This window comes from Oncorhynchus tshawytscha, unplaced genomic scaffold (assembly GCF_018296145.1).
Source record: "Oncorhynchus tshawytscha isolate Ot180627B unplaced genomic scaffold, Otsh_v2.0 Un_contig_135_pilon_pilon, whole genome shotgun sequence".
NCBI lineage: Eukaryota > Metazoa > Chordata > Actinopteri > Salmoniformes > Salmonidae > Oncorhynchus > Oncorhynchus tshawytscha.
The window spans coordinates 235,001-378,661 of NW_024609739.1; the positions used below are offsets into that span (position 1 = coordinate 235,001).

General features: G+C 44.5%; 3 protein-coding genes and 1 long non-coding RNA gene across 7 annotated transcripts; 2 read left to right on the top strand and 2 right to left on the bottom strand.

Moving 5' to 3' along the window:
- Positions 1-1,984: 1,984 nt before the first annotated feature.
- LOC121845680 (coiled-coil domain-containing protein 87-like) lies at positions 1,985-6,525 on the top strand. The gene is made up of 4 exons (XM_042317449.1): positions 1,985-2,081; positions 2,879-3,021; positions 3,687-3,839; positions 6,400-6,525. Exons 1-4 carry the CDS (start codon positions 1,985-1,987, stop codon positions 6,523-6,525), a joined length of 519 nt encoding a protein of 172 aa, XP_042173383.1.
- A 517-nt stretch (positions 6,526-7,042) lies between these two features.
- apaf1 (apoptotic peptidase activating factor 1) lies at positions 7,043-91,028 on the top strand. Of its 4 annotated transcripts, none has more exons than XM_042317436.1 (27): positions 7,048-7,204; positions 8,169-8,394; positions 8,777-8,966; positions 10,917-11,114; positions 11,613-11,814; positions 12,007-12,119; positions 12,320-12,451; positions 22,390-22,628; positions 23,017-23,184; positions 23,897-24,028; positions 31,151-31,264; positions 31,716-31,900; positions 32,274-32,400; positions 32,506-32,631; positions 32,819-32,959; positions 33,133-33,258; positions 33,391-33,543; positions 35,795-35,923; positions 36,052-36,177; positions 36,381-36,500; positions 36,613-36,738; positions 43,816-43,941; positions 45,935-46,069; positions 47,890-48,015; positions 55,167-55,292; positions 56,613-56,759; positions 90,605-91,028. In XM_042317436.1, exons 2-27 carry the CDS (start codon positions 8,248-8,250, stop codon positions 90,749-90,751), a joined length of 3,801 nt encoding a protein of 1,266 aa, XP_042173370.1. In that variant the 5' UTR covers positions 7,048-7,204; positions 8,169-8,247; the 3' UTR covers positions 90,752-91,028. The 4 variants fall into 4 exon arrangements, with proteins under 4 accessions (XP_042173373.1, XP_042173370.1, XP_042173372.1 ...); XM_042317437.1 differs by having other exon boundaries at positions 7,055-7,232; XM_042317438.1 differs by lacking the exons at positions 43,816-43,941; positions 45,935-46,069; positions 47,890-48,015; ... (1 more) ...; positions 56,613-56,759; positions 90,605-91,028 and adding an exon at positions 41,811-41,882.
- A 39,444-nt stretch (positions 91,029-130,472) lies between these two features.
- LOC121845677 (ankyrin repeat and sterile alpha motif domain-containing protein 1B-like) lies at positions 130,473-141,026 on the bottom strand (the record flags this gene model as incomplete). Its single annotated transcript, XM_042317448.1, is given in 5 exon segments — positions 130,473-131,758; positions 132,988-133,079; positions 138,902-139,069; positions 139,733-139,870; positions 140,940-141,026. Coding segments are annotated over 5 exon segments (534 nt in total), but the record flags the coding sequence as incomplete, so codon positions are not given.
- Positions 135,627-138,488, bottom strand: LOC121845678. The gene is made up of 2 exons (XR_006082686.1): positions 136,364-138,488; positions 135,627-136,261 (listed from the first exon to the last, which is right to left on the bottom strand). It is a non-coding gene; the product is annotated as an uncharacterized LOC121845678 (long non-coding RNA).
- Positions 141,027-143,661: the final 2,635 nt, after the last annotated feature.

Here is a 143,661-nt window from a genome sequence, read left to right on the forward strand (position 1 = left end):
CCCTATGGAGAGGGTCTCTTTAAGGTCCTAACAAAGCATAGGTGTGTGTGAAGTACATCGGGTAGTAAAGTCGGCGCACTGACTACCAAGTTTGAATGAGACATTAAGTTGTTCTAGAAACGTAATCCGGTCGACACGTTAGTCATATGGAGTGATTGTATTTTTTATTTTGTACATTTGGTATTGAAGTAAAGGTGATAATCCGGGGGACACTAGACTACTTAATACCCCAGGGGACCCACAGTGCATAATTGAGTTCTTACTTTAGACCTAATTGGGGGCCGATTTAGCCGTATGGAAAGGGTACCACTTGGGTTTGAGTAAAGGCATAGGTTGTTGACAGTATTGTAGTGTACATAAAATGTTGTAGGAAATAGAAAAGGTGTAAACGCTGAAGTCCACTCTGGAAGTGAATGGAGGCAAAGAGGGTAAGGAGTGGAAGAGACGGGGTGAGAAGCTGTACAGAGAATGGATAGAAGGCGGGGCCATTACTGGCGTGAATGAAGATTTGTGTGTGTATGGTGTAAGTTGAAGCTTACTGGCATGAATGAAGATTTGTGAGACTCAAATGGTGTGCATGAAATACGCTTGATATTCAGTCGGGGACTAATATCGGTATGAATGAGGTCGGGGACCAAGCAAGTGTGGTACATTAGGTATTTCAGTTGGTGCTGGTACCAGTGAGAATGTATAAAAAGTCGTGGACTTGCAGATGAGACGTTTGCACAGAGTTATATCATATATCATTGAGGGGGTGTGCATGACTGTTGGAAAAAGTGTTAAACTCTATTAACGTAAAATTCTGTGTGTAGATTCATATGATGAGGTTTGAACTATACTAATATTGTAGAATTACATAATCAACATCTGAACATCAACATCTGAACATCTGCTCACCATATCACCATAGAGACAGAGCTCACCATATCACCATAGACAGAGCTCACCATATCACCATAGACACAGAGCTCACCATATCACCATAGACAGAGCTCACCATATCACCATAGACAGAGCTCACCATATCACCATAGAGACAGAGCTCACCATATCACCATAGAGTCAGAGCTCACCATATCACCATAGAGACAGAGCTCACCATATCACCATAGACAGAGCTCACCATATCACCATAGAGTCAGAGCTCACCATATCACCATAGAGACAGAGCTCACCATATCACCATAGACAGAGCTCACCATATCACCATAGAGACAGAGCTCACCATATCACCATAGACACAGCACTCACCATATCACCATAGAGTCAGAGCTCACCATATCACCATAGAGACAGAGCTCACCATATCACCATAGAGACAGAGCTCACCATATCACCATAGAGACAGAGCTCACCATATCACCATAGAGACAGAGCTCACCATATCACCATAGAGACAGAGCTCACCATATCACCATAGAGACAGAGCTCACCATATCACCATAGAGACAGAGCTCACCATATCACCATAGAGACAGAGCTCACCATATCACCATAGAGACAGAGCTCACCATATCACCATAGACAGAGCTCACCATATCACCATAGACACAGAGCTCACCATATCACCATAGAGACAGAGCTCACCATATCACCATAGACAGAGCTCACCATATCACCATAGACAGAGCTCACCATATCACCATAGACACAGAGCTCACCATATCACCATAGACAGAGCTCACCATATCACCATAGAGACAGAGCTCACCATATCACCATAGAGACAGAGCTCACCATATCACCATAGACAGAGCTCACCATATCACCATAGACAGAGCTCACCATATTACCATAGAGTCAGAGCTCACCATATCACCATAGATACAGAGCTCACCATATCAACATACTACCAAAATGTCTTCCATACCTTGAACAGAATTGTGTGTGTGTGTGTGTACATCCGTTTATGTGTATGTGTCCGTGTGTGCATTTGTATACATCCGTGTGTGTGTGCATACGTTTCCTCCCAGGCCACAGCAGCATGGGAGCCCGTCTCATCCAGCAGAGGGAGTCTCTGCTGGCTCGTCTGGAGCTGTTTGAGAGGGACGCTTCTGAACCCAACCGCTTGTTCCTGCAAGGTACTGCATAATATATATCTGCTCTGGGGTGAAGTTTCCCCTTGGCGCAGATGTATTCCCACGAGCCCGTCCTCCCCAATTAAGGTGACACCAACCTCCTGTGCTCCTTACAATATTATAACATATTGTTTTTACAGCATATTGTATTGGATGATATATTGTAAATTGCTAAATATATCATCATATTATTATTGTTATAAATAAAAGGCAGTTGATGAAATATACACTGCCAGAGTACACCCTACTGGACAAAAAAATGTAAGCATCTCCCAGCCAAGTACTAACTAGGCCCAACCCTGCATAGCTTCTGAGAGGCTAGTATGGTCGTAAGTGAAGGAACATATCTTCATGTACTTTACAAAGTGAATGTCTCTCTCTCTCTCTCTTTCCTTCCTTCCTCTTTCTTTCTTTTCTTTCTATTAATTATTTCCTGCCCCCTCTCTCTCTCTCTCTCTCTCTCTCTCTTTCTCTCTCTCTCTCTCTCTCTCTCTCTCTCTCTCTCTTTCCTGCCCCTCTCTCTCTTTCTGCCCTCTCTCTCTCTCTCTCTCTCTCTCTCTCTCTCTCTCTCTCTCTCTCTCTCTCTCTTTCCTGCCCCTCTCTCTCTTTCTCTCTCTCTCTCTCTCTTTCCTGCCCCTCTCTCTCTTTCCTGCCTCTCTCTCTCTCTCTCTCTCTCTCTCTTCTCTCTCTCTCTCTCTCTCTCCCCTCTCTCTCTCTCTCTCTCTCTCTCTCTCTCTCTCTCTCTCTCTCTCTCTCTCTTTATCTCTCTCTCTCTCTCTCTCTCTCTCTCTCTCTCTCAGGCTACCAGGGCACCTCTCTAGCCAGGTTGGATGAGTCCAAGCACCGGAGCAAACTTAACTCCCAGATCTGTTCTCTGGAGAAGGTGTTGTCTAAGATTCTCCACCACATTACAGACAGCTTCCACGACACTGTCACCTACAAGGTGAGTCAGGCCAATGGGCCATACATCAGGGGTCTATTAATTAGTGTACAGCGTAGCAAATTGTTTTGCAATGGAAAGGGAAAACCTGTGTTTCTTATTAGACAAATTGAGCAAAGTCCCTCCTCGTTTATGCTTGTTTGCTTCCGTTGACTTCCTAGTGAATATGACCCACTAGTGTCACTGTGCTCTCTGACATACAGCACATGCAGTATGCTATGGGGGATAGAGAGAGACAGAGAGAAAGCAGAGTTTTTAGATTGGTGATTTACCCTCATTGAAAGAGCCTTGCTCACTTGCTCTGTTTCGTCCTCTGGCCGTGTCCAAAATCGGTCCTGTCTTGCCTACTACTTACTAAAACTGCATAATGTGTAATAGTCATATATTCTATCTAGAACATACCAGTTATAAAAAATGTATGCTGTAAGCTACAAATATTGACATACTAGGCTCATACATACTGAGAAAATGCTATGGAGAGCTCTGCGCCATCCCACTTATCTGATTATCCCCAATAACCAGAACTTGTCAACTCATCATCAAGTCCTTCATTGGTTTAATCAGGTGTAGTAGTATTGGGCAAGCCCCAAAACTCTGGTGTAGCCAGACATAACTAAGCAGTTTCCTCACAGCTGTGTTTTCAACTGTCACTCTCTCACTCTCTCCAGGGGAGGCCGTACAGGGAGAAGATGCGTTGGGACCGCATCGAGATGCTCTACTGGCTGCAGCAGGAGCGCCGGGTCCAGACTCTGGAGAGGGTGGTGGAGGGGAGGAGCTCTCTCCCCACCAGACTGCCCCCCCCCCCCAACCCACTTCAGCGGGCAGGCCTTTCTAATCGACCTGGCCGGGGTATCCTGGAAGGATATTGATCTCATCCCGTCAGTAGAGGATGCCTGGTTATTTTTTTTAAATGCCTTCCTAACCATCTTAAATAAACATGCCCCATTCAAGAAATATAGAACCAGGAACAGATATAGCCCTTGGTTCTCCCCAGACCTGACTGCCCTTAACCAACACAAAAACATCCTATGGCGTTCTGCATTAGCATCGAACAGCCCCCGTGATATGCAGCTGTTCAGGGAAGCTAAAAACCATTATACACAGGCAGTTAGAAAAGCCAAGGCTAGCTTTTTCAAGCAGACATTTGCCTCCTGCATTACTAACTCAAAACAGTTCTGGGACACTGTAAAGTCCATGGAGAATTAGAACACCTCCTCCCAGCTGCCCACTGCACTGAAGACAGGAAACACTGTCACCACTGATAAATCCACTATAATTGAGAATTTCAATAAGCATTTTTCTATGGCTGGCCATGCTTTCCACCTGGCTACCCCTACCCCGGTCAACAGCACTGCACCCCCCACAGCAACTCGCCCAAGCCTTCCCCATTTCTCCTTCTCCCAAATCCAGTCAGCTGATGTTCTGAAAGAGCTGGAAAATCTGGACCCCTTCAAATCAGCCGGGCTAGACAATCTGGACCTTTTCTTTCTAAAATTATCTGCTGAAATTGTTGCCACCCCTATTACTAGCCTGTTCAACCTCTCTTTCGTGTCGTCTGAGATTCCCAAAGATTGGAAAGCAGCTGCGGTCATCCCCCTCTTCAAAGGGGGGGACACTCTTGACCCAAACTGCTACAGAGCTATATCTATCCTACCCTGCCTTTCTAAGGTCTTCGAAAGCCAAGTCAACAAACAGATTACCGACCATTTCGAATCTCACCATACCCTCTCTGCTATGCAATCTGGTTTTAGAGCTGGTCATGGGTGCACCTCAGCCACGCTCAAGGCCCTAAACGATATCTTAACCGCCATCGATCAGAAACATTACTGTGCAGCCGTATTCATTGATCTGGCCAAGGCTTTCGACTCTGTCAATCACCACATCCTCATCGGCAGACTCGACAGCCTTGGTTTCTCAAATGATTGCCTCGCCTGGTTCACCAACTACTTCTCTGATAGAGTTCAGTGTGTCAAATCGGAGGGTCTGTTGTCCCGACCTCTGGCAGTCTCTATGGGGGTGCCACAGGGTTCAATTCTTGGACCGACTCTCTTCTCTGTATATATCAATGATGTTGCTCTTGCTGCTGTTGAGTCTCTGATCCACCTCTACACAGACGACACCATTCTGTATACTTCTGGCCCTTCTTTGGACAGTGTGTTAACAACCCTCCAGGCAAGCTTCAATGTCATACAACTCTCCTTCCGTGCCCTCCAATTGCTCTTAAATACAAGTCAAACTAAATGCATGCTCTTCAACCGATCGATGCCTGCACCTGCCCGCCTGTCCAACATCACTACTCTGGACGGCTCTTTCTTAGAAAACGTGGACAACTACAAATACCTAGGTGTCTGGTTCGACTGTAAACTCTCCTTCCAGACCCACATAAAACATCTCCAATCCAAAGTTAAATCTAGAATTGGATTCCTATTTTGCAACAAAGCATCCTTCACTCATGCTGCCAAACATACCCTTGTAAAACTGACCATCCTATCAAACCTCGACTTCGGTGATGTCATTTACAAAATAGCCTCCAATACCCTACTCAACAAATTGGATGCAGTCTATCACAGTGCCATCCGTTTTGTCACCAAAGCCCCATATACTACCCACCATTGCGACCTGTACGCTCTTGTTGGCTGGCCAACGCTTCATACTCGTCGCCAAACCCACTGCCTCCATGTCATCTACAAGACCCTGCTAGGTAAAGTCCCCCCTTATGTCAGCTCGCTGGTCACCATAGCATCACCCACCTGTAGCACGCGCTCCAGCAGGTATATCTCTCTGGTCACCCCCAAAACCAATTCTTTCTTTGGCCGCCTCTCCTTCCAGTTCTCTGCTGCCAATGGCTGGAACGAACTACAAAAATCTCTGAAACTGGAAACACTTATCTCCCTCACTAGCTTTAAGCACCAACTGTCAGAGCAGCTCACAGATTACTGCACCTGTACATAGCCCATCTATAATTTAGCCCAAACAACTACCTCTTTCCCTACTGTATTTATTTTATTTATTTTATTAATTTATTTTGCTCCTTTGCACTCCATTATTTTTATTTCTACTTTGCACATTTCTTCCACTGCAAATCTACCATTCCAGTGTTTTACTTGCTATATTGTATTTACTTTGCCACCATGGCCTTTTTTTGCCTTTACCTCCCTTATCTCACCTCATTTGCTCCAATCGTATATAGATTTGTTTATACTCTATTATTGACTGTATGTTTGTTTTACTCCATGTGTAACTCTGTGTCGTTGTATCTGTCGAACTGCTTTGCTTTATCTTGGCCAGGTCGCAATTGTAAATGAGAACTTGTTCTCAACTTGCCTACCTGGTTAAATAAAGGTGACATAAATAAATACAATTTAAAAAACCAACCTTCAGCTGTACCCGGGCACCCACCCCACCCCCCAAGGACACACCCTGACCCTCAGCCTGAGACCCCACCCTCACACACACAGCCGCTCCAACCCAACCCAGCCGAGCTCAGTGTATCCGGTATACGTTTGAACTTTGTGTGCAAATGAATAAAATGCTTGGATAATTGTTTGTATACACTGCTGGGAAGGAAATATTATATTTGATCATTTGTATGTATTCATGTTATGTATAATCCATTGTCATTATCACTTGTCAAGTAAATGTATGAACGTGATTGGATAATATATATGCACTACTAGTAGGTTCATCTGACATTGACAACATTTGATATGGTGAATATTTTGTCATTAATCATTTACATGATTTTGTTCTGAGTGTGGCAGAAACATGCAACTCTAAGTGCCATGACAAAAGGAACGCTGTTTGCACTATGAGCCTATTTAGGGCCACTGTTACGTGTGTTATCAGTATTGCCAAGTGCAATACCAAAGATACTGAGCTAGAACTGCAGGCCTACAAGTTTACAATGAACAACAAGCTGTCACGTATCACCAGGCAGCCAGCTCCCATCTGCCTAGTTACAGTCAAGCTTGCATTATCTCACCCTCTCACGTGTGCGCGAAACGCCACCGCATTGGTCATTTCAGACCGGGGGAGTGTTTTTGTTATAATTCAGGAAGAACCCTACTCATTTCAAAAATAGTTGGGGAGTTTTGTCAGAATTACATTATTTTCAAAGGAAATTATTATAATCCTGAGCACTATCGAGTGTGGATAGCGAGCTCCTGTGTCGAGCAAATAGATACACGTGAGTAGTTGTATTCCTTACAACTTGGGTAAGTCTTATTACGAGTGAAGTATGTGCCACCTTCAGTTATAAAGTGTTGTTCCTATCTGTTGTTTTTTATAAACATTATAAAATGTTTGTCTGCTTGTGGAAATAATAAACGTATAAATAGCGTTTGTTATGCATACTATATAGCCTACTACAGACAGCTGCTGTGTAGTTTTGGGAATGTCGGCTAGCTACACTGCTGTGTCAAAGCTGTCAAATTAGACAGTAACGTTGATAGTTAACTACCAAGTGCACAGTTAGCTAGCTATACGCCAGTCAGCTACATATACTGACTGACAAAAGCCTACAATCAATGTTCACTCTAAAGAGGAAATTTGCTAACTTCCCGAAGTTGAATCATCGCAATATCTGGCAAGTCAGTGCACGCAGACTGAATGGATAGATGGATAACGGAAGTAGTCTCAATTGTTGTTTTTCTGCTACAAATAAATTGGTCAAGTCAGTCAGACTTTTATTCCATTCTCAACCACATTCATGGAGAAGAAAGTCACCTGTCCTTACGAAATATATTGCGGTCAAAGTGCTGTATAACTGCAGTATGCTGCAAATACTGCCTCAAATACCACAGTCGACTGCAGTTACTGCACTTTTACTGCAATTTCAAAACTGCATTTAAAAAAAAAGTAAGGGCAGCATTTTTAAGTATTTCATGGCACAAGGATCTTCATCATACTGTATATCTACCTATCAGAGCTCTTATCAGTGTCCAGTTTTATTTTAGGTGGGGTACAGGAGTCACACTAAGAGGCAGCAGTGCAAGTAGTAGTCCTGTCCTAGCTCTGGTCCAGGGTGTTACGTGCAGCTTGAGCCTCCTTCGAAGTATTATTGTTCAAGAAGGCTCAAGCCACACAGCACACTGGACCAGAGCTTGTGCTGCCCATACTACACCTATCCATGCAACTTCCTTTCCCCGCAGCTCCCATCACCTGTCAATCAATCACCATTCCAGCCCATCCACCCCACCTGTGTGGTCGTACCAGGTCTGGCCCGTTGGCATGGCGATGATGGAGGAAGGGGCACGGAGCTGCCTGCTTCAGTCACGCTCCAGCCTGGAGCAGGACATCAGGGCTTCCTACCTGATGGATCACATGATCAGTGACGGTGTGCTGACGGGGGACGAGGAGGACAGGATCAGGAGCAAGGTGGGGTGAGGAGGTGGGGAAGTACAGTAGCACCCTTTTCATACACTTTCCTATGTCCATACTGGTAAGTGTGTAGTGATGATTAAGTGTATAAAAGTGTTTGTTGTAGGCCAGATTCCAAACAAACTTTCACACTACTGAGCCAACCGAGGGCACTGTGCTGGGAAAACTTTTATAAGTGGTTGGGTGCCTGATTCCAAACAAACACCCTCATAAGAGAGAGGGAGGAAGAAAGAGAGGAAGGGGGGAGAAAGAGGTCAAGTCAGAGAGATTGCAGGGCCTTTTAAACACTTAACACTACGGACATCTGAAAGAACTGCATCGGTGTAAGAAATGCAATAAAGTGGATTCAAAATTCACATGGTCTCTCTCCATTGATCAGCCCACCAGGAAAGAGCAGGCGGCGGCCCTGCTGGAGCTGCTCCTGAGGAAGGATAACCAGGCCTACATCTCCTTCTACAACGCCCTGGTCCGCGAGAGCTACGGAGACCTGGCCAGCCTGCTCCACAACAGCCTGCCCCTGGTCTCCCCTGAGGCTGAGAAGAGCTTCTCAGACGGTGGCACCCGCTATGGTGAGCTGCCCCAAAGGGTGGAGAATACCAGGAGACTAGGGCAGTCTGAGATGTGCCCTCCTTTTCTGACACAGGGAAATAATATACAGTGGGGAGAAAAAGTATTTGATACACTGCCGATTTTGCAGGTTTTCCTACTTACAAAGCATGTAGAGGTCTACATGTATCAAATACTTGTTCTCCCCACTGTACAGGGGAGCTCTATGTATATGTACAGTTGAAGTCGGAGGTTTACATCCACCTTAGCCAAATACATTTAAACTCAGTTTTTCACAACTCCTGACATTTAATCATAGTAAAAAATACCCTGTCTTAGGTCAGTTAGGATCACCACTTTATTTTAAGAATGTGAAGTGTCAGAATAAGAGTAGAGAGAATTATTTTATTTCAGATTTGATTTCTTTCATCACATTCCCAGTGGGTCAAAAGTTTACATACACTAAATTAGTATTTGGTAGCATTGCCTTTAAATTGTTTAACTTTGGTCAAACATTTTGGGTAGCCTTCCACAAGGTTCCCACAATAAGTTGGGTGAATTTTGGCCCATTCCTCCTGACAGAGCAGGTGTAACTGAGTCAGGTTTGTATAGGCCTCCTTGCTCGCACATGCTTTTTCAGTTCTGCCCACAAATTTTCTATACGATTAAGGTCAGTGCTTTGCGATGGCCACTCCAAAACCTTGACTTTGTTGTCCTTAAGCCATTTTGCCACAACTTTGAAAGTATGCTTGGGGTCATTGTCCATTTGGAAGACCCATTTGTGACCAAGCTTCAACCTCCTGACTGATGTCTTGAGATGTTGCTTCAATATATCCCCATAAGTTTCCTTCCTTTTGATGCATCTATTTTGTGAAGTGCACCAGTCCCTCCTGCAGCAAAGCACCCCCACAACATGATGCTGCCACCCACATGCTTCATAGTTGGGATGGTGTTCTTCGGCTTGCAAGCCTCCCCATTTTTCCTCCAAACATAACAATGGTCATTATGGCCAAAAAGTTAGTTTTTTGTTTCATCAGACCAGAGGACATTTCTCCAAAAAGTACGATCTTTGTCCCCATGTGCAGTTGCAAACTGTAGTCTGGCTGTTTTGGAGCAGTGGCTTCTTCCTTGCTGAGTGACCTTTCAGGTTATGTCGATATAGCACTCGTTTTACTGTGGGTATAGATACTTTTGTACCTGTTTCCTCCAGCATCTTTACAAGGTCCTTTGCTGTTGTTCGGGGATTGATTTGCACTTTTCGCATCAAAGTACGTTCATCTCTATGAGACAGAACGTGTCTCCTTCCTGAGCGGTATGATGGCTGCGTGGTCCCATGGTGTTTATACTTGCGTACTATTGTTTGTACAGATGAACGTGGTACCTTCAGGTGTTTGGAAATTGCTCCCAAGGATGAACCAGACTTGTGGAGGTCTACAAAAAAATAATTCTGAGGTCTTGGCTGATTTCTTTTGATTTTCCCAAGATGTCAAGCAAAGAGGCACTGAGTTTGAAGGTAGGCCTTGAAATCCATCCACAGGTACACCTCCAATTGACTCAAATTAGCCTATCAGAAGCTTCTAAAGCCATGATATCATTTTCTGGAATTTTCCAAGCTGTTTAAAGGCACAGTCGACTTACTGTATGTAAACTTCTGACCCACTGGAATTGTGATACAGTGAATTATAAGTGTAAACAATTGTTGGAACAATGACTTGTGTCATGCACAAAGTAGATGTCCTAACCGACTTGACAAAACTATAGTTTGTTAACAAGACATTTGTGGAGTGGTTGAAAAACAAGTTTTAATGACTCCAACCTGAGTGTTTATAAACTTCTGTCTTCAACTGTATGTGTGTATGTGTGCTTCTGTTGGCTCACCTCTGTCTCTGCCTTGTTTGACCCCTCTGTTTATTCCATTGGCAACATACTGCATTTATATATAATGCCATCTTTGCTGTATTACCCTGTTCCAGTCCAGGCGGTGCTGAGTGAGGGCGGCGTGCCCCAGAGACCCGTGGTGTTTGTGAGCCGGCCAGCCCTGGTGAACCGGGTCAGGGAGAAGCTCTACCGCTTGCAGAAGGAGCCTGGCTGGGTCACTGTGTTCGGCATGGCCGGCTCCGGCAAGTCTGTCTTGGCTGCGGAGGCAGTCCGAGACCACGCACTCATCACAGGTAGGTGGCTCCGGGGTGAAGTTTTCCCTAGGTACAGATCTAGGATCAGCTTCCTCCCCCAATCTTAACCAAGCCCAATAATGGGTAAAATGTCAAACTGACCCAAGATGCCTTTCAGGAGAGGGGTTAACACATGTAGAGGAGTTTCTTTTTCTCTCTGTCTGCATTTACTTTCTCTCTGTTTTCTCTCTGTCTGCATTTACTTTCTCTCTGTTTTCTCTCTGTCTGCATTTACTTTCTGTTTTCTCTCTTTATCACATTGGTCTAACTGTTCTCTGTCTCTGTCTGTCTGTGTCTCTGTGTCTCTGTCTCACCATCTTTCTCTCTCTGACCATCTTTCTCTCTTTTGTCTGTTTATCACATTGGTCTCCTGACTCTACTCTCTCTCCATCTGTGTCTCTCTCTCCCTGTCTTTCTCTCTCTCTCTGACCTGACACACACACACACACACACACACACTCACTCACACTGGTCCTCCTGACACCCTCCCCCCCACAGAGTGTTTTCCGGGAGGAGTCCACTGGCTGTCCGTAGGCCAGCTGGACCGGTCTGACCTGCTGGTTAGGATCCAGTCACTGTGTTTCCGCCTGGAGCAGCAGAGCCAGGAGAAAGACCCCTCGTCCTCCCTCCACCGGCCTCCTGGCTCTCTGGAAGAGGCCAAGGAGCGACTACGCTTCCTCATGCTCCGTCGTTACCCCAGGTCAGTCCCCCAGGGTTGATGTGGACTGGTAGCCAACTTTTCAACTTGGTCCATTTCTTCTAAATGGTGGCTGTTAATGATGAGTAGAATGTTCAGTTGGACCTCCAGAAGTTTCAGCTCTGGAGTGATTTATTGTATGCTATTAATTCCATTCCAATTCCTGTCAATTGAATTAGATGTGTGTGTGTGCAGGTCGTTGCTGATACTGGATGACATCTGGGATAGCTCGGTGCTCAAGGCCTTTGACATCCAGTGTCGAGTACTGCTCACCACCCGAGACAGAAGCCTAGCCGACTGTGTCAGCGGTGTGTATGAGTAATAGTACTGATATTAATACTAACATTACTACAGTACTACTGAAAAGGATGACTTAATTTATAGAACACTTCTCAAACATTACACTCAATGCACCTGCATATGTGCACCTGCATATGTGTGTGTGTGTGTGTGTGTGTGTGTGTGTGTGTGTGTGTGTGCACGCACTCATGCGTGTATGTGTGTCCAGGTTCTAAGTCCGAGGTGGCAGTGGAGAGTGGTCTGGAGGAGGATCAGGCCTTGGAGATCCTCGCCCTGTATGTCAACGGGAAACCCCAGAGACTCCCAGAACAGGCCCGCAGCATTGTCAGAGAGTGCAAAGGTACACACACACACACACCATATGGAACTATAGTGTCAACAGAAATTGTATTGAATGAAATGAAAATTCCTTTTAGGTTTACAATAAAATATCAATTTATTTCACATATTCAAGAGAAATACAGTATTACATTTTCATATGAAGGATTTGGGAAGCATTATGTAGTGCCCAAAAACATTGATAGAAATAATGAACAGATCATAAATAGAGAACAAGCTAATTAAACATAAAATAAAACAGCAACATGGCATACTGTAATAGTATGGCTAGAATATAGTACATTATACAACGGGTGGGTCTAATCCTGAATGCTGATTGGTTAAAACCACATTCCAGCCAGTGTCTATTCCACAAGTTGCCACCGTTTAAGGTGACTATGCATAGATAATAAACAACGGGGGGGAGGGAGGAGTGTGACAATATAAATAGTCCGGGTGGCCATTTAATTAATTGTTCAGCATTCTTATAGCTTGGGGGTAGAAGCTGTTAAGGAGGCTTTAGGTGCTAGACTTGGTGCTCCGGTACTGCTTGCTGTGCATTTTTGGGCTTTTCTCTGACACTGCCTAGTATATAGGTCCAGGATGGCAGGAAGCTTGGCCCCAGTAATGTACTGGGCCATATGCACTACCCTCTGTAGCGCCTTACGATCGGATGCCGAGCAGTTACCATACCAGACGGTGACGCAACCGGTCAGGATGCACTCGATGGTGCAGCTGTAGAACCTTTTGAGTATCTGGGGACCCATGCCAAATCTTTTCAGTCTCCTGAGGGGAAAAGGTGTTGTCATGCCCTCTTCACAACTGTTTTGGTGTGTTTGGACCATGATAGCTCGTTGGTGATGTGGACACCAAGTAACTTGAAACTCTCGACTCGCTCCACTTCAGCCCGTTGATGTTAATGGGGGCCTGTTTGGCTTGCCTTGTCCTGTAGTCCACGATCAGCTCCTTTGTCTTGCCCACATTGAGGGAGAGGTTGTTGTCCTGGCACCACACTGTCAGGTCTCTGACCTCCTCCTTATAGGCTGTCTCATTGTTGTTGGTGATCAGGCCTACCACTGTTGTCGTCAGCAAACTTAATGATGGTGTTGGAGTCGTGTTTGACCACGCAGTCGTGGGTGAACAGGGAGTACAGGAGGGGACTGAGCACGCACCCCTGAGGGGCCCCAGTGTTGAGGATCAGCATGGCAGACATGTTGTTACCTACCCTTACCAACTGGGGGCGGCCTGTCAGGAAGTCCAGGATCCAGTTGCAGAGGGAGGTGTTAAGTCCCAGGTTCCTTAGCTTAGTGATGAGCTTTGAGGGCACTGTGGTGTTGAACGCTGACCTGTGAGTGAATAGCATTCTCACATAGGTGTTCCTTTTGTCCAGGTGGGAAAGGGCTGTATGGAGTGCAATAGAGATTGCATCATCTGTGGATCTGTTGGTGCAGTATGCAAATTGGAGTGGGTCTAGTGTATCCAGGATGATGCTGTTGATGTGAGCCATGACCAGCCTTTCAAAGCACTTCATGGCTATAGACGTTAGTGCTTCGGGGTGGAAATCATTTGGGCAGGTTACTTTTGCTTTCTTGGGCACAGGGACTATGGTGGTCTGCTTGAAACATGTAGGTATTATAGACTCTGTTAGGGAGGGTTTGAAAATGTCAGTGAAGATAATCAGCTGACATCACTTTTATGGATATATACAAAGACATGTAAATTGAAAAAAGGTCAAACGAAATGGGGCTAGTTTGCAGTCTTTCCAGCTTCAGTTTTTAGTGATTGTGTTGTTGGCTCCTCTGTCCTGACGAGAGAGACATTTCTATCCCAATAGAAATCGTGCATCATTAGCTCATTGTTATGGATTTATCCAAGTAAATGTCACTAGAAAACAGCTTAAACAAACACAAATGCAGCTACTGTTGTTATTCTGGCTGCACTGTTTGACGTGACTGTAAGTTAACTGTAGTTAGTTAGCTAGCAAGCAAGGGATAAGAACGTTGCCAGCCAGTATGTCTCTGGAACATTCAGAACCAACGACTGGGTCGCGTCTCTGGCAACCGAACTGATAGAACGAACGACCAGCCGGCTTGGGTAGCAACCCTGGAAGGATGAAATGGCATGAATGAGGTAATCAAAATCAAGTTTTTAATTAAAATATGTAAATCGTTATTTGAATATGTTGGTAACCCGTTAATGCCCTCGAAGCCAGTGTTTGGAGGATTTAATGGCACGGTTTGCCGGCTCTTGACTTCGTTTCAGGCCTAACAACACCCATGCCAATATATCCTACAAACACCGGCTTCTCGGGCATTATCACTTAATTCTGATATTTAATAATGGTTCATGATAAATGAGGACAATGTGAGATGAGAAGGGAATCATTAATTATAGCTGGCACGGGGCAACCAATCCACACACTAACTCCATGTGCTTCTATTCAAAGCTCTTCATTCTTTTTCGGACCCTGTTTTTCTCTCTTTCTGTCATTCTTTCTTCTTCCTTTTGGAAGACCTTTCCATCTGGCTGCTCTTTCTATCTGTTTGAAGTTTTCAGTCATCCCATTGGCCTTCATTTTCTCCATTATCTGAGGAACAGAACCAGGATTTATGCCCTGAACACCTAATCTTACGGAATATTTATTTATTAATACATTGTAGGATTAACCATTGTAGGATTGCATTACACATTTAATTATGGCAGCTATATGTAGGTACCTGCACTGTTACAGTTTGAAGGGTTTATCACTACCTGAAGAACTCTCTTAACGTAAGGAGCAGTGGACTGTACTTGTTCACAGCGAGCTAGTCATTATGAATAAGAATTTATTCTTAACCCTTTACACTTGTGGGAAATGTACCTTTATGAATAGGGCTAAATTGAAATGTTTCTAAAATAAGAAATATGAATAGCATGGTAGAAATTGAAATGGAACAATTAGGAGATTATGGGGAAATTATTTGATCAAAGTTGAGGACACAACAGTTCACCTGATAAAAGACTGAATCCAAACATTACACAGTTGATTTTATGTGCATTTTACATTTACTGTACCTTTCACATCATTTGTTATTAGCTAAATCTGGAAATACTCTGGATCCATCCAGTAGCATGATAAGAATATTCCTGGAAAATGTGGGATAGGTGCAACATAAGACAAAACAATTACAAGGGTTTGAGTGAGAGGACTAAGTCGCCACACACCTCTCCAAAGTGTGCACAGTTCCTAAGTCATTCCAATGCACTTTTATAACTCAAAGAAGAGTGTTCAAATATAAAGTGCTTTTTTTTAGCTCTCCTAGTGGTGCTGTTGAGGAACTAGAGCAAGCAAATGTGTAGTTTTGTTTGGAACACAACCCTGCATCCCACTTTCACACAATTACTGTTTACGGACCATTTATACATCGCAATCTGGGTCAGATGGGCATAAAATCTGCCATTTTGAACCCGTAAACGATCAAATCGTTCTGCCCCTGAACAAGGCAGTTAACCCACTGTTCCTAGGCCGTCATTGTAAATAAGAATTTGTTCTTAACTGACTTGCCTAGTTAAATTTAAAAAAAGAAAGTGTAAAGGGTTAACTGGCATGCATGGTTAAATGAAGGTAAAATTCTAGAAATGAAGAGGGTGAGACTCACCTGCTGTAAAATGGCCTCCCTCACGTAGCATCATTCAGGTCCATGTTTGGGTCTGGGGTCATCCTCACTCTCACTACCTGTATCTTCTTGACTGTTGGGGCTCTTGGGTCTAACACATACACAGATATAACCCTTCTCAGCAGGGAATGAATTGGAAATTCAAACCACCAATTGAAATAATTCATAATGTAGCCTTTTCAATTTAGCTTTGGGGTCCTGCATGTCGAAAGACACATTGTCAAGGTAGTCAAATTAAACTCCACAAAATGCAAAACCCATGACGCAGGGTGGTTGGTTATATACACAGTTAAAATGAACAGTCACCATTACATACAATAATGTTACATATTTAAATCTGTGTGGCCAGTTATTCCAAATCAACAGCCCATTTAAGGAGATGAGTTCGGTGGCACAATAAGGGATTTGAACTTACTACTGTAGCAAACAAAGGGACATTCCTTCAGACATTCTCTTGTCTATGCATTGGCCTGAGGTACTGCGATTCCAAGCAGCGCAGGACTCGTTCAGTTGTCTGTCGACCCAGTATCTGAACGAGGAGTTACTCTGGTCCGACCACGTCCAGGTGTCTTTGAACAGGCCGATCCACACGCCTCTACCCCCGGCCACGTTACAGATCTCTTTGTTCTCAGTTTGGTTCCTCACACTGGCCAGGTCTGTGTGGTGCTTCTTGCAGCTCCCTCCAGGTCTTTAGCTGTTGAACCATTAGGAAACGACCAGCTGGAGACTTAGTCCCTATGGGGACAAATGCAACCGTCAGAGTTTGGATCAGAGTTTGGATCAGAGTTTAGATTAGTCCCATTTGAATTGTTGTCAATTCATAAACCTTTGGAAATCATAAGCTTGGAATTGACAAGAAATTTGAAAGACAAATGTTGCGACCTTGATAATCCCACAGTAATCTGTTACTTGGTGAACTTGTGTGTATGTGATGTTAGTGTCCTCTGGTGTTACCAGGTTAGTGTGTTTTAACTACACTACATGTAGTATGTCACTCACCGTCGTAGCACACTGGAGGTAGTCGAGTAGTGCAGGGATAGTTGTGCCATTTTCCAGAATCATGCACGACACCACAATCTTCATTCAAATGACCCGATTGGCCTGTGTCCCAAAACATACTAAACTCAGTCTGTCCTTCACTATAGTAGTCTATGTCTGCCAGAGACCACTGCCACCTGGAATACTGTCCCTTCTTCAGTCCTATCCACACTGCGCCATCATAACCGCTGTCTATAGTCGAGTGGTTCAGTCTGTTCATATCCTCCATGTTGCTTACAGTGGCCAGGTCCGCGTACTTCTCTCTGCAGTACCTCTGTGCTTCAGTCCAGTTTTTAGGGTCCCTTACATAGTGATACTGACAGGAGGATAGAGTGAAGAGCCCTGTGAAGAGGTGCATTGTCATCTCAAGTAACTGCCTCAAGGGCTGCAACATCATTAATATAGACCCTTCTACCCAGAGGCTGCAACATCATTAATATAGACCCTTCTACCCAGATGCTGCAACATCAATAATATTTACCCTTCTACCCAGAGGCTGCAAGATCATTAATATAGACCCTTCTACCCAGAGGCTGCAACATCATTAATATAGACCCTTCTACCCAGAGGCTGAAACATCAATAATATCTACCCTTCTACCCAGAGGCTGCAACATCATCAATATAGACCCTTCTACCCAGAGGCTGCAACATCAATAATATAGACCCTTCTACCCAGAGGCTGCAACATCATTAATATAGACCCTTCTACCCAGAGGCTGCAACATCATTAATATAGACCCTTCTACCCAGAGGCTGCAACATCATTAATATAGACCCTTCTACCCAGAGGCTGCAACATCAATAATATCTACCATTCTACCCAGAGGCTACAACATCATTAATATAGACCCTTCTACCCAGAGGCTGCAACATCATCAATATAGACCCTTCTACCCAGAGGCTGCAACATCATCAATATAGACCCTTCTACCCAGAGGCTGCAACATCATCAATATCTACCCTTCTACCCAGAGGCAGCAACATCAATAATATCTACCCTTCTACCCAGAGGCTGCAACATCAATAATATCTACCCTTCTACCCAGAGGCTGCAACATCCTTAATATACCTCTTGAGCCTACTTGAGACGCAGACGTCCCACCTAGAGCTCTGGAAATGCAAATGCGCTACGCTACACGCTAATAGTATTAGTTAAAACGCAAACGTTCATTAAAATACACATGCTTGGTATTGAAATAAAGCTACAGTCATTGTGAATCTAGCCACCGAGTCTTTTAAAATGCTTTTCCAGAGCATGAGAAGCTATTATCAGCATGCAACACCCCAAAAGACCCGTAGGGGATGTAAACAAAAGAATTAGCATAGTCGGGCTACACAAACCGCACAATAAAATATAAAACATTAATTACCTTTGACCATCTTCTTTCTTGGCACACCTTGATGTCCCATAATCAATACTGGGTCTTTTTTTGGATTAAATCGGTCCATATAGCCTAGATATCGATCTATGAAGACTGTGTGATAAACGGAAAAAAATAGCGTTTCATAACGTAACGTCATTTTTAAAAGTTAAAAATTCGACGATAAACTTTCACAAAACACTTGAAATACCTTTCTAATGCAACTTTAGGTATAACTACACGTTAATAAGCTATAAAAATCATCAGAGGCTGTAAACAGTTGGTCATGTAAAAAATGTCCGGAAAAACACAGAGACAATGCCTCAGGTTGGTGGTCGGAGGGAATCGGTTCCCTTTTCGGATCTACCAAGAATCAAATCAGAATCAAATGAGGAGACTCTATACATCCTGTGGAAGCTGTAGGTACTGCAAGCTCGGCCTCATTTAATACGGTTCACCTTTAACAATGGGTTGAAGTGGCGCATGGATATTTTTTCCCATCTCCAGTGATCAGATTTTCCTGCGCTTTTCGATGAAACAGACGTTCTGTTATAGTCACAGCCGTGATTTAAACAGTTTTGGAAACGTCTGAGTGTTTTCTATCCACACATACTAATCATATGCATATACTATATTCCTGGCCTGAGTAGCAGGACGCCAAAATGTTGCGCGATTTTTAACAGAATTTCCGAAAAAGTAGGGGGGAGGCTTAACAGGTTTTAATATAGACCCTTCTACCCAGAGGCTGCAACATCAATAATATCTACCCTTCTACCCAGAGGCTGCAACATCATTAATATAGACCCTTCTACCCAGAGGCTGCAACATCAATAATATCTACCCTTCTACCCAGAGGCTGCAACATCATTAATATAGACCCTTCTACCCAGAGGCTGCAACATCAATAATATCTACCCTTCTACCCAGAGGCTGCAACATCCATAATATCTACCCTTCTACCCAGAGGGTGCAACATCAGTAATATAGACCCTTCTACCCAGAGGCTGCAACATCCATAATATCTACCCTTCTACCCAGAGGCTGCAATATCAATAATATAGACCCTTCTACCCAGAGACTGCAACATCAATAATATAGACCCTTCTACCCAGAGACTGCAACATCATTAATATAGACCCTTCTACCCAGAGGCTGCAACATCAATAATATAGACCCTTCTACCCAGAGACTGCAACATCCATAATATCTACCCTTCTACCCAGAGGCAGCAACATCAATAATATCTACCCTTCTACCCAGAGGCTGCAACATCAATAATATCTACCCTTCTACCCAGAGGCTGCAACATCAATAATATCTACCCTTCTACCCAGAGGCTGCAACATCCTTAATATAGACCCTTCTACCCAGAGGCTGCAACATCAATAATATCTACCCTTCTACCCAGAGGCTGCAATATCAATAATATAGACCCTTCTACCCAGAGACTGCAACATCCATAATATCTACCCTTCTTCCCAGAGGCAGCAACATCAATAATATCTACCCTTCTACCCAGAGGCTGCAACATCCTTAATATAGACCCTTCTACCCAGAGGCTGCAACATCAATAATATCTACCCTTCTACCCAGAGGCTGCAATATCAATAATATAGACCCTTCTACCCAGAGACTGCAACATCCATAATATCTACCCTTCTTCCCAGAGGCAGCAACATCAATAATATCTACCCTTCTACCCAGAGGCTGCAACATCAATAATATCTACCCTTCTACCCAGAGGCTGCAACATCATTAATATAGACCCTTCTACCCAGAGGCTGCAACATCATTAATATAGACCCTTCTACCCAGAGGCTGCAACATCAATAATATCTACCCTTCTACCCAGAGGCTGCAACATCCATAATATCTACCCTTCTACCCAGAGGCTGCAATATCAATAATATAGACCCTTCTACCCAGAGACTGCAATATCAATAATATAGACCCTTCTACCCAGAGTCTGCAACATCATTAATATAGACCCTTCTACCCAGAGGCTGCAACATCAATAATATAGACCCTTCTACCCAGAGACTGCAATATCAATAATATAGACCCTTCTACCCAGAGACTGCAATATCAATAATATAGACCCTTCTACCCAGAGACTGCAACATCCATAATATCTACCCTTCTACCCAGAGGCAGCAACATCAATAATATCTACCCTTCTACCCAGAGACTGCAATATCAATAATATAGACCCTTCTACCCAGAGGCTGCAACATCAATAATATCTACCCTTCTACCCAGAGGCTGCAACATCCTTAATATAGACCCTTCTACCCAGAGGCTGCAACATCAATAATATCTACCCTTCTACCCAGAGGCTGCAACATCATTAATATAGACCCTTCTACCCAGAGGCTGCAACATCATTAATATAGACCCTTCTACCCAGAGGCTGCAACATCATTAATATAGACCCTTCTACCCAGAGGCTGCAACATCAATAATATCTACCCTTCTACCCAGAGGCTGCAACATCCATAATATCTACCCTTCTACCCAGAGGCTGCAACATCAATAATATAGACCCTTCTACCCAGAGACTGCAATATCAATAATATAGACCCTTCTACCCAGAGACTGCAACATCATTAATATAGACCCTTCTACCCAGAGGCTGCAACATCAATAATATAGACCCTTCTACCCAGAGACTGCAATATCAATAATATAGACCCTTCTACCCAGAGACTGCAACATCCATAATATCTACCCTTCTACCCAGAGGCAGCAACATCAATAATATCTACCCTTCTACCCAGAGACTGCAATATCAATAATATAGACCCTTCTACCCAGAGACTGCAACATCATTAATATAGACCCTTCTACCCAGAGACTGCAACATCAATAATATCTACCCTTCTACCCAGAGTCTGCAACATCCATAATATAGACCCTTCTACCCAGAGACTGCAATATCAATAATATAGACCCTTCTACCCAGAGGCTGCAACATCCATAATATAGACCCTTCTACCCAGAGACTGCAACATCCATAATATAGACCCTTCTACCCAGAGACTGCAATATCAATAATATAGACCCTTCTACCCAGAGACTGCAACATCCATAATATCTACCCTTCTACCCAGAGGCTGCAATATCAATAGTCAATTTGATCATCTAAAAGTTCAGAGCAGAAAAAAAGAGTATTACTATTTCTTAAACTACTAATGTTCACATTTGAACTCAATATCTAAAAGTATTGCACTTTAGCAGATTCAACTTCTCAAGAGCTTGATGATTGTGATAGTGTTGGGTTGGAACACAAATGTGCTGGCTGCAGATATGCAATCGTAAATACATTCTAATAAAATATATATATTTTAAATATCATAACAAAGACACTGACCTGAGAAAAACACAATCAGCACTTTCCTCTCCATGACAAAAGATTCATAAAAAAATGAACCAATATTTTGAGCTAGCTGTCTTGACCTGGGTGTACTGTGGATTCTCTGCATTCAGCTGCACCTTTCTCTGTAGGGCAGGTGCTATTTCTCTGTCAGAACAATGGGTTTCACAAAACACATATTCATGTCTTTTTATAGCTTTATTTGTATAGTGGTTATGTTCAATTCTCTCTTACCAGCAGGACATCAGTCAAATGAGTATGAGTCTGTCAGCCTGTTTTTGTTTTTCTGTCAAAAAACTCAGTCAAATTAGTCTGAACATAGACTTTGGAGAAAAGGAGCCCTTAATGCCCACTGAAAATTCTGTTAACCTTCAACGACTTGTAGAATTCCATACTAAATCATGAAATAAATACAAATTCCATTTCTGTTACATCTCAACTCTTAAAAAATACATTTAAAAAACTATAAAACTCTTGGCACAATCAACCAGCCTACCTAAACCCCTCCTCTACCCTCCTCTCTTCCCCAGGCTCTCCCTTGGTGGTGTCCCTAATCGGGGCCCTGCTGCGGGAGTTCCCGGACCGCTGGGCCTACTACCTGCACACGCTCCAGCAGAAGAAGTTCAAGCGTATCCGTAAGTCGTCTTCGTATGACTACGATGCCCTTGACCAGGCCATGGCTGCCAGCATCCAGGTCCTGTCTGAGGAACACAGGGAGCTGTACATTGACCTCACCGTGCTGGAGAAGGACGTCAAAGTACCTGCCAAGGTCAGACTGGCCGGGGGGGATTATGGTTAGGCTTGGGTAGGTAAGGTTAGATTCGGCTAGGCTTGGTTAGGTCAGGTTAGGCTAAACTAAGCTAGGCTACAGTAGGTTAGGGTAAGGCTATCCCGCACCTTCAGCCAGAAAGTATTCACAACCCATGGAGACATTGTGAGCTGTCCTTATGGAAAGAAGGAGGGAATAAGATAATAAAAGACAAGGAAACAGGTCATTGTCTCTTAATCGAAGCCTGTTCTTCCATCAAAGGAGGCTGCGGTGGGGAGGACGACTCATAATAATGTCTTGAATAGCATTCCAGCCATTACTATGAGCCAGTCCTCCCCAATTAAGGTGCCACCAACCTCCTGTGTCCTCCATGTTCCTCTGCCTGCAGGTTCTGTCGGTTCTGTGGGATCTAGAACCGGAAGAGGTGGAGGACGTTCTCCAGGACTTTGTGAACAAGTCCCTACTGTTCCGTGACTGTCACCACCGGCCCTACCTCTACTACCTCCACGACCTCCAGCTGGACTTCCTGGCTGAGATGAACCGCTCTGGTCTAGAAGTGGGTCTCATACACCTCAACCAGTGGAGGCTGCTGAGAGGAGGACGACTCATAATAATGTCCGGTATAGAGTGAATGGAATGGTATCAAACACTCCATACCAGGCATTATTATGAGCCGTCCTCCCCTCAGCAGCCTCCACTGACTCCAACATACACACCTCTATCTTCATTTACATAGGGTTGTTATGTATTCTGGTGGCCATTTTGAAATGTATCTGCAGTTTGATGTTTGATAACTGTGTTGAAATTAATTCATATTTTCTGAAATCCAATATAAGGAAGAAATTCTAGAGAATCAATGTACATAGAACTTAGAAAACTAGACCGTCGCTTACAGAATGAATCAGTTAGACTCATGTCTTCTATGCCCTGCATTATTGGGACATCAATCTACTATAATTAAGCAATAAGGTCCGAGGGGTTTGTGATATATGGCCAATATACCACGGCTAAGGGCTGTGTCCAGGCACTCTGTGTTGCGTCGTGCGTAAGAACCACCAGTCTCCGTGGTATATTGGCCATATATCACAAACCCCTTATTGCGATTATAAACTGGTTACCAATGTAATTAAAGCAGTTAAAATATATGTTTTGTCATATCTGTGCTATATGGGCTGTTATACCACGGCTGTCAGCCAATCAGCATTCAGGGCGTTAAAATCACCCAGTTTTATAATGTGTGTGTGTGTGTGTGTGTGTGTGTGTTCCAGAGCCTCCACACCAAGGTGGTGTGTCAGTACCAGCAGCGCTACAGCCAGGGTCCCCCCACCTCAGGAGATGAAGAGTGCCTCTACTGGTTCAGATTCCTCACCTACCACATGGCCAAGGCCAACCTCACACAGGTACGCACGCGCGCACACACAACCCACACATCTAAATCAACATTTTTGGGTCGCGTACAGATGTTAGCAGATGTTATAGCGGGTGCAGGGAAATGCTTGTGTTACTAGCTCCTAACAGGTACACAAATAATCAAAAACTAAATCCAATTAACAACCCAAATAACACTTTCAGAGCTTGTGTTTAAGCTTGTTTGCGCTTGTTTGAGGACGTGTGAATTTGAGGACATTTGAGCTTGTTTGAGGATGTGTGAGAGAGGGCTGGTGTGTGAGAGAGAGCTGGTGTGAGTGTGTATTTTGTGTGAGCTGGTGTGTGTTTTGTGAGCGAGTCTCTTTGCGTCTTGCTACAGGAGATGGTGTGATGGCTGTTCAACAGTCTGATGGAGATAAAAGCACCACTTCGTATGATGGAGGCCTTCACCAGACAAGCACAAGTCACTAACATCTTTTTCTCTATTACTATCTATCTCCATCTCTTTCTCTCTCCCTGTATATTCTCTCTTTCTATCTCATCTCTTTCTCTCTCCCTGTATATTCTCTCTCTATTTCTTTCTATCTCATCTCTTTCTCTCTCCCTGTATATTCTCTCTCTTTCTATCCCATCTCTTTCTCTCTCCCTGTATATTCTCTCTCTATTTCTTTCTATCCCATCTCTTTCTCTCTCCCTGTATATTCTCTCTCTATTTCTTTCTATCCCATCTCTTTCTCTCTCCCTGTATATTCTCTCTCTATTTCTTTCTATCCCATCTCTTTCTCTCTCCCTGTATATTCTCTCTCTATTTCTTTCTATCCCATCTCTTTCTCTCTCCCTGTATATTCTCTCTCTATTTCTTTCTATCCCATCTCTTTCTCTCTCCCTGTATATTCTCTCTCTATTTCTTTCTATCCCATCTCTTTCTCTCTCCCTGTATATTCTCTCTCTATTTCTTTCTATCCCATCTCTTTCTCTCTCCCTGTATATTCTCTCTCTTTCTATCCCATCTCTTTCTCTCTCCCTGTATATTCTCTCTCTTTCTATCTCATCTCTTTCTCTCTCCCTGTATATTCTCTCTCTATTTCTTTCTATCCCATCTCTTTCTCTCTCCCTGTATATTCTCTCTCTTTCTATCCCATCTCTTTCTCTCTCCCTGTATATTCTCTCTCTATTTCTTTCTATCCCATCTCTTTCTCTCTCCCTGTATATTCTCTCTCTATTTCTTTCTATCTCATCTCTTTCTCTCCCTGTATATTCTCTCTCTTTCTATCTCATCTCTTTCTCTCTCCCTGTATATTCTCTCTCTTTCTTTCTATCCCATCTCTTTTCTCTCCCTGTATATTCTCTCTCTCTTTCTTTCTATCCCATCTCTTTCTCTCTCCCTGTATATTCTCTCTCCCTGTATATTCTCTCTCTCTCTATTTCTATCTATCTCCATCTCTTTCTCTCTCCCTGTATATTCTCTCTCTTTCTATCTCATCTCTTTCTCTCTCCCTGTATATTCTCTCTCTTTCTATCCCATCTCTTTCTCTCTCCCTGTATATTCTCTCTCTTTCTATCTCATCTCTTTCTCTCTCCCTGTATATTCTCTCTCTTTCTATCTCATCTCTTTCTCTCTCCCTGTATATTCTCTCTCTTTCTATCCCATCTCTTTCTCTCTCCCTGTATATTCTCTCTCTTTCTATCTCATCTCTTTCTCTCTCCCTGTATATTCTCTCTCTATTTCTTTCTATCCCATCTCTTTCTCTCTCCCTGTATATTCTCTCTCTCTTTCTTTCTATCTCATCTCTTTCTCTCTCCCTGTATATTCTCTCTCTATTTCTTTCTATCCCATCTCTTTCTCTCTCCCTGTATATTCTCTCTCTATTTCTTTCTATCTCATCTCTTTCTCTCTCCCTGTATATTCTCTCTCTATTTCTTTCTATCTCATCTCTTTCTCTCTCCCTGTATATTCTCTCTCTATTTCTTTCTATCTCATCTCTTTCTCTCTCCCTGTATATTCTCTCTCTCTTTCTTTCTATCCCATCTCTTTCTCTCTCCCTGTATATTCTCTCTCTATTTCTTTCTATCTCATCTCTTTCTCTCTCCCTGTATATTCTCTCTCTATTTCTTTCTATCTCATCTCTTTCTCTCCCTGTATATTCTCTCTCTATTTCTTTCTATCTCATCTCTTTCTCTCTCCCTGTATATTCTCTCTCTATTTCTTTCTATCCCATCTCTTTCTCTCTCCCTGTATATTCTCTCTATTTCTTTCTATCCCATCTCTTTCTCTCTCCCTGTATATTCTCTCTCTCTTTCTTTCTCTCATCTCTTTCTCTCTCCCTGTATATTCTCTCTCTCTTTCTTTCTATCCCATCTCTTTCTCTCTCCCTGTATATTCTCTCTCTTTCTATCTCATCTCTTTCTCTCTCCCTGTATATTCTCTCTCTTTCTATCCCATCTCTTTCTCTCTCCCTGTATATTCTCTCTCTTTCTATCCCATCTCTTTCTCTCTCCCTGTATATTCTCTCTCTTTCTATCTCATCTCTTTCTCTCTCCCTGTATATTCTCTCTTTCTATCTCATCTCTTTCTCTCTCCCTGTATATTCTCTCTCTCTTTCTTTCTATCTCATCTCTTTCTCTCTCCCTGTATATTCTCTCTCTTTCTATCTCATCTCTTTCTCTCTCCCTGTATATTCTCTCTCTTTCTATCCCATCTCTTTCTCTCTCCCTGTATATTCTCTCTCTTTCTATCTCATCTCTTTCTCTCTCCCTGTATATTCTCTCTCTCTTTCTTTCTATCTCATCTCTTTCTCTCTCCCTGTATATTCTCTCTTTCTATCCCATCTCTTTCTCTCTCCCTGTATATTCTCTCTCTATTTCTTTCTATCCCATCTCTTTCTCTCTCCCTGTATATTCTCTCTATTTCTTTCTATCTCATCTCTTTCTCTCTCCCTGTATATTCTCTCTCTATTTCTTTCTATCCCATCTCTTTCTCTCCCTGTATATCTCTATCCCATCTCTTTCTCTCCCTGTATATTCTCTCTCTTTCTATCTCATCTCTTTCTCTCTCCCTGTATATTCTCTCTCTATTTCTTTCTATCCCATCTCTTTCTCTCTCCCTGTATATTCTCTCTCTTTCTATCCCATCTCTTTCTCTCTCCCTGTATATTCTCTCTCTCTCTCTTTCTATCCCATCTCTTTTCTCTCCCTGTATATTCTCTCTCTATTTCTTTCTATCTCATCTCTTTCTCTCTCCCTGTATATTCTCTCTCTTTCTATCTCATCTCTTTCTCTCTCCCTGTATATTCTCTCTCTTTCTTTCTATCCATCTCTTTCTCTCTCCCTGTATATTCTCTCTCTCTTTCTTTCTATCCCATCTCTTTCTCTCTCCCTGTATATTCTCTCTCCCTGTATATTCTCTCTCCCTGTATATTCTCTCTCTCTTTCTTTCTATCCCATCTCTTTCTCTCTCCCTGTATATTCTCTCTCCCTGTATATTCTCTCTATTTCTTTCTATCCCATCTCTTTCTCTCTCCCTGTATATTCTCTCTTTCTATCCCATCTCTTTCTCTCTCCCTGTATATTCTCTCTTTCTATCTCATCTCTTTCTCTCTCCCTGTATATTCTCTCTCTATTTCTTTCTATCTCATCTCTTTCTCTCTCCCTGTATATTCTCTCTCTATTTCTTTCTATCCCATCTCTTTCTCTCTCCCTGTATATTCTCTCTATCTCATCTCTTTCTCTCTCCCTGTATATTCTCTCTCTATTTCTTTCTATCCCATCTCTTTCTCTCTCCCTGTATATTCTCTCTCTATCTCATCTCTTTCTCTCTCCCTGTATATTCTCTCTCTCTTTCTATCTCATCTCTTTCTCTCTCCCTGTATATTCTCTCTCTATTTCTATCTCATCTCTTTCTCTCTCCCTGTATATTCTCTCTCTCTTTCTATCCCATCTCTTTCTCTCTCCCTGTATATTCTCTCTCTCTTTCTATCTCATCTCTTTCTCTCTCCCTGTATATTCTCTCTCTATTTCTTTCTATCTCATCTCTTTCTCTCTCCCTGTATATTCTCTCTCTATTTCTTTCTATCCCATCTCTTTCTCTCTCCCTGTATATTCTCTCTATCTCATCTCTTTCTCTCTCCCTGTATATTCTCTCTCTATTTCTTTCTATCCCATCTCTTTCTCTCTCCCTGTATATTCTCTCTATTTCTTTCTATCTCATCTCTTTCTCTCTCCCTGTATATTCTCTCTCTCTTTCTTTCTATCTCTTTCTCTCTCCCTGTATATTCTCTCTCTCTCTCTTTCTATCCCATCTCTTTCTCTCTCCCTGTATATTCTCTCTATTTCTTTCTATCTCATCTCTTTCTCTCTCCCTGTATATTCTCTCTTTCTATCCCATCTCTTTCTCTCTCCCTGTATATTCTCTCTCTTTCTATCCCATCTCTTTCTCTCTCCCTGTATATTCTCTCTCTTTCTATCTCATCTCTTTCTCTCTCCCTGTATATTCTCTCTATTTCTATCTCATCTCTTTCTCTCTCCCTGTATATTCTCTCTCTTTCTATCTCATCTCTTTCTCTCTCCCTGTATATTCTCTCTCTTCTTTCTATCTCATCTCTTTCTCTCTCCCTGTATATTCTCTCTCTTTCTATCTCATCTCTTTCTCTCTCCCTGTATATTCTCTCTCTTTCTATCTCATCTCTTTCTCTCTCCCTGTATATTCTCTCTCTCTTTCTTTCTATCTCATCTCTTTCTCTCTCCCTGTATATTCTCTCTTTCTATCCCATCTCTTTCTCTCTCCCTGTATATTCTCTCTTTCTATCCCATCTCTTTCTCTCTCCCTGTATATTCTCTCTCTATTTCTTTCTATCCCATCTCTTTCTCTCTCCCTGTATATTCTCTCTCTATTTCTTTCTATCCCATCTCTTTCTCTCTCCCTGTATATTCTCTCTCTTTCTATCTCATCTCTTTCTCTCTCCCTGTATATTCTCTCTTTCTATCCCATCTCTTTCTCTCTCCCTGTATATTCTCTCTCTTTCTATCCCATCTCTTTCTCTCTCCCTGTATATTCTCTCTCTCTCTCTTTCTATCTCATCTCTTTCTCTCTCCCTGTATATTCTCTCTCTCTTTCTTTCTATCTCATCTCTTTCTCTCTCCCTGTATATTCTCTCTCTATTTCTTTCTATCCCATCTCTTTCTCTCTCCCTGTATATTCTCTCTCTATTTCTTTCTATCTCATCTCTTTCTCTCTCCCTGTATATTCTCTCTCTTTCTATCTCATCTCTTTCTCTCTCCCTGTATATTCTCTCTCTATTTCTTTCTATCCCATCTCTTTCTCTCTCCCTGTATATTCTCTCTCTTTCTATCCCATCTCTTTCTCTCTCCCTGTATATTCTCTCTCTTTCTATCCCATCTCTTTCTCTCTCCCTGTATATTCTCTCTCTTTCTATCCCATCTCTTTCTCTCTCCCTGTATATTCTCTCTCTTTCTATCCCATCTCTTTCTCTCTCCCTGTATATTCTCTCTCTTTCTATCCCATCTCTTTCTCTCTCCCTGTATATTCTCTCTTTCTATCCCATCTCTTTCTCTCTCCCTGTATATTCTCTCTCTTTCTATCCCATCTCTTTCTCTCTCCCTGTATATCTCTCTCTCTCTCTTTCTATCTCATCTCTTTCTCTCTCCCTGTATATTCTCTCTCTCTCTCTTTCTATCTCATTTCTTTCTCTCTCCCTGTATATTCTCTCTCTATTTCTTTCTATCTCATCTCTTTCTCTCTCCCTGTATATTCTATCTCATCTCTTTCTCTCTCCCTGTATATTCTCTCTCTTTCTATCTCATCTCTTTCTCTCTCCCTGTATATTCTCTCTCTTTCTATCCCATCTCTTTCTCTCTCCCTGTATATTCTCTCTCTATTTCTTTCTATCCCATCTCTTTCTCTCTCCCTGTATATTCTCTCTATTTCTTTCTATCTCATCTCTTTCTCTCTCCCTGTATATTCTCTCTCTCTCTCTTTCTATCCCATCTCTTTCTCTCTCCCTGTATATTCTCTCTTTCTATCTCATCTCTTTCTCTCTCCCTGTATATTCTCTCTTTCTATCCCATCTCTTTCTCTCTCCCTGTATATTCTCTCTCTTTCTATCCCATCTCTTTCTCTCTCCCTGTATATTCTCTCTCTTTCTATCCCATCTCTTTCTCTCTCCCTGTATATTCTCTCTCTTTCTATCTCATCTCTTTCTCTCTCCCTGTATATTCTCTCTCTATTTCTTTCTATCCCATCTCTTTCTCTCTCCCTGTATATTCTCTCTCTTTCTATCCCATCTCTTTCTCTCTCCCTGTATATTCTCTCTCTCTCTCTTTCTATCTCATCTCTTTCTCTCTCCCTGTATATTCTCTCTCTCTCTCTTTCTATCTCATCTCTTTCTCTCTCCCTGTATATTCTCTCTCTCTTTCTTTCTATCTCATCTCTTTCTCTCTCCCTGTATATTCTATCTCATCTCTTTCTCTCTCCCTGTATATTCTCTCTCTTTCTATCTCATCTCTTTCTCTCTCCCTGTATATTCTCTCTCTTTCTATCCCATCTCTTTCTCTCTCCCTGTATATTCTCTCTCTTTCTATCCCATCTCTTTCTCTCTCCCTGTATATTCTCTCTATTTCTTTCTATCCATCTCTTTCTCTCTCCCTGTATATTCTCTCTCTCTTCTTTCTATCCCATCTCTTTCTCTCTCCCTGTATATTCTCTCTCTCTTTCTTTCTATCTCATCTCTTTCTCTCTCCCTGTATATTCTCTCTCTATTTCTTTCTATCCCATCTCTTTCTCTCTCCCTGTATATTCTCTCTCTTTCTATCTCATCTCTTTCTCTCTCCCTGTATATTCTCTCTATTTCTTTCTATCTCATCTCTTTCTCTCTCCCTGTATATTCTCTCTCTATTTCTTTCTATCCCATCTCTTTCTCTCTCCCTGTATATTCTCTCTCTCTTTCTATCTCATCTCTTTCTCTCTCCCTGTATATTCTCTCTCTATTTCTTTCTATCTCATCTCTTTCTCTCTCCCTGTATATTCTCTCTCTCTTTCTATCTCATCTCTTTCTCTCTCCCTGTATATTCTCTCTCTCTTTTTCTGTTATCCTTACACCCCTCCCTTCTCTCTCCTCTTCCCCCCTCTCTCCGTTTAGGAGTTGTGCTCTCTGATGTTCTCTCTGGACTGGGTCAGAACTAAAGCTCAGATTATGGGACCGGCTCATCTCATCAATGACTATGTGGAGTACGGCACCATACTGGACAAAGAGGTCAGGATTTGATAAACACCAAGTTCACTGAGGAAATTAATGTACCCTGTTTTATCCTCATTTGATATGTTTTTCAGATCTTGTGTTTGGTATCAATTCCTCATAAGTCAATGGTGGCCTAGCGGTTAAGAGCATTGGGCCAGTAATCAAAACGTCGCTGGTTTGAATTCCTGGGCCGACTAGGTGAAACATTTGTTATTGTGCCCTTGAGCAAGGCACTTAACCCTAATTGCTCCTGTAAGTCTCTCTGAATTAGAGTCTCTGCTAAATGACTACAATGTAGAAATGTCAATGCAAGAAACAGTTACTCGTTTCATGCCTGTGAACACAATTGTTGTGTTCCAATCTCTCCTTTCTCCCACTGTGTGTACCTGTTCAATTCCCCTCATGGTTTTGAAACACCCCGTTTGTCACATCCTCGCTGTGAGTCTCTCTTTATGGTCCCCCCCAGAACAGCGAGGTGCGGGGCCACTTCCAGGAGTTCCTGTCTCTGAACGGCCACCAGTTGGAGCAGCGTCCGTTCCCTGACGTAGTTCAGCTGGCCCTGTCCCAGCCAGACTCCTCTGAGGTGTACCGCCAGGCCCTGCTGCAGGCGCAGGAGAGGGCCACCAGAGGGGGACTCTACCTTGACTGGGTGTCAGTAGTAGGCCCATACACACTACTCACGTGCTTATAAGCGTACTCACTACTTAATCGGGGTGTACAGTATTGACCCCTAGCCCCTACCTCTTACTCCCTAGCCCTTATGCATTCCATTCCCCAGTCAACCATACCCTGGCATACCATAGAGTTGGTTTTGTGTTGCAATTACCACAAAGCCTGTTTTAGCGTATTGTCAGTGGCACTGCCCATGCTAAAACATAAGCCATCGTAAATGCACAGATGTACCCTCTATCCAACTCTATGACCATAACTCTACGTTTTAGTCTCATTGCCTGATGTTCAACTTCCTCTAACATCCCCTCATGCTCACGTTCTCAAAGTCATTTTTGTTTGTGGTTTGTTCCAGGAACAAAAGTAGTCTGAAGAGCCTGTCTCGTCTGGTGGTCCAGCCCCACCAGGGATCCATCTACTCTGCCTGCTTCTCCCACGACGGCACCAAGATCGCCTCCTGTGGCTCCAGCAAGACACTGCGAGTAAGACGCACACATTCTTTTGAAATAAATCTACACCCACTGTATCTCCCACACATCTCTGTTTGAGTGGGTGTCCTCAAAAACTCTGCCCGTGTGCGTCTCCAGGTGTTTAAGAGCACGTCTGGGGAGAAGCTGCTGGAGATCCAGGCCCATGATGATGAGGTGCTCTGCTGCGCCTTCTCCCCGGATGACCATCTCCTAGCAACCTGCTCCAGTGATAGGAAGGTCAAGGTATGGTGTGGAAGCCTCCCCTCTGCCATTCAAACTTTGGACAGACTTCAGACAGACTTGCCTGACAACCCGACTTCGACAGACGAAAGTCGTTTGTCTGTCTCTAATCTGTGTTGTGTAAAAGGTTTGGAAAGCAAATAAAGGAGTTGTATATCTGTGTAACTACAGTATCTGTGTTGTGTAAAAGGTTTGGAACGTGGAGCGTGGGACTCTGATGAGGATGTTTGAGGACGAACACGAGGAGCAGGTCAACCACTGTCAGTTCACCAACACACTCCGACGCCTCCTACTGGCCACCTGTTCCAACGACAAGTTCATGAACACCAAGGTTAGCCTGTGTGTGTGTGTGTGTGTGTGTGCCTGTTTCTGTTCTGTTAAAAAAAAAAAAAAATTGTTTTAACCATGAAGTAGGCCACATTTTTTGCACTCTGGCTATAAGATATATATAGATATAGTGTGGGGGATATATATCTATGTATGTATCCTACTCTCTCTCTCTAGCTGTGGAACATCAATAAACCCTCCTCCCAGAACACCATGTTTGGTCATTTGGAGCCTGTCAATCACTGCTGTTTCTCCCCTGATGACGCCTACCTCTCCACCTCTTCCAGCGACGGAACCCTGAAGGTGGGCGGGGCATAGTCACCACCTATGTGTTTATATTAGCAAATATAGATAAAGGTTTTTCATTTAGGTGTAGACTACTATTATGTATTTAACAACATTAATTGTACGTGTGTGTGTGTGTTTGTGTTTCAGCTGTGGGAGGTGTCCTCGGCTAATGAGTGGAAGTCCATAGACGTGGCGGACATGTTCCCGGAGCAGAGAGAGCAGACGGAGGTCATGGTGAAGTGCAGCACCTGGTCAGCAGATGGCAGGACCATCATCTGTGCTGCCAGGAACGCAGTCTTTGTGAGTGTTGAAGAGCCAGCCCTCCCCTGCTGAGTTAGTAAGCCTCTGCTCTGCTCCGTCAGGCTGGCATGGGGCCGTGGCGTGGGCACAGGGACTGAAGGGTGGTCCCCTGGCGGAGCTCCATGACTCGGACCAGATTTGTTTAGCATGTTGCGATTCATCAGAGGAGGAGCTGGCAGAATGTTGAATGGACTTCGGTAACTGGGGGACATGAGCTAATGCTCATGCTATGGCTAATACTACACTGAATAAAAATAGAAACGGAACATGCAACAATTTCAAAGATTTTACTGAGTTACAGTTCATAAAAGGAAATTGGTCAATTGAAATAAATGTATTCTTTCCTAATCTATGGATATCACATGACTAGGAATATGCAGATATGTTGGTCACAGATACCGTAAAAACAACAGTAGGGGCGTGGATCAGAAAACCAGTCAGTATCTGGTGTGACCACCATTTGCTTCATGCAGCGTGACACATCTCCTTCACATAGAATTGATCAGGCTGTTGATATTGGCCTGGGGAATGTTGTGGCTGTGGAAGACTAGCATGCAGATGAGGTTCCCTGAGACGGTTTCTGACAGTTTGTGCAGAAATTCTTTGGTTGTGCAAACCCACAGTTTCATCAGCTGTCCGGGTGGCTGGTGTCAGACGAAGAAGCTGGATGTGAAGGTCCTGGGCTGGCGTGTTTACACATGGTCTGTGGTTGTGAGGCCGGTTGGACGTACTGCCAAATTCTTTTGGAGGTGGCTTATGGTAGACAAATTAACATAAAATTCTCTGGCAACAGCTCCTGTGGACATTCCTGCAGTCAGCATGGCAATTGCACACTCCCTCAACTTGAGACATCTGTGGCATTAACTACATGACATAAATTGTGTACAAACATTTCACCCCCCTTGCCCTCAGAACAGCCTCATTTCGTCAGGGCATCGACTCTACAAGGCGTTCCACAGGGATGCTGGCCCATGTTGACTCCAATGCTTCCCACAGTTGTGTCAAGTTGGCTGGATGTCCTTTGGGTGGTGGACCATTCTTGATAAAACTGTGATAAACCCAGCAGCGTTGTAGTTTTTGACACAAACCAGTGTGTCTGGCACCTACTACCATACCCTGATCAAAGGCACAAATCTTTTGTCTTGTCCATTCACCCTCTGAATGGCACACAATATATGTCTCAATTGTCTCAAGGCTTAAAAATCCTACTTGAACCTGTCTCCTCCCCTTCATCTACACTGAAGTGGATTTAACAAGTGCCATCAATACGTCTGTCATGGAAAGAGCAGGTGTTCATAATGTTTTGTATGCTGTGTTGATGCAGTGCATCGACAATCTGTCAAATTCTGTCAATATATTTGTGTTTAGCGGTATGTTCTTGTCTCGTAAACTGCTCCTAGAGCAATCTGTCTGTGAAGCAATGAGAATGCCCTGGACAACTTGTCTTTCATGTTTTGGTATTTGGGCCTGTCTGCCCATCAGAGGGTAGAAGCGTGTGTTCTGACTGAGAATGAAGCCGTCCCACTCCTGGGAAATGTAAAGGTCTCTGTGTCCGTGTCTGTTCTCTCCACTCCAGGAATCAGAGTGGTGTTGAATGTCAGAGTTGTCAGTTTGTAGGCTAGTATTGATAGAAGAATAGATAGCTTGATGGACTTTAAAAACAATTATGGCACGTAGAAACAGCAGTTGGAACTCCTTTTGTTTTCCACCTGAATCTCTCTTTTCTCTCCATCTCTTTCCCTTTCTTTTCTTCGGTCTACTTTTCCCTTCACAATCCCACATTTTGCCAAGTTGGAAGATATGGAAATCATCATCCATGGTTGAGATGCAGGTTGACATGCATTGTCTTGAGTCTTGCCCTGGAGGCAGAACTGAGCCGTTTCCGCTAGATGGGACAGCTGCAAAGTCAGAAAAATGAATGAAAACAAAACCTGCAGTTGAGACTTCACTTAGCAGCTTATCAGGCTATTACCATGCTGCTTCCATCTAATCCCATCCTGTCATGTCCTTTACAGTTCACATTACATTTGAGTCATTTAGCAAAGACTCCAGAGCAACTTACAATTAGATCTCTACATGGTCTGACCTAACAACCTATGAGCCCTCCAAGGGGCCATCAAGAAGTGTCTAGAAAGTTATCACTAGCTTATGCATGGAAGCCATTTTGTGCCCCACATATTGGCAGTTGCACTAGAGAGCGATCACCAGCTATAACTATGGTGTAGTGACAGATCCCTCCTGCTGTTCCCAGGTGTTTGATGTAGAGACGGCGGCCATGTTGTTGGAGATCCGGACCAGTCGTCTGAGCACGGTGCAGTACTGTCACGCCTGTCCCAGCAGCAACCTGGTGGCCATCGCACTGTCACACTATGCTGTGGAGGTACACACACACACAGCCTGTTGACTATTACACTGTGCCATGTAGGTACACACATGGTGGCTATAGCCCTATCAAACTACTACTCCATCATATGGCAGGATATGACATCATAGGTCTCTTCCCTCCAGCTGTGGGACATAGAGACCAGTAAGAAGATGGCTGACTGTAGTGGTCATCTGAGCTGGGTCCATGGAGTCCAGTTCTCCCCTGACGGATCTCTACTGCTCTCCTGTTCTGACGACCAGACCGTCAGGGTAAGTGTGTGTGTGTGTGTGTGTGTGTGTGTGTGTGTGTGTGTGTGCGTCTGCCGTCTGTCTGTCAATAATTTGTCCAATCTGTCTTCATCAGTTAACCCTTCTCGTGACATATTGTATTTAACCTTTTTAATGGCATAAAAAATGTAATGCTGTGTGTGTGTGTGTGTGTGTGTGTGTGTGTGTGTGTGTGTGTGTGTCAGGTGTGGGAGACTAAAAAAGTCCACACCTCATCAGCTGTCTGTTTGAAGAGGGATTCTGACGTGCTCTTTAACAACGGTGACATTACCGTGGTCGCCGCCGACAACCGCAACAGACTGCAGGTGAGAGGGCTGGGCTGGAGACACACACACATACACACACACAATGACGCCTTACAGATGTGACAGGTGTTAACCCAGCAGGCTGGCGTGTGTGTGTGTGTGTGTGTGTCAGGTGAGGAATGGGAGGACCGGAGCGGTGATGTTCCAGTCAGAGAACCAGGAGTCTCGTATCCGCTGCACTGCGATCTGCTCACAGACCTCAGCTGTGGGGCTGGGACGAGAGGATGGGACGATACAGGTACACACACACACACACACACAGGTACGCTCACATATACACACACTTTTACCCTCACACACACGTGTACACACACGTACACACACACACACACACACGTACACACACGCACAGGTACACACTTTTACCCTCACACACACGTGTACACACACGTGTACACACACGTACACACACACACACACACGCACAGGTACACACTTTTACCCTCACACACATACCAGAAAGCAAAAATCTTCAAGGACACAAAAGTAGGAAAATGCTTACGTATAATTTATGCTTAACTTGACAAAAGTGCAGGTGCTATGAGGGAAAAGTGCCAGAAATGTAAAAGGCTTTTTGGCTGGAGAAGACGGTGTCACTGCCAAACTTGATAAAGACCAACTGAGCTGTAGGAAAGGCAGGTAAAGCTGGACACAATGTTACACCAAAACTAAGTTTGACAGTTTTACCACTGGTGCTGTCCTAGTAGCATTGTGACTACTGTGGTCTGCCTATGCTTGGAAGAGTTGGTCGAAGTGGTGTGTGTGTGTGTGTGTAAAAATCATGTTCACCTTGCTGGAGGAGATGTTTCTCTCGTCCACTATTGGCTGGTGACATTGTGCTGGAAACATCTCTGTCTGACCTGTCAACCCTGTCTCAGTCCTACTGTACTGTACCCTGTACTGTACTCTCTGCCTGCCTATCCTGTCTCAGTCGTACCGTACCCAGCTCTCTCTTTCTCTCTCTCTCTCTCTGTCTGGCCTGTCAACCCTGTCTCAGTCCTACTGTACTGTACCCAGCTTTCTCTCTCAATTCAATTCAATTCAAGGGGCTTTATTTGCATGGGAAATGTGTTAACATTGCCAAAGCAAGTGAGGTAGATAATATACAAAAGTGAAATAAACAATAAAAATAAACAGTAAACATTAAACATACAGACATTTCAAAACAATAAAGACATTACAAATGCCATATTATTTATATATATAATATAATGAATGAATGAAATATTATTTTTTTCTTTACATAGTTGAATGTGCTGACAACAAAATCACACAAAAATTATCAATGGAAATCAAATTTATCAACCCATGGAGGTCTGGATTTGGAGTCCCACTCAAAATTAAAGTGGAAAACCACACTACAGGCTGATCCAACTTTGATGTAATGTCCTTAAAACAAGTCAAAATGAGGCTCAGTAGTGTGTACCTACAACACCTGGGCATGCTCCTGATGAGGTGGCGGATGGTCTTTTTTAAAATTTGACCTTTATTTCACTAGGCAAGTCAGTTAAGAACAAATTCTTATTTTCAATGACGGCCTAGGAACAGTGGGTTAACTGCCTGTTCAGGGGCAGAACGACAGATTTGTACCATGTCAGCTCGGGTTTTGAACTTGCAACCTTCCGGTTACTAGTCCAACACTCTAACCACTAGGCTACCCTGCCTCCCCGTCTCCTAAGGGATCTCCTCCCAGACATGGACTAAAGCATCCGCCAACTCCTGGACAGTATGTGGTGCAATGTGGCGTTGGTGGATGGAGCGAGACATGATGTCCCAGATGTGCTCAATTGGATTCAGGTCTGGGGAGCGGGCGGGCCAGTCCATAGCATCAATGCCTTCCTCTTGCAGGAACTGCAGACACACTCCAGCCACATGAGGTCTAGCATTGTCTTGCATTAGGAGGAACCCAGGGCCAACCGCACCAGCATATGGTCTCACAAGGGGTCTGAGGATCTCATCTCGATACCTAATGGTAGTCAGGCTACCTCTGGCGAGCACATGGAGGGATGTGCGGCCCCCCAAAGAAATGCCACTGTAACGGATGTGAAACGGCTAGCTTAGTTAGCGTTAGTGCGCGCTAAATAGCGTTTCAATCGGTGACGCCACTTGCTCTGAGACCTTGAAGTAGTAGTTCCCCTTGCTCTGCAAGGGCCGCGGCTTTTGTGAAGCGATGGGTAACGATGCTTCGTGGGTGACTGTTGTTGATGTGTGCAGAGGGTCCCTGGCTCGCGCCAGGGTATGGGTGAGGGGATGGTATAAAGTTATACTGTTACACCACCCCACACCATGACCTACCCACCGCCAAACCGGTCATGCTGGAGGATGTTGCAGGCAGCAGAACGTTCTCCACGGCGTCTCCAGACTCTGTCACGTCTGTCACATGTGCTCAGTGTGAACCTGCTTTCATCTGTGAAGAGCACAGGGCGCCAGTGGCGAATTTGTCAATCTTGGTGTTCTCTGGCAAATGCCAAACGTCCTGCACGGTGTTGGGCTGTAAGCACAACCCCCACCTGTGGACGTCGGGCCCTCATACACCCTCATGGAGTCTGTTTCTGACCGTTTGAGCAGACACATGCACATTTGTGGCCTGCTGGAGGTCATTTTGCAGGGCTCTGGCAGTGCTCCTCCTTGCACAAAGGCAGAGGTAGCGGTCCTGCTGCTGGGTTGTTGCCCTCCTACGGCCTCCTCCACGTCTCCTGATGTACTGGCCTGTCTCCTGGTAGCGCCTCCATGCTCTGGACACTACGCTGACAGACACAGCAAACCTTCTTGCCACAGCTCGCATTGATGTGCCATCCTGGATGAGCTGCACTACCTGAGCCACTTGTGTAAGTTGTAGACTCCGTCTCATGCTACCACTAGAGTGAAAGCACCGCCAGCATTCAAAAGTGACCAAAACATCAGCCAGGAAGCATAGGAACTGAGAAGTGGTCTGTGGTCACCACCTGCAGAACCACTCCTTTATTGGGGGTGTCTTGCTAATTGCCTATAATTTCCACCTGTTGTCTATTCCATTTGCACAACAGCATGTGAAATGTATTGTCAATCAGTGTTGCTTCCTAAGTGGCCAGTTTGATTTCACAGAAGTGTGATTGACTTCGAGTTACATTGTGTTGTTTAAGTGTTCCCTTTCTTTTTTTGAGCAGTGTGTATATGTATGTATGTGTATATATATGTATATATGTGTATATATATATATGTATATATATATATATGTATATATGTGTGTGTGTGTGTGTTTTTTAACAATGTACAAATGGTAGAAGTACACAAGATAAAATAAATAAGCATAAATATGGGTTGTATTTACAATGGTGTTTGTTCTTCACTGGTTGCCCTTTTCTCATGGCAATAGGTCACAAATCTTACTGCTGTGATGGCACACTGTGGAATTTCACCCAGTAGATATGGGAGTTTATAAAAATTGGATTTGTTTTTGAATTCTTTGTGGATCTGTGTAATCTGAGGAAAATATGTCTCTCTAATATGGTCATACATTGGGCAGGAGGTTAGGAAGTGCAGCTCAGTTTCCACCTCATTTTGTGGGCAGTGAGCACATAGCCTGTCTTCTCTTGAGAGCCATGTCTGCCTACGGCGGCCTTTCTCAATAGCAAGGCTATGCCCACTGAGTCTGTACATAGTCAAAGCTTTCCTTAAGTTTGGGTCACAGTGGTCAGGTATTCTGCCGCTGTGTACTCTGTTTAGGGCCAAATAGCATTCTAGTTTGCTCTGTTTTTTTGTTAATTCTTTCCAATGTGTCAAATGTCTCTCTCTTGACCTATTTTGTCCTCTCTCTTTCTGCTTCTCTTTTCTAGTTGTTATAAATGAGATTTTTCCTACTTCTGACCTTTTCTTCCTCTCTCATTTATTCCCACTCTCTGCTCTACTTGCTCCATCGCTCCCTGTCTCTATGATAAATGCTTGTTTACTGTGAGCCCAGGAAAATCTGGTCCCTTTTGGAAGTGTGTGTGGAGACTCAGGGATGTCCCTGGAAGTGGTAGTAAGTAGTGTCACACAGGAGACTCAGGGATGTCCCTGGAAGTGGTAGTGTCACACAGGAGACTCAGGGATGTCCCTGGAAGTGGTAGTGTCACACAGGAGACTCAGGGATGTCCCTGGAAGTGGTAGTGTCACACAGGAGACTCCGGGATGTCCCTGGAAATGGTAGTAAGTAGTGTCACACAGGAGACTCAGGGATGTCCCTGGAAGTGATAGTAAGTAGTGTCACACAGGAGACTCAGGGATGTCCCTGGAAGTGATAGTAAGTAGTGTCACACAGGAGACTCAGGGATGTCCCTGGAAGTGATAGTAAGTAGTGTCACACAGGAGACTCAGGGATGTCCCTGGAAGTGATAGTAAGTAGTGTCACACAGGAGACTCAGGGATGTCCCTGGAAGTGGTAGTAAGTAGTGTCACACAGGAGACTCAGGGATGTCCCTGGAAGTGGTAGTAAGTAGTGTCACACAGGCAGGTGTGTAAAAAGTTGGGGCCACACCTCAGGAACCTCTTTAATTAATTAATGGAGCCTGGGCTCTAACCAACACAGGGGTTAATGCATTATAATAACTCTGGCCTCTTCTCTCACACACACACTTGGGTGTCTGTCTACTCTTCTGAGTCAAGACAGTCAAGAGGGGGATGAGGAAGAGGACAGATGGATGATAATGGTTGAAATGAGTGGAGCTGAAATACTGCAGGGTTGTGTAATATCAGTTACTTAACATGTGAAAAGTGGGCATACCATGGAAATGTGGGTTTCACTGTGAGGATACTTGTGTGGGTCTTTACACCTGTTCCATTCCATCTAATTCCTCTCATTTCCACCAGAGGGAGCTGCTGCTTTGTTTCCTTCCAGGTCCGCTGCTGCAGTAGTCTGCCCCCCGCTCTGCCCCCACCTCTTGCGCTCTCTCTCTCTCCCTCTAGCTCTTGTGCTCTCACTTTCTCTCTCTCTCTCTCTCCCCCTCTAGCTCTTGTGCTCTCTCGCACTCTTTCTTTCCCTCTAGTTCTCTCTCTCTCGCTCTCTCTCTCTGTGTGTCTCTGCCTGCTCTCTCTTTCTCTCCACATCAGAGCCACTGTGCTATTAGAGCAGAGAGGTACAAATTGACCAGAACTCTTAATGAACTCACAAAGCAATGCCCTCGTTGTCATTGACTCAGTTTGACGCATGCCTCGCATTCTAGTCTTCTTTCTGGGCTGTAATTGCCACTTTGATTGGCTCGGTTCTCTCCTCTGAAATGACATGCTGTTTTTCTATTAAGAAGGAAAAGAAGAGAGGGACAGGAGTGTTGAAGAGAGTGTGTTCTACACCAGGCAGGAGGGAAGACGGTTAGGCAGGTACTGAGGACCATTGGATGGAGGACTCTATAGCGGCTGACCCCTCACAGGGGCTTGTTGCTGGCGCTAGGGCTAGAAACAGGCCGTGTGCAGGTATGGTAGCGTGATATGGCATGTGTGCGCGTCAGTGGAGGCTGCTGAGGGGAGGACGGCTCATAATAATGGCTGGAATGAGTCAATGGAATTGTCTCAAACACGTGGTTTCTATGTGATTGATACCAGTCCAGCCATTACTATGAGCCGTCCTCCCCTCAGCAGCCTCCACTGTGTGCTTGGATCTGGATTCAAATAATATCATAAATACTTTGCTTTAGTCTGCCTAGATGGTCAGGGTTTGCACTGTTGGGACTATTCCATTTGTCCATATGCACCAGGCTCAATCAAGTCCTGATCTTTTTAAGGTGTGTGTGTTCCTTGACCTTCTCAAAGGGATTGTGATCAGTGTTAGGGCGAGGGATAGCTCCAGTACTGTGGAGTGATCTATTGTTCAAATGGAGTTTAAGGTGCACATCACAGCATATCTTTCTGTATGCAGTATTACACAAGGGAGGCTACACATGTGGATGAAAACAGATCAGGGATCAGTACATGTTAACCTGCTCATCGTAAGGTGCTCCAATGACCACTGCTCTCAGATCAGATCTGTGCTGCTTTCGTTGATCTGTTTATTCCTAAGCGTCATAAGCCAAACTAGTATTCCTAACGCTAACATGTTTTACTCAACCTTTCCCCCATATCGCCCCGAGCACCCTCCCTGCTGCCTCATTCCCAAACCTTGAGGTGAGCTGGCAACCTTTTGAAACCCGTTTCCCAGTAGCATCGCAGAGCGTCCTCTGGTTGGCATGCCCTGCGGCTAGCCTTCTCACGCGTTTGTTTGAAGTAGGGTTTTATTTGAGAGGTTTAAATATTTTAGCACAATCTCAACAATCTCAATAATCTCAATCTACAATTCACCTTGTGCTCTGTGTGTGTGTGTGTGTGTGTGTGTGTGTGTGCGTGTGTGTGTGTGCATGCTTGCGTGCATGTGTAGTCATTTTTCGTCTAAAGTTATGAGCTTGTGTGTTTCTTTGCCTTTTGGTTTACACTACAAATATCATACTAGGAGGGTTCATTTATTATTTTGCGATAATATTAATAGACTTCAAGTATGTTTAATAACTTAAGTTTGCAATAATTTCCAATAGTTCAATGTCAACAGAATTCAGCCTTAAAATTCTAGTCCAACTACTCAGTCAAGTTATCAAAGATGGCGCAGGAAGTTTGTAAGACAGTTAGGACTTCTAGGACCTCAATAATGTACTCTAGGTTGTCAGAGTTTCTGTTGTCTCCCTTTATAAGATTAAAGGGGTTTTGTAACTTGAAGCCAGTTCTTTGGGCATCAGAGCTGCTTTTTGTCCTGCTGTGGCAGTGTTGTCTGTCAGACCCTCACACAAAGCAGTCAGGGCAGATCCACTCTGCTAATGGGCTGATCAATCGCACGCAGAGCCTGGTAATATTTAAAACATCTCCTTTTTGACGAGCTTATCACTGTCAACCCAAACGCATTACTTTGGTCTCCTTTTTTATTCTATATGTTTTTATTTTGCTCTTTGACTAGTTTTGGTCTAGGCTTACCCATAGACAGTATCCTGTTATCCTCCCAGCTTTCCCCTCTAAATATCTCTGTCTTCCCTCCTCTTTCTGTCTCCTGTTTTCTATCTCCCTTGAGCAGTTGCTTGTTTTTACACTTTTGGGAGCAAAATATAGTGTGGGACTCTCTTATTTTATTTTTTCTAAGTTTACTATTCTGTTAGTCAACACCTCTCCAACTTCTTGGGATGTGTGTCAACTCATGATTTTAATAGATTGTTTTTGCTCTTTTGACACAGTAATAAAGGATTTAATTGGAATCATCTGTCTCTCTCCCTTCTCCTCCCTCCCTCCCTCTCTCTCCCTCCCTCTCTCCCTCCCTCCCCTCTCTCCCTCCCCCCTCTCTCCCCAGGTGTTGGAGGTGCCGTCGGGGACCTCTCTAGCCACTCTTCAGGGTCACACCAGGGCAGTTCTCCACTGCCAGTTCACCCCGGAGGGACACACACTCATCACCTCCTCTGAGGACACCACCATACGGGTGGGGCCCTTCTCTTTCTTCCTCATCCTTCTTTCATCTCTTCTGTGGTTTGTTATTTCCCTCCCTGTGTGTCTGTGCGTATGTGTGTGTGTCTGTGTGCGTGTGTCTGATGTTTTCGGACTGTTCCGCTCTGTCACCCCTAACAGCTCTCCTCTACAGTTCCAGCTCACTGAACATATCCTCTCATCTCCTCTGTTTCTCTCATCTCCTCTCCTCAGTTTTTAGGACAGCCTGTCCACTGCTAGACATATCTGCCTATCAGAAGTACACACACTATCCAGAGCACCACCTTGCTGCAAATCAGAACAGCACAGCCTCACTTTGTATTCATCTTACTCTATATTCCATTACTGTCCATGGACCATCTCCTGTGTAGTCCCTTACTGTCCATGGACCATCTCCTGTTTAGTCCCTTACTGTCCATGGACCATCTCCTGTTTAGTCCCTTACTGTCCATGGACCATCGCCTGTGTAGTCCCTTACTGTCCATGGACCATCTCCTGTGTAGTCCCTTACTGTCCATGGACCATCTCCTGTTTAGTCCCTTACTGTCCATGGACCATCTCCTGTGTAGTCCCTTACTGTCCATGGACCATCTCCTGTGTAGTCCCTTACTGTCCATGGACCATCTCCTGTGTAGTCCCTTACTGTCCATGGACCATCTCCTGTTTAGTCCCTTACTGTCCATGGACCATCTCCTGTGTAGTCCCTTACTGTCCATGGACCATCTCCTTAGTCCCTTACTGTAGTCCCTTACTGTCCATGGACCATCTCCTGTTTAGTCCCTTACTGTCCATGGACCATCTCCTGTGTAGTCCCTTACTGTCCATGGACCATCTCCTGTTTAGTCCCTTACTGTCCATGGACCATCTCCTGTTTAGTCCCTTACTGTCCATGGACCATCTCCTGTGTAGTCCCTTACTGTCCATGGACCATCTCCTGTTTAGTCCCTTACTGTCCATGGACCATCTCCTGTTTAGTCCCTTACTGTCCATGGACCATCTCCTGTTTAGTCCCTTACTGTCCATGGACCATCTCCTGTGTAGTCCCTTACTGTCCATGGACCATCTCCTGTGTAGTCCCTTACTGTCCATGGACCATCTCCTGTGTAGTCCCTTACTGTCCATGGACCATCTCCTGTGTAGTCCCTTACTGTCCATGGACCATCTCCTGTGTAGTCCCTTACTGTCCATGGACCATCTCCTGTGTAGTCCCTTACTGTCCATGGACCATCTCCTGTGTAGTCCCTTACTGTCCATGGCCATCTCCTGTGTAGTCCCTTACTGTCCATGGACCATCTCCTGTGTAGTCCCTTACTGTCCATGGACCATCTCCTGTGTAGTCCCTTACTGTCCATGGACCATCTCCTGTGTAGTCCCTTACTGTCCATGGACCATCTCCTGTGTAGTCCCTTACTGTCCATGGACCATCTCCTGTGTAGTCCCTTACTGTCCATGGACCATCTCCTGTTTAGTCCCTTACTGTCCATGGACCATCTCCTGTTTAGTCCCTTACTGTCCATGGGCCATCTCCTGTGTAGTCCCTTACTGTCCATGGACCATCTCCTGTTTATATGAATGTTTGAGTAGCTTTGCTGAAAAGGGAGTATTTGGTGGATAGATTGACTTTGAGGAAATGTGACTAGCTCTATACAGTAAACATAGCTGTTACTCTGACCACTGACTTCTGGAGTGGTGAGGGGGGTGAATGGTACAAACTCTTACACACATTAGTAAGAGTTTGATGTGTCAATCATTGTCTGAGATATTTGCGTAGAGGCCAATATTTTGCCCAGTGCCCATTCCCTCCTAGCAGCTGAATACTCCCACTCTGGGCACAGATCCAGGATCAGCTTACCCTCAACTCTGATTGTGCTAAATCCCTGGTTGAGGTGCAACTTTTACCCACTCCAGTACCAGAAGGTGATTGCTCTCTCTCTCGCACTTTCTCTCGCCCTCGCCTTCTCTCTCTCTCTGTCTCCCCCCTCCTGTAGGTGTGGAGGTGGAGGACAGGTGAGTGTGTGGTTCTGGAGGGCCACAAGGAGCAGGTCAGATGCTTCTCTCTGCTCACCACCACACCCTCCTCAGAGACACATCTCCTCAGCTGGTCCTTTGATGGCACCATCAAGGTAATACAAGCACACGTATGCAGTACCAGACACACAGTAAGACTTAGAAACACACACGCATGCATGCAGTACCAGACACACACGTATGCAGTACCAGACACACAGTAAGACTTAGAATCACACACGCATGCAGTACCAGACACACAGTAAGACTTAGAAACACACACGCATGCATGCAGTACCAGACACACACGTATGCAGTACCAGACACACACGTATGCAGTACCAGACACACAGTAAGACTTAGAAACACACACGCATGCATGCAGTACCAGACACACACGTATGCAGTACCAGACACACAGTAAGACTTAGAAACACACACGCATGCATGCAGTACCAGACACACACGTATGCAGTACCAGACACACAGTAAGACTTAGAAACACACACACATGCAGTACCAGCATAGCACAACACACACACGCATGCAGTACCAGACAGACAGTAAGACTTAGAAACACACACACACACGCATGCAGTACCAGACACACAGTAAGACTTAGAAACACACACACACACGCATGCAGTACCAGACACACAGTAAGACTTAGTACCAACACAGTAAGACACACACACGCATGCAGTACCAGACACACAGTAAGACTTAGAAAACACACACACACACGCATGCAGTACCAGACACACAGTAAGACTTAGAAACACACACACACATGCAGTACCAGACACACAGTAAGACTTAGAAACACACACACACACATGCATGCAGTACCAGACACACAGTAAGACTTAGAAACACACACATGCAGTACCAGACACACAGTAAGACTTAGAAACACACACACATGCATGCAGTACCAGACACACAGTAAGACTTAGAAACAACACACACACATGCATGCAGTACCAGACACACAGTAAGACTTAGAACACACACACGCATGCAGTACCAGCAGTACCACACACAGCATGCAGTACCAGACACTTAGTAAGACTTAGAAACACACACACACACACACATGCAGTACCAGACAGACAGTAAGACTTAGAAAACACACACACACACATGCAGTACCAGACAGACGGTAAGACTTAGAAACACACACACACACACACATGCAGTACCAGACAGACAGTAAGACTTAGAAACACACACACACACACACACATGCAGTACCAGACAGACAGTAAGACTTAGAAACAAACACACACACACACATGCAGTACCAGACAGACGGTAAGACTTAGAAACAACACACACACACACACACGCAGTACCAGACAGACAGTAAGACTTAGAAACACACACACACACACACACACAGTACCAGACAGACGGTAAGACTTAGAAAAACACACACACACACATGCAGTACCAGACAGACAGTAAGACTTAGAAACACACACACACACATGCAGTACCAGACAGACAGTAAGACTTAGAAACACACACACACACATGCAGTACCAGACAGACAGTAAGACTTAGAAACACACAAACACACACAGACACACATGCAGTACCAGACACAGACAGTAAGACTTAGAAACACACACACACACATGCAGTACCAGACAGACAGTAAGACTTAGAAACACACACACACACATGCAGTACCAGACACACAGTAAGACTTAGAAACACACACACACACATGCAGTACCAGACAGACGGTAAGACTTAGAAACACACACACACACATGCAGTACCAGACAGACGGTAAGACTTAGAAACACACACATGCAAAACCTGTTAAAAGCAACAAGTTACAATCAGCGTGCACTTACATGAACTGAAGGATATTTACTAGAGGGAGGTGACACCGAAAGCGTCTCCCTCTCTCGCTCCCTCCCCCCAGGTGTGGGACATGTCTAGTGGTGAACTGCTGCAGGATCTAGTGTGTCACCAGGGGGCGGTGCTAGCCTGTGACGTGTCGCCTGATGGACAGCTCTTCGCCACCACTTCTGCTGATAAGACTGCCAAGGTAATACACACACACACACGTGTCATCAGTATGTGACCGAACCTAGCCTAAGTCCTTAGATCAGTGTGAGACAGACATGTTGTCTATATCATGATCCCTTCAGAAACATGTGTATAGTGTACATTTATTATGCGGTCAACTAAAGGTCATTGGTAGCTTGAGATGGACATGAAGCAGATGGTTACTGTGGTCACTAACTTAGCCAGCGGTCAAGCCGCCCACTCACCCACTCGCCTCCCTGCCCCTCCAGCGGTCAAGCCGCCCACTCGCCTCCCTGCCCCTCCAGCGGTCAAGCCGCCCACTCGCCTCCCTGCCCCTCCAGAGGTCAAGCCGCCCACTCGCCTCCCTGCCCCTCCAGCGGTCAAGCCGCCCACTCGCCTCCCTGTCCCTCCAGTGGTCAAGCCGCCCACTCGCCTCCCTGTCCCTCCAGTGGTCATTAAGTCTGACTGCAACCTACAGACCGTACCGCTGCCCTCTCCTCCTACCTAGCATTACCTGTGTGTGTGCGTGTTTGTGAGAGAGAGCAGGCTGTTGCTCTGCGGTTGACTTTGATTGACACTGTAGGTTGGGAGAGGATCTCTCCTCTGACTAGGTTTACACTCTGTCACCTTACTGTGTTTTTGCCCTCGATCGTCCTTCCTCGTTCTCCATCAGTTTGTATTGTTCCCTCTTCTATTTTCTATCCTTGTTTCCCCTTCTGTCAGTCACAGGATCGTTGAGTTGGTCACTCACTGTGGAAATGGCTATTAAGTCAGCATCCAAATTGGCATTGGAGGTGTGCGGTGTGCGGTGTGTGTGTGTGTGGTGTGCGGTGTGCGGTGTGTATGTGTGGTAATGGTTCAGAGCTGGTTTTCCCATTAACCACACTGTTTATTTCTGTTCATCAGACCAGCATGCTTTCATTAGTGCTTTGGACCTAGACACTCTGGTAATGATGTGGAATTGTAGTCTGAAGGGCTGGCTGTGGTTCTGACATACACGCAGGCGCGCGCTCTCTCACACACACACACACACATACAGTGCCTTGCAAAAGTATTCACCCCCTTGGCGTTTTTCCTATTTTGTTGCATTACAACTTGTAATTTAAATTCGATTTTTATTTGGATTTCATGTAATGGACATACACAAAATAGTCCAAATTGGTGAAGTGAAATGGAAAAAAAATACATATATATATATAATATATATATATATATATTAATAAGGAAAAGTGGTGCGTGCATATGTGTTCAATCCTTTGCTATGAAGCCCCTAAATAAAATCTGGTGCAACCAATTACCTCAAGAAGTCACAGAATTAGTTAGATTGCACACAGGTGGACTTTAAGATCTTATTGTGTATTTTTACACCTGTTCTGAAAGGCCCCAGAGTCTGCAAAACCACTAAGCAAGGGGCACCACCAAGCAAGCGTCACTATGAAGACCAAGGAACTCTCCTAACAGGTCAGGGACAAAGTTGTGGAGAAGTACAGATCAGGGTTGGGTTATAAAAAAATATCTGAAACTTCTCGTCTCATAGAGCACCAATAAATTCATTATACATTTTTTTTTAAAGAATATGGCACCACGACAAACCTGCCAAGAGAGGGCCACCCACCAAAACTCACAGACCAGGTATGGAGGGCATTAATCAGAGGCAACAAAGAGACCAAAGATAATCCTGAAGGAGCTGCAAAGCTCCACAGCGGAGATTGGAGTATTTGTCCATAGGACCACTTTAAGCCGTACACTCCACAGAGCTGGGCTTTACAGAAAAGTGGCCAGAAAAATATAAGCAAACATGTTTGGTGTTTGCCAAAAGGCATGTGGGAGACTCCCCAAACATATGGAAGATGGTACTCAGTTCAGATGAGACTAAAATTGAGCTTTTTGGCCATAATGGAAAACGCTGTCTGGCGCAAACCCAACACCTCCCATCATCCTGAGAACACCATCCCCATAGTGAAGCATGGTGGTGTTTGCATCATGCTGTGGGGATGTTTTTCATTGGCAAGGACTGGGGAACTGGTCAGAATTGAAGGAATGAAGGATGGCGCTAAATACAAGGAAATTCTTGAGGAAAACCTGTTTCAGTCTTCCAGAGATTTGAGACTGGGATTGAGGTTCACCTTGCAGCAGGACAATGACCCTAAGCATACTGCTAAAGCAACACTTGAGTGGTTTAAGGGGAAACATTTAAATGTCTTGGAATGGCCAAGTCAAAGCCCAGACCTCAATCCAATTGAGAATCTGTGGTATGACTTAAAGATTGCTGTACACCAGCGGAACTCATCCAACTTGAAGGAGCTGGAGCAGTTTTGCCTTGAAGAATGGGCAACAATCCCAGTTGCTAGATGTGCCAGGTTTATAGAGATACCCCAAGAAACTTGCATCTGTAATTGCTGCAAAAGGTGGCTCTACAAAGTATTGACTTTGGGGGGGGAGAATATTTATGCCCGCTCAAATTTTCTTTCTTTTTTTTGTCTTGTTTGTTATACAAGAAAAAATATTTTGCATCTTCAAAGTGGTAGGCATGTTGTGTAAAAATCTATTTTAATTCCAAGGTGTGAGGCAACAAAATAGGAAAAATGCCAAGAAGGGTGAATACTTTCGCAAGCCACTGTATGCACACATACACCCACGGTCTTTTTCTGTCTGCTATCATAGATCAAAGCCGAGTCTGATCGTCTTTGTCAGATAGAATAAAAGACTGAAGCTTTTTGTTCCACTCATCTGTCTCTCTCCCCCTCTCTCTCTTCTCTCTTCCTTTCTCTCTCCCTTCCTCCCTCTGTCTATTGACCTTCAGATGACTACGAGACGTGCCAAATTAACTTTTTAATCATCTACCATGTGATGTTCTCTCCATCAAGCATGAAAGAGAGAGCGAAAGAGGGAGAGCGAGACGGACAGACAGAAAGACGGAGACAATTTACTAAGAACATTGTGTTCTTGTAATAAACAGAGTATTCTTTATTATGTTAGTTTTATTCTGTTTATTTAGAACCAAACGGACAGCTAGGAAAAGCTCAAACCAAGTTTATTCACCCAATGGGTCAGATAGCTGAACAGACAAAGACGTGTGTGTGTGTGTGTGTGTTACATATACATACATAGTGGGGCAAAAAAAGTATTTAGTCAGCCACCAATTGTGCAAGTTCTCCCACTTAAAAAGATGAGAGAGGCCTGTAATTTATCATAAGTACTCTTCAACTATGACAGACAAAAGTATAAAAATAAAAAAATGTAAATCACATTGTAGGATTTTTAATGAATTTATTTGCAAATTATGCTATCTTTTTAAAGTGGGAGAACTTGCACAATTGGTGGCTGACTAAATACTTTTTTTGCCCCACTGTGTGTGTGTGTGTGTGTGTATATATATATTATATTTATATATATTATATTATATATATATATATATAATATATAAACTATAAACTAATATACATACCCCACTTTGGGTGGTCTCCTCCCTTTCTCTAAACATTACATATTTAATGGTAGGTAGGAAGGTAAGTGGGTAATAAACTGTTCCTTCTCCCTTAATGTGACCTGACCTGGGCCCAGATTCCTCACTAATCCACAGCTCTCCACTCTTATCAGTGACCACAACCATGTGATTGCCTTTCCCTTACTCAGTAACAGTCCAAGCCCCTGGCTCATATCCAACCTTAATTGACCCCACCATATACATTCCTCCTACAGATAACCATTCACTTCTGGGGTAGCAAGTATTTCAAATTAAATTAAACATCAACTGAAACTAGACTGGCCCTTCTTTCCATAGGATACCTGATGTCAAGCAATAACATGTTCTGACAGAATGTCAGAATGACAGGTTCTGCATTCCCCTCTGTACCATGAACAAGGATATTTCAAGTTTAGAAGTCAGAACCCATCAATTAGATGTACTTTACATACTGATGGGATTAAATTAAAATATGTTTACACTACCTTGTAGTTTACCAATAAAATGGCCGGATGGTGAAGTAGACATACTTCGTATTCACATCTCAAAAAATATAAATTAAATTACCACAATCAATTTCAATAGAAAGTTAGAAAAAATAGATAAGATTCTGCAACCATGGAGAGGTAAATACTTGTCTATTTATGGAAAAATCACATTGATGAACTCTTTGGTCCGATCACAGTTTACTTACTAATGGCACCGCCTACTCCAGATGACTCGTTTTTTAAATCATATGAGCAAAAAATATTTCATTTTATTTGGAATGCTAAGCTAGACAAAAATTTAAACGTGCCTATTTATATAATAAATATGAGTTTGGGGGGCTAAAATGATTTAAATATTAAATATTTAAACCTCTCACTAAAAGCTTCACTCATGCATATGTTATACTTAAACCCAAAATGGTTCTCCAGTAGATTATTAAGGCTCATCCTTTGTTCAAAAATGGCCTTTTGGCCTTTTATACAGAGTACAACTTCTCATTTCTGACTAATTGAAAAGTACATTTTGTTTAAAGTATCGCCCTTTCTTAAACAAGACATACAAAGCTGGTTACAATTTCAGTTTTATCCTCCAGAAAAGATAGAACAAATGTTATGGTTAAACTCACATATACTGATTTAATAAAAATACACTTTTTTTAAAAAATGGTATTATATTTATGAATGATATTATGACTAGAACTGGAGGAGATATGTCACATATGCAGCTATCGAAAATATATGGGAATATCTGCTCAATCCTAATTTACAACCAACTGATTGCAGCACTACCACAATGGAGGAGGCAAGTGGAAAAGGGAGAAGGTAGGGAACTTGTTTGCCTGCCACGTATTAAAGATACAAATTGGCTGAAAGGAATTGGCGTAAATAGAAAAATATACCCGTTTTCATTTGAGGACAAAAATGTTGACAGCTGTGCCATACAGGAAATAAATGGGAAGAGATTTTTGACGTACCGATTCCATGGCACATGGTTTATGAACTGGTACAAAAAACAACACTTGATTCAACACTTAGAGTTTTTCAATTGAAATGATTATATAAATTCTTGCCACCGACTGAATGCTATATATATATATATATATGGGGCATACAACAATCTCAGCTCTGTAGATTTTGTTGGGAAGAGACAGAATCACTAGATAATTTATTCTGGTATTTCACCTATGTAGCTTGTTTCTGGTCACAGGTTCAGGAATGGTTAAAAAATCACAACATTAACCTAGCAAATCGCAGTGTTGGGCAATTTGGAAAGCCATAGTCATTAAATAATATAATACTAGGAGGAAAAGTTTCTTTAGCTCACAATCTGTGGATACTTTACGATTTAGAAAGGTAAAAAAAATTATGTAAAACATCACAGTACAATTGAAAAATATCTGGTAGATGGAAACCAAATGAGGGTGGTCTATGGTGATAGCCACTCTCAGCCCATCCTACCTGAGGGGTGGGATTAAAGAGCTGAGGTCTATGGTGGTAGGTGGGATGGGCTGAGAGTGGCTGAGGGTTGGGATTAAAGAGCTGAGGTCTATGGTGGTAGGTGGGATGGGCTGAGAGTGGCTGAGGGATGGGATTAAAGAGCTGAGGTCTATGGTGGTAGGTGGGATGGGCTGAGAGTGGCTGAGGGTGGGATTAAAGAGGTCTATGGTGGTAGGTGGGATGGGCTGGTGGCTAGGGGTGGGATGGGCTGATGGTGGAGGTGGGTGGCTGAGAGTGAGGGGTGGGATTAAAGAGCTGAGGTCTATGGTGGTAGGTGGGATGGGCTGAGAGTGGCTGAGGGGTGGGATTAAAGAGCTGAGGTCTATGGTGGTAGGTGGGATGGGCTGAGAGTGGCTGAGGGATGGGATTAAAGAGCTGAGGTCTATGGTGGTAGGTGGGATGGGCTGAGGGTTGGGATTGGTAATAATATGTTGTTTGGTAATGTATTATTGTTATGTGACTGCTTTATATAGAAGTACCATGTGTGTAAAATGTGTATGTATATGTACCAGAAAAGCTGTAAAAAAAATATACATACATACATACATACATACATACATACATACAGTGGGGCAAAAAAGTATTTAGTCAAGTATTTAAAAAAATTGAGGTTTTCACACACTGTTGCTGGTATTTTGGCCCATTCTTCCATGCAGATCTCCTCTAGAGCAGTGATGTTTTGGGGCTGTTGCTGGGCAACACAAACTTTCAGATCTGGAGACTGGCTAGGCCACTCCAGGACCTTGAAATGCTGCTTACGAAGCAACTCCTTCGTTGCCCGGGTGGTGGGTTTGCGATCATTGTCATGCTGAAAGACCCAGCCACGTTTCATCTTCAATGCCCTTGCTGATGGTAGGCTTTGTTACTTTGGTCCCAGCTCTCTGCAGGTCATTCACTCGGTCCCCCCGTGTGGTTCTGGGATTTTTGCTCACCGTTCTTCTGATCATTTTGACCCCACGGGGTGAGATCTTGCGTGGAGCCCCAGATCGAGGGAGATTATCAGTGGTCTTGTATGTCTTCCATTTCCTAATAATTGCTCACACAGTTGATTTCTTCAAACCAAGCTGCTTACCTATCGCAGATTCAGTTTTCCCAGCCTGATGCAGGTCTACAATTTTGTTTCTGGTGTCCTTTGGCAGCTCAAATACAGTGACCAAATACATATTTTCCACCATAATTTGCAAATAAATTCATAAAAAATCCTACAATGTGATTTTCTGGATTTTATTTTCTCATTTTGTCTGTCATAGTTGAAGTGTACCTATGAAAATTACAGGCCTCTCATCTTTTTAAGTGGGAGAACTTGCACAATTGGTGGCTGACTAAATACTTGTGTGTGTGTGTGTGTGTCCTCCGAAGAGGGGCGGTGGTGGATGGGTTAATAAAATGTAAAAATAGCCTTATGGTATGGGCAGTATCTTCTATCAAAGAGCAGCCGGGAGGCTTTAATTGGTGCCAGGCTTCATTATCAGTGAGCGCTTGCTCCGTTCTTTAAGTTGAGTGGTCAACCAGACTAGCAGCATAGAGAAACAATAGACAGGCCTTCAGGGAAAAAGGAAATGTATTCAATTGAATTAACCAAGGCACTCTGCATATAGAAGTGGCCTAACCAAAATTGCTATGGCATGTTCAAAAGAACATATTTGAAAATGTTTTATTTTAGATTCGACAAACTTTTGTAACCTCTGACCTCCTGTTTCTCCTCTCATTGGCCCTCAGGTGTGGAGCAGTGCATCGTGGGAGTGCGTGCGCCTGTTGGACGGCCACCAGGACTGTGTCCGCAGCTGCCGCTTCTCTTGGAACGGCCGGCGCCTAGCAACCGGCGACGACAACGGAGAGATACGGGTGGGTAGGGATAGAGGGATGGAAGGGGGGGGTGGTGAGTGAGTAAAGGGGGAGGGAGGACGGAAGGAGTGAGTGAAGGAGCATTAGTTGAGGGGTAAGTGAAGGAGTGAGCACATGAGTGAAGGAAGGAGCTGGAGAGACGGAGAGGAGGAACAGGTGTGCAGGTCAGCGGGGGGGATGAAGAGGAAGGAAAGAAGGCTGAGGAGGGGAGGAAGTAGAAGACAGTTAGTCAGATTGAATCCCTAAGGCTCTGGCATCTGCATAGATCCTAGAGAAAGAGAAGGAGAGATGGAGGGAGAAGGGATGATGGAAATGAAGGGAGAGCGGGAAAGTGGGGTAAGAGAAGAAATGAGTGTGCAAGAGGGGATGATGGAAAATGAGAACAATTAAAGAGAAAAACAGGGAGAGTGAGAGAGAGGGACAGACAAGGGACTGAAGAAATGAGCGCATGACAGAGGGACCTGTCTGTTCCTCTACAATCACACTACCAGCTGCTTTCCACAAACTATCCCTGACTGACTGTCTGACTAGTACATTTGGACTACACTCCAAAGTTTGAGTACACTCAAGTTTTCGAACCTGAAAAGTGATCTAATGTCGAGATGAGTCCACATCTCATGACACTTCCCAGGTTCGAAAACAACTGACACTTTTATTTTGGAGTGAACTGTCACTTTAAAGTCATGACATGTCAATCATCCAGGGTTGTCTACATTAGGCACCAAACAGAAGGAAACTGACTTAAACCACAAGATTGAATTACAGTACATAGAGTGGAATATATGCCCCTCTTGTTTCTATGGAAACACTTGAGTCATTCTCAATGAATCATGCAAGGTGTTAAATATAGCATGTTCTGTGTCCTATATAGACAGGACAGTATGGCTCATGGTTGTTAGTTGCATAACTCCAGTATTAAAATGGAGGGTTGTTTTACGTCTCTATGGGCCTTTATTAATCAGTGAAAGTAGTCATTGATTTAAAGGTAAAGTTGAAAAGCACAACATACTGTAGCATTCAAGGACTGGATTATTGCACACCTAACTGTAGACTACTGTATGTCTAAGGTTGGTAGTCACTAGATGGCCATGTTAGAAAGTACTAAAGTAGCCCGAACAGTACATGAGATATTTTATGTTATTTTAGTTTGTAGTTCTGGTTGGGGTTAGATATTTTATGGCCGTCTCGTCAAAAGGTTCCTAAGATACCAGGTTGATAATAAGTACATAGCTGTCATACGCCCCACCATTTATAACTACTATGTCTCATTCATTTCTCTCATTTTTCATTCGTTTGTCTCATGTTTGTCTCGTGTCTCAGCTATGGAACGTGAAGGATGGTACTCTGCTAAAGATCTGTTCCCGTGACAACAAGGACGCCATGGACTCTCTGCACGGAGGCTGGGTGACCGACCTGCACTTCTCCCCAGACAACACTGTGCTGCTGTCTACAGGAGGATACATTAAGGTAGGAAACACATACACACTGAGAGAGACACACACAGACATGTAAAGACAAAGACACGTGCGCGCACACACACACACTATGGGAACAAACTGAGGTTTAAAGCACTATCGACCAGAGCCCTTGTGCCCCGGGGATTACATCATCACTGCCTGGTTAAAAAGCCAGGTGATGACCCCCAGGTGATCCCTCCTTCTGTAAAACTGGAGGTAATCAGAGAGGTGTAACAGACACATGCAGACACACACTCTGCAATCCAATCAAGTTGGGAGGAGGATGAGATATGAAATCTCACTCACACTCTCACTGTGACTACTGCTTTGGGAGTACTATAAACCTACTGTGGTGTAAGAAAGCTTGGGGGCATTACATTTAGCATACGTGGGTGGGTGTGGGTAGGTGGGCGGGCGTGGGTGTGAGAGGAGAGAGAGGGAGTTTCTTGCCTGAGTGATTTCAGGAAAATTCAACAGCAGCATTCCTTAACTCACTTGTCTCCTCCGCTCTGAATTCGAAAAGCCTCTAGTAAATGTATGAAGTATATTAAGCCAGTGATTTTAACGAACATTGGATCAATGTGATGTTTTTCTTCTAATGTCTCTCAACACATCTTTTTCTGTGATATTCAAGTGTCTGTTTTAGAGATCGACCGATTATGATTTTTCAATACCGATATCGATTATTGGAGGACCAAAAAACTCGATACCGATTAATCGGTCGACTTTTAATTGATTTTATTTGTAATAATGACAATTACAACAATACTGAATTAACACTTATTTTAACTTAATATAATACATCAATAAAATCAATTTAGCCTCAAGTAAATAATGAAATATGTTCAATTTGGTTTAAATAATGCAAAAACAAAGTGCTGGAGAAGAAAGTAAAAGTGCAATATGTGCCATGTAAGAAAGCTAACGTTTAAGTTCCTTGCTCAGAACATGAGAACATATGAAAGCTGGTGGTTCCTTTTAACATGAGTCTTCAATATCCCAGGTAAGAAGTTTTAGGTTGTAGTTATTATAGGACTATTTCTCTCTATACCATTTGTATTTCATTAACATTTGACTATTGGATGTTCTTATAGGCACTTTAGTATTGCCAGTGTAACAGTATAGCTTCCGTCCCTCTCCTCGCTCCTCCCTGGGCTCGAACCAGCAACACAACGACAATTAGCGCGCGCTAACTAGCTGGCCATTTCACTTCGGTTACACCAGCCTCATCTCGGGAGTTGATAGGCTTGAAGTCATAAAAAGCGCAATGCTTGACGCACAACGAAGAGCTGCTGGCAAAATGCAAAAAGTGCTGTTTGAATGAATGTTTACGCGCCTGCTTCTGCCTACCACCGCTCAGTCAGATACTTGTATGCTCAGTCAGATTATATGCAACGCAGGACACGCTAGATAATATCTAGTAATATCATCAACCATGTGTAGTTAACTAGTGATTATGATTGATTGTTTTTTATAAGATAAGTTTAATGTTAGCTAGCAACTTACCTTGGGTTACTACATTCGTGTAACAGACAGTTTCCTTGTGGAGTGCAATGAGAGAGAGGCAGGTCATTATTGCGTTGGACTAGTTAACTGTAAGGTTGCAAGATTGAATCCCCCGAGCTGACAAGGTGAAAATCTGTCATTCTGCCCCTGAACAAAGCAGTTAACCCACCGTTCCTAGGCAGTCATTGAAAATAAGAATGTGTTCTTAACTGACTTGCCTAGTTAAATAAAGGTTAAATAAAGGTATTTAAAAAATAATAATAATAATAATTTAAAAAATCTGCGTCCAAAAATACCTATTTCCGATAATGAAAACGTGAAATCGGCCATTCCGATTAATCGGTCGACCTCTAGTCTGTTTGAATCAAACTGTTTGCCACGTATCCAAGAAACACAAAATAAATTGACTGCATGTTCATTTCAAACTTCTTTCTCTCACAGTTGTTAGCTAGCCTTTTTGTTTGTCGTCTTCATTGGGAAGATTCTAGTTTCTATTGATGAGCCACAGGTCATTAAGCCCATTGTGATCAGTCAACATATGGTGTGCATAGTGTTAATGAGTCAACTCCATGGATACTGATGGAGAATTTAACTACTAATTCCATCATTACCTCCTGATGACACTCGCTCTTATCCAGAGTGTTAGAAGGACAGAATACCTCCTTCACTCTATCACTTCCTATTTCCACACTTCCTTTCTTTCTCCTGAGGCACCTTGACTTGATGGATCTGAGCATGTGTAGATGTAACGAGCAGTGATGGATTATTATGTCTGTCTGCGCTGAAGAGGCGAATCCCTTGTAATGAGCGTTGATTGATTTATCGTGGGTGAGAGGTGAGCTGTCAGTCATAATAATTGCCGTGGCAGCTGTGTATTCATAGTTAAACGATCGCTAATTTAGCCTGGGGAGACGTGGGGACAAAATAAATAAAACGGACTAATTGCATCTGTATGTATTAACAGTGGGCCTTATTCAATCTAACCTGTATCCAGATTTCAGCTGGAAATTATTACAAAATATACAGCACTGGAACAAAATAAGAGACCACTGCAAAATGATCCGTTTCTCTGGTTATAAATCCAAATCAAATGTTATTTGTCACATACACATGGTTAGCAGATGTTAATGCGAGTGTAGCGAAATGCTTGTGCTTCTAGTTCCGACAATGCAGTAATAACCAACGAGTAATCGAACCTAACAATTCCACAACTGCTACCTTATACACACAAGTGTAAAGGGATAAAGAATATGTACATAAAGATATATGAATGAGTGATGGTACAGAACGTCATAGGCAAGATGCAGTAGATGGTATCGAGTACAGTATATACATATTAGATGAGTAATGTAGGGTATGTAAACATTATATTAAGTGGCATTGTTTAAAGTGGCTAGTGATAAATTTTTTACATCAATTTCCATTATTAAAGTGAGCTGGAGTTAAGTCAGTATGTTGGCAGCAGCCACTCAATGTTAGTGGTGGCTGTTTAACAGTCTGATGGCCTTGAGATAGAAGCTGTTTTTCAGTCTCTCGGTCCCCGCTTTGATGCACCTGTACTGACCTCACCTTCTGGATGATAGCGGGGTGAACAGGCAGTGGCACGGGTGGTTGTTGTCCTTGATGACCTTTATGGCCTTCCTGTGACATTGGGTGGTGTAGGTGTCCTGGAGGGCAGGTAGTTTGCCCCTGGTGATAGGTTGTGCAGACCTCACTACCTTCTGGAGAGCCTTACGGTTGTGGGCGGAGCACTTGCCGTACCAGGCGGTGATACAGCCCGACAGGATGCTCTCGATTGTGCATCTGTAGAAGTTTGAGTGCTTTTCTTGACCAGCCGAATTTCTTCAGCCTCCTGAGGCGCTGCTGCGCCTTCTTCACAACGCTGTCTGTGTGGGTGGACCAATTCAGTTTGTCTGTGATGTGTACGCCGAGGAACTTAGAACTTACTACCCTGTCCACTACTGTCCCGTCGATATGGATAGGGGGGTGCTCCCTCTGCTGTTTCCTGAAGTCCACAATCATCTCCTTTGTTTTGTTGACGTTGAGTGTGAGGTTACTTTCCTGACACCACACTCCGTGGGCCCTCACCGCCTTCCTGTAGGCCGTCTCGTTGTTAATAAAGCCTTGGTAATCAAGCCTACCACTCTAGTTTCGTCCGCAAACTTGATGATTGAGTTGGAGGCGTGTATGGCCACGCAGTCGTGGGTGAACAGGGAGTACAGGAGAGGGCTCAGAACGCACCCTTGTGGGGCCCCAGTGTTGAGGATCAGCGGGGTGGAGATGTTGTTACCTACCCTCACCACCTGGGGGCGGCCCGTCAGGAAGTCCAGTACCCAGTTACACAGGGCGGGGTCGAGACCTAGGGTCTCGAGCTTGATTACGAGTTTTGAGGGTACTATGGTGTTAAATGCTGAGCTGTAGTCAATGAACAGCATTCTCACATAGGTATTCCTCTTGTCCAGATGGGTTAGGGCAGTGTGGTTGCGATTGTGTCGTCTGTGGACCTATTGGGACGGTATGCAAATTGGAGTGGGTCTAGGGTGTCAGGTAGGGTGAAGGTGATATGGTCCTTGACTAGTCTCTCAAAGCACTTCATGATGACGGAAGTGAGTGCTACGGGGCGGTAGTCGTTTAGCTCTGTTACCTTCGCTTTCTTGGGAACAGGAACAATGGTGGCCCTCTTGAAGCATTTGGGAACAGCAGACTGGGATAAGGATTGATTGAATATGTCCGTAAACACACCAGCCAGCTGGTCTGCGCATGCTCTGAGGACACGGTAGAGGATGCCGTCTGGGCCGGCAGCCTTGCGAGGGTTAACACGTTTAAATGTTTTACTCACGTCGGCTGCAGTGAAGGAGTCCACAGGTTTTGGTAGCGGGCCGTGTCAGTGGCACTGTATTGTCCTCAAAGCGAGCAAAGAAGTTATTTCGTCTGTCTGGGAGCAAGACATCCTGGTCCGCGACGGGACTAGTTTTCTTTTTTTAATCCGTGATTGACTGTAGACCCTGCCACATACCTCTTGTGTCTGAGCCGTTGAATTGCGACTCTACTTTCTCTATGCTGACGCTTAGCTTGTTTGATTGCCTTACAGAGGGAATAGCTACACTGTTTGTATTCGGTCATGTTTCCGGTCACCTTGCCCTGGTTAAAAGCAGTGGTTCGCCCTTTCAGTTTCGCGCGAATGCTGCCATCAATCCACGGTTTCTGGTTTGGGAATGTTTTAATAGTTGCTGTGGTTATGACATCACCGATGCACTTTCTAATGAACTCGCTCACCGAATCAGCGTATTCGTCAATGTTGTTGTTGGACGCAATGCAGAACATATCCCAATCCACGTGATCGAAGCACTTTCTAATGAACTCGCTCACCGAATCAGCGTATTTGTCAATGTTGTTGTTGGACGCAATGCGGAACATATCCCAATCCACGTGATCGAAGCAGTCTTGAAGCGTGGAATCAGATCGGTCGGACCAGCGTTGAACAGACCTGGGTGCGGGAGCTTCTTGTTTTAGTTTCTGTCTGTAGGCTGGAAGCAACAAAATGGAGTCATGGTCAGCTTTTCCGAAAGGAGGGCGGGGAGGGCCTTATATACGTTAGAATAAGTTAGAATAACAATGATCCAGGGTTTTACCAGCCCTGGTTGCGCAATCGATATGCTGATAGAATTTAGGGAGTCTTGTTTTCAGATTAGCCTTGTTAAAAGGCTCACAGACCTGTAACTTCTTCTTTAAGAGGCTCCTCTGTCCTCCACTCGTTACCTGTATTAATGGCACCTGTTTGAACTTGTGGACAGGTGTCTTTTATACTAATAACAACCTCAAACAGTCACACACCAAACTCCACTATGGTCAAGACCAAATAGCTGTCAAAGGACACCGGAAACAAAATTGTATACCTGCACCAGGCTGGGAAGACTGAATCTGCAATAGGTAAGCAGCTTGGTTTGAAGAAATCAACTGTGGGAGCAATTATTAGGAAATGGAAGACATACAAGACCACTGATAATCTCCCTCGATCTGGGGCTCCACGCAAGATCTCACCCCGTGGGTCAAAATGATCACAAGAACGGTGAGCAAAAATCCAGAACCACACGGGGGGACCGAGTGAATGACCTGCAGAGAGCTGGGACCAAAGTAACAAAGCCTACCATCAGTAACACACTAAGCCGCCAGGGACTCAAATCCTGCAGTGCCAGACGTGTCCCCCAGCTTAAGCCAGTACATGTCCAGGCCCGTCTGAAGTTTGCTAGAGAGCATTTGGATGATCCAGAAGAAGATTAGGAGAATGTCATATGGTCAGATGAAACCAAAATATAACATTTTGGTAAAAACTCAACTCGTTGTGTTTGGAGGACAAAGAATGCTGAGTTGCATCCAAAGAACACCATACCTACTGTGAAGCATGGGGGTGGAAACATCATGCTTTGGGGCTGTTTTTCTGCAAAGGGACCAGGACGACTGATCCGTGTAAAGGAAAGGATGAATGGGGCCTCCTTCCATCAGCAAGGGCATTGAAGGTGAAACGTGGCTGGGTCTTTCAGCATGACAATGATCCCAAACACACCGCCCGGGCAATGAAGGAGTAGCTTCGTAAGAAGCATTTCAAGGTCCTGGAGTGGCCAAGCCAGTCTCCAGATCTCAACCCCATAGAAAATCTTTGGAGGGAGTTGAAAGTCTGTGTTGCCCAGCAACAGCCCCCCAAAAAATCACTGCTCCAGAGGAGATCTGCATGGAGGAATGGGCCAAAATACCAGCAACAGTGTGTGAAAACCTTGTGAAGACTTACAGAAAACGTTTGACCTCTGTAATTGCCAACAAAGGGTATATAACAAAGTATTGAGAAACTTTTGTTATTGACCAAATACTTATTTTCCACCATAATTTGCAAATAAATTCATAAAAAATCCTACAATGTGATTTTCTGGATTTATTTTTTCTCATTTTGTCTGTCATAGTTAATGTGTACCTATGATGAAAATTACAGGCCTCATCTTTTTAAGTGGGAGAACTTGCACAATTGGTGGCTGACTAAATACTTTTTTGCCCCACTGTATTTGCAGAAAATGACAACTGGTCAAAATAACAAAAAAGATGCAGTGTTGTCAAACATCGAATAATGCAAAGAAAATAAGTCCATATTCATTTTTAAGCAACACAATACTAATGTTTAATTAGGAAGAGTTCATAAATCTTTGCTTTAATAACCCTAATTTTCAATCACAGCTTTCATGCGTGTTGGCATGCTCTCCACCAGTCTTTCACATTGATGTTGGGTGACTTTAAGGCGCAACAATTCAAGCAGCTCGGCTTTGTTTGATGGCTTATGACTATCCATCTTCCTCTTGATCACATTCTCAGAGATTTTCAATGGGGTTCAGGTCTGGAGATTGGGCTGGCCATGACAGGGTCTTGATCTGGTGGTCCTCCATCTACACCTTGATTGACCTGACTGTGTGGCATGGAGCATTGTCCTGCTGGAAAAACCAACCCTCAGAGATGGGGAACATTGTCAGAGCAGAAGGAAGCAAGTTTTCTTCCAGGACAACCTTGTACGTGGCTTCATTCATACATCCTTCACAAAGGCAAATCTACCCGATTTCCAGCCTTGCTGAAGCACCCCCAAATCATCACTGATCCTCCACCACATTTCACAGTGGGTGTGAGACCTGGAGAGGCCTACAAGCCACAGTATCTCGCACCCACTGTGAAAATGTGTCTTTGTGAAGGACGCATGAATCAAGTACAAAACTTGCTTCCTTCTGCTCTGACAATTTGGGGTTTTGATTGAGTTAAGGCCTAGTTTGTACTGTAGCCTTGTCTTCCTGAAGAAGACCATGTCTTTCCAAATGTTGATGTTGTATCACGCTGTATGAAAACTAACTTGAGGAAGCAGCCAACAGTGAGAAGAACTTATCATTACAGACATGTGTGTTCAGTAGAAGTGGTGCTGATGGGATCAGTAGTGCTGTGATGTTGATTCAATAAAGCTAGTCTCCCTGATGTCTGTCAACCCCTATCTGTCTCCTCCTTATGGCTTCCTGGAGTAACTTCCCACCACAACACTCACACTATCTCTGTCTTGCTATATTTAAAGGAGATTATCGATCTCTCTCCCTCTCTCTATTCTCCATCTCTGGTCCCTTTCCATGGACTCCTCACATTATTTATCTTTTTTTTCTCTCCGTCTGGTCCATGTGACAGGTAATATCAGGTAGTGTAATTAAAAGCAGCATGGTGTGTGACCCTCTGGGAGCTGTTCCAATGCTTCCTTAAGCCTCTGAGACACCAGGATAGGACATTGGGTGTGTGTGTGTTTCAGGGAGTGATGAGGTGTTTTGGGGCAGCTCTCTAAGTGAGGGTATAATATCACACTGACCCCATCATTCTCTGCCCGGTAATACCTCACACAGCCTGTCTTACACCTGGGAGACAGCCCCCGACGCACAGTTATACATCACACAGTCTGACACACATCATGCACATGAAGACACACACACAGACACACACATAGGTACACTCAGAATCAGCGGGATCTCACAGATTCAGCATGAGTTGATGAGAGACAATCTGTCATAGTGCCATAATCCAAGTAGAGGTGGGATGTGTGAAGAGGCTCATCCTGACACACACCTACCTACCTACACACACACACACAGCAGGAGACCCTGAGTAATTCACACAGAGCGCTCAATCTTAGATGCTTCATCCTCACCCCTACACCTCCACTGTTGCTAAGTAAACACTAGTCCTTAGGATTGAGGAGACACAGTATACATCCCAAATGGCACACTATTCCCCTATTTAGTGCACTACTTTTGATCAGGGCCCAACTCGCTCTGGTCAACAGTAGTGCACTGTATAGGGGAAAGTGCACCATTTGGTATGCAACCACAGACCAATATACAGTACCAGTCAAAAGTTAGAACACACCTACTCATTCCAGAGTTTTTCTTTATTTTTACTATTTTCTACATTGTAGAATAATAGTGAAGACATCAAAACTATGAAATAACACATGGAATCATGTAGTAAGTGTTAAACAAATCAAAATATATTTTATAGCCACACTTTGCCTTGATGATAACTTTGCACACTCTTGGCATTCTCTCAACCAGCTTCACCTGGAATGGTTTCCAACAGTCTTGAAGGAGTTCCTACGTATGCTGAGCACTTGCTGGCTGCTTTTCCTTCACTCTGCGGTCAAACTTATTCAAAACCATCTCATTTGGGTTGTGGTCGGGTGATTGTGGAGGCCAGGTCATCTGATGCAGCACTCCATCACTCTCCTTCTTGGTCAAATAGCCCTTACACAGCCTGGAGGTGTGTTGGGTCATTGTCCTGTTGAAATACAAATGATAGTTCCACTAAGCGCAAACCAGATGGGATGGCGTATCGCTGCAGAATGTTGTGGTAGCCATAATGGTTAAGTGTGTCTTGAATTCAAAATAAATCAATGACCGTGTCACCAGCAAAGCACCATCACACCACCTCCTCCATGCTTCACGGTGGGAACCACACATGCAGAGATCATCCATTAACCTACTCAACTTCTCAAAGACATGGAGATTGGAACCAAATATCGCAAATTTGGACTCCTCAGACTGAAGGACAGATTTCCACCGGTCTAATGTACGTACATTGCTTGTGTTTCTTGGCCCAAGCAAGTCTCTTCATATTGTTGTCCTTTTAGGAGTGGTTTCTTTGTAGCGATTCAACCATGAAGGCCTGATTCACAGTCTCATCTCAACATCAACTGTTCAGAGGTCTCTTACTTGAACTCTGTGAAGCATTTATTTGGGCTGCGATTTCTGAGGCTGGTAACTCTAATGAACTTATCCTCTGCAGCAGAGTACTCTGGGTCTTCCTTTCCTGTGGCGGTCCCAGTTTCATCATAGCGCTTGATGGTTTTTGCGACTGCACTTGAGGGAACTTTAAAAGTTCTTGAATTTTTCCGCATTGACTGACCTTCATGTCTTAAAGTAATGATGGACTGTCTTTTCTCTTTGCTTATTTGATCTGTTCTTGTCATTATATGGATTTGGTCTTTTACCAAATACAGTTGAAGTCGGAAGTTTACATACAATTACGTTGGAGTCAATAGAACTCATTTTTCAACCACTCCGCACATTTCTTGTTAACAAACTATAGTTTTTTCAAGTCTGTGTCATGCACAAAGTAGATGTCCCAAGTAATTTTTCCAATAATTGTTTACAGACAGATTATTTAACTTAACTTATAATTCACTGTATCACAATTCCAGTGGGTCAGGAGTTTACATAAACTAAGTTGACTGTGGCTTTTAAACAGCTTGGAAAATTCCAGAAAATTGTGTCATGGCTTTAGAAGCTTCTGATAGGCTAATTTACATAATTTGAGTCAATTAGAGGTTTACCTGTGGATGTATTTGAAGGCCTAACTTCAAACTCAGTGCCTCTTTGCTTGACATCATTGGAAAATCAAAAGACATCAGCCAAGACCTCAGATAAAACATTGTAGACCTCTACAAGACTGGTTCATCCTTGGGAGCAATTTCCAAACGCCAGAAGGTACCACGTTCATCTGTACAAACAGAAGTAAGCAAGTATGAACACCATGAGACCACGCAGCCGTCATACCACTCAGGAAGGAGAGACGTTCTGTCTCCTAGAGATGAATATACTTTGGTGCGAAAAGTACAAATCAATCCCAGAACAACAGCAAAGGACCTTGTGAAGATGCTGGAGGAAACCGGTACAGTGGGGCAAAAAAGTATTTAGTCAGCCACCAATTGTGCAAGTTCTCCCACTTAAAAAGATGATAGGCCTGTAATTTTCATCATAGGTGCACTTCAACTATGACAGACAATGAGAAAAGAAAATTCAGAAAATCACATTGTAGGATTTTTAATTAATTTATTTGCAAATTATGGTGGAAAATAAGTATTTGGTGACCTACAAACAAGCAAGATTTCTGGCTCTCACAGACCTGTAACTTCTTTAAGGGGCTCCTCTATCCTCCACTCGTTACCTGTATTAATGGCACCTGTTTGAACTTGTTATCAGTATAAAAGACACCTGTCCACAACTTCAAACAGTCACACTCCAAACTCCACTATGGCCAAGACCAAAGAGCTGTCAAAGGACAACAGACAGAAACAAAATTGTAGACCTGCACCAGGCTGGGAAGACTGAATCTGCAATAGGTAAGCAGCTTGGGTTGAAGAAATCAACTGTGGGAGCAATTATTAGGAAATGGAAGACATACAAGACCACTGATAATCTCCCTCGATCTGGGGCTCCACGCAAGATCTCACCCCGTGGGGTCAAAATGATCACAAGAACGGTGAGGAAAAATCTCAGACCTAGTGAATGACCTGCAGAGAGCTGGGACCAAAGTAACAAGGCCTACCATCAGTAACACACTCTGCCGCCAGGGACTCAAATCCTGCAGTGCCAGACGTGTCCCCCAGCTTAAGCCAGTACATGTCCAGGCCCATCTGAAGTTTGCTATAGAGCATTTGGATGATCCAGAAGAAGATTAGGAGAATGGCATATGGTCAGATGAAACCAAAATATAACTTTTTGGTAAAAACTCAACTCGTCGTGTTTGGAGGACAAAGAATGCTGAGTTGCATCCCAAGAACACCATACCTACTGTGAAGCATGGGGGTGGAAACATGCTTTGGGGTTGTTTTTCTGCAAAGGGACCAGGACGACTGATCAGTGTAAAGGAAAGAATGAATGGGGCCATGTATCGTGAGATTTTGAGTGAAAACCTCCTTCCATCAACAAGGGCATAGAAGATGAAACGTGGCTAGGTCTTTCAGCATGACAATGATCCCAAACATTTTTGCAATGAAGGAGTAGCTTCGTAAGAAGCATTTCAAGGTCCTGGAGTGGCCTAGCCAGTCTCCAGATCTCAACCCCATAGAAAATCTTTGGAGGGAGTTGAAAGTCCGTGTTGCCCAGCAACAGCCCCAAAAAAATCACTGCTCTAGAAGAGATCTGCATGGAGGAATGGGCCAAAATACCAGCAACAGTGTGTGAAAACCTTGTGAATACTTACAGAAAACGTTTGACCTCTGTAATTGCCAACAAAGGGTATATAACAAAGTATTGATAAACTTTTGTTATTGACCAAATACTTATTTTCCACCATAATTTGCAAATAAATTCATAAAAAATCCTACAATGTGACTGTATATTAGTATCTATATCCACGGTAAAACGAGACCTAGATCGACATAACCTGAAAGACAGTTCAGCAAGGAGGAAGCCACTGCTCCAAAACTGCCATTTAAAAAAAAGCCAGACTACGGTTTGCAACTGCACATGGGGACAAAGATCGTACTTAAAAAAAAAAATGTCCTCTGGTCTGATGAAACACAAATAGAACTGTTTGGCCATACTGACCATCGTTATGTTTGGAGGAAAAAGGGGGAAGCTTGCAAGCCGAAGAACACCCTCCCAACCGTAAAGCACAGGGGTGGCAGCATTATGTTGTGGGGGTGCTTTGCTGCAGGAGGGACTGGTGCACGTCACAAACTAGATGGCATCATGAAAAAGGAAAATTATGTGGATATATTGAAGAAACATCTCAAGACATCTGTCAGGAAGTTGAAGCTTGGTCGCAAATGATTCTTCCAAATGGACAATGACCCCAAGCATACTTTCAAAGTTGTGGCAAAATGGCTTAAGGACAACAAAGTCTAGGTATTGGAGTGGCCATCACAAAGCCCTGACCTCCTATAGAAAACTTTTGGGCTGAACTGAGAAAGCGTGTGCGAGCAAGGAGGCCTGCAAACCTGTCTCCGTTACACCAGCTCTGTCAGGAGGAATGGGCCAAAATTCACCCAACTTATTGTGGGAAGCTTGTGGAAGGCTACCCAAAATGTTTGACAATTTAAAGGCAATGCTAGCAAATACTAATTGAGTGTATGTAAACTTCTGACCCACTGGGAATGTGATGTAAAAAATAAAAGCTGAAATACATCATTCTCTCTACTATTATTATGACATTTCACATTCTTAAAATAAAGTGGTGATCCTAAGACTGAATTTTTACTAGGATTAAATGTCAGGAATTGTGAAACTTTTAAACTCCGTTTTTTTGGTACGTTGTATGTAAACTTCCGACTTCAACTATTGGTCTTTCTTCTGTTTACCACCCCTACCTTGTCACAATACAACTGATTGGCTCAAACGCATTAAGAACGAAAGATATATTCCACAAGCTTTTAACAAGGCGCACCTGTTAATTGAAACGTATTCCAGGTGACTACCTCATGAAACTGGTTGAGAGGATGCCAAAAGTGTGCAAAGCTGTCATCAAGGCAAGGGTGGCTACTTTGAAGAATCTCAAATATAAAATATATTTTTTGATTTAACACTTTTCTTTTGGTTACTACATGATTCCATGTGTTATTTCATAGTTTTGATTTCTTCACTATTATTCTTCAATGTAGAAAGTAGTACAAATAAAGAAAAACTAGGTGAGTAGGTGTGTCCAAACCTTGACTGGTACTGTAGGTGCAATCACCTATCTTGATCATCACACAGTATTTAATCTATCATTATATTACTTTGATGCTTTCCAATGCAATATTATACAGTACTATATGACTCAACATAGTGCTCTATATTAGTACATTACGGTTCTATAAAAGACTAATGCAAGCGATTTAATGTTGAATTTTCTCAATATTCTAAAATACAGTGCTTTGCAAAAGTATTTAGACCCCTTGGATTTCTTATTGTGTTGCAAAGTGGGATTGAAATGGATTACATTTTTAAAAAATGTTTGTCAACAATCTAAACAAAATACTCTTTCAAAGTGGAATTTTTTTCAACACTTTTTTTAAAGATGAATAAAAAAGAAATAAAATATATTAGTTGCATAAATATTCAGCTTCCTGATTCCATACATGTTAGAAACACCTATGTCAGCAGAACAGGACATCTATGTGGGTACTGTATGTTCTCTTCTCTCAATATACCCATATACACTGAGTGTACAAAACATTAGGAGCACCTTCTTTAGAACAGCCCCATTTCGTTAGGGCATGGACTCTAGAAAGTATTGAAAGCGTTCCACAGGGATGCTGGCCCATGTTGACTCCAATGCTTCCCACAGTTGTGTCAAGTTGGCTGGATGTCCTTTGGGTGGTGGACCATTCTTGATAAAACTGTGATAAACCCAGCAGCGTTGTAGTTTTTGACACAAACCAGTGTGTCTGGCACCTACTGCCATACCCTGATCAAAGGCACAAATCTTTTGTTTTGCCCATTCACCCTCTGAATGGCACACAATATATGTCTCAATTGTCTCAAGGCTTAAAAATTCTACTTGAACCTGTCTCCTCCCCTTCATCTACACTGAAGTGGATTTAACAAGTGCCATCAATAAGGGATCATAGCATTCACCTGGTCAGTCTGTCATGGAAAGAGCAGGTTTTTGTAATGTGTTGTACACTCTGTGTACGTGTTATTTCTCTCAACAGACCCACATATAGCATGCCTTCACAAAGTATTCACACCCCTTGACTTTTTCCACATTTAGCTGTGTTACAGCCTGAATATAAAATAGATGACATTTAGATGTTTTGTGAGTGGCCTACACACGCAATACCCCATAATGTGTTATTTTTTTAATTTTTTTTTACAATTTTTACAGATTTATTAAATATTAAATACTGAAATCTAGTGAGACAAAAGTATTCAAACTCTTTTGTTACGGCAAGCCTAAATAAGTTCAGGAGTAAAAATGTGCTCAATAAGTTGCATGGACTCACTCTGTGTGCAATAATAGTGTTTAACATATATTTTAACGACTACCTCATCTCTATACCCCACACATCTGTAAGGTTGAGCAGTGAATTTCAAATACAGATTCAACCACAAAGACCAGGGAGATTTTTGAAGGGCACCCATTGGTAGATGGGTAAAAAGAAAATGGCAGACATTGAATATCTCTTTCAGCATGGTGAAGTGATTAATTATGCTTTGGATGGTGTATCAGTACACCCAGTCACTACAAAGATACAGGCGTTCTTCCTAATTCAGTTGCCGGAGAGGAAGGAAACCACTTCCTTCCTTTACCATGAGGCCAATAGTGAATTTAAAACCATTAGAGTTTAATGGTTGTGATAGGAGAACTGATGATGGACCAACAACATTGTAGTTACTCCACAATACTAACATATTTGACAGAGTAAAAAGGAAGCCTGTGCAGAATAAAATATATTCAAACATGTGGATCCTGTTTGCAAGAAGGCACTTAAGTAATACTGTAAAAAATGTGGCAAAGCAATGAATGAACTTTTAGTCCTGAATACATAGTGTTGTTTGGAGAAAACACAACACATTACTGAGTACCATCACTGGTGATTTTAGCAAGTAAACCAAGTTAATGGCACCATAACGGTGACAACAAAGCAACAAAAAAGAACTCGCAATATCAACTAGAATTACTGAACTTTTTTGTTATTTGAAAAATAATATTTGAATGGGAAGAGTCACTGGCAAACATGGTTACAGTAATACATTTATAAAAATGTACAGCAAAACATTTAATGAATGAACTTTTAGTCCTGAATACATAGTGTTGAATTTGAGAAAACCAACAACATTACTGATGGTTACCATCACATTATATGGTTGATTTTAGAATCCCCTCATGGTTAAGACCCAACAAGTTAATGGAACCATAATGGTTACAGACAAACAACATTTATATAGAATCCCCTCATGGTTACAGACCCAACAACATTTATATAGTATCCCCTCATGGTTACAGACCCAACAACATTTATATAGAATCCCCTCATGGTTATGGTTACAGACCCAACAACATTATATAGAATCCCCTCATGGTTACAGACCCAACAACATTTATATAGAATCCCCTCATGGTTACAGACCCTACAACATTATATAGTATCCCCTCATGGTTACAGACCCAACAACATTTATATAGAATCCCCTCATGGTTACAGACCCAACAACATTTATATAGAATCCCCTCATGGTTACAGACCCTACAACATTATATAGTATCCCCTCATGGTTACAGACCCAACAACATTTATATAGAATCCCCTCATGGTTACAGACCCAACAACATTTATATAGAATCCCCTCCTCATGGTTACAGACCCAACAACATTTATATAGAATCCCCTCATGGTTACAGACCCAACAACATTTATATAGAATCCCCTCATGGTTACAGACCCAACAACATTTATATAGAATCCCCTCCTCATGGTTACAGACCCAACAACATTTATATAGAATCCCCTCCTCATGGTTACAGACCCAACAACATTTATATAGAATCCCCTCATGGTTACAGACCCAACAACATTATATAGAATCCCCTCATGGTTACAGACCCAACAACATTATATAGAATCCCCTCATGGTTACAGACCCAACAACATTTATATAGAATCCCCTCCTCATGGTTACAGACCCAACAACATTTATATAGAATCCCCCCCTCATGGTTACAGACCCAACAACATTATATAGAATCCCCTCATGGTTACAGACCCAACAACATTATATAGAATCCCCTCCTCATGGTTACAGACCCAACAACATTATATAGAATCCCCTCATGGTTACAGACCCAACAACATTTATATAGAATCCCCCCTCATGGTTACAGACCCAACAACATTATATAGAATCCCTCATGGTTACAGACCCAACAACATTATATAGAATCCCCTCATGGTTACAGACCCAACAACATTATATAGAATCCCCTCATGGTTACAGACCCAACAACATTATATAGAATCCTCATGGTTACAGACCCAACAACATTATATAGAATCCCCTCATGGTTACAGACCCAACAACATTATATAGAATCCCCTCCTCATGGTTACAGACCCAACAACATTTATATAGAATCCCCTCCTCATGGTTACAGACCCAACAACATTTATATAGAATCCCCTCATGGTTACAGACCCAACAACATTATATAGAATCCCCTCCTCATGGTTACAGACCCAACAACATTATATAGAATCCCTCCTCATGGTTACAGACCCAACAACATTTATATAGAATCCCCTCCTCATGGTTACAGACCCAACAACATTTATATAGAATCCCCCCTCATGGTTACAGACCCAACAACATTATATAGAATCCCCTCATGGTTACAGACCCAACAACATTATATAGAATCCCCTCATGGTTACAGACCCAACAACATTATATAGAATCCCCTCCTCATGGTTACAGACCCAACAACATTTATATAGAATCCCCTCATGGTTACAGACCCAACAACATTATATAGAATCCCATGGTTACAGACCCAACAACATTATATAGAATCCCCTCATGGTTACAGACCCAACAACATTATATAGAATCCCCTCATGGTTACAGACCCAACAACATTATATAGAATCCCCTCATGGTTACAGACCCAACAACATTTATATAGAATCCCCTCCTCATGGTTACAGACCCAACAACATTTATATAGAATCCCCTCCTCATGGTTACAGACCCAACAACATTTATATAGAATCCCCTCATGGTTACAGACCAAACAACATTTATATAGAATCCCCTCATGGTTACAGACCCAACAACATTATATAGAATCCCCTCCTCATGGTTACAGACCCAACAACATTTATATAGAATCCCCTCCTCATGGTTACAGACCAAACAACATTTATATAGAATCCCCTCATGGTTACAGACCCAACAACATTATATAGAATCCCCTCATGGTTACAGACCCAAACAACATTTATATAGAATCCCCTCATGGTTACAGACCCAACAACATTATATAGAATCCCCTCCTCATGGTTACAGACCCAAACAACATTTATATAGAATCCCCTCATGGTTACAGACCCAAACAACATTTATATAGAATCCCCTCATGGTTACAGACCCAACAACATTATATAGAATCCCCTCATGGTTACAGACCCAACAACATTATATAGAATCCCCCCTCATGGTTACAGACCCAACAACATTATATAGAATCCCCTCATGGTTACAGACCCAACAACATTATATAGAATCCCCTCATGGTTACAGACCAAACAACATTATATAGAATCCCTCATGGTTACAGACCAAACAACATTATATAGAATCCCCTCATGGTTACAGACCCAACAACATTATATAGAATCCCCTCATGGTTACAGACCCAACAACATTATATAGAATCCCTCATGGTTACAGACCAAACAACATTTATATAGAATCCCCTCCTCATGGTTACAGACCCAACAACATTTATATAGAATCCCTTCCTCATGGTTACAGACCAAACAACATTTATATAGAATCCCCTCATGGTTACAGACCCAACAACATTATATAGAATCCCCCCTCATGGTTACAGACCCAACAACATTTATATAGAATCCCCTCCTCATGGTTACAGACCCAACAACATTTATATAGAATCCCCCTCATGGTTACAGACCCAACAACATTTATATAGAAATGGTTACAGACCCCCTCCTCATGGTTACAGACACAACACCATTATATAGTATCCCTTCCTCATGGTTACAGACCAAACAACATTTATATAGTATCCCCTCATGGTTACAGACCCAACAACATTTATATAGAATCCCCTCCTCATGGTTACAGACCAAACAACATTTATATAGAATCCCCTCATGGTTACAGACCCAACAACATTATATAGAATCCCCTCATGGTTACAGACCCAACAACATTATATAGAATCCCCTCATGGTTACAGACCCAACAACATTTATATAGAATCCCCTCCTCATGGTTACAGACACAACACCATTATATAGTATCCCTTCCTCATGGTTACAGACCAAACAACATTTATATAGTATCCCCTCATGGTTACAGACCCAACAACATTTATATAGAATCCCCTCCTCATGGTTACAGACCAAACAACATTTATATAGAATCCCCTCATGGTTACAGACCCAACAATATTATATAGTATCCCCTCCTCATTGTTACAGACCCAACAACATTTATATAGAATCCCCTCATGGTTTTCGCGACGCGGATCCTGTGTTCTGCCTTCCTGTGTTCTGCCTTACAAACAGGACAACGGAGTGGATTCCATGCAGCGATCCAAAAAGACGACTCTGAAAAAGAGGGAAACGAGGCGGTCTTCTGGTCAGAATCCGGAGACGGGCACACCGTGCACCACTCCCTAGCATTCTTCTTGCCAATGTCCAGTCTCTTGACAACAAGGTTGATGAAATCCGAGCAAGGGTAGCATTCCAGAGGGACATCAGAGACTGTAACGTTCTTTGTTTCACGGAAACATGGCTCACTGGAACGACGCTATCCGAAGCGGTGCAGCCAGCGGGTTTCCCCATGCATCGCGCCGACAGAAACAAACATCTTTCTGGTAAGAAGAGGGGCGGGGGCGTATGCCTTATGACTAACGTGACATGGTGTGATGAAAGAAACATACAGGAACTCAAATCCTTCTGTTCACCTGATTTAGAATTCCTCACAATCAAATGTAGACCGCATTATCTACCAAGAGAATTCTCTTCAATTATAATCACAGCCGTATATATCCCCCCAAGCAGACACATCGATGGCTCTGAACGAACTTTATTTAACTCTCTGCAAACTGGAAACGATTTATCCGGAGGCTGCATTCATTGTAGCTGGGGATTTTAACAAGGCTAATCTGAAAACAAGACTCCCTAAATTTTATCAGCATATCGATTGCGCAACCAGGGGTGGAAAGACCTTGGATCATTGTTACTCTAACTTCCGCGACGCATATAAGGCCCTGCCCCGTCCCCTTTCGGAAAAGCTGACCACGACTCCATTTTGTTGATCCCTGCCTACAGACAGAAACTAAAACAAGAAGCTCCCACGCTGAGGTCTGTCCAACGCTGGTCCGACCAAGCTGACTCCACACTCCAAGACTGCTTCCATCACGTGGACTGGGAGATGTTTCGTATTGCGTCAGACAACAACATTGACGAATACGCTGATTCGGTGTGCGAGTTCATTAGAACGTGCGTTGAAGATGTCGTTCCCATAGCAACGATTAAAACATTCCCTAACCAGAAACTGTGGATTGATGGCAGCATTCGTGTGAAACTGAAAGCGCGAACCACTGCTTTTAATCAGGGCAAGGTGTCTGGTGACATGACTGAATACAAACAGTGCAGCTATTCCCTCCGCAAGGCTATTAAACAAGCTAAGCGTCAGTACAGAGACAACGTAGAATCTCAATTCAACGGCTCAGACACAAGAGGCATGTGGCAGGGTCTACAGTCAATCACGGACTACAGGAAGAAATTCAGCCCAGTCACGGACCAGGATGTCTTGCTCCCAGGCAGACTAAATAACTTTTTGCCCGCTTTGAGGACAATACAGTGCCACTGACACGGCCTGCAATGAAAACATGCGGTCTCTCCTTCACTGCAGCCGAGGTGAGTAAGACATTTAAACGTGTTAACCCTCGCAAGGCTGCAGGCCCAGACGGCATCCCCAGCCGCGCCCTCAGAGCATGTGCAGACCAGCTGGCCGGTGTGTTTACGGACATATTCAATCAATCCCTATACCAGTCTGCTGTTCCCACATGCTTCAAGAGGGCCACCATTGTTCCTGTTCCCAAGAAAGCTAAGGTAACTGAGCTAAATGACTACCGCCCGTAGCACTCACATCCGTCATCATGAAGTGCTTTGAGAGACTAGTCAAGGACCATATCACCTCCACCCTACCTGACACCCTAGACCCACTCCAATTTGCTTACCGCCCAAATAGGTCCACAGACGATGCAATCTCAACCACACTGCACACTGCCCTAACCCATCTGGACAAGAGGAATACCTATGTGAGAATGCTGTTCATCGACTACAGCTCGGCATTCAACACCATAGTACCCTCCAAGCTCGTCATCAAGCTCGAGACCCTGGGTCTCGACCCCGCCCTGTGCAACTGGGTACTGGACTTCCTGACGGGCCGCCCCCAGGTGGTGAGGGTAGGCAACAACATCTCCTCCCCGCTGATCCTCAACACTGGGGCCCCACAAGTGTGCGTTCTGAGCCCTCTCCTGTACTCCCTGTTCACCCACGACTGCGTGGCCACGCACGCCTCCAACTCAATCATCAAGTTTGCGGACGACACAACAGTGGTAGGCTTGATTACCAACAACGACGAGACGGCCTACAGGGAGGAGGTGAGGGCCCTCGGAGTGTGGTGTCAGGAAAATAACCTCACACTCAACGTCAACAAAACTAAGGAAATGATTGTGGACTTCAGGAAACAGCAGAGGGAACACCCCCCTATCCACATCGATGGAACAGTAGTGGAGAGGGTAGCAAGTTTTAAGTTCCTCGGCATACACATCACAGACAAACTGAATTGGTCCACTCACACAGACAGCATCGTGAAGAAGGCGCAGCAGCGCCTCTTCAACCTCAGGAGGCTGAAGAAATTCGGCTTGTCACCAAAAGCACTCACAAACTTCTACAGATGCACAATCAAGAGCATCCTGGCGGGCTGTATCACCGCCTGGTACGGCAACTGCTCCGCCCTCAACCGTAAGGCTCTCCAGAGGGTAGTGAGGTCTGCACAACGCATCACCGGGGGCAAACTACCTGCCCTCCAGGACACCTACACCACCCGATGTTACAGGAAGGCCATAAAGATCATCAAGGACATCAACCACCCGAGCCACTGCCCGTTCACCCCACTATCATCCAGAAGGCGAGGTCAGTACAGGTGCATCAAAGCTGGGACCGAGAGACTGAAAAACAGCTTCTATCTCAAGGCCATCAGACTGTTAAACAGCCACCACTAACATTGAGTGGCTGCTGCCAACACACTGACACTGACACTGACTCAACTCCAGCCACTTTAATAATGGGAATTGATGGGAAATGATGTAAATATATCACTAGCCACTTTAAACAATACTACCTTATATAATGTTTACATACCCTACATTATTCATCTCATATGCATACGTATATACTGTACTCTATATCATCGACTGCATCCTTATGTAATACATGTATCACTAGCCACTTTAACTATGCCACTTTGTTTACATACTCATCTCATATGTATATACTGTACTCGATATCAGCTACTGTATCTTGCCTATGCTGCTCTGTACCATCACTCATTCATATATCCTTATGTACATATTCTTTATCCCCTTACACTGTGTATAAGACAGTAGTTTTGGAATTGTTAGTTAGATTACTTGTTGGTTATTACTGCATTGTCGGAACTAGAAGCACAAGCATTTCGCTACACTCGCATTAACATCTGCTAACCATGTGTATGTGACAAATAAAATTTGATTTGATTTGGTTACAGACCCAACAACATTATATAGAATCCCCTCATGGTTACAGACCCAACAACATTTATATAGAATCCCCTCCTCATGGTTACAGACCCAACAATATTATATAGTATCCCCTCCTCATGGTTACAGACCCAACAACATTATATAGTATCCCTTCCTCATGGTTACAGACCCAACAATATTATATAGTATCCCCTCCTCATGGTTACAGACCCAACAACATTATATAGTATCCCTTCCTCATGGTTACAGACCCTACAACATTATATAGTATCCCCTCATGGTTACAGACCCAACAACATTTATATAGAATCCCCTCATGGTTACAGACCCTACAACATTATATAGTATCCCCTCCTCATGGTTATAGACCCAACAACATTATATAGTATCCCCTCATGGTTCCTAGAATCCCCTCATGGTTACAGATGGTTATGGTTACAGACCCAACAACATTATATAGACCCTACAACATTATATAGTATCCCCTCCTCATGGTTATAGACCCAACAACATTATATAGTATCCCCTCTTCATGGTTACAGACCCAACAACATTATATAGTATCCCTTCCTCGTGAATAAAAGCACATGAGCTAATCTTTGGACCGTTGTTGTGCTTACTTGAACAGGAAGGTGGCATGGCGGCCCTTCTTGTGTGCACATTTTGTCATCAAAGGTGCTTTTTTTAAAGTGAACTCTTTAAAAAAAAAAAAAAAGGTTGAATCATGATGTCCGTGATCTTCAGGTCGGAGCGCTAGAAAGAGGCCCGAGTTCCTGGTGTGGAATTCTGTTGTATGACCGTTCAAAATTTAATTTCCAAGTTGGAGCTAGTTTTTTTCCCCCAGAGTTCCCAGTTGTCTTAAACACGGAAGAAGTCATTCTGGATGGACAGCATGGCTAATGTATTCAACCCTTTCTGGCCCATGGTGTTGCGAGTGAATGTCTATCTTTTTAAGCTTGGAAAAGAGACCATTTCAGACAGATTATTTAAATCCTTAAACCCAGACTTGGACCACACACGCTCTCCACCAAATAGCAGGCAGGCGAAGCAAAATGGTGATTGCTATGCAACACTTGCAGTTAGCTATTGATTCCTTCCAAACCACTCATTGTTGAATTTGCGATTTCCGACTTGTTGTGTAATGTTTATGTCCAATGAGCAACGATACCTTTTTTTTAATCTATAATTTATCTTCATATTGCAAGGATGGAAAAGGATTTTCCAGTAGATTGTCGACGTGGTTCATGGCGATGACTGCTTGTCTAGTTTGCTAGCTAAGATTTTGAAGTAAGATGATCCAATCAAACGGTAGATATGTGATTTGATGTCATTTTATCTGTGGCCAATGACCTTGAGCCTTCTTAAATATGCCCTTCTAATGTAAATCTATGGCAGCACCCAAGGGGACTTAAATTGCCTAGCTTTCCCTGTAGATTCTGCTGTGACGTAGTGTTCCCATGAGTGACAGAACACTGAGCCAATCACGGCACAACTAAAGAAGATTACCAATGCCTACGCTCTGTATATTCCGCTAGCTGCCCCTCCACCACAGAAAGCACTGAGCTAGGCTGAAACGCCTGCATTTTGGAGCTGCCTTACTCAAGAAAGAGACCATGTTTTGTATGCGGCTTTATTAACTCAATATTATTTAAAAAAATGTTTTACATCGTTTGCTGATATGTGACATGAATTAATGCCAAAATAACATGCCCTAAATGACGAGTTGCCACTTAGTACCACTCTCCATATTTTCCAGCATAGTTATGGCTGCATTATGTTATGGGTATGCTTGTAATCATAAAGGACTTGGGAGTTTTTCAGGATAAAAAAGAAACGTAATGGAGCTAAGCACAGGCAAAATCCTAAAGGAAAACCTGGTTGTCTTCTTTCCACTAGACTCTGGGAGATTAATTCACCTTTCAGCATGACAATAACCTAAAACACAAGGCTAAATCTACACTGGAGTTGCTTCCCAAGAAGACAGGGAATGTTCTTGAAAGGCGAGTTAATGTTTTGACTTAACCATTTTCAGGTCATGCTATAGATTTATCTAGCATTGATCAACAACCAATTTGACAGAGCTTGAACAATTTTTAAAAATAATAATGGGCAAATGTTGCACAATCCAGGTGTGGAAAGCTCTTAGAGACTTACCCAGAATGACTCACAGCTGTAATTGCTGCCAAAAGTGCATCTACAAAGTTGGGTTGTAAATTAGATATGTCTGCATTTCATTTTCAATAAATTTGCTAACATTTCTTAAAACATGTTTTCACTTTGTCATTATGGGTTATTGCGTGTACAAGGGTGATCATTTATTTATTTTTTAATCAATTTTGAATTCCGGCTGTAACACAACAAAATGTGGAATAAGTTAACAGGTATGACTACTTTCTGAAGACACTGTATGTTCTGTTTTCTCAATATACCCACATTTATCAAATATATCCCCAGATCTCATACCATCCTCATTTAACCTTCATTCATTTCCCTAGTTACTCTCACATGAATCATGCACCGACACGTGTACAGACACACACACACACACACACACACATACATAGACACACACACACAGTACTGTAGATGGATGTGAGGAGTTTAGATGAAGGCAGTTGCCTGTCGGTAGTGTTGTCAGACCTCACTTCTCTTCTCTAGGTGATTGAAGACCAAGAGAAGACATCCAACCTTATCTCACCCTTTCACACTCGCTGTTGTTGCTCTCCATCTCTCTGTTCCCCATAGGGCGTCTCTCCTCTCTCGCTCTGTCTTTCTCTCACTCTTTCTTTTACTCGCTCACTTTGTGTGTGTCTCTCTCTCTGTCTCCCTTTCTCTCAGGTGTTCATTCTGTTTTTTCTCTTTTCATCTCCCCATTGGAACCCCTCTCTCAATCTCTCTCTCCTTCATCATAAGCTTCTGAACAGGGGTAAGAATTGGATAAAATGAGAGCTTTCTGCTCCTCTCTCTCCTTTGTCTCTGTCTGTGTGTGTGTGTGTGTTATGGTTGTTAAATGTGTGCTAAAAAGACCCAGGTGGCCAATGAGGAGAGTGAGAGGCGTCAAGGTTAATATGACCTTCCCCTGGAGAGGTGGAAAGGGGGAGAAAAGAAAGAGAGGGGTGAGAGTTAAAGAGAGAGATGGCGGTAAATTGTGTGATCTGTGTCCCCCATAAAGCTAAATAATCCATCTGTAAATATCTTGTTGCTGAAACCCTGTTAATAATGTTTAATAGTCAGTCGGCTAACAATATTGGACGAGAAATGTAAATTATGCTGATTGGTCCGTTCAAGTCTCCCGATGTAACGTCACAAACACCTAGTTTAGTAATAAAAAGGCTCTCCGTTGCCTTCCCATGACAACGGTGCATTTTCTAATGCTTGTAGAACAGCATTCTTACACCACAGTCTATGTCGGTAAATAGATTGGATGAAGTCATCCGATAAGACATGGTGGAGCGAGTCAGTAGGAGAGAACCTTGTCAGTGTAGATCTGTTGTTCCTCCCCAGCCATAACACCACGTACTGATAGTTCCCAACAGAGAAGCTGCAGGAGAGCCATGCCACACTCCACGCAGAGACATGCCTCATAAAATACACGCACAATACCTGTCACATCACATACTTTAAATCACAGTTCTGTGCTATGTGGTGGCTTTGTGTGTATGTGGGTTTGGGATGGGTGTTTTTTGTGATTTTGTTGTTTGAGGTTTTGTTTTTAGGCTTGTGTTTTTGTATAAATTAAATGTGTATTTTGGATAGAATTACGATCAGACACAGTACAGTTATTATATTTGTGTGTTCATATTTTTCTTATTCCAAGATCAAAAGATATACATCTCAGTCTTTGAAAGAGCCAGCTATTGTCACCGTTCCCTTGAGTAAGGACCACCCAAACTGCTCATTGGCTGCTCTCTGCTCCAGCTTCTCCAACTTAATGTGTGTTTGCGTGTACGTACACACACGCACGCACGCACGCACACACGTTCTAATGTGTAAAGCATCAAATCAAATTTATTTATATAGCCCTTCGTACATCAGCTGATATCTCAAAGTGCTGTACAGAAACCCAGCCTAAAACCCCAAACAGTAAGCAATGCAGGTGTAGAAGCACGGTGGCTAGGAAAAACTCCCTAGAAAGGCCAAAACCTAGGAAGAAACCTAGAGAGGAACCAGGCTATGTGGGGTGGCCAGTCCTCTTTTGGCTGTGCCAGGTGGAGATTATAACAGAACATGGCCAAGATGTTCAAATGTTCATAAATGACCAGCATGGTCGAATAATAATAAGGCAGAACAGTTGAAACTGGAGCAGCAGCACGGCCAGGTGGACTGGGGACAGCAAGGAGTCATCATGTCAGGTAGTCCTGGGGCATGGTCCTAGGGCTCAGGTCCTCCGAGAGAGAGAAAGAAAGAGAGAAGGAGAGAATTAGAGAACGCACACTTAGATTCACACAGGACACCGAATAGGACAGGAGAAGTACTCCAGATAACAAACTGAAAGCAAAAAGCATGATCTGTCTGGTACAAAATGACTGGTAGTTTAGGATTGCAGACAGTCGGTCTCAGACAGAGAGACAGATCTTTCATCAAGCAGCGATGAAACCGTGCGGTTTGGTAAAAGCAGAAGACTAATTTCTGTCTCGGTTGAACTAATAAAGTATTCTTCTTCTTCAGCTAGAGCCGTGATCTAGCCTTGTTCAGCTTTTTCTACGTCCCAAAAGCTACCCTATTCCGTTTATAGTACACTACTTTTGACCAGAGCCCTATCCAAGCAGTGCACTATAAAGGGAATAGGGTGCCATTTGGTTGGTAACCCTGAGTTTGGCCTAGCTACAGTATATCTCTTCTCAGGCTCATGGCGTAAACACAACATAATATAGTGAAATATTTATCCCCCCCAAAGCCTGTTGTTCCAATGCTCCTCTCATTAAACCTGGGTTAATTGTCTTTGTCTGTGGGAGAGGGAGGGGGCATGTTATACCTTACACCCCGGGAAGAGATGGAGAAAAAGAGAGGCAAGATGTGGGAGAGAGTTAGGGAAGAGAGGGAAAGGTAGGTAGAGAGAGAGACACACGCAGACACACACACACGCAGACACACACACACGCAGACACACACACACACGCAGACAGACCGACACACACAAAGGTAGAGGGTTAGGGAAGAGTGGGAGAGGTAGGTGGAGACAGGAGAGAAACAGACACACGGCCTTGCCAGGACAGAGAGTACATATGCATATAGAAATTGAGACAATGCCGTCCTTTACGAGAGAGAGAGAGAGAGGAGAGGGAGAGAAAGGGAGGAAGGGATGAGAGAGATGGAGGAGTTAAAGAATTAACTGCATCAATATTTCATTGGGTGGAGCCTTTGTTGAATAATGCAGCCGTTGTGTCAGACAGCGTTTCCCTCTCTCTCCGCTTGGTTCTGGGTGCTGACACACACACACACACACACACACACACACACACACTTGAGTGTACAAAACATTAAGGACATGCTCTTTCCATGACGACTGACCAGGTGATTTCAGGTAAAAGCTTATTGATGTCACCTGTTAAATCCACTTCAATCAGTGTAGATGAAGGGGAGGAGAAAGGTTAAATAAGGATTTTTAAGCCTTGAGACAATTGAGACATGGATTGTGTGTGTTCCATTCAGAGGGTGGATATTTAAGTGCCTTTAAACGGGTTATGGTAGTAGGTGCCAGACGCACCAGTTTGAGTCAAGAACTGCAACGCTGCTGGGTTTTTCACGCTCAACAGTTTCCCGTGTGTATCAAGAATGGTCCACCACCCAAAGGACATCCAGCCCACTTGACACAACTGTGGGAAGCATTGGAGTCAACATGGGCCAGCATCCCTGTGGAACGCTTTCAGCACCTTGTAGAGTCCATGTCCTGATGAATTGAGGCTGTTCTGAGGACAACATTGAGGGAGGTGGTGTTCACATTTGGTACATCAGTGTACAGTTGTAATATAGGCCTACAGTGTACTGGTATTCACCTAGTTCACCCACAGTTCTCTCACCTTTTATTTGATCATCTCTCTCCCTCCATCTCCTTTCCTGTGGCTACCTTGTCCCAGAGCCTGTAGGAGTTGAACAAGAGCAAGATTGTTCATCCACATATAAACACCTGCCTCTCCATCTCTCTCTTTCCCTATTTCTCTCTCTCTCTCCTCCCATCCAATTATCTCTCTCTCACTCACACACACTCTGTTGTGTTGTGACTGGGCCAGGCAGGCTGTGTTTCTATCATGTAAGTCTGAGTATTTCCCTGGGCAGCTTCAATAGACAGACCTGCTCAGCTGTGCAAAAGCTGGAAGCACCTGTCACAGCCAGTTCATTCCAGTGGACTGGGTTATGGTTGTTTCTACACATACTGACACACAAACATACTCTCCGTATACAAGCCTGCATATTAACATACTGACACACAAACATACTCTCCGTATACAAGCCTGCATATTAACATACTGACACACAAACATACTCTCCGTATACAAGCCTGCATATTAACATACTGACACACAAACATACTCTCAGTATACAAGCCTGCATATTAACATACTGACACACAAACATACTCTCAGTATACAAGCCTGCATATTCACATACTGACACACACACACACACACATACTCTCCGTATACAAGCCTGCATATTAACATACTGACACACACACATACGCTCAGTATACAAGCCTGCATATTAACATACTGACACACACAAACATACTCTCCGTATACAAGCCTGCATATTAACATACTGACACACACACATACTCTCAGTATACAAGCCTACATATTAACATACTGACACACACACACACATACTCTCAGTATACAAGCCTGCATATTAACATACTGACACACACACATACGCTCAGTGTACATGCCTGCACATTAACATACTGACACACACACACACACATACTCTCAGTATACAAGCCTGCATATTAACATACTGACACACACACACACACACATAACTCTCAGTATACAAGCCTGCATATTAACATACTGACACACACACACACACACATACTCTCCGTATACAAGCCTGCATATTAACATACTGACACACAAACATACTCTCAGTATACAAGCCTGCATATTAACATACTGACACACAAACATACTCTCAGTATACAAGCCTGCATATTAACATACTGACACACACACAGATGCGCTCAGTATACAAGCCTGCATATTAACATACTGACACACACACAGATGCGCTCAGTATACAAGCCTGCATATTAACATACTGACACACACACATACTCTCAGTATACAAGCCTGCATATTAACATACTGACACACAAACATACTCTCCGTATACAAGCCTGCATATTAACATACTGACACACAAACATACTCTCCGTATACAAGCCTGCATATTAACATACTGACACACACACATACTCTCAGTATACAAGCCTGCATATTAACATACTGACACACACACAGATGCGCTCAGTATACAAGCCTGCATATTAACATACTGACACACAAACATACTCTCCGTATACAAGCCTGCATATTAACATACTGACACACACACATACTCTCCAGTATACAAGCCTGCATATTAACATACTGACACACACACATACGCTCAGTATACAAGCCTGCATATTAACATACTGACACACACACATACTCTCAGTATACAAGCCTGCATATTAACATACTGACACACACACATACGCTCAGTGTACATGCCTGCACATTAACATACTGACACACACACATACTCTCAGTATACAAGCCTGCACATTAACATACTGACACACACACATACTCTCAGTATACAAGCCTGCATATTAACATACTGACACACACACACACACACATACATCTCAGTATACAAGCCTGCATATTAACATACTGACACACACACACACACATACTCTCAGTATTCAAGCCTGCATATTCACATACTGACACACACACACACTCTCAGAATTTAAGCCTGCATATTCACATACTGACACACACACACACATACTCTCAGTATTCAAGCCTGCATATTCACATACTGACAGTATACACGCCTGCATATTAACATACTGACACACGCAGGCTCTAGTGTACTGTATGCACTCTAGCATAAGCTAATACTCACTAGACACACACACAGTACATATACTAACACATTTAGTCAGTGTGTGTGTGTGTGTGTTAGACTGGTTGTTATTCTATATTAGTATATCCATGCAGATATCATCCTCATCATCATCATCATCAGTGTTAATTTTAGAAGATTTGGCAGGAGGTGGCAGCAAGCTGTGCTGTTGGATTGGAAAGTTTTCTAACTCATGAGATCTCAAGATGGCACACACACACACACACACCCAAGTACAAACACACGCACACAAACAAAAACAGCTTACAGTACACGTATGCGCGCACACACACACACACACACACACACACACACACACACCAGGACATTGCATCTTTCTGCTTCGCTAACACCATCATAAATCAATGGCAGCACAGTAATGGTGTTCATATCAGCAGCACCATCTGTTATATAGAGGACACACACACATTCCATCATGACTTATACTGCAGTATTCTCTTGGTGGTCATTAGACCGTTGTCAAATAAGGCTCCTCTTGTAGTGTGTGTCTGTGTGTACCTATAGTACAGGGACTATGTCCCTGTCATGTTTGTTCCCTCCCTTGCCCCTGTCTTCCCCTGCATCATGTACCCCACATGGACACACTGTCCCCAACACACAGAAAAATACTGCACCAAACATCTTAGATGTAAAATTGCATGACTAAGATCTCTTCGGCAAAACATTAATGACGGATTTCTTGGAATAATTCAGACTATTTTGAGGAAGTATATCCTGGCTACGGCATGTCAAAATGGACAAACAGTACTATTTCTGCATTTTCCTCCTTTTTCAAGCATAGGTCTTTCAAGGCAGTATGCGAGCACACTCGTTCGGTTCAGCTAGCCGTGTTCGGCTAGGCGTATTCGGCTAGGCATCAGCCGAACTGAAGCATGCTGACGCCTTTAGCAGGAACCACATTTTCTCTCCTCTCTCTCTCTTTTCTCTCTCTCTCTGGGGTTAGAGTTTGGAGGATGTGGAGTCCTCTCTTCTCCTCTGTGTCATTCTCGTTCTCTTTATTCGGTCGCTTCTAATCCCTTGCTGGTGGTCTTTTTATTCTCATCCCTTGCTGGTTGTCTGTCTTTATTCTCATCCCTTGCTGGTTGTCTGTCTTTATTCTCATCCCTTGCTGGTTGTCTGTCTTTATTCTCATCCCTTGCTGGTGGTCTGTCTTTATTCTCATCCCTTGCTGGTGGTCTGTCTTTATTCTCATCCCTTGCTGGTGGTCTGTCTTTATTCTCATCCCTTGCTGGTGGTCTGTCTTTATTCTCATCCCTTGCTGGTGGTCTGTCTTTATTCTCATCCCTTGCTGGTGGTCTGTCTTTATTCTCATCCCTTGCTGGTGGTCTGTCTTTATTCTCATCCCTTGCTGGTTGTCTTTCGATCAAAGGATATTTACAAGAGAGATTGATGAGTTTGAGAGATAAGGAGTTTTGTGCGCCCATGAGTGTGTGTGGGGGAGCTGTTTTTCTTTCCTCTGAGAATTAATCACACTTCCCTCCCTCTCTCTCCTCTCAGTATGTGGTACCACCTCCTCCATCACGGAAATCTGTCAAATAGGAATAGTACTTTATTTTTATATCCATCTGTTACTACAAAAACCTTCTTCTCTGTTGTCAACAGGCAGGCCACATGCACGCACACACACACACACACACACACACACACACACCACTCCAAGTGCAGCACTACCTAGAGTTATCTAGGGTTGAGAGCATTGCTGAAAGCAGTAACTATCTATATCCATGGGTCCATATCTGTGTTGCCCAGTCTGGGATTAGAATCAGCAGTCTTACAGCTACAGTACAGGGTTTATTTATTAACTCGCCTCACTGTCTATCTCTCCTCTCTCTCCAAATATTTATATGGAAATGGAGGGTGTGTGAAAGAAAGGAGGGGGGAGAGAATAAAATGAGAGATGAGATAGAGGGAGAGAGATCTTAGTGGTGTTAAATATTGAAGACCTTTGTCTTGTTGTGTTGCATGGTTATGTAACCTCTGTGTGTGAGTGAGTGAGTGACACACAGGGATCTGAAAGGGAATCGCCTACCGGACCTTCTCCTTCTCTCCTGCCCTCCATCTCTCCCTCTCTTCTCCACAGAAGCATACCTCATTAAGTCAAAACAGACATCCTGTTGTTCCTCCTATTTGTTTTAATGAGACCCTCCATTCCTGACTATTCTAGATCTTCATAGATCTAGAATAGTCAGCTTGAGGCCTTATGGAGCTCAGTCACACCACTTCACTGCAGCCTGCTCCATACGCTGCTCACACAGTGGTGTTGGTATTCCACAGACCGTGGCCGAAACCCCTGCAGAGGTTTGTAGTGTACAGACCGAGCCATTACACAGCATGGGCCTCATAGACTAGAGATAGGGGGGTACAGAGTGGCAGACAGTCAGACACACCACACACACAAATATTAATGAATGCTACAAACTCCTCAAACACACAAAAGGGGCCTCATTTGCAAGCTGTACTTGCAGGGGAATGGAAAATGAGACCCCTTTTGTGTGTTTGAGGAGTTTGTAGGATTCATTAATATTTCTGTGTCTGTGGTGAGTTTGTGCGTGCGTACATGTGTCTGCGTGTGAGAATGTATGTGTGTACTTGAGCACGATGGTACAAGGATACTACTACTAATTCTGCAACAATTGACGCTGCATACACTCTCTCGGAGACAGACTTGTCCTGGTTTTTCCTCAGACCCACAATAACAGCTGGGTCTTACAGTCTGACTTGTCCTGGTTTTTCCTCAGACTCACAATAACAGCTGGGTCTTAAAGTCAGACTTGTCCTGGTTTTTCCTCAGACCCACAATAACAGCTGGGTCTTACAGTCTGTCTTGTCCTGGTTTTTTTCCAGACCCACAATAACAGCTGGGTATTGTTCTGTCTTGTCCTGGTTTTTCCTCAGACCCACAATAACAGCTGGGTCTTAAAGTCAGACTTGTGCTGTTTTTTCCTCAGACCCAATATAACAGCTAGGTCTTAAAGTCAGACTTGTCCTGGTTTTTCCTCAGACCCACAATAACAGCTGGGTCTTAGTCTGTCTTGTCCTGGTTTTTTTCCAGACCCACAATAACAGCTGGGTATTGTTCTGTCTTGTCCTGGCTGGGTTTTCCTCAGACCCACAATAACAGCTGGGTCTTACAGTCTGACTTGTCCTGGTTTTTCCTCAGACCCACTAACAGCTGGGTCTTACAGTCTGTCTTGTCCTGGGTCTTTTTTTTCAGACCCACAATAACAGCTGGGTATTGTTCTGTCTTGTCCTGGTTTTCCTCAGACCCACAATAACAGCTGGGTATTATTCTGTCTTGTCCTGGTTTTCCTCAGACCCACAATAACAGCTGGGTCTTAAAGCCAGACTTGTCCTGGTTTTTCCTCAGACCCACAATAACAGCTGGGTCTTAGAAGCTGCTAGGTTTCTCCCTTCCACTAATGGAATTGAGGAAGTGGAAATATGTTCTGCAGGGAGATAAGTGGTGTGATGCTGTCTGTTTTCATTGGCTTGATAAAAGAGCGAATATGAATATTATTCTGGGATATGTGGAAGATTGGCATGTCTTCGTTTGAGACACCTGCACGCACACTTGATATGATTGACTTGGTGCCTTTTTGATAGTGGATTCCTGAGAGGTGGAACTTCAATGAAAAAATTACAGCTTAGCAGGTCGCATTAAACAGAATTGGTTAGCAAAACTGTGTGTGTGGCTGACAAGACCAAACTGCATCACTGATCTATTTATTAGAAGGGCTCTTACAGGGTACTGTACATCAGTGGTAGGAGCTTAGAGAGACACTTAAACTGATAACTCACTCTCTCTGTCTGTCTCTCTCACCCTCTCTCATTCTCTCTCCCTCTTGCCCCTGCTCTCTCTCTCGCTCTCCCTCATAGTGGTGGAACGTGGAGAAAGGAGAGGCCCTCCAGACCTTCTACCCGACAGGAGCCAATCTGAAAAGGATCCACGTGTCACCTGACTTCTCCACCTTCGTCACCATCGACAATATCGGAATCCTCTACATCCTGAAGAAGGTGGAATGAGGAAGCATAGCTCATTAGTCTAAAGTGGTGTCCTTATAGCTCATTAGTCTAAAGGGGGCGTAGCTCAATAATGGAAATAGCTCTCATCTCCTCTCCTTGCATTGATCTGAAAGAGCCAGACAGGTGAGAGCCAATGTCTGTTAGTCATCTGTCATGTTGCTTTAGCCTGCGTTCTCAGATCAGAGTAGGTGAAGAACAGGAGATCTGCTAAAGGACAATCATTTCTCCTGCTCTGCCTTCTGCATGCCACAACAGTCAAACAGTCACAACAAACTACATAATTTCTCCTGCTCTGCCTTCTGCATGCCATAACAGTCACAGTCACAACAAACTACATCATTTCTCCTGCTCTGCCTTCTGCATGCCATAACAGTCAAACAGTCACAACAAACTACATCATTTCTCCTGCTCTGCCTTCTGCATGCCACAACAGTCAAACAGTCACAACAAACTACATCATTTCTCCTGCTCTGCCTTCTGCATGCCATAACAGTCAACAGTCACAACAAACTACATCATTTCTCCTGCTCTGCCTTCTGCATGCCATAACAACAGTCAACAGTCACAACAAACTACATCATTTCTCCTGCTCTGCCTTCTGCATGCCACAACAGTCACAGTCACAACAAACTACATCATTTCTCCTGCTCTGCCTTCTGCATGCCATAACAGTCACAGTCACAACAAACTACATCATTTCTCCTGCTCTGCCTTCTGCATGCCATAAACAGTCAAACTACATCATTTCTCCTGCTCTGCCTTCTGCATGCCACAACAGTCAAACAGTCACAACAAACTACATCATTTCTCCTGCTCTGCCTTCTGCATGCCACAACAGTCAAACAGTCACAACAAACTACATCATTTCTCCTGCTCTGCCTTCTGCATGCATAACAACAGTCAAACTACATCACAGTCACAACAAACTACATCATTTCTCCTGCTCTGCCTTCTGCATGCCATCAACAGTCAAACAGTCACAACAAACTACATCATTTCTCCTGCTCTGCCTTCTGCATGCCATAACAGTCACAGTCACAACAAACTACATCATTTCTCCTGCTCTGCCTTCTGCATGCCATAACAGTCACAGTCACAACAAACTACATCATTTCTCCTGCTCTGCCTTCTGCATGCCACAACAGTCAAACAGTCACAACAAACTACATCATTTCTCCTGCTCTGCCTTCTGCATGCCATAACAGTCACAGTCACAACAAACTACATCATTTCTCCTGCTCTGCCTTCTGCATGCCATAACAGTCACAGTCACAACAAACTACATCATTTCTCCTGCTCTGCCTTCTGCATGCCACAACAGTCAAACAATCGCAACAAAATTGATATCCTGACAAAATGAACTATTCTGCTTTTCTTATTGTATCAGGGGACCATAGACAAAAAGCATTTGATTCTTACTGCACTGGGGTAAATTGCATGCAATGGACAGATTTTTCTATGCTCTTTTTAACTAGGACAATCTATGCTATAATGAAATGCACCAGCATTATCTGTTGTTATTCTACAGTGATGTTGTCAAACACAGTGAATTGGTTTTGTATTTCTAAGTGCCGAATGAGTCTTTTGCTTTGCTGATGTCGTGGCACTCTGCAAATGGTCATGATTGTGTTCTGTCGTCTTAAACAAAATAAATGTATTTTTCCCTGTGAAGTTTGGGCGGCAGGGACCCAGCGATTTAAGAGCGTTATGCCAGTAACCTAAAGGTTGCTGGTTCGAATCTCTGAGCCGACTGGGTGAAACATCTCTTATGCCCTTCAGCAACACACTTAACCCTAATTTGCTCTTGTAAGTCGCTCTGGATAAGAGCGTCTGTTGACTAAAATGTAGCGGTCTAAACCTGTGTATTTGGACTAACTAAAGCCTTAAAGGTGGAGTCCGCAGTATGGGGAAGCCTACCCACTACTGTTGTGTTTGTTGTCCGGGCTGAGGAGCGTCACACAGCATGGTAAAACTAATAGCAGTATCACACATGCACTGATGTCTGAGGGGGAGAACTGTTGGTCGTTTCCAGTAACTTCTTTGTTGTTGTAATATCACAACTGGACTCTTTCACCACTAATGATTCCAGCTTTAATGTTTTTAAGGGGACATATACTAAGGAAAATGTGGGAAAGCAAAGGAAAGGTCCAAATGATAGGGATCTTTGCATCAACCAGCTCAGTCTCACGTCAGATTTAGACGTTCATCCATGCCTCTCAAACGTCCATTTTGAAAGTGTTTAAGGTTAAGTCCAGGCATTAACTCCATAGTCTTAAGTTTAGCTATTAACTGAATTGTTAAGGTAAGGGATAAGGTTTGGGTTAGGCTTAACTTTCTATTGCTGTATTCGAACTTGCAACCTTTGGAATCAGAGGGAGATGCTTCCCCCCATCCGCCATCCCTGTCCACAACGCCCTAGCAAATCCAAAACTTTATTGAAGGTAACAGCGCTCACTGTTGCCCCCCTAGTGGCCGGTTTCCACGTCATCTCCCAACATCTTCAGACTTGGATGGACGTGGAATACTGACTTGAATAACAGGTGACCTGGCTGGTTTGCAATGTTGTCAACAAATCACGTTACTGCCATGAATGCATAAAAAATGTGTATTGGTTCAGCCCATTTTCTAGAGCAAATGAGTCATTCAAACCTTGACCAAAGGCATTTGTCAGAATAGCATCTGTCGACTATGTTTACTATCAAGTTCAAAACTGTTTAGGACATTTTCTACACTAATTATATCGATAGAGCCTGTTTTTTTTGTACAAGTCCTTTTTTATTGTATATATCTTGCTTTCATACATTTAGTTTTCTTATTACTACTGATCCACACTCTAGTGAGCTTTGTAAAAAGGCACTATAATTTTTCTCTTGTGGTCTGTATCAAGAAGACGGCCTTGTTCCAATACTTTGACAATGCATCCTTCCTTCCTTGCTTCCTTCCTTCCATCATTGCTTGACTTCATCTCTGATCTGACTCTATTGAATAGCTGACCGATTGCTTCCACTTCATGATTGACAATCCAGAGTCATTTCAAATCTGTGATTATTGAAGGGAAGGATGTGTTTTCATAGTATTCAATCTGGGCCTTGTTTTTGATGTCAGAACATGTGCTCTTACCTATTGGTGCTTTAAACTCAGTGTGCAAGTAAATCATCAGAGGAGGTCTCTCCCTGTCAATCAAATCTGTGAAGTCTTGAGGTGATCTCAGGACATGAATACTGTTATGGTAAAGTGCTTGTGTATGGTGTGTAATTTATAATACCTTAGAGAATAAAACATTCTATGACAGCAGGTGGCTTACTTCTCTTAATTTGTCATTAAATCATTTGATGTTCACTGTCCAGAGCAGTGGGTAGTATTTGATCTACACTGAACAAAAAAACGCAACATGTAAATTGTTGGTTGCATGTTTCATGAGCTGAAATAAAACACTCCTGAAATTTTCCATACGCACAAACAAATTTGCTTAGATCCTTTTTAGTGAGCATTTATCCTTTGCCGAGACGATCCATCCACCTGACAGCTGTGGCATATCAAGAAGCTGATTAAACAGCATAATCATTACGTATAAGGCAATTCTAAAACGGGCAGTTTTGTCACACAACACAATGCCACAGATGTCTCTTGTTTTGAGGGAGTGTGTAATTGGCGTACTGACTACAGGAATGTCCACCATAGCTGTTGCCAGAGAATTGGATGTTAATTTCTCTACCATAAGCCGCCTCCAACGTTGTTTTAGTGAATTTGAAAGTATGTCCATCTGGCCTCACAACCCGCAGACCACGTGGGATGAAACTGTGGGATTGCACAATTGAATAATTTCTGCACAAACAGGCAGAAACCGTTATTCGAAAGCTCATCGTCCTCACCAGGGTCTTGACCTGACTGAAGTTCGGTGTCGTAACTGACTTCAGTGGGCAAAGGCTCACCTTCGATGGCCACTGGCACGCTGGAGAAGTGAGCTCTTCACGGATGAATCCCAGTTTCCACTGTACCGGGCAGATGGCAGCGTGTATGGCGTTGTGTGGCCGAGCAGTATGCTGATGTCAACGTTGTGAACAGAGTGCTCCATGGTAGTGGTGGGGTTAAAGTATGGGCAGGCATAAGCTACGGATAACGAACACAATTGTGTTTTATCGATGACAATTTGATTGCACAAAGATACCGTAACGAGATCCTGAGGCCCATTGTCGTGCCATTCATCACCCGCCATCACCTCATGTTTCAGCATGATGATGCACGGCCCCACATCGCAAGGATCTGTACACAATAACTGGAAGCTGAAAATGTCCCAGTTCTCCCATACTCACCTGTCACCCATGATGCATTTTTAGGATGCTCTGGATCAACATGTACGACAGCGTGTTCCAGTTCCCGCCAGTATCCAGCAACTTTGCACATCCATTGAAGAGGAGTGGGACAACATTCCACTGGCCACAATTAACACCCTGATCAACTCTATGTGAAGGAGATGTGTCACGCTGCATGAGGCAAATGGTGGTCACACCAGATACTGACTGGTTTTCTGATCCATACCACTACCATTTTTTTTAAAGGTATCTGTGACCAACAGATACATATCTGTATTCCCGGTCAAGTGAAATCCATAGATTAGGGTCTAATTTATTTATTTAAATTGACTGATTTCCTTACATAAACTGTAAAATCTTTGAAATTGTTACGTGTTGCGTTGATGTTTGTGTTTAATGGATAAGAGAAGTTAGATCTGAAGCAGTTTGAACGAATAATGCAAAAGATGTTCAACTACGATGATGTGTAGACTAGACATAAAGTGTGTGTGTGTCAGCGTGACAGAGAGGAGATGCTGCTGACTGTAGAGGCTGCATGGCTGTCAGTGTTAACTCCTCCAGGGAGGGAGTACTGGGTTAGCTAGCTGCTGACACACTGTTGGTCACGCTCCGTCTGCTCCTGATACATCCTTCCGACAGACCACTGATGGGGCCGACAAGCTCAACATACCACGCTGCCTCTCTCCTTATACCACGCTGCCTGCCTCTCTCCTTAGACCACGCTGCCTGTCTCCTTATACCATGCTGCCTCTCTCCTTATACCACGCTGCCTGCCTCTCTCCTTATACCACGCTGCCTCTCTCCTTAGACCACGCTGCCTGTCTCCTTATACCACACTGCCTCTCTCCTTATACCACGCTGCCTCTCTCCTTATACCACGCTGCCTATCTCCTTATACCACGCTGCCTCTCTCCTTATACTACGCTGCCTCTCTCCTTATACCACGCTGCCTGTCTCCTTATACCATGCTGCCTGTCTCCTTATACCACGCTGCCTCTCTCCTTCTACCACGCTGCCTGTCTCCTTATACTACGCTGCCTCTCTCCTTATACCATGCTGCCTGTCTCCTATATACCACGCTGCCTCTCTCCTTCTACCACGCTGCCTGTCTCCTTATACTACGCTGCCTCTCTCCTTATACCACGCTGCCTGTCTCCTTATACTACGCTGCCTGTCTCCTTATACCACGCTGCCTCTCTCCTTCTACCACGCTGCCTGTCTCCTTATACTACGCTGCCTCTCTCCTTATACCACGCTGCCTGTCTCCTTATACTACGCTGCCTCTCTCCTTATACCACGCTGCCTCTCTCCTTATACCACGCTGCCTGTCTCCTTATACCATGCTGCCTCGCTCCTTATACCACGCTGCCTGTCTCCTTATACCACACTGCCTCTCTCCTTATACCACACTGCCTGTCTCCTGAGACCACGCTGCCTCTCTCCTAATACCACGCTGCCTCTCTCCTTAGACCACGCTGCCTCACTCCTTATACCACGCTGCCTCTCTCCTTAGACCACGCTGCCTCTCTCCTTATACCACGCTGCCTCTCTCCTTAGACCACGCTGCCTGTCTGCCCTTATACCACGCTGCCTGTCTCCTTATACCACGCTGCCTGTCTCCTTATACCACGCTGCCTCTCTCCTTATACCACGCTGCCTCTCTCCTTATACCACGCTGCCTCTCTCCTTATACCACGCTGCCTGTCTCCTTATACCACGCTGCCTGTCTCCTTATACCACGCTGCCTGTCTCCTTATACCACGCTGCCTGTCTCCTTATACCACGCTGCCTGTCTCCTTATACCACGCTGCCTCCTTATACCACGCTGCCTGTCTCCTTATACCACGCTCCTTATACCCTGTCTCCTTATACCACGCTCTCTCCTTATACCACGCTCCTTATACCACGCTGCCTGTCTCCTCCTTATACCACGCTGCCTGCCTCCTTATACCACGCCGCCTGTCTCCTTATACCACGCTGCCTCTCTCCTTATGCCCTCCTTATACCACGCTGCCGCCTGCCTCTCCTTATACCACCACTTATACCACGCTGCCTGCCTCCTTATACCACGCCTCCTACCTCCTTATACCACGCTGCCTGTCTCCTTATCCCGCTGCCTGTCTCCTTATACGCTGCCTGTCCCTACCACGCTGTCTCCTTATACCACGCTGCCTGTCTCCTTATACCATGCTGCCTCACTCCTTATACCACGCTGCCTGTCTCCTTATACCACGCTGCCTCTCTCCTTATACCACGCTGCCTGTCTCCTATACCACGCTGCCTCTCTCCTAATACCACGCTGCCTCTCTCCTTAGACCACGCTGCCTCACTCCTTATACCACGCTGCCTCTCTCCTTATACCACGCTGCCTCTCTCCTTATACCACGCTGCCTGTCTCTTATACCACGCTGCCTCTCTCCTTATACCACGCTGCCTCTCTCCTTATACCACGCTGCTCCTACCACCACGCTGCCTGTCTCCTTATACCACGCTGCCTGTCTCCTTATACCACGCTGCCTCACTCTCCTTATACCACGCTGTCTCTCTCCTTATACCACGCTGCCTGTCTCCTTATACCACGCTGCCTCTCTCCTTATACCACGCTGCCTCTCCTCTCCTTATACCACGCTGCCTCACGCTCCTTATACCACGCTGCCTGTCTCCTTATACCACGCTCTCCTTATACCACGCTGCCTCTCTCCTTATACCACGCTGCCTGTCTCCTTATACCACGCTGCCTGTCTCCTTATACCACGCTGCCTGTCTCCTTATACCACGCTGCCTGTCTCCTTATACCACGCTGCCTCTCTCCTTATACCACGCTGCCTGTCTCCTTATACCACGCTGCCTGCCTCCTTATACCACGCTGCCTCCCTATACCACGCGCCTGTCTCCTTATACCACGCTGCCTCTCTCCTTATACCACGCTGCCTGTCTCTCCTTATACCACGCTGCCTGTCTCCTTATACCACGCTGCCTGTCTCCTTATACCACGCTGCCTGTCTCCTTATACCACGCTGCCTGTCTCCTTATACCACGCTGCCTGTCTCCTTATACCACGCTGCCTCTCTCCTTATACCACGCTGCCTGTCTCTCCTTATACCACGCTGTCTCCTAGACCACGCTGCCTCCTCCTTATACCACGCTGCCTGTCTCCTCCTTATACCACGCTGCCTACCACTCCTTATACCACGCTGCCTGTCTCCTTATACCACGCTGCCTCTCTCCTTATACCACGCTGCCTGTCTCCTTATACCATGCTGCCTCCTTATACCACGCTGCCTGTCTCCTTATACCACGCTGCCTCTCTCCTACCACGCTGCCTGTCTCCTTATACCACGCTGCCTATCTCCTTATACCACGCTGCCTGTCTCCTTATACCACGCCTGTCTCCTTTATACCACGCTCTCCTTATACCATGCTGCCCTCTCCTTATACCACGCTGCCTGTCTCCTTATACCACGCTGCCTCACTCCTTATACCACGCTGCCTGTCTCCTTATACCACGCTGCCTGTCTCCTTATACCACGCTGCCTGTCTCCTTATACCACGCTGCCTCTCTCCTTATACCACGCTGCCTGTCTCCTTATACCACGCTGCCTTCCTTATACCACGCTGCCTGTCTCCTTATACCACGCTGCCTGTCTCCTTATACCACGCTGCCTGTCTCCTTATACCACGCTGCCTGTCTCCTTATACCACGCTGCTCTCTCCTTATACCACGCCTGCCTTATACCACGCTGCCTGTCCCTTATACCACGCTGCCTGTCTCCTTAGACCACGCTGCCTACCACGCTGTCTCCTTATACCACGCTGCCTGTCTCCTTATACCACGCTGCCTCTCTCCTTATACCACGCTCTCCTTATACCACGCTGCTCTCCTTATACCACGCTCTCTCCTTATACCACGCGCCTGTCTCCTTATACCACGCTGCCTCCTTATACCACGCTGCCTGTCTCCTTATACCACCTGCCTCTCCTTATACCACCTGCCTCCTTATACCACGCTGCCTGCCTCCTTATACCACGCCGCCTGTCTCCTTATACCACGCGCCTGCCTCCTTATACCACGCTGCCTGTCTCCTTACCATCTTATACCACGCTGCCTGTCTCCTTATACCACGCTGCCTGTCTCCTTATACCACGCTGCCTGCCTCCTTATACCACGCCGCCTGCCTCCTTATATACCACGCCTGTCTCCTTATACCACCTGCCTCCTTATCCCACGCTGCCTGTCTCCTTATACCACGCTGCCTACCACGCTCTCCTTATACCACGCTGCCTGTCTCCTTATACCACGCTGTCTCCTTATACCACGCCTGCCTGCCTCCTTATACCACGCCTGCGCTGTCTCCTTATACCACGCTGCGCTGTCTCCTTATACCACGCTGCCTCTCCTTATACCACGCCTGTCTCCTTATACCACGCTGCCTGCCTCCTTATACCACGCCGCCTGTCTCTCCTTATCCCACGCTGCCTGTCTCCTTATACCACCTGCCTTATGCCTCCTTATACCACGCTGCCTGCCTCCTTATACCACGCGCCTGCCTCCTTATACCACGCCGCCTGTCTCCTTATACCACGCGCTGCCTTATGTCGCCTCCTTATACCACGCCGCCTGTCTCCTTATCCCACGCTGCCTGTCTCCTTATACCACCCTGCCTGTCTCACCATGCTTCCTCTCTCTCTGTATCCCTCTGTGTGTCAAAGCCCAACCGGTAAAGGCTGTGGATCTGGGAATGATTATGATGGTTGAAACCTATAACCACTGAACACATGTTTCGTCTGCATTGAACATCCAAAGCCCACTTTCAATTGGTTGTTTGTACATTGTTAAAATGGAGAGGGTCTCAGAGTTTGTACCACTGTGTGTGTGTGTGTGTGTGTGTGTGTGTGTGTGTGTGTGTGTGTGTGTGTGTGTGTGTGTGTTAGACCTACTTCTGTGTCTGTATTAAAATCCCCCAGTGTGAAGTTCTCCAGTCTTTGTCAGTATCCTCAGTAAAAAGTCTTTGCACTCATTGTAATTAATCATTGTCTCTGGTTGAGTTAATTAAAACCAGCTGAAAGGCTTTGCGTTCGCTCACAGAAGAAAACTGACGCTGGGTCTTTAAGGGCTAAGAGACTTGACAAAGGTCTTATTCATTAGGCACCAAAGCAAGAAGCCATACTGAAACAGGGAGGGACTATCTGAACTTCAATATAAACACTCATTTTTATTTTCCTTTGCAAAACTTTTGCTATGATGTGCTATAATGAATGCGATCCAGAGCTTTTCGTCCCATCTCAAACACAGGTCATTCATTTTTCTGGTTTACTGGCCTAGTTAGCTTAGTTAGCGTTCACAATGATGGATCGAGGTCTTGGCTAATGCGTCAGGCACATTTCTAGACCTCCCGAGTTCCAGTGTAAAAGTGGAAGGCCCCAACTGGAGACTTGTTTTCCCAGAAGCCTTTGAGAGGGCTGGGCTGGAAGATTTCATTCAAGACGTGAACCTCCTGGGTTCTGTCTGCGCAATACTTTAATTATAATGGATCTAGGTCTTGGCTAATGCATCAGGCACATTTTTAGACCTCCCTAGTTGTTTTCCCAGAAACCTTTGGGAGGGCTGGGCTGGAAGATTTCAGTCTTCTGTCTCCTCTCTGCTGCCTGCTGTCTCCTGTTTCTGCTGCCTGCTGTCTCCTGTCTCCTCTGTGCTGTCTCCTGTCTCCTCTATGCTGCCTGCTGTCTCCTGTCTCCTCTGTGCTGTGTCCTGTCTCCTCTCTGCTGCCTGCTGTCTCCTGTTTCTGCTGCCTGCTGTCTCCTGTCTCCTCTGTGCTGTCTCCTGTCTCCTCTATGCTGCCTGCTGTCTCCTGTCTCCTCTGTGCTGTGTCCTGTCTCCTCTCTGCTGCCTGCTGTCTCCTGTTTCTGCTGCCTGCTGTCTCCTGTCTCCTCTGTGCTGTCTCCTGTCTCCTCTCTCTGCTGCCTGCTGTCTCCTGTCCCCTCTATGCTGCCTGCTGTCTCCTGTCTCCTCTGTGCTGTGTCCTGTCTCCTCTCTGCTGCCTGCTGTCTCCTGTTTCTGCTGCCTGCTGCCTGCTGTCTCCTCTCTGCTGTCTCCTCTATGCTGCCTGCTGTCTCCTGTCTCCTCTGTGCTGTGTCCTGTCTCCTCTCTGCTGCCCGCTGTCTCCTGTCTCCTCTGTGCTGCCTGCTGTCTCCTCTGTGCTGCCTGCTGTCTCCTCTCTGCGGTCTCCTGTCTCCTCTACTGTCTCTTCTCTGCTGCCTGCTGTCTCCTCTGTGCTGTGTCCTGTCTCCTCTCTGCTGCCCGCTGTCTCCTGTCTCCTCTGTGCTGCCTGCTGTCTCCTCTGTGCTGCCTGCTGTCTCCTCTCTGCGGTCTCCTGTCTCCTCTCTGCGGTCTCCTGTCTCCTCTCTGCTGCCTGCTGTCTCCTCTCTGCTGTCTCCTCTGTGCTGCCTGCTGTCTCCTCTCTGCTGTCTCCTGTCTCCTCTGCTGCCTGCTGTCTCATCTGCTGTTTCCCCTCTGCTGTCTCCTGTCTCCTCTGTGCTGCCTGCTGTCTCCTCTGCTGCCTGCTGTCTCATCTGCTGGCTCCCGTCTCCTCTCTGCTGTCTCCTGTCTCCTCTGCTGCCTACTGTCTCCTCTGCTGCCTGCTGTCTCCTCTGCTGGCTCCTGTCTCCTCTGCTGTCTCCTGTCTCCGCTGTGCTGCCTGCTGTCTCCTCTCTGCTGTCTCCTGCCTCCTCTCTGCGGCCTCCTGTCTCCTCTCTGCTGTCTCCTCTCTGCTCTCTCCTCTCTGCTGTCTCCTATCTACTGTATCCTGTCTCCTCTCTGCTGCCTGCTGTCTCCTATCTACTGTATCATGTCTCCTCTCTGCTGCCTGCTGTCTCCTCTCTGCTGTCTCCTGTCTGCTGTTTCCTGTCTCCTCTCTCCTGCCTACTGTCTCCTCTCTGTTGCCTGCTGACTCCTTTCTCCTCTCTGCTGTCTCCTATCTACTGTATCCTGTCTCCTGTCTGCTGTCTCCTCTCTGCCGCCTGCTGTCTCCTCTCTCCTGTCTCCTCTCTACTGTCTGCTGTCTCCTCTCTACTGTCTCCTGTCTGCTGCCTCCTGTCTCCTCTCTACTGTCTCCTGTCTGCTGCCTCCTGTCTCCTCTCTACTGTCTCCTGTCTGCTGCCTCCTGTCTCCTCTCTAGTGTCTCCTGTCTGCTGTCTCCTCTCTGCTGTCTCCTCTCTGCTGTCTCCTGTCTCCTCTCTACTGTCTCCTGTCTCCTCTCTACTCTCTCCTCTCTACTGTCTCCTGTCTCCTCTCTACTGTCTCCTGTCTCCTCTCTACTGTCTCCTGTCTCCTGTCTCCTGTCTCCTCTCTACTGTCTCCTGTCTCCTCTCTACTGTATCCTGTCTCCTCTCTGTTGCCTGCTGTCTCCTATCTCCTGTATCATGTCTCCTCTCTGCTGCCTGCTGTCTCCTCTCTGTCTGTCTCCTGTCTCCTCTCTGTCTCCTCTCTACTGTCTCCTCTTCTACTGTCTCCTGTCTCCTCTCTACTGTCTCCTCTCTGCCTCCTGTCTCCTCTCTACTGTCTCCTGTCTCTGCCTCCTGCCTCCTCTCTACTGTCTCCTGTCTGCTCCTCCTGTCTCTACTGTCTCCTGTCTCCTCTCTACTGTCTCCTCTCTCTGTCTCCTGTCTCCTCTCTACTGTCTCCTGTCTCCTCTCTACTGTCTCCTCTCTACTGTCTCCTGTCTCCTCTCTTACTGTCTCCTCTCTACTGTCTCCTCTCTGTCTCCTGTCTCCTCTCTACTGTCTCCTGTCTCCTCTCTACTGTATCCTGTCTCCTCTCTGCTGCCTGCTGTCTCCTATCTACTGTGTCTCCCTGTCTCCTGTCTCCTCTCTGCTGTCTCCTGTCTGCTGTTTCCTGTCTCCTCTCCTGCCTACTGTCTCCTCTCTGTTGCCTGTCTCCTGTCTCCTCTCTACTGTCTCCCTCTCTGTATCCTGTCTCCTCTCTGCTGTCTCCTGCTCTACTGTCTCCTCTCTACTGTCTCCTCTGTGCTGTCTCCTCTGTGCTGTCTCCTCTCTACTGTCTCCTCTCTCTGCTGTCTCCCTCTGTGCTGTCTCCTCTCTACTGTCTCCTGTCTCCTCTCTACTGTCTCCTCTCTACTGTCTCCTGTCTCCTCTCTACTGTCTCCTCTCTGCTGCCTCCTCTCTACTGTCTCCTGTCTCCTCTCTACTGTCTCCTCTCTCCTCTCTGCTGCCTCCTCTCTACTGTCTCCTGTCTCCTCTCTACTGTCTCCTCTCTCCTCTCTGCTGCCTCCTCTCTACTGTCTCCTCTCTACTGTCTCCTGTCTCCTCTCTACTGTCTCCTCTCTGCTGTCTCCTCTCTGCTGTCTCCTCTCTGCTGTCTCCTCTCTACTGTCTCCTCTCTCCTGTCTCTCTCTCTGTCTCCTCTCTACTGTCTCCTCTCTGCTGTCTCTGCTGTCTCCTCTCTACTGTCCTCTCTCTGTCTCCTCTCTACTGTCTCCTCTCTGCTGTCTCCTCTCTACTGTCTCCTCTCTACTGTCTCCTCTCTACTGTCTCCTCTGTGCTGTCTCCTCTCTACTGTCTCCTCTCTACTGTCTCCTCTCTACTGTCTCCTCTCTACTGTCTCCTGTCTCCTCTACTGTCTCCTCTCTCCTCTCTGCTGCCTCCTCTCTACTGTCTCCTCTCTACTGTCTCCTGTCTCCTCTCTACTGTCTCCTCTCTACTGTCTCCTCTACTGTCTCCTCTCTACTGTCTCCTCTCTACTGTCTCCTCTCTGCTGTCTCCTCTGTGCTGTCTCCTCTCTACTGTCTCCTCTCTACTGTCTCCTGTCTCCTCTGTGCTGTCTCCTCTCTGCTGTCTCCTCTGTGCTGTCTCCTCTCTACTGTCTGTCTGCTGTCTGTCTGCTCAATACTTTTATTTTCTGTTTTATCTTCTTTCTTTTCATTATCTTCCCTCATGCATTTTTAAGTGTTTTATATTTTTCAGCCGGGGGGTTGCGCACTAATGTGCGTGAGGATATTTGTGGGCACAGACAGACAGACAGACACTGCTCAAAAAACTAAAGGGAACACTAAAATAACACATCCTAGATCTGAATGAATGAAATATTCTTATTAAATACTTTTTTCTTTACATAGTTGAATGTGCTGACAACAAAATCATACCAAAATTATCAATGGGAATCAAATTTATCAACCCATGGAGGTCTGGATTTGGAGTCAGACAAAATTAAAGTGGAAAACCACACTACAGGCTGATCCAACTTTGATGTAATGTCCTTAAAACAAGTCAAAATGGGGCTCAGTAGTGTGTGTGGCCTCCACGTGCCTGTATGACCTCCCTACAACGCCTGGGCATGCTCCTGAGGTGGTGGTGGATGGTCTCCTGAGGGATCTCCTATAGGACCTTGACTAAAGCATCCGCCAACTCCTGGACAGTCTGTGGTGCAATGTGGCGTTGGTGGATGGAGCGAGACATGATGTCCCAGATGTGCTCAATTGGATTCAGGTCTGGGGAGCGGCCGGGCCAGTCCATAGCATCAATGCCTTCCTCTTGCAGGAACTGCTGACACACTCCAGCCACATGAGGTCTAGCATTGTCTTGCATTAGGAGGAACCCACCGCACCAGCATATGGTCTCACAAGGGGTCTGAGGATCTCATCTCGGTACCTAATGGTAGTCAGGCTACCTCTGGCGAGCACATGAAATGCCACCCCACACCATGACTGACCCACCGCCAAACCGGTCATGCTGGAGGATGTTGCAGGCAGCAGAACGTTCTCGGCGTCTCCAGACTCGTCTGTCACATGTGCTCAGTGTGAACCTGCTTTCATCTGTGAAGAGCACAGGGCGCCAGTGGCGAATTTGCCAATCTTGGTGTTCTCTGGCAAATGCCAAACGTCTTGCACGGTGTTGGGCTGTAAGCACAACCCCCACCTGTGGACGTCGGGCCCTCATACCACCCTCATGGAGTCTGTTTCTGACCGTTTGAGCAGACACATGCACATTTGTGGCCTGCTGGAGGTCATTTTGCAGGACTCTGGCAGTGCTCCTCCTGCTCCTCCTTGCACAAAGGCGGAGGTAGCGGTCCTGCTGCCCTCCTACGGCCTCCTCCACGTCTCCTGATGTACTGGCCTGTCTCCTGGTAGCGCCTCCATGTCCTGGACACTACGCTGACAGACACAGCAAACCTACTTGCAAAAGTAGGGGGGATGGTGAACTGTAGGTTATGCAATATTGATTGGTTCCTCCACCATTGAGACCTCTGGCCAAGCAGGGCAGCTGTCTCAGTCATACTTATCATGCATAGGAAGTGTCAGTGAGTGCATCTATATACGGTATGTGTGGTGAAAAACAATGATGGCGTCAGTTTGAGTGTGTAACAGTGATGTGTATATGGCCCCGGGGTGGTAGATCTCACTCTGGCATTGTGGCTGTGTTACCTGACTTACACTCCCCCCTCCACTGACCCTGCCAGGAGAGTGGTTTCTGCCACATCGGAGCACAGTCGCCACATTAACCCTCTCCCACCTGCTGACCACTGCTTCCTGTCAGACCTCTGAGTCCCTGCGTGTCCCCTTTCTCCCTCCCCTGACCTTGGCCGAACATTGGTTCCTGTCAGCTGTCCACGCTGCTGCCCTCCGCCTTTATTTCTCCCCCATGTCGAGCGAGGGATCGGGCTCCAGACCGCGATCGCATGGGTCACGTTCCATTCCACTCCCTACCCCCTTCCCTTAGCCACCTAACCATTCCCTCTGTGCCGATCTGAAGTAACCAGATAGGTGTATGTAAAAAAGGGATATTATAGCCTCAATATAGTTAAGTAGATCTTGCTATCACATCCTACACAGTCCATTCAGATCTGTACACTTCGAAGGGGGGTAGGAGACAAGGGAAGGTTGGTAGGGAGTATAGACTGAAATGGGATGGGCCCAGAGAGAGCAAATGCTCCAGTCACTCGTGCCTCACCTGGTTATAGCTAACCCAGCATGATGTCAGAGCCAATAACACACAAAGGGGACCTACAGATCAGGGTTATAGAGGGGGTGGGGCAAGCTGATATGTCTGCCCCCTCCACCAATCTGGTTGGAGTGGGTTCTAACTGGCTGTGGAGGAAAGGGACCCCTAGCCCCCAGCCTTTACCCCCTAAATATGTGGACACCATGCCACTGATTGGCCAGGGCACACACCTGCCAGTCCAGGTTTGAATCAATTGGTGATTGATCACTTATCTCGCAGCTTTCATATGGGTGAAAGGACACCACAAAAACCCCAGTCATAGACTGTTGTCTCTGCTACCGCACGGCAAACGGTACCGGCACGCCAAGTCTAGGTCCAAGAGGCTTCTTAACAGCTATTTGCATTACCCCCCCCCCCTTACGCTGCTGCTACTCTCTGTTATTATCTATGCATGGTCACTTTAATACCTCTACCTACATGTCCATATTACCTCAATTACCTCGACTGACTCTGTACCGGTACCCCCTTTATAAAGCCTCGCTGTTGATATTTTACTGCTGCTCTTGAATTATTTATTACTTTGATTTATTTATTTTTTTTAGGTATTTTTCTTCACTACATTGTTGTTTAGGGGCTTGTAAGTAAGCATTTCACGGTAAGGTTTACAGCTGTTGTATCCGGCGCATGTGACAAATTAAAATTTGATTTGATGGCTTTCCAAACAGAGAAGATAAGTAAGGATATGTGTGATTGGGTGGATGAATCTCTCTCTCCCTGTCCAGGTGGATTCTGGGATGTTAAACCGCGCAGCTAGCAGCACAGTTTTGGCTGTGAGACGACGGATGGAAGTTTGAGTCTGTTTCTTCCAGATAATACCTACATGCACACAAACACACACTCACTCAAACACACACTCACTCAAACACACACTCACTCAAACACACAAACACTCATTCAAACACACACTCACACAAACACACACTCACTCAAACACACAAACACTCACTCACACAAACACACACTCACTCAAACACACAAACACACACTCACTCAAACACACAAACACACACACACTCAAACACACAAACACACACTCACTCAAACACACAAACACACACTCACTCAAACACACAAACAACACTCACTCAAACACACAAACACACACTCACTAAACACACAAACATTCTCACCAAACACACAACACACACACTCATTTACACACTCACTCAAACACACAAAACACACACTCACTAAACACACACTCACTCAAACACACAAACACACACTCACTCAAAACATAAACACACACTCACTCAAAACACAAACACACACTAAACACACACTCACTAAACACACACTCACTCAAACACACACTCACTCAAACACACACTTCAAACACTAAACACACACTCACTCAAACACACAAACACACAAACACACTTCACTCAAACCCACACTCAAACACTAAACACACACTCAAACACTCAAACACACACTCACTAAAAACACACAAACTCACTCAAACACACACACACACTCAAACACACAAACACACACTCAAACACACAAACACACTCACTCAAAACACACTCACTCAAACACATAAACACACACTCACTAAACACACAAACACACTACTCAAAAACACACACTCACTGAAACACACAAAACACACTCACTCAAAACACAAACACACACTCACTAAATTAAACAACAAAAACACTCACTCACTAAACACACTCAAAACACAAACACACAAAACACACTCACTAAACACACAAACACACACTCACTCAAACACACACTCACTAAACACACAAACACACACTCACTCAAACACACTTCACTAAACACAAACACACACTCACTCAAACACACAAACACACACTTCACTAAACAACACACACTCACTAAACACACAAACACACACTAAACTAAACACTCAAACAAACACACACTCACTCAAACACACAAAAACACTATTAAACACACACTCACTCAAACACACAAACACACACACTCAAACACACAAAACACACTCACTCAAACACACAAACACACACTCACTAAACACAAATAAATACACATTTCACTCAAACACAACACACACTCACTCAAACAAACACACAAACACACACTTACTAAACACACAAACACACACTCACTAAACACACAAACACACAAACACAAACACACAAACACACACTCAAACACACACTCAAACACACACTCACTCAAACACACAAATACACACTCACTCAAACACACAAAACACTCACTCAAACACACACTCACTCAAACACACAAACACACACTCACTCAAACACACAAAACACAAAAACACACACAAACACACAAACACACAAACACACACTCACCTCAAAACACACAAACACACAAAAACACACACTCACTCAAACACACAAACACACACTCAAACACAAAACACACAAACACACAAACAAACAAATCACTCAAACACACAAACACACACTCACTCAAACACAATACACACTCAAACACACAAACACACACTCACTCAAACACACAAACACACAAACACACACTTCAAACACACACTCAAAACACACATTAAACACACTCACTCAAACACACAAACACACACTCACTCAAACACACAAACACACACTCACTCAAACACAAAAACACACAAAAACACACACTCACTAAACACACAAACAAACACACAAACTCAAAACACACACTCACTCAAACACACAAACACACACTCACTCAAACACACAAACTCACTCAAACACAAACACACACTCACTCAAACACACAAACACACACTCTCAAACACTAAACACACTCAAACACACAAACACACACTCACTCAAACACACAAACACACACTCACTAAACACAAACACTCACTCAAACACACAAACACACACTCAAAACACAACACACACTCACTCAAAAAACACACACTCACTAAACACACAAACACACACTCACTAAACACACACTCACTAAACACACACTCATTTCAAACACTCACTTAACACACACTCACACAACACACACTCACTCAAACTCACTCAAACACACACTAAACACATAAACACACACTCACTCAAACACACAAACACACACTCACTAAACACACAAACACACACTCACTCAAACACACACTAAACACACTCACTCAAACACACAAACACACACTCACTCAAACACACAAACACACACTCACTCAAACACACACTCACTCAAACACACACACACACACTCAAACACACACTCACTCAAACACACAAACACACACTCACTCAAACACACAAACACACACTCACACAAACACACACTCACTCAAACACACACTCACTCAAACACACAAACACACAAACACACAAACACACACTCACTCAAACACACACTCACTCAAACACACAAACACACACTCACTCAAACACACACTACTCAAAACACACACTACACTAAAACACACAAAACACACACTCACTAAACACACAAACACACACTCAAACACACAAAAACACACAAACACACTAAATACACTCACTAAAACAAACACACACTAAATCAAACAAACACACACTCACTAAAACACACAAACACACTCACTAAACACACACTAAACAAACACACTCACTCAAACACACAAACACACACTCACTCAAAAACACTCACTCAAAAACACAAACACACTAAAACACTCAAACACACAAACACACACTCACTCAAACAAACACACACTCAAACACACAAACACACAAACACACACTCACTCAAACACACAAACACACACTCACTCAAACACACAAACACACACTCACTCAAACACACAAACACTCTCACTCAAACACAAACACACACTCACTCAAACACACAAACACACTTCACTAAACACACAAACAAACACTCACTCAAACACACAAACACACACTCACTAAAAACACACAAACACACACTCACTAAACACATAAACACACACTCAAACACTAAAACACAAAACACTCACTCAAACACACACTCACTAAACACACACTCACTCAAACACACAAACACACTCACTAAACACACAAACACACACTCACTAAACACACAAACACACACTCACTCAAACACACAAACACACACTCACTCAAACACACAAAACACACTCAAACACACACAAACACTTCACTCAAACACACAAACAAACACTCACTCAAACACAAAACACACACTCACTAAACACACAAAAAACTCACTCAAACACACAAACACACACTCACTCAAACACTCAAAACACAAACACACTCACTCAAACACATTAAATATTACACTCACTCAAACACACAAATACACACTCACTCAAACACACAAACACACTAAACAAACACATAAAACACACACTCACTCAAACACACAAACACACACTCACTCAAACACACTACAAACACACACTCACTAAACACACAAACACACACTCACACAAAACACACACTCAAAACACACACTCACTCAAACACACAAACACACACTCACTAAACACACAAACACACACTCACACACAAACACACAAACACACACTCACTCAAAACACACAAACACACACTCAAACACACACACTCACTCAAACACACAAACAACACTCACTCAAACACAAAAACAAACACACTCAAACACACAAACTAACACTCACTCAAACACACAAACAACACTCACTAAACACACAAACATTCAAACACACACTCAAACACACACTCACTAAACACACAAACTCAAACACACACTCACTCAAAACACACAAACACACACTCACTCAAACACACAAAACACACTCACTAAAACACAAAACAACACTTCACTCAAACACACAAACACACACTCACTCAAACACACAAACACACACTCACTTCAAACACACAAACACACACTCACTAAACACACAAACACACACTCACTCAAACACACAAACACACACACACTCAAACACACAAACACACACTCACTCAAAACACACTACTCAAACTAAACATCAAAACACACAAACACACACTCACTCAAACACTAAAACACACACTCACTCAAACACACAAACAAACACTCACTAAACACACAAACACACTCACTCAAACAACAAACACACAAACACACACTCACTCAAACACACAAACACACACTCACTCAAACACACAAACACACACTCACTAAACACACAAACACACACTCACTAAACACACAAAAACACACACTCACTAAACACACAAACACACACTTCACTCAAACACACAAACACACACTCACACAAAACACACAAAACACACACTCACTCAAACACACAAACACACACTCACTCAAACACACAAACACACACTCAAACACTAAACACATAAACACACACTCACTCAAACACATAAACATATTCAAAATAAACACAATCACTCAAACACACAAACACTCACTCAAACATTAAAACACACTCACTAAACACACAAAACACACTCACTAAAACACAAAACACACACTCACTCAAAACACAAACTCAAACAACACTCACTAAACACACAAACACACACTCACTCAAAAACACATTCACTCAAACACACACTCACTAAACACACAAACACACACTCACTAAACACACAAACACACACTCACTAAACACAAAACACACACTCACTCAAACACACAAACACACAAAACACAAACACAACTCACTCAAACACACAAACACTCAAACACACAAACACACACTCACTAAACACACAAACATACACTCACTAAACACACAAACACACACTCACTCAAACAAACACACAAACACACACTCACTAAACACACAAACACACACTCACTCAAAACACACAAACACAAACACACAAACACAAACACATAAACACACACTCAAACACACAAACAAACACACAAAAACACTCACTCAAACACATAAACACACACTCACTCAAACACACAAAACACTCACTCAAACACACAAACAAACACTCACTCAAACACACAAAACACACTCACTAAACACAAACAAACACACTAAACACACACTTCACTCAAACACACAAACTCACTAAACACACAAAACACTACTAAACACACAAAACACACTCACTAAACATAAACACACACTCACTAAACACACAAAACACACTCACTCAAACACACAAAACACTCACTCAAACACATAAACACACACTCACTAAACACACAAACACACTCACTTACTAAACACACACTCACTCAAACACACAAAACACACTCACTCAAACACACAAACACACACTCACTCAAACACACAAACACTCACTCAAAAACAAAACACACTCACTAAACACACAAACACACACTCACTCAAACACACAAACACACACTCACTCAAACACACAAACACACACTCACTCAAACACTCAAACACACAAACTAAACACACAAACTCAAACACAAAACACACAAAACACTCAAACACACAAACACACTTCACTCAAACACATAAACATACACTCACTAAACACACAAACACACACTCACTCAAACACACAAACACACACTCACTCAAACACAAAAACACACTACTCAAACACATAAACACACACTCACTAAACACACAAACACTCACTCAAACACACAAAACACACTCACTCAAACACACAAAACACTCACTAAACACAAAAACAAACACTCACTAAACACACAAAACACACTACTAAAACACTCAAACACACAAACACACACTCACTCAAACACACAAACACTCACTCAAACACATAAAAACACACTCACTCAAACACATAAAACACACTCACTCAAAACACAAACACTCACTCAAACACACAAACACACACTCAAACACAAAACACTCAAACAAAAACACTCACTAAACACACAAACACACACTCACTCAAACACAAACAAACACTCACTAAACACACAAACACACACTCACTCAAACACACAAACACACACTCAAACACACAAACACACACTCAAACACACAAACACACACTCACTCAAACACACAAACACACACTCACTCAAACACACAAACACACACTCACTCAAACACACAAACACACACTCACTCAAACACACAAACACACACTCACTCAAACACACACACTCACTCAAACACAAACACACACTCACTCAAACACACACTCACTCAAACACACAAACACACACTCACTCAAAACACAAACACTCACTCAAACACACAAACACACACTCACTCAAACACACAAACACACAAACACACACTCACTCAAACACACAAACACTCTCACTCAAACACACAAACACACACTCACTCAAACACACAAACACTCACTCAAACACACAAACACACACTCACTCAAACACACAAACACTCACTCAAACACACAAACACACACTCACTAAACACACAAACACACACTCACTCAAACAAACAAACACACACTCACTCAAACACACAAACACACACTCACACAAAACACACTCACTCAAACACTAAACACACACTCACTCAAACACACAAACACACACTCACTCAAACACACAAACACACACTCACTAAACACACAAACACACACTCACTCAAACACACAAACACACACTCACTCAAAACACACTCAAACACACACTCACTCAAAACACAAACAACACACAAAAACACACACTCACTAAAACACACAAACTCACTCAAACACACAAAACACTCAAACACACAAACACACACTCACTCAAACACACAAACATACACTCACTCAAACACACAAACTCACTCAAACACTACTCACTCAAACACAAAACACACTCACTCAAACACACAAACACACTCACTAACACATAAACACACACTCACTAAACACACAAACACTCACTAAACACATAAACACACACTCACTCAAACACACAAACACTCACTCAAACACACAAACAAACACTCACTCAAACACACAAACACACACTCACTCAAACACACAAACACACAAAACACAAACACACACTCACTCAAACACACAAACTCACTCAAAACACACAAACACTCACTAAACACATAAACACACTCACTCACTCAAACACACAAACACACACTCAAAACACAAACACACACTACTCAAACACACAAACACTTTTCACTAAAACATATAAACACACACTCACTCAAACACACAAACACTTCACTAAACACACAAACACACACTCACTCAAACACACAAAACACACACACTCACTCAAAACACAAACACACACTCACTCAAACACACAAACACACACTCACTCAAACACACACTCACTCAAACACACAAACACACACTCACTCAAAACACAAAAACACACTCACTAAACACAAACACACACTCACTCAAACACACAACACACTCACTCAAACACACTAAAACACACTCACTCAAACACACACTCACTCAAACACACAAAACACACTCACTCAAACACACAAACACTCACTCAAACACACAAACACACACTCACTCAAACACACAAACACACACTCACTCAAACACACAAAACACACTCACTCAAACACACTCACAAACACACAAAACACACACTCAAACACACTCAAACACACAAACACACACTCACTCAAACACACAAACACACACTCACTCAAACACACAAACACTCACTCAAAACACACAAACACACTCACTCAAAACACAAACACACACTCACTCAAACACACACTCACTCAAAACACAAACACACACTCACTCAAACACACAAACACACACTCACTCAAACACACACTCACTCAAACACACAAACACACACTCACTCAAACACACAAACACACGAACACACACTCACTCAAACACACAAACACACAAACACACACTCACTCAAACACACAAACACACACTCACTCAAACACACAAACACACGAACACACACTCACTCACTCAAACCAGAACAACCTGTCTCTTCATCTGTTTTGTACCCAAGAACCAGATTTGTCTAAATGTGACTGGTAAAGTAGAAGCCACAAAATTAATCAAGCTTTAAAGCCCTATTTTCAGATTGACAGTCGGATGCTTTTTTAAGAGCGTTATGGCCTAGATATGGCACATTGTGTTGCTATGGTGATCTGATTATAAGGTTGGGGCTGTGAGTTCATGTTTGCTTCTGTAAATCTCTTTAAGAGAGTTTAACAGTTTCACATATTTTCTTTCTCTTCAACCACATCTCAAGCCTTTAGATTTAATATGACTCATAAATCACATTATGTTAGCAAGTAAAGTCCCCTAAAGCTAGCAGAAGGATTTTTAAAATGCGGATCCTGCTTTTGCCCCTGTAGATAGGAATTGCTTGCTCTTTGGGGTTTTAGGCTGGTTTCTGAATAAGCACTTTGTGACATCTGCTGAAGTAAAAAGGGATGATATATACATTTGAAGGTACAAAGTGCCAGTCAATATCAATTAAAACCATACAGGGTGGAATGGGGAACTCCCTCAATCACCTCCAATTTGAATAGATTGAGTGAGACATGCTATGAAAATGCAGTGTAAATTGGCGTAGGTTATCTCAGAGGAGGTACTTGGTTTGTCTCATTGGAAGGAAGGAAGGGTGTCAACATGTGTCTGTTTTTATCCAACCCCCTATAAAAAAACAGACACATGGTGAGATATACAGTGCCTTGCGAAAGTATTCGGCCCCCTTGAACTGTGCGACCTTGTGCCACATTTCAGGCTTCAAACATAAAGATATAAAACTGTATTTTTTTTTGAAGAATCAACAACAAGTGGGACACAATCATGAAGTGGAACGACATTTATTGGATATTTCAAACTTTTTTAACAAATCAAAAACTGAAAAATTGGGCGTGCAAAATTATACGACTATGAGTTAGATGTTGAGGTGTCTAAATGGGTTTCCACTTTGTGTGATTTGTAGACAAAAGAGTGTGTGTTTTAACACGTGTGAGGAAAAGAAAGCAGGGTTTACTTGCATGATGTCTCTGGCACCATTTAACATAACGTTCCCTGTCTGCCACCAGTAGTGCTTCTGCTGCTCAACTCAAACTTAGTGTGACACATTCAGAGCAGTGTATTTGCTCTGGAGAGAAGTTGCCCCTAAACACAGATCTAGGATCAGATTAAATAACTCCCAATCTGAACCTTAACCATTAGAGGGTTGAAGTATCCTCTGACACTGGGTCAGATTAACTAACTCCCAATCTGAACCTTAACCATTAGAGGGTTGAAGTATCCTATGACAATGGGTCAGTGATTGGCGGCTAAGCTGAAATCTGTTTCCCTGTTGGTGTTGTAATACGTGTGATGTGATTTTGTTTATAACGTGTCATGTTTAGAGCAGTGTGATTTTCAGGGTCTTTCTTGGACTTAATTTTGATGTCAAATGTTGGTTAGTAATTTTTTTGGAGGATTAATTATTCATTTAACTTTCATGACTTCAAAGCTGGATGTGATCCACAACCATTTTCCAAGTGTGCTGAGAGATCCACTACTCACTTACTTTGACCACACAGCATCCTCTCAACCTCCAATGCAATACTGTCTCTCACCCAACATGTTGCATCATGACCTGTATCCCTATACTGGAAATCTACTCTTCATTCGGCCACTGCTATAGTAGCCAGCTGCTGCATATAACTAGTTGTGTCCATGCTTACGATACCAGTCGAGTACTAACTTGACTTCATGCTGTTGATTCTCCCTCTTATTAAATGCACTTTTGAAGTCCCTGTAGGTAAGAACGAATGCCGTGAATTTCAAGTGTGGATCAGTAGAATGTAAATGGAAGTATAAGTCCAAACTATTTTTGCTGTCTTACAGTGTCACGGGAGACATAAGCAGCTTCACCTGCTGTGGTCTTTCCTCTCTAATGTGGCTGTTGAGGAGTTCAGAACAGCTTCTTGCAATACTAATCTGACTGGGCTTAGAGATCTGTCATAGCAGGTCTAGTCTTATGAGGGTTGTATTAGTTCTCTATAGTTACATGTTCCTCTACTTCCTGAATTAGTGTGTTGAGAGTTACTAAGTGCCTGGCTGTCTCTGTATACAGGTATTCAAACCACACAATTGTTTGGCAAGGCAAAGCCATCTTGACCAATACAGAAACAGACTTACACCCAAGCTCACATGACCTTAAGCAAGTATAACACATGGATGTATCTCTATGGATGTCCCATTGCTGTGATTTCTGGTGAGCACAATCCTAGGCGCTGGTTTGATTATGTAAAGCCAGAGAGCATGTTCTTGTCTTAGCCAGGACTCTGCAGCCCTGGAGGTAGACAGGCAGGTCAGGGTCATTTCCTGGGGGCAGAAGGATGACATCAGGCCAGAGAGAGAGGGATGAATTTGTTATGTTTTTTGGCCTGTTCTGTTCTGGCCCACCTCAGTGTATCCCCTCTACCCTCTGAAAGAGTGGCTGGCTGCCAGATTGTGTACAGTGTGTGTGTCTGTGCCTGTCTGTGCGTGGGTGTATGCCAGGCAGCACCATCCTGCAAGGACTTGGCACACTCATCACAGTCAGAGCAGGTCCAGTCTGAACAGGTTGCACAACACCCGGCTACAGACCATTTAAGTTGTAATGTCAGGTGCACCAGTACAGTGAGATGTCTTTCTTGCAGCTCTAACCCCAACAATGCAGTAATCAATAACAATGGTTTACTGAAATAACAAGATAGAACTAAGACAAGCTGTGAGCGTGTTGAATTCTAATGTCACTAACTGTGAGCTAATATGAATGCAGGACGTGTGTGCCTGTGTGTGTGCATGTGCACGGGCATGTGTGCCTGTGTGTGTGTGTGCACGGGCGTGTGTGTGTTCCTCCGCATTTTATTGTTTGTTAATTACAATAAAATACTGTGTGTAGCTGCAAATAGCAGGTGCTGTTGATGACTCAGTGAAAACATGTTTTGGACTGTGTTCAGTCAGTAGTTTACCAAATGAAGCACATTGTTATTACGTCAAACACTTTGCCTGCCCTGACTGTCAATGTGGTCACATCTAGTTCTCTCCTGTTCTCTCTCTACCTCCCCAATACACAAAGCTCTCCTGTTCTCTCTCTCTACCTCCCAGTACACAAAGCTCTCCTGTTCTCTCTCTACCTCCCAGTACACAAAGCTCTCCTGTTCACTCTCTCTATCTCCCAGTACACAAAGCTCTCCTGTTCTCTCTCTCTACCTCCCAGTACACAAAGCTCTCCTGTCTCTACCTCCCCAATACACAAAGCTCTCCTGTTCTCTCTCTACCTCCCAGTACACAAAGCTCTCCTGTTCTCTCTCTACCTCCCAGTACACAAAACTCTCCTCCTCTCTACCTCCCAGTACACAAAGCTCTCCTGTTCTCTCTCTACCTCCCAGTACACAAAGCTCTCCTGTTCTCTCTCTCTATCTCCCAGTACACAAAGCTCTCCTGTTCTCTCTCTCTACCTCCCCAGTACACAAAGCTCTCCTGTTCTCTCTCTACCTCCCCAATACACAAAGCTCTCCTGTTCTCTCTACCTCCCAGTACACAAAGCTCTCCTGTTCCTCTACCTCCCAGTACACAAATTCTCCTGTTCTCTCTCTATCTCCCAGTACACAAAGCTCTCCTGTTCTCTCTCTACCTCCCCAATACACAAAGCTCTCCTGTTCTCTCTCTACCTCCCAGTACACAAAGCTCTCCTGTTCTCTCTCTCTATCTCCCAGTACACAAAGCTCTCCTGTTTCTCTCTCTACCTCCCAGTACACAAAGCTCTCCTGTTCTCTCTACCTCCCCAATACACAAAGCTCTCCTGTTCTCTCTCTACCTCCCAGTACACAAAGCTCTCCTGTTCTCTCTCTACCTCCCAGTACACAAAACTCTCCTGTTCTCTCTCTCTACCTCCCAGTACACAAAGCTCTCTCCTGTTCTCTCTCTACCTCCCAGTACACAAAGCTCTCCTGTTCTCTCTCTACCTCCCCAATACACAAAGCTCTCCTGCTCTCTCTCTATCTCCCCAATACACAAAGCTCTCCTGTTCTCTCTCTACCTCCCCAATACACAACATTCTCCTGTTCTCTCTCTACCTCCCCAATACACAAAGCTCTCCTGTTCTCTCTCTCTACCTCCCCAATACACAAAATTCTCCTGTTCTCTCTACCTCCCCAATACACAAAATTCTCCTGTTCTCTCTCTACCTCCCCAGTACACAAAGCTCTCCTGTTTCTCTCTCTACCTCTCCCCAATACACAAAATTCTCCTGTTCTCTCTACCTCCCCAATACACAAAATTCTCCTGTTCTCTCTACCTCCCCAATACACAAAATTCTCATGTTCTCTCTCTACCTCCCCAGTACACAAAGCTCTCCTGTTCTCTCTCTCTATCTCCCAGTACACAAAGCTCTCCTGTTCTCTCTCTACCTCCCAGTACACAAAGCTCTCCTGTTCTCTCTCTACCTCCCCAATACACAAAGCTCTCCTGTTCTCTCTCTCTATCCCCAATACACAAAATTCTCCTGTTCTCTCTCTACCTCCCCAGTACACAAAGCTCTCCTGTTCTCTCTCTCTATCTCCCAGTACACAAAGCTCTCCTGTTCTCTCTCTCTACCTCCCCAATACACAAAATTCTCCTGTTCTCTCTACCTCCCCAATACACAAAATTCTCCTGTTCTCTCTCTACCTCCCCAGTACACAAAGCTCTCCTGTTCTCTCTCTCTACCTCCCAGTACACAAAGCTCTCCTGTTCTCTCTCTACCTCCCCAATACACAAAATTCTCCTGTTCTCTCTCTACCTCCCCAGTACACAAAGCTCTCCTGTTCTCTCTCTCTCTACCTCCCCAATACACAAAATTCTCCTGTTCTCTCTCTACCTCCCCAGTACACAAAGCTCTCCTGTTCTCTCTCTACCTCCCAGTACACAAAGCTCTCCTGTTCTCTCTCTACCTCCCCAATACACAAAGCTCTCCTGTTCTCTCTCTCTATCTACCCAATACACAAAGCTCTCCTGTTCTCTCTCTCTATCTCCCCAATACACAAAGCTCTCCTGTTCTCTCTCTCTACCTCCCCAATACACAACATTCTCCTGTTCTCTCTCTACCTCCCCAATACACAAAGCTCTCCTGTTCTCTCTCTCTACCTCCCCAATACACAAAATTCTCCTGTTCTCTCTACCTCCCCAGTACACAAAGCTCTCCTGTTCTCTCTCTCTATCTCCCCAATACACAAAGCTCTCCTGTTCTCTCTCTACCTCCCCAGTACACAAAGCTCTCCTGTTCTCTCTCTCTATCTCCCAGTACACAAAGCTCTCCTGTTCTCTCTCTACCTCCCAGTACACAAAGCTCTCCTGTTCTCTCTCTCTACCTCCCCAATACACAAAGCTCTCCTGTTCTCTCTCTCTACCTCCCAATACACAAAGCTCTCCTGTTCTCTCTCTACCTCCCAGTACACAAAGCTCTCCTGTTCTCTCTCTACCTCCCCAATACACAAAGCTCTCCTGTTCTCTCTCTCTATCTCCCCAATACACAAAGCTCTCCTGTTCTCTCTCTACCTCCCCAATACACAACATTCTCCTGTTCTCTCTCTACCTCCCCAATACACAAAGCTCTCCTGTTCTCTCTCTACCTCCCCAATACACAAAATTCTCCTGTTCTCTCTACCTCAATACACAAAATTCTCCTGTTCTCTACCTCCCCAATACACAAAATTCTCCTGTTCTCTCTCTACCTCCCCAGTACACAAAGCTCTCCTGTTCTCTCTCTCTACCTCCCCAATACACAAAATTCTCCTGTTCTCTACCTCCCCAATACACAAAATTCTCCTGTTCTCTACCTCCCCAATACACAAAATTATCCTGTTCTCTCTCTACCTCCCCAGTACACAAAGCTCTCCTGTTCTCTCTCTCTATCTCCCAGTACACAAAGCTCTCCTGTTCTCTCTCTACCTCCCAGTACACAAAGCTCTCCTGTTCTCTCTCTACCTCCCCAATACACAAAGCTCTCCTGTTCTCTCTCTCTATCTACCCAATACACAAAATTCTCCTGTTCTCTCTCTACCTCCCCAGTACACAAAGCTCTCCTGTTCTCTCTCTCTATCTCCCAGTACACAAAGCTCTCCTGTTCTCTCTCTCTACCTCCCCAATACACAAAATTCTCCTGTTCTCTCTACCTCCCCAATACACAAAATTCTCCTGTTCTCTCTCTACCTCCCCAGTACACAAAGCTCTCCTGTTCTCTCTCTCTATCTCCCCAGTACACAAAGCTCTCCTGTTCTCTCTCTACCTCCCCAGTACACAAAACTCTCCTGTTCTCTCTCTCTACCTCCCCAGTACACAAAGCTCTCCTGTTTCTCTCTCTACCTCCCAGTACACAAAACTCTCCTGTTCTCTCTCTACCTCCCCAGTACACAAAGCTCTCCTGTTCTCTCTCTACCTCCCAGTACACAAAGCTCTCCTGTTCTCTCTCTACCTCCCCAATACACAAAGCTCTCCTGTTCTCTCTCTCTATCTCCCCAATACACAAAGCTCTCCTGTTCTCTCTCTACCCTCCCAGTACACAAAGCTCTCCTGTTCTCTCTCTCTACCTCCCAGTACACAAAGCTCTCCTGTTCTCTCTCTACCTCCCAGTACACAAAGCTCTCCTGTTCTCTCTCTACCTCCCAGTACACAAAGCTCTCCTGTTCTCTCTCTCTATCTCCCAAGTACAAAACTCTCCTGTTCTCTCTCTATCTCCCCAATACACAAAGCTCTCCTGTTCTCTCTCTACCTCCCAGTACACAAAGCTCTCCTGTTCTCTCTCTACCTCCCAGTACACAAAGCTCTCCTGTTCTCTCTCTCTACCTCCCAGTACACAAAGCTCTCCTGTTCTCTCTCTCTACCTCCCAGTACACAAAGCTCTCCTGTTCTCTCTCTATCTCCCCAATACACAAAACTCTCCTGTTCTCTCTCTCTACCTCCCAGTACACAAAGCTCTCCTGTTCTCTCTCTATCTCCCCAATACACAAAGCTCTCCTGTTCTCTCTCTCTATCTCCCCAATACACAAAGCTCTCCTGTTCTCTCTCTCTATCTCCCCAATACACAAAGCTCTCCTGTTCTCTCTCTCTACCTCCCCAATACACAAAATTCTCCTGTTCTCTCTCTACCTCCCCAGTACACAAAGCTCTCCTGTTTCTCTCTCTACCTCCCAGTACACAAAACTCTCCTGTTCTCTCTCTACCTCCCCAGTACACAAAGCTCTCCTGTTCTCTCTCTACCTCCCCAGTACACAAAGCTCTCCTGTTCTCTCTCTCTACCTCCCCAATACACAAAATTCTCCTGTTCTCTCTCTACCTCCCCAGTACACAAAGCTCTCCTGTTCTCTCTCTACCTCCCAGTACACAAAGCTCTCCTGTTCTCTCTCTACCTCCCAGTACACAAACTCTCCTGTTCTCTCTCTACCTCCCAATACACAAAGCTCTCCTGTTCTCTCTCTCTACCTCCCCAATACACAAAGCTCTCCTGTTCTCTCTCTCTACCTCCCAGTACACAAAGCTCTCCTGTTCTCTCTCTACCTCCCCAATACACAAAGCTCTCCTGTTCTCTCTCTCTACCTCCCAGTACACAAAGCTCTCCTGTTCTCTCTCTCTACCTCCCCAATACACAAAGCTCTCCTGTTCTCTCTCTACCTCCCAGTACACAAAGCTCTCCTGTTCTCTCTCTCTACCTCCCAGTACACAAAGCTCTCCTGTTCTCTCTCTCTACCTCCCCAATACACAAAGCTCTCCTGTTCTCTCTCTCTACCTCCCAGTACACAAAGCTCTCCTGTTCTCTCTCTCTACCTCCCCAATACACAAAGCTCTCCTGTTTCTCTCTATCTCCCCAATACACAAAGCTCTCCTGTTCTCTCTCTCTACCTCCCCAATACACAAAAGCTCTCCTGTTCTCTCTCTACCTCCCAGTACACAAAGCTCTCCTGTTCTCTCTCTACCTCCCAGTACACAAAAGCTCTCCTGTTCTCTCTCTCTCTACCCCCAGTACACAAAGCTCTCCTGTTCTCTCTCTACCTCCCCAGTACACAAAGCTCTCCTGTTCTCTCTCTCTACCTCCCCAATACACAAAGCTCTCCTGTTTCTCTCTCTACCTCCCCAGTACACAAAGCTCTCCTGTTCTCTCTCTACCTCCCAGTACACAAAGCTCTCCTGTTCTCTCTCTCTACCTCCCAGTACACAAAACTCTCCTGTTCTCTCTCTACCTCCCAATACACAAAGCTCTCCTGTTCTCTCTCTCTACCTCCCCAATACACAAAGCTCTCCTGTCTCTCTCTCTACCTCCCAGTACACAAAGCTCTCCTGTTCTCTCTCTACCTCCCCAATACACAAAGCTCTCCTGTTCTCTCTCTCTACCTCCCAGTACACAAAGCTCTCCTGTTCTCTCTCTCTACCTCCCCAATACACAAAGCTCTCCTGTTCTCTCTCTCTACCTCCCAATACACAAAGCTCTCCTGTTCTCTCTCTCTACCTCCCCAGTACACAAAGCTCTCCTGTTCTCTCTCTACCTCCCCAGTACACAAAGCTCTCCTGTTCTCTCTCTACCTCCCCAGTACACAAAGCTCTCCTGTTCTCTCTCTACCTCCCCAGTACACAAAGCTCTCCTGTTCTCTCTCTACCTCCCCAATACACAAAGCTCTACCGCTGTATCCTTTGTGTGAATTAGTGGCGCCTTGCCAGGTTTGTAAATATGCTGGAAATGGACACAGGATGTTGTGTGGTGGTGTTTTTCGGGAAGGTTTATTCGTTGGATGAGGTCCATAATTCAGCGAACCGTGTTTCCAGGTTTTAATGAATGAATGTGAATGAATGAATGCGAGATCTCATTACATAACCGCATATCCTCAGCTGCCTCGTTTAGTCGTCGATGGCCGCCAGGTACACACGCCATCTGGGACGTTGGCCCTGTCGCACCGCCTATCAGAGGGAAGATATCCCTCTCTCCATCGCTCTTTCAATAGCCTAAATACTGAACGTCTGCCTCTTGTCTTTTCCTGCCCTGTCCTTCTTTCACTCTTCCAGATGTTCTACAGTAGATTTGTCTTTGTCTCTCTCCCTACATCTATCTATCTATCTATCTATCTATCTATCTATCTATCTATCTATCTATCTATCTATCTATCTATCTATCTATCTATCTATCTATCTATCTATCTATCTATCTATCTATCTATCTATCTATCTATCTATCTATCTATCTATCTATCTCCGTCTCACTCCCCTCACCGTCTCTCCTTTTTCCTCAGTAATGTCTTTGTAGTAATGTCTCTTACACACAACTAGGGCAGACAGCAAAGTGCAGTCAGTGAGAGAGAACCCTCTCCCCCCTCCCTATGCCTCCTCCAGAGATGTAGATAAATATTTCACTCACTATGCCACTCTCCACCCTGCCCATAATATCTTCCCCGATCTGAGGTAAGAGAAGCCAGCCACTGTCCACCCTGCCCATAATATCTTCCCCCATCTGAGGTAAGAGAAACCAGCCACTCTCCACCCTGCCCATAATATCTTCCCCATCTGAGGTAAGAGAAGCCAGCCACTCTCCACCCTGCCCATAATATCTTCCCCCATCTGAGGTAAGAGAAGCCAGCCACTCTGCACCCTGCCCATAATATCTTCCCCATCTGAGGTAAGAGAAGCCAGCCACTGCCCACCCTGCCCATAATATCTTCCCCATCTGAGGTAAGAGAAGCCAGCCACTGCCCACCCTGCCCATAATATCTTCCCCATCTGAGGTAAGAGAAGCCAGCCACTCTCCACCCTGCCCATAATATCTTCCTCCATCTGAGGTAAGAGAAGCCAGCCACTCTCCACCCTGCCCATAATATCTTCCCCCATCTGAGGTAAGAGAAGCCAGCTACTGCCCACCATGCTTCCAAGTCAGTGTACAATGTTTATTCACAAGCGTTTCAGGAGACAGAATCGGCGATAAACACAGAAAGTGATGAACCTACAGTGCCTTGCGAAAGTATTCGGCCCCCTTGAACTTTGCGACCTTTTGCCACATTTCAGGCTTCAAACATAAAGATATAAAACTGTATTTTTTTGTGAAGAATCAACAACAAGTGGGACACAATCATGAAGTGGAACGACATTTATTGGATATTTCAAACTTTTTTAACAAATCAAAAACTGAAAAATTGGGCGTGCAAAATTATTCAGCCCCCTTAAGTTAATACTTTGTAGCGCCACCTTTTGCTGTGATTACAGCTGTAAGTCGCTTGGGGTATGTCTCTATCAGTTATGCACATCGAGAGACTGACATTTTTTCCCATTCCTCCTTGCAAAACAGCTCGAGCTCAGTGAGGTTGGATGGAGAGCATTTGTGAACAGCAGTTTTCAGTTCTTTCCACAGATTCTCGATTGGATTCAGGTCTGGACTTTGACTTGGCCATTCTAACACCTGGATATGTTTATTTTTGAACCATTCCATTGTAGATTTTGCTTTATGTTTTGGATCATTGTCTTGTTGGAAGACAAATGTCCGTCCCAGTCTCAGGTCTTTTGCAGACTCCATCAGGTTTTCTTCCAGAATGGTCCTGTATTTGGCTCCATCCATCTTCCCATCAATTTTAACCATCTTACCTGTCCCTGCTGAAGAAAAGCAGGCCCAAACCATGATGCTGCCACCACCATGTTTGACAGTGGGGATGTTGTGTTCAGGGTGATGAGCTGTGTTGCTTTTATGCCAAACATAACGTTTTGCATTGTTGCCAAAAAGTTCAATTTTGGTTTCATCTGACCAGAGCACCTTCTTCCACATGTTTGGTGTGTCTCCCAGGTGGCTTGTGGCAAACTTTAAACAACACTTTTTATGGATATCTTTAAGAAATGGCTTTCTTCTTGCCACTCTTCCATAAAGGCCAGATTTGTGCATAATACGACTGATTGTTGTCCTATGGACAGAGTCTCCCACCTCAGCTGTAGATCTCTGCAGTTCATCCAGAGTGATCATGGGCCTCTTGGCTGCATCTCTGATCAGTCTTCTCCTTACATGAGCTGAAAATTTAGAGGGATGGCCAGGTCTTGGTAGATTTGCAGTGGTCTGATACTCCTTCCATTTCAATATCATCGCTTGCACAGTGCTCCTTGGGATGTTTAAAGCTTGGGAAATCTTTTTGTATCCAAATCCGGCTTTAAACTTCTTCACAACAGTATCTCGGACCTGCCTGGTGTGTTCCTTGTTCTTCATGATGCTCTCTGCGCTTTTAACGGACCTCTGAGACTATCACAGTGCAGGTGCATTTATACAGAGACTTGATTACACACAGGTGGAATGTATTTATCATCATTAGTCATTTAGGTCAACATTGGATCATTCAGAGATCCTCACTGAACTTCTGGAGAGAGTTTGCTGCACTGAAAGTAAAGGGGCTGAATAATTTTGCACGCCTAATTTTTCAGTTTTTGATTTGTTAAAAAAGTTTGAAATATCCAATAAATGTCGTTCCACTTCATGATTGTGTCCCACTTGTTGTTGATTCTTCACAAAAAAATACAGTTTTATATCTTTATGTTTGAAGCCTAAAATGTGGCAAAAGGTTGCAAAGTTCAAGGGGGCCGAATACTTTCGCAAGGCACTGTATATAGCCGCTATCCTTTACTTCTTCCTACCATATTACTGTACCTAGAATGACCCAGTATCTATCTCAATTGACTGGAGATTGTTGATGTCTAATCAACAGCAGGAGAAAGAATCACAGAATCGACACTAACCACAGAAGCCAGTCTATAGCCCCAATCGTTGCCCTTGGTCTCTTGTAGTATGGACCCATATACCTTACCCAGAATGGCCCAGTAGCTATCTCAATTGAGTGCAGATTGTTGGTACCGATTGACTGCAGCATGTGGCTGACTCATTGCAGGGTTTTATGGTGTGGAACGAACCCTCACTCTGCCTTCGAACAGCTTGCTATAAATGTTGATGGCCTTGATTTTGTGGGTCTCTAGCGCAGGCCTGCTGCTTCTGGGGCTGTTGGTGGTCTGAGTCTCGGTTTCTGGGGGTGTTGGTGGTCTGAGTCTGGGTTTCTGGGGGAGTTGGTGGTCTGAGTCTGGGTTTCTGGGGGAGTTGGTGGTCTGAGTCTGGGTTTCTGGGGAGTTGGTCGTCTGGGTTTCTGGGGGTGTTGGTGGTCTGAGTCTGGGTTTCTGGGGGTGTTGGTGGTCTGAGTCTGGGTTTCTGGGGAGTTGGTGGTCTGAGTCTGGGTTTCTGGGGAGTTGGTGGTCTGAGTCTGGGTTTCTGGGGGGGAGTTGGTCGTCTGGGTTTCTGGGGGTGTTGGTGGTCTGAGTCTGGGTTTCTGGGGGAGTTGGTGGTCTGAGTCTGGGTTTCTGGGGAGTTGGTGGTCTGAGTCTGGGTTTCTGGGGGGGGAGTTGGTCGTCTGGGTTTCGGGGGTGTTGGTGGTCTGAGTCTGGGTTTCTGGGGAGTTGGTGGTCTGAGTCTGGGTTTCTGGGGGGGGAGTTGGTCTGGGTCTGGGTTTCTGGGTTTCTGGGGGTGTTGGTGGTCTGAGTCTGGGTTTCTGGGGAGTTGGTGGTCTGAGTCTGGGTTTCTGGGGAGTTGGTGGTCTGAGTCTGGGTTTCTGGGGAGTTGGTGGTCTGAGTCTGGGTTTCTGGGGAGTTGGTGGTCTGTGTTTCTGGGGGAGTTGGTGGTCTGAGTCTGGGTTTCTGGGGGGTTGGTGGTTTGAGTCTGGGTTTCTGGGGGGTTGGTGGTCTGGGTTTCTGGGGAGTTGGTGGTCTGGGCTTCTGGGGAGTTGGTGGTCTGGGTTTCTGGGTATGGGGGAGATGGTGGTCTGAGTCTGGGTTTCTGGGGAGTTGGTGGTCTGAGTCTGGGTTTCTTGGTGGTCTGAGTCTGGGTTTCTGGGGGGGGAGTTGATGGTTTGAGTCTGGGTTTCTGGGGAGTTGGTTTGTTTGAGTCTGGGTTTCTGGGGAGTTGGTTTGTTTGAGTCTGGGTTTCTGGGGAGTTGGTGGTTTGAGTCTGGGTTTCTGGGGAGTTGGTGGTTTGAGTCTGGGTTTCTGGGGAGTTGGTGGTTTGAGTCTGGGTTTCTGGGGGATTTGGTGGTTTGAGTCTGGGTTTCTGGGGGAGTTGGTGGTCTGCGTCCGGGTTTCTTGTGGAAAGTCCTATGACAAATGTATGTGTAAAATCCCCCATACAAAGACACTTTGATTGATGCAGGTGTTTAATTGGTTTGAGGGTTTACCTTGTGATTACGACACTTCAGATGAGAACACTGTATGCTTACTGTTTCTCTCCCCGTTGCTGTAGATGGACCGTCTATCCTCTTATATTTATTGTATTTGTGTGATTAGATACATGTTCACATGGCCTAGACTAGAGAAAGCTTTATGGCATGCACTCCAAAGCATTTGTAAAACATTCTGGCTTCTTCCTTATCTTGAAACCTGCTGGCTTCTGGGGCCTGTTCAGGAGAGTGCAAAGTTAAAGCCTATGGTGTCGTTATGTAACTCTTCCTTACCGTGGCTTTTAGACAATCTCCATCCTTTCTTCCCCATATCGTCTGGACATCCCAAACTCAAACACTGACAAATTCAATCGAAATCGAAATATGTCATGAGTGTTATGATCATATTATAACCGGTTATGACACTGTGTGTCAAGTAAAGTGTTGCCACTTCACCTTTGTGTCTACAACAACCAAAATAATCATAACTATTGGGGTGGGCTCACTTTCAAGAATGTTTGTTGCAGTCATGTTTTTTTTCCCAAGACGGCTCTCAGTTCAATAGTACACTATGTCAAACCAGCTTATTGTTAATTTCAATGAAATTCCTTGATTTTGACTGGCATTGGAACTGGTGGACTGTGGGGGTGCTGCTCGGACTGGAATCTTGTGGTGGATGTCCATTAAAACGCAGGCGATTGGGCTGATGATATTTTATTAGATGAAATAGGATAAATGGTAAAGGATGGGTAGTTAATCTGAAACAGTAAGCACATAACTAGGAACATCAAATTGCCTACAACATGGAGTAGGACAAATAGGGCTGGAAACAGGAAACACATGATAGACAAAATGTCAAACAAATGAAGAGGAGCACAGCACTTCCATTTCAAACACACATCCAGGTAAAGGGAGAAACAGGCAGGTGAGGCCATTTTATGGAAGAGAGTGAGAGGAAGTTCCGCCTTCTGTGGTAGACTGGAGAGAAGTCTATGGTGATTGGTTAAAAGCAAGTCCATCAGGAGGTGTGCATCACATGGGTGCATCCATAAAGAGCCTATTAAATGGATAGAGGGGCTGTGTCAAACCCTCAAAGTTCCAGAATGTGGTGAAAATGGCAGCCATATGGGTCAGGGAGAAATCCAAACCAGTCTAATTGGAATGAATGGCAGGGGCATAATCCTGACTTTACTTATCCATGAAAATCAAACTAAGGCATGTGATATATCAGTGTTATAAAATTGTCAACCTAAAATAGTCATTTAATTATATATACAGTTTATAACAATTCTCTATAAATAGCCTCTAAAATATATGTACACAGACCATACAACTTGTCTAAGTCCCATCATCAACTGATTCTAGCCAGTGTATGTATAGCTGTGGATTGACTGCATCGTTTGGTTGGAATGTTGGCAGTGAATTTGAAAGGTTTATGGATTCATTCCTCTAAAACTGGATGGCTAGCTAACCAAAAATACAGTGCAGATACATGGCAAACTATGGTTGACCTACTCCCTGACCAAAATGGCTGACCTTTATCCATCATAAGAAGGTTCCCACCAAACTATGGTTGACCTACTCCCTGACCAAAATGGCTGACCTTTATTCATCATAAGAAGGTCCCCACCAAACTATGGTTGACCTACTCCCTGACCAAAATGGCTGACCTTTATTCATCATAAGAAGGTTCCCACCAAACTATGGGTTGACCTACTTTATCCCTGACCAAAATGGCTGACCTTTATCCATCATAAGAAGGTTCCCACCAAACTATGGTTGACCTACTCCCTGACCAAAATGGCTGACCTTTATCCATCATAAGAAGGTTCCCACCAAACTATGGTTGACCTACTCCCTGACCAAAATGGCTGACCTTTATCCATCATAAGAAGGTTCCCACCAAACTATGGTTGACCTACTCCCTGACCAAAATGGCTGACCTTTATCCATCATAAGAAGGTCCCCACCAAACTATGGTTGACCTACTCCCTGACCAAAATGGCTGACCTTTATCCATCATAAGAAGGTTCCCACCATTCTATTTTTGGGGGGACTAATTATATGGGTGCATCTCAATTGTGTTCCTTGATTCGTCACATCCTCTCTGCCTGTCTCCTTCTAAAAATGAATTAGGGAGAAGGTACAAGGGGAGGAACCTCAGATGACCTCCAATGCCTTTTTTAGGTGAGAGTCGACATGAGGAATCAATGAAATACAATTGAGACTCACTCACAGACCAAAATCAGTACAAATTGAAGGAGTCAGATAAAACATGGGACATGAAAAAGGACAATAATCTCAACCAGTACATTACAACCCAGTAAAGTATAGACCCGGAGACCAATGGTGATTAATGGTTGTACAAGTTGTGTTTATTCCATGTGATTTACAAGGATTTAAATAATGACCAAAACGTACAAAATCTGTGTGCTGGAAGCCCAAGCCTATGTACATGAGTTAGTCAGCAGTGATGTCCCAGCCCTCCCCAATACAATCTCTAGAACCATAGATTTTATTTTCAACTCTGACCTTTTCATTTTGGTACCTTGTCTCCAGTGCGATGTGCGGCAAATATTTGATTCCTTTATTTTTGTAAATGTTTTACTACATTACATGTATGAACAATGAGCTGGCAAAATATCTATGTACATTTAGAGAGGACTATGTATTCATCCACAGAATACAGAAATACTGTGGTAAAATATGACATCTGCTTGGAGTTATGAGTCTAGCCCCATGAGAAACAGATTGGTGTGTTGACCGGACACAATAATAATAATAATAGCTATTATTATTAATAATAAGGAGAGGAGCCATCTGAAACATTCACTCTCCGTATAGAACTATTATGATATTTTTTAAAGGAGGGCAATCATTCTCAAGCCCAGATTTTTAAATTTCAGCATATCATATAAAAATAATGTAACATTAAGACAAGAGTAGACAAGAATTGCACAAGAATAATCATAAGGTAATCTCATATGAAACATTTAAAACGTCCGGCATTAGTATGAATATTTCTTTAATTGGGATGATGGTGTTTTGCTCAGGTAGGCGGAGCCATCCTTTGTGATGCCACTTGGCACAGGGCTCACCTGTTGCATGGTGGTCCGGCACGGCCAATTCTATCCATATTATTGTATTATTGACCGTCAAACCAAACTTAAACAAGAGGAAAAGAGCCAACCAGAAGTCCTTTACCTCGTCCCCATTCAAATACACACAATTGTCCGTTACAGTCCAGACCTTGGGTGACCATGGTATAGAGTTCAAAGGTCAAGGTCCAATTGAATGCAGAACAGGGGCTAGAGTTGTGGCTGCTTCAATGAAAGTCTACATTCACATATCTGACTGACATCTGTTACTAAGCAGTCCCTTAACTGTGTGTGTCTGTGTGTGTACAGATAGTCCATGGGTCCAATGTTTGTGGTTTGTGGGAAGATGTCCTCGTTTTGTAATCAACCTTAAACACCAAGTTCGTTAGAGAGTGTCCATGTTTGTAGTCCTTTGACACAGAGACAGAAGGGTCCACATTTGTAGTCCTTTTTGCATTGTGTGTGAGGGTCCATGTTTAAGGCTGGCTACATTCTTTGCATTCCACAGTAATAGACATGGGCGTCCGGCATTGCCCTGCGAATGAGATCACACCACTTATCCAGAGAGTCCCCAAACCCCGCCTCCTATCCACCGGCCCCGCCCCTCCCTCGTTACCAGTCATTCCAAAATGGACTCCATGCGCCTCACAAGCCACAAGCTAAACCTTTTCAGCATTTCCCAACAAAACAAGTATAGAAAGAAAATGATGAATCTAATAATAACCTATTTTAAACAAATTAAATCTGGACACGGGTATAGCGTGTGGTTTAAAAACAATTCCTCCCTGTGTCAAAGGTCAATTAGTCTCAAATAAACAAACAACGTTTTGCCACTCAAATTTCTCAAAATATGTCTAAAAAAAATAATCTGCTGTAAAAATCAAAGACTGATATATGATAAAAACAGGAGTCTGTTGAACTAGCAACTTTTTATTTTTAAAGTAACATTTGCTACATCATCTCTCATAGCAGTCCACTATCCTCTCCAACTAGATGGAACTGATAAACAAATGTCCCTCCACTTTCCTCTGGGTTGCCAGTACTGGACAACAAAATCCCCCAAAACATCAACACGCAAACCTAGTGCTGGAGAATTGGCTTTGCTCTAAAAACCAACAAAGACAAAAAGACTGTTAGGGGTGGGGTTCTTAGCAGCATAATGGTCTAGATATTCTCATTCAGCTTGTCGAAGGGGTGAAAAGAGAGAGACAAAAAAGAAAAGCAAGGAGCAGAGGAACAGCAGTAGGAAGAGGAAAAACATGAGATATAACCAAATGGTTCCACCCCCCCCAGTCAGGAAAAAAAAAAAGAGTGATTGACTGACTGACTGACCAACCAACTGACTGCCTGCCTGAAAAATAGGAGGGGAGGGCTGACCATGGAAAATGGAAAAATAGAACTGACTGTTGCCCCCTACAGGTCTAGACAGAGAGGTGCACCATCACCCCAAGGGTAAAAGTTCATGCTCCGCCCCTGCAGGCAGGCTAAGGCGTCAACAGGACAAGGAAAAGGAGGGTGGGAAGAGAGCAAGAGAGAGGAGTGTGTGAGAGAGAGACACACAGCGCAGCGCCAAACGGCATCATGCAGAGGTTGCGGCGGAGCGGGTTTTTCGGCCAGTGAGGTCACACACGTCGCCGCATAAGAGGGTTGCTCGTGCCGTGCAGCTCCGTTGGGGGGCCTCTAGAGGGCCAGCTCTCTGCAAGGCACACACACAGAGGTGGACAGGCGGGTGGTATACGCTATTAGAAAATAGTGGTCTCATACTTGGTGTTTGCTCCTCTCTTGGCCTCCTGCCCTGGTTCCACTATCCATGGCACGTTGGCATGACCCTTCTGCTCCATCGACGGCTGCTCCATCTGAGAGAGGGAGAAGGAGTGAGAGTAGGGAGAGAGAGAGAGGATGGAGAGAGAGAGGGATGGTTAAACATTGTCAGAGAAAAAATGGGATAATAATACATGTCAGGAGAGAGAGAGAGAGAGAGAGAGAGAGAGGGGGTCTGGGCTGAGAGAACAGGAGAGAGAGGGGGTCTGGGCTGAGAGAACAGGAGAGAGAGGGGGTCTGGGCTGAGAGAACAGGAGAGAGAGAGACGGATCTGGGGCTGAGAGAACAGGATAGAGAGAGAGAGAGGGGTCTGCGCTGAGAGAACAGGAGAGAGAGAAAGGGTCTGGGCTGAGAGAACAGGAGAGAAAGGGAGTTAGAGAGAGAGACAGACGGGTCTGGGGCTGAGAGAACAGGAGAGAGAGGGGGTCTGGGCTGAGAGAACAGGAGAGAGAGGGGGTCTGGGCTGAGAGAACAGGAGAGAGAGAGTGGTCTGGGGCTGAGAGAACAGGAGAGAGTGAGAGAGGGGTCTGCGCTGAGAGAACAGGAGAGAGAGAAAGGGGTCTGGGGCTGAGAGAACAGGATAGAGAGAGAGAGGGGCCTCGGGCTGAGAGAACAGAGAGAGAGAGAGGGGCCTCGGGCTGAGAGAACAGGAGAGAGAGAGAGGGGTCTGGGGCTGAGAGAACAGAGAGAGAGAGAGAGTGAGAGAGGGGTCTGGGGCTGAGAGAACAGGAGAGAGAGAGTGAGAGAGGGGTCTGGGGCTGAGAGAACAGGAGAGAGAGAGAGTGAGAGAGGGGTCTGGGGCTGAGAGAACAGGAGAGAGAGAGAGTTATAGTGGAGAGGCACGATCACAGACTTCCACACCAACACTTAAATATGGAGGCACTTGCTTTAGGTCTGAAAATATATTGTTGGCCTCATATCAACGTACGTATCACAATGTAGTTTAATGAGGAAAGAAAAGAAAACAGTATATAATATTACAAATAATCTCCGTACTCTAAACCCCACAACATCTTCCCATGGCTGAAAATGACTTGTTCAAGACCAGGCTATGCTCTTTCCCCGTCAAAAGTTTACTTTTCAACAACCAATCAAAATGCTCATTCTGGTTGCCGAGGGTGCTTTCCTTCCACCACATTGGTCCGTGATAGACTAAAAGATGATTTGGGGAGTGGGTCCCTACCTGTGAACACTGCAATGCTGAAACTGGAAGAATGTATGAACGCGCGCACGCACACACACGTACACACACACACGATCTGAGTGGAGTTGACAGAGGCAGGACCAACCACAGAGACAAACAAAAGATCTATAGAGTGATCAAAGTGTATGGAGACAAAAACAACAAAGAGAGCAGACAGTCAAGAGTAAGAAAGAAAGGAGAAGGGAGGAAGACCTGAAAGGGAACTTTGTGAGGGTGACGGAGGAGGAGTGGTGGAGGAGGAGGAAGAGGAGGGTGGAGAGGAGGCCGGTGGGGGGTGTATATGTGACCCAGCGACCAACGGCTAGAGGGGTACATGATGACCTATAGGGGGAGGAACACAGAGGTCACAGAGAGGTCAAAGGGGGCCTGCTCGGCAACAGCACGGCAACAACACTGAAACCGTATGGTAACAGTTCAGTAACGTCATAGTAACACCACTGCAACGCCATAACAACACAGCTGCAACGATGGTAACACCAGGGACACTCCAAAGGAACACTTCATGCAGATAGAAGAACACACATACACACACAAGGACGATGTAGAGAAAGGAGGACAAGACAGAGGAAGATTAAAAACTAAGCCGTATCGGTCTCACCAGGAGAGAAGGAGGAGGAGAGGAGAGAAGGAGGAGAGGAGAGAAGAAGAAGAGGAGGAGGAGAGAAGGAGAAGAGAAGAGGAGAGAAGGAGAAGAGGAGAGAAGGAGAAGAGGAGGATGAGAGGACAGAAGGAGAGGAGAGTAGGAGAGAAGGAGGAGAGAAGGAGAAGAGGAGGATGAGAGGACAGAAGGAGAGGAGAGGAAAGTAGGAGGAGAAGAGGAGAGAAGGAGGAGAGAAGGAGAAGAGGAGGAGGAGAGTAGGAGGAAAGGAGAGAGGAGGAACAGTAATCCACAGGTTTACACAGACATAAGTGCTGCAAAATAATGACTGTGAACAGCTGCTGGTGGGCATATTAAGTGAATCCTGCAGCATGCTTCACTGTAGTTCCATCCGCAGCACTACACAAGCTATTAACTACATTCCCACACACACACACACAACACAAACACACGCGCACACACACATGCAGGCATATGCTCAAAAGCACACACGCGCACAGACACACTTTCAGAGCAGGCGGTTAATGGTTAATGTAACAGCAGCGGAGTCATGCCATCGTCCATCTCTGTGACATGAGCACACACACACACACACAGAACACACACACAGATGAGACAGAGGGAAAGAAAACCTCACATCTCCAACCCACTAGATAAGACAATTACAATTTTAGATAGCAGCACTACTATGACCACATATATTATATGACCTCCAACAGCACAGAGAGAGAGACAAAGCTGTCCCCTGACTCATTTTACCTGTCCCCTGACTCACTTTATCTGTCCCCTGACTCACTTTTACCTGTCCCCTGACTCACTTTTACCTGTCCCCTGACTCACTTTTACCTGTCCCCTGACTCACTTTTACCTGTCCCCTGACTCACTTTTACCTGTCCCCTGACTCACTTTTACCTGTCCCCTGACTCACTTTTACCTGTCCCCGACTCACTTTTACATGTCCCCTGACTCACTTTATCCTGTCCCCTGACTCACTTTATCCTGTCCCCTGACTCACGTTACCTGTCTCCTGACTCACTTTACCTGTCTCCTGACTCACTTTACCTGTCTCCTGACTCACTTTATCTGTCCCCTGACTCACTTTACCTGTCCCCTGACTCACTTTACCTGTCCCCTGACTCACTTTACCTGTCCCCTGACTCACTTTATCTGTCCCCTGACTCACTTTCTGTCCCTGACTCACTTTATCTGTCCCCTGACTCACTTTATCTGTCCCCTGACTCACTTTACCTGTCCCCTGACTCACTTTATCCTGTCTCCTGACTCACGTTACCTGTCTCCTGACTCACTTTACCTGTCCCCTGACTCACTTTCTGTCCCCTGACTCACTTTATCTGTCCCCTGACTCACTTTATCTGTCCCCTGACTCACTTTATCTGTCCCCTGACTCACTTTACCTGTCCCCTGACTCACTTTATCCTGTCCCCTGACTTTACTTGTCTCCTGACTCACTTTATCTGTCCCCTGAATCACTTTATCTGTCCCCTGACTCACTTTACCTGTCCCCTGACTCACTTTACCTGTCTCCTGACTCACTTTATCTGTCCCCTGACTCACTTTACCTGTCCCCTGACTCACTTTACCTGTCCCCTGACTCACTTTATCTGTCCCCTGACTCACTTTTATCTGTCCCCTGACTCACTTTTATCTGTCCCCTGACTCACTTTTATCTGTCCCCTGACTCACTTTTATCTGTCCCCTGACTCACTTTTATCTGTCCCCTGACTCACTTTATCTGTCCCCTGACTCACTTTACCTGTCCCCTGACTCACTTTATCTGTCCCCTGACTCACTTTATCTGTCCCCTGACTCACTTTACCTGTCTCCTGACTCACTTTATCTGTCCCCTGACTCACTTTATCTATCCCCTGACTCACTTTATCTGTCCCCTGACTCACTTTCTGGAAGGGGACATTAGTACTGTGTTCTGTACATGAGAAGCCAGCACAAATAGCACTTACCTCACTCATAGTATGCTTCCCAAATGGCAACCTATTCCTTTATAGTGCACATGTTTGACCAGGGCCCATGCAATATATAGGGAATACGGTGCCACATTTGGGCCGTGACCATACTCATATAGCCCAGTAAATCCACATGGGAACACTATACAGAATAATGCTTTTAAGGATCCAGTGGTGTACAGTGCATGTCTATGGTAAATCTAACTGTCCGTCTAGGTCTATTTTAAAGCTCCAGGAACTGGAATCCAAGGGGAGGCTGTGGGGACAGACAGGCACTGTGGCTGGGGTAGATGGCTCTGGCAACGTCTACCTGCGTGGGACTGGGAGAGAGCCATGGACAGAGCCAACACTAATACACACATAGCTGAGAGATGCACACACACCCATAAAGCTGAGATGCGCGCGCGTACACACACACACACACACACACACACACACACACACACACACACACACACACACACACACACACACACACACACACACACACACACACACACACACACACACACACACACACACACTGTGAGCAGGGCTGGGCTCCACAGAGCTCTATGTAAACAGCCCTCATCAATCACCCATCGCTGTCAGAGACTGCAGAGAGAGAAAGATAAAGTGGGTCTTTTACAGATCAAACATCCATCTACACCCGTGATGTAGTGGTCAGAAAATAGGTGGGTAAACTCTGATCGCAGTGGAAAAGTAACGCTTCCTTTTCTTTCAATGCATTATTGAAAGGTGGGTAAAATGTGTTTACTTTCATTTACCCTATACTACACCTCTACTACGCCTCTACTATGCCTCTGCTACGCCTCTGCTACGCCTCTGCTACGCCTCTACTACGCCTCTACTACGCCTCTACTACGCCTCTACTACGCCTCTACTACGCCTCTACTACGCCTCTACTACGCCTCTACTACGCCTCTACTACGCCTCTACTACGCCTCTGCTACGCCTCTACTACACCTCTACTACACCTCCGACCCGCACCTCTGACCCGCACCTCTGACCCGCACCTCTGACCAGCACCTCTGACCAGCACCTCCGACCCGCACCTCCGACCCGCACCTCCGACCCGCACCTCCGACCCGCACCTCCGACCCGCACCTCCGACCCGCACCTCTGACCTGCACCTCTGACCTGCACCTCCGACCCACACCTCTGACCTACACCTCCGACCCACACCTCTGACCTACACTCCAGGCTCAGTGTGGCCAAGACACACACACACACACACACACACACACACACACAACCATCGATAACCACAACAGACCACTTTGAAAAAGGAGTGAGTTAACGCTAAACACACCAACACACTCACAATAACATGCTAACACTGATAACAATGCAAACAAAGGCATTGAAGGAGCTTAGAGATGTTCACTCTAATGTACCTGTACTGGAAACAGAGGACAGGTGAGAGGTCATGGGAGACACTATAGGCTAGTGGATGTTGATGAGAGGTGAAAGGTGAGAGGTCATAGGAAAGGGAAGTAGTTGTGTGATGGGGAGGGTTGGCTGCAGTATTATGTGGGACTTATAAAGGCTTATTTTGACAGGTGAAAGGTGAGAGGTCGTGGAACAGCGTGGTATAGGAGCTTACAGTTGGTCTAGACAGTACGGTATGGCTCGCACAGAGGTGTTGACGAAAGGTGAGAGGTCGTGGAACAGCGTGGTATAGGAGCTTACAGTTGGTCTAGACAGTACGGTATGGCTCGCACAGAGGTGTTGACGAAAGGTGAGAGGTCGTGGAACAGCGTGGTATAGGAGCTTACAGTTGGTCTAGACAGTACGGTATGGCTCGCACAGAGGTGTGGACGAAAGGTGAGAGGTCGTGGAACAGCGTGGTATAGGAGCTTACAGTTGGTCTAGACAGTACGGTATGGCTCGCACAGAGGTGTTGACGAAAGGTGAGAGGTCGTGGAACAGCGTGGTATAGGAGCTTACAGTTGGTCTAGACAGTACGGTATGGCTCGCACAGAGGTGTTGACGAAAGGTGAGAGGTCGTGGTGGAGGTTGTAGTAGAGGGTAAAGGTTAAACGGAGGGTATAAACTAGTGTCATTACTCACAGACTTGCGGATGTTGACGCGGGGCTTGGGGACGGGCTTGTTGGGCTTGATGTCAAAGCTCTCTGGCAGCGTGGAGGAGCCATGGCCACTCTTCCTGGCCTGTAGGGCCAGCTGGTAGGCTACTTCAAAGGCCTGGCCCAGGGTCAGGATGATCTCATACGCCAGGTTCTGTTAAAAACACACACACAAACATGCATGCACCCACACACACGGAATGTCATAAACACACATATACGCATGTAATGTTACGCATGTATGCGCACGCACTTACGAACACACACACGCAAACCTGCCATTTCATCATGACAGTAGTTCTCAAACCAGGAAGTAACTAATTATTAAAGCCACTTGTCCCCCTCACAGACAGAGGGTGCTGTGTGCGTGTGAGACTCACCATGTCGACCTGCTCACAGACAGTGTGTGTGACTCACCACATCGACCTCCTCACAGACATTGTGTGTGACTCACCACGTCGACCTGCTCACAGACAGTGTGTGTGACTCACCACGTCGACCTCCTCACAGACAGTGTGTGTGACTCACCACGTCGACCTCCTCACAGACAGTGTGTGTGACTCACCACGTCGACCTCCTCACAGTGTGTGTGACAGTGTGTGTGACTCACCACGTCGACCTCCTCACAGACAGTGACTCACAGTGTGTGTGACTCACCACGACCTCCTCACAGACGACCTCCTCACAGACAGTGTGTGTGACTCACCACGTCGACCTCCTCACAGACAGTGTGTGTGACTCACCACGTCGACCTCCTCACAGACAGTGTGTGTGACTCACCACGTCGACCTCCTCACAGACAGTGTGTGTGACTCACCACATCGAAGGCAGTGAAGACATGGCAGTAGTGGTGGCTGGACTTGAGGTCTTTGGTGATGTAGGCAAACGTGGACAGATCCTCAGGATCCTGGGCCGCACATGAGATGTTACGGATCTCATGCTCAGCTATGATGTTCTAGAGAGAGAGACAGAGGGAGAGACAGAGAAAGAGAAATGGAGAGAGAAAGAGAGAGAGGGAAGGAAGGAGAGAGTGTGGGAGAGATACAGAGAGAGAGAAAGACCGAGAGAGAGAGGGAGGGAGGGAAGGAAGTTCAGACTTTTGATCTTGTGAAACCGACAATGAGACAGTGCTGTTCAGAGTAATGGTGCTTCCACCCAGTGCTGAGAGTAATGGGTTGCTGAGTTCTTATCTTTACAGAAAGTTTATGTGATGGAAGTTCAGACAGTGCTTTGATCTTGTGAAACCGTAATGGTGCTTCCACCCAGTGCTGTTCAGTTTTCCCCATCAGTAATGGTGCTTCCACCCAGTGCTGTTCAGTTCTTACTCTCAGTAATGGTGCTTCCACCCAGTGCTGTTCAGTTCTTACTCTCAGTAATGGTGCTTCCACCCAGTGCTGTTCAGTTCTTACTCATCAGTAATGGTGCTTCCACCCAGTGCTGTTCAGTTCTTACTCTCAGTAATGGTGCTTCCACCCAGTGCTGTTCAGTTCTTACTCTCAGTAATGGTGCTTCCACCCAGTGCTGTTCAGTAATGGTGCTTCCACCCAGTGCCTTCCCCATCAGTAAAGTGCTGTTGTTCTTCCAGTAATGGTGCTTCCACCCAGTGCTGTTCAGTTCTTACTCTCAGTAATGGTGCTTCCACCCAGTGCTGTTCAGTTCTTACTCTCAGTAATGGTGCTTCCACCCAGTGCTGTTCAGTTTTCCCCCATCAGTAATGGTGCTCCACCCAGTGCTGTTCAGTGCTGTTCAGTAATGGTTTCCACCCCCCATCAGTAATGGTGCTTCCACCCAGTGCTGTTCAGTCAGTAATGGTGCTTCCAGTAATGGTGCTTCCGCCCAGTGCTGTTCAGTTCTTACTCTCAGTAATGGTGCTTCCGCCCAGTGCTGTTCAGTTCTTACTCTCAGTAATGGTGCTTCCACCCAGTGCTGTTCAGTTTCCCCCCCATCAGTAATGGTGCTTCCACCCAGTGCTGTTCAGTTTTCCCCCCATCAGTAATGGTGCCGGAGGAAAGAAAGCCTCTCACCTTGTTTGTAGCGTCAATGAACTTGACTCCCTTGTAGGAGACGGACAGAACAATGGTCGGGACTTTCTTCATCTGTTCTGTAGACTTCTGTAGAGAGAGAGAGAGAGAGAGAGAGAGACGGAGACAGAAAGAGGGAAGAGTCTGAGTTAACATTTGATGTCAATTAGACTGATGGCCACCAACACAAGGCTAACAAGACGGTCTCACCGTCTACCTTCACAGCAGAACGATAAAACCCTGCAATAACAATCTCTTCATAATATAATACCATTTTAGAGAGAGTGGGAACTATGGTTGCAAAACTTTCAATAAATTCCGTTTTCTTTTCAGAGATCCTGGGTTGGATGATTCTGGATTCACGACTTATTCCCTCCTGATTCCGTGAATCCTCAAACCGGGATTTCGGGAAAGGCAGGGAATTTATTGAACGTTTCTGGAATTGTGCAACCCCAGTGGGGACAGATAGAGATGAGAGCTTATGAGATGAGAGCTCAACAAAGCTTATAACGAGATAGAATACGAGGGAAGGGGTGGGAAGAGAGAGAGAGAAAGATGAAATCAACACAAGCTTATAACTAAGCAGAAAAAGAGGAAGATGGGGATGAGATCACTGCACAGAGAGAGCCAGCCTATCAACACACTCTCCTCTTTACTAGCAGAATCAATTCCAATCTTCTAAAAGTTCAAAGGTTACCCCATGCCTTATGGAAAACAATGGGTGCAAATGACATTTTCAAAACGTATAGATTTCACCCTTGGAGGCCCAATATAACTATCAGCTTTCAACCCATAAATATTCCTCCTACATTCCTTTCTTCTATTCCCTTTCTATTCCCACCTAGTCAGACTGACAGCGGCATGTTTCTTTCTATTCCCACCCAGACTTACTATCACCCGCTCTAGTCTGACAGCGGCATGTTTCTTTCTATTCCCACCCAGACTTACTATCACCCGCTCTAGTCTGACAGCTTTCATCCCACCCAGACTTACTTTCTAGTCTCTATTCTTTCTATTCCCACCCAGACTTACTATCACCATGTTTCTTTCTATTCCCACCCAGACTTACGCTCTAGTCTGACAGCGGCATGTTTCTTTCCCCTTCTCCCATTGTTAAGCTCATTATGCACTGTCGCAGTGGGGAATGATGTGACTTCAAATCACTATCACCCTAGTACCATTATTCCACCTGTCAGGGATTTCATATATTCAACAGATCCTGTATGAATTCCTCTCCCCCCCCCTGCTCTCACTCTCTGTGTTTCCTCAACATCAGCATATTTCTAGTGCAGCGGTTCCCTGTCAAGATCACGGGCTTATGAGGGCCGACAAACGCAGCGCTGCGAGACACAAAGACAGAAGACGGGGGAGCAGAGGGAATTACATATGCACATGGACCATGTTGATACTGTGGCCACAAGCATGGAAATATAGAGAGAAAAGTGAGATGGAGAAGGGGGGATGGGGAAGTATAACAGGACACAGGTACAGTAGGTACATCGAGAGCAGAGCTCCAAATTTAATGACCCTTGAAGTCTGACAATAAAAACAACAGCATCAATTGTTTTGGCAGATCAAGATAAACCGAGAGAGGGAGGGAGGGAGGGAGAGAGAGGCTCTCTCTGAGGTGTCTGCAGCATGGTGAGCTGCTCTCAGATGTGACCAAACAGATAAAGATGAGGAGAAGAAAGGACGTTGCGGGGCAGGCATAGTACCCATATTAATCATCTGCTTCCGCACTTCCACACTGCAGTAACTCGAGAGAGAGAGAGAGAGAGAGAGAGAGAGAGAGAGAGAGAGAGAGAGAGGAGAGAGAGAGAGAGAGAGAGAGAGAGAGAGAGAGAGAGAGAGAGAGAAGGGGAAGGAAGAGAGAGAGAGAGAGAAGGGGGAAGAGAGAGAGAGAAAGAGAAGGGGGAAGAGAGAGAGAGAGAGAGAGAGAGAGAAGGGGGAGAGAGAGAGAGAGAGAGAGAAGGGGGAAGAGAGAGAGAGAGAAGAGAGAAGAGAGAGAGAGAAGAAGGGGGAAAGAGAGAGAGAGAGAAGGGGGAAGAGAGAGAGAGAGAGAGAAGGGGGAAGAAGAGAGAGAGAGAGGAAGAAGGGGGAGAGAGAGAGAGAGAGAAGGGGGAAGAGAGAGAGAGAAGAGGGAAGAGAGAGAGAGAAGAGAAGAGAGAGAGAGAAGAAGGGGGAAGAGAGAGAGAGAAGAAGAGAGGGAGAAGGGGGAGAGAGAGAGAGAGAGAAGGGGGAAGAGAGAGAGAGAGAGAAGAAGGGGGAAGAGAGAGAGAGAGAAGAAGGGGAAGAGAGAGAGAGAGAGAGAAGAAGGGGAAGAGAGAGAGAGAGAGAGAAGGGGGAGAGAGAGAGAGAGAGAGAGAGAAGGGGGAAGAGAGAGAGAGAAGAAGGGGGGAGAGAGAGAGAGAGAAGAAGGGGGAAGAGAGAGAGAGAGAAGAAGGGGGAAGAGAGAGAGAGAGAAGAAGAGAAGGAGAGAGAGAGAGAGAGAAGAAGGGGGAAGAGAGAGAGAGAAGAAGGGGGAAGAGAGAGAGAGAGAGAAGGGGGAAGAGAGAGAGAAGAAGGGGGAAGAGAGAGAGAGAGAGAAGGGGGAAGAGAGAGAGAGAGGGAAGAGAGAGAAGAAGGGGGAGAGAGAGAGAGAAGGGGGAAGAGAGAGAGAGAGAGAAGAAGGGGGGAAGAGAGAGAGAGAGAAGGGGGAAGAGAGAGAGAGAGAAGGGGGAAGAGA

What these genes read in the sequence shown, in the direction of transcription:
- apaf1 (XM_042317436.1), top strand. Translation starts at nt 8,248, where the DNA reads ATGGCGATGATGGAGGAAGGGGCACGGAGCTGCCTGCTTCAGTCACGC. An exon ending in CCAGTGATAGGAAGGTCAAG is followed by an intron (nt 32,632 to 32,818) that starts GTATGGTGTGGA and finishes GTTGTGTAAAAG; the next exon opens with GTTTGGAACGTGGAGCGTGG. An exon ending in CTGACGACCAGACCGTCAGG is followed by an intron (nt 36,178 to 36,380) that starts GTAAGTGTGTGT and finishes TGTGTGTGTCAG; the next exon opens with GTGTGGGAGACTAAAAAAGT.
- LOC121845680 (XM_042317449.1), top strand. Translation starts at nt 1,985, where the DNA reads ATGGGAGCCCGTCTCATCCAGCAGAGGGAGTCTCTGCTGGCTCGTCTG. An exon ending in CAACCGCTTGTTCCTGCAAG is followed by an intron (nt 2,082 to 2,878) that starts GTACTGCATAAT and finishes TCTCTCTCTCAG; the next exon opens with GCTACCAGGGCACCTCTCTA. An exon ending in ACGACACTGTCACCTACAAG is followed by an intron (nt 3,022 to 3,686) that starts GTGAGTCAGGCC and finishes CACTCTCTCCAG; the next exon opens with GGGAGGCCGTACAGGGAGAA.